The 144179-nt window shown below is 36.9% G+C and overlaps 3 protein-coding genes and 1 long non-coding RNA gene across 5 annotated transcripts; 3 read left to right on the top strand and 1 right to left on the bottom strand.

Annotated features, from left to right (window-relative positions):
- The first annotated feature begins 44595 nt into the window (after window positions 1-44595).
- Window positions 44596-48580, top strand: LOC149840900 (uncharacterized). The gene is made up of 2 exons (XM_090004578.1): window positions 44596-46068; window positions 47718-48580. The coding sequence occupies exons 1-2, from the start codon at window positions 44807-44809 to the stop codon at window positions 48007-48009; spliced, it is 1554 nt and encodes a 517-aa protein (XP_089860704.1). The 5' UTR covers window positions 44596-44806; the 3' UTR covers window positions 48010-48580.
- A 24770-nt stretch (window positions 48581-73350) lies between these two features.
- On the top strand, window positions 73351-74482 carry LOC149840899 (uncharacterized). The gene is made up of 2 exons (XR_016431611.1): window positions 73351-73475; window positions 73604-74482. It is a non-coding gene; the product is annotated as an uncharacterized LOC149840899 (long non-coding RNA).
- Window positions 74483-87097: 12615 nt separating this feature from the next.
- On the top strand, window positions 87098-118992 carry LOC149840898 (phosphoglycolate phosphatase 1A, chloroplastic-like). Its single transcript, XM_090003442.1, has 11 exons — window positions 87098-87532; window positions 87876-87943; window positions 88314-88406; window positions 88484-88555; window positions 93057-93128; window positions 102190-102249; window positions 102370-102422; window positions 115760-115857; window positions 116036-116135; window positions 118397-118500; window positions 118742-118992. The coding sequence occupies exons 1-11, from the start codon at window positions 87268-87270 to the stop codon at window positions 118846-118848; spliced, it is 1092 nt and encodes a 363-aa protein (XP_089859568.1). The 5' UTR covers window positions 87098-87267; the 3' UTR covers window positions 118849-118992.
- A 10320-nt stretch (window positions 118993-129312) lies between these two features.
- LOC149840897 (uncharacterized) lies at window positions 129313-134167 on the bottom strand. 2 transcript variants are annotated; one of them, XM_090003441.1, is made up of 3 exons: window positions 133842-134145; window positions 132222-132334; window positions 129313-131696 (listed from the first exon to the last, which is right to left on the bottom strand). In XM_090003441.1, exon 3 carries the CDS (start codon window positions 131613-131615, stop codon window positions 129657-129659), a length of 1959 nt encoding a protein of 652 aa, XP_089859567.1. In that variant the 5' UTR covers window positions 131616-131696; window positions 132222-132334; window positions 133842-134145; the 3' UTR covers window positions 129313-129656. The 2 variants fall into 2 exon arrangements, with proteins under 2 accessions (XP_089859567.1, XP_089859566.1); XM_090003440.1 differs by lacking the exon at window positions 132222-132334 and having other exon boundaries at window positions 133842-134167.
- Between the last annotated feature and the right edge of the window lie 10012 nt (window positions 134168-144179).

The raw sequence follows: 144179 nt of genomic DNA, 5'->3' as shown, positions 1-144179 counted from the left end.
CGCGATAGGCTGCTTCTTTAATTCGCTTCAGGATTTTGAACGGTGACATATCTAGAACTTAGCTTTCCCTTTTTCCCAAATTGAAATACGCTTCTTGTCGGGGATACCTTAACGAAAACTGTCTCACCAATTGCGAAGGTAAGCACTCATCGACGTCTATCTACACAGCTCTTCTGTCGACTCTGAGTAGTACGGTGTCATTCTCGAATCATTTGCACTTGTTGAGTATAGTATTGCAGAACTATAGGTGCCTCCAGCCTTCGTTCACCAACCTCATCTTAGTAGACAGGTGATCGGCAAGGCCTCCCGTACAAAGCTTCATAAGGAGTCATCCCGATACTAGCATGATAACTGTTGTTATACGCGAATTTCGCCAAACTGATGTGAGAATCCCACTCTCCCTTTCAGTTCATTGTTTGGGCTCGGAGCATGTCTTCTAGGGTCTGAATTGTACGCTCAAACTGCCTGTCAGTCTGAGGGTGAAATGCAGTACTGAACTTCACTTTGTGCCCAAATCCAACTGAAGCTGCCCCCAAAATCTCGAAGTGAATCTAGGATCACGATCAGAGATAATCGAGACTGGAACACCATGCAGTCTCACAATCTCTCTAACATAGAGATCAGCGAGACTATCCAACGACTGGTTGAGATGGATAGGTAGGAAGTGAGCAGACTTGGTGTGTCTATTGACGATTACCCAAATCAGGGCATGCTTTCTCCGCGTCCTCGATAGACCCACTATAAAGTCCATGGTGACATCTTCCTACTTTCATAGAGGGATCTCTATCTGTTGCATGACTCCACTGGGTCTCTGATGCTCGATCTTGATCTGCTGGCACGTCAAACACTTCAAGACATACTCAGCTACGTCTCGTTTTATACCATTCCACCAATAACTCCATTGTAGATCCTTGAACATCTTCGTGCCACCAGGATAAATAGTATATCTAGACTTGTGGGCTTCCACAATAATTTCGTCCCTCAAGACCGAGTCATCTGGAACCTAAAGACGCTCCTTCAGCTATATACTTTCATCCTCCTTCAAACGAAAAGGTGTATCAGACAGCATTGCTTGAGCCTTCAGCTTCTCGTAGCGTGCATTCGTCTTTTGTCCATTGAGGTGTATTTATATGAGAAAATAGTTATATGAATGCTCATATATGGAAATAAATGCACATGAAAGGGGCCATATGTAAATATAAGTATATATATGTATATATATACATATATATATATATATATACATATATACATATACATATAGGTAGATATACATAGATATACATATATATATACCTATAATGAGAAAATATACACATTGATGGAAATTCCATATAATGGGTAAAATCAGAAAATACAGGTATATACAGTTTCTGTAGGTGATTTCACACAGCCGTATTTCTCAAATTATAATGTATTTTTCAATAAAAATGGGTATGGAGCTTCCCCATATACCAATAACAAAGCATGTCAAAGATAGTATATAGATCATGAACGGATATGGATATATCCGTTCATGAACGTAGCCAATTATCAAGACTGCACACCTGCAGCAGAAAAATGGATACGTGCAGGAAATGATTTTCATAAGCCATTCACACAACCAAAATAGTTGGTTTTCACACAGCCATTCACAAAGCCAATTGCAGGAAATGATTTTCATAAACCATTTACACGACCAAAATAGTTGATTTTCACACAGTCATTCACAAAACCAATTGCAGGAAATGATTTTCATAAACTACTCACACAACCAACTGCAGGAAATGATTCTCATGATCCATTCACCCAGCCAACATAGTTGGTTTTCACCCAGCCATTCACAAAACCAATCGCAGGAAATGATTTTCATAAACCATTCACACAGTCAATTGCAGGAAATGATTTTCATAAACCATTCACACAGCCAAAATAGTTGGTTTTCACCCAGCCATTCACAAAACCAATCGCAGGAAATGATTTTCATAAACCATTCGCACAGCCAATCACAGAAAATGATTTTCATGAGCCATTCACACAGCCAACATAGTTGGTTTTCACCCAGCCATTCACAAAACCAATCGCAGGAAATGATTTTCATAAACCATTCACACAGCCAATTGCAGGAAATGATTTTCATGAGCCATTCACACAGCCAACATAGTTGGTTTTCACCCAGCCATTCACAAAACCAATCGCAGGAAATGATTTTCATAAACCATTCACACAGCCAATTGCAGGAAATGATTTTCATGAACCATTCACACAGCCAACATAGTTGGTTTTCACCCAGCCATTCACAAAACCAATCGCAGAAAATGATTTTCATAAACCATTCACACAGCCAATTGCAGGAAATGATTTTCATAAACCATTCACACAGCCAATTGCTAAGACATTCAAAAATAGTTGGCAAACAGGAATAGGTTTGAAAATCAGATGCTCATTTTCATTGAAAACGAACACCAAGATCACACAGTCAAAAAGACTGATTATCAATGATTTCTAACCTATTTCTCACGGTTTTTGAAGGAAAACCACTTATTTCAAATGATGTTATAATTCAAACAGCTTCATCAAACATAAATTTAGCAATTAAGCTAAACAAAGCATGATATTGTAACTCAGATGGTGATATCCAGCCATAGCCTTAGCAAACAAAATTTTTTTTTTTTAGCATTCAAAAATGCAAATCACAAAATAAATACTAAGCTATATATGAAAGGCCCCATTTATGGTGTTGTCAAACCACCACTATGGATAAACTAAGGATTGGATTGAAATGATAGCAAGCAAAAAAAAATTCAGATGATAAGAGGAAGGCACGCTTGTGAATCCACTCACCACAGGACTTGTAGATGGCAGAAAGGGGGCGGTCCTTTGTAGCTGGGTTGAAGGCAGGTGGAAAGAAAATGCTTCACGCTGGACCTCCTGCTGGTTAGGCTGAAGGAGATGCAGCCACTTGATGGATGGAGCTTTCTGCTGGTATCTAAAAGAGGATGGGAAGACAATCAGCTATGCTGAAGAGATGCAGTTTTGCTGCTAGATCCCCTGCGGCTGGTGGGTTGAAGGAAAGGCTTAGCAGTCGTTGTATCTTCTGCTGGTGAGATGCAGAAAAGGTGAAAACGTTGCTGGGTCTTCCTATTGAGGGGCTGAAAAAGGAACTAGATAGCAACTGGCTGGAATAAAGACAAGTGCAGGATCGTGATGTAGCTGGGCTGGAATGGATGAAAAAAAAAATGCTGGAGGGGATGTGGATGCAGTTGCTGGTAGGTTGAAGAAGGGAGCTCTACGCTGAGAAGGAAATCCCTGCAAAACAGCAAGAAAAACACAATGAATCGGCTCTCCTCTGCTGGCTGGATTGAGGGAAAGGTGGGTTGAAGACAAGGTGGGCGGCCTGCTGGATTTCTTCTGCTGAAAGCAGGGTGAAGGATGATGGAAGGCAGCTGCTGGAGGTGCCCTGCGGCTGGGCTTTTTTGCTGTGGCTGGACTGAAGAAGGGGAAGACGTTGGTGGAGGTCCTGCGGCTGGCTTGAAGGAGATGGACAACAATCCCTTGGGAGGTGGAAGAGAGCTCCACCTTGAGAAAGAAATCCCTGCAGAAATCCAAAAAGAAAACCCTCAATCCTTTTTTTCTTCATCGATCAATAGCCTCCCCTCTTAAAAAATTTTGAATGCCCTCTTGAAGAAAACCGCAGCCCTCCATTCATGAGGTTCCGTTACCTCTCTTTTGAATTTTTTTTGAAATAACCGTTTTAAGAGGGGCGCACCTTATGATTTTCAAAAAAAATTTGTTTTATTTACCTAGGTTTTAGGTAAAATTACATTTATTTCTTTAAGGCAATTCGGTTGTGCCATTTAAGGCTACTTCCTTCTTAAAAAAAAATTTATTTAAACAAATCAATAAAAAGGAAAAAAAATGAATGTTGAAATAAATGAGAGGCTTTTATGGAAATGCCACCTCAATCCACTTTTAAAATCCTTTTGAAAATAAAGCTTTTTTTTTGTTTTTGCAAATCTTTTTTTTTATTTTTCAGTGGGGTGCCACATGTGTGTGGGCCCACCAAAATAAATAAATAAATAACATTGAGAAATTAAAAAGAAAAATTTGCAAATTGGTGCGATCTCCGGGTGAATCCCGCTCCATTTATTTGAAAATAAAGACAGAAGAAATAAACTTCTTTTTTTTGGAATTTTTATAACACGAGAAAAAACTTTGTTTATTTTCAAGAATTTGGAAAAATTGGTTTTTCAGGGCAAAAATATGGATAAAGTAAATGTAAAAAATTTTGTAAAGAGATTTAAAATCTTTTTGCAAAAAGTTTTGAGATAAAATCTTTAAAATCAATATCCAAATATCCAGATTGTTTTTCTTGAGAAAATTTTTGTAATTCAAAGTCCTGGGGGTAAAATGGTAATTTTGAATACCCAGGGTTTTAAAAATCAATTTGAAAAAGTTTAAAAATCAAATCTGGATTGACAATTTTGAAAATCAGGAGTTCTGGATCTCAAAATGACATGCTGTGCAGTGAAATGATGCAAAAGTGTTCATGCAATGCTATGCAAAGACACGTTTCAAGAAATGTCATTCTGAATCTAGAATTGGAAATTCTAATTTCTTGTCAGGGATAGGATTTTGAAAATTTGCAGTTTAAAGATGTCTTTTAACCTAAATATAGAAATTTTGAGGCTCAAGAATGAAATTCTAGACTTTCTGCAAGGTTCAATCTCAGAAAATGACCATTTTGCCCTTCATTGCTTCCGAAGAACTGAAATGTGTCGATTGAGGGCGATGTCAAGAAGGTGAGTGAAAATTTGGGGTGTTTACAGTAGAAGAGGGTGAAGTCATAATCCTTGAGGAATTCGAGTCAACGTCGTTGTCTCATGTTCAATTCCTTCTGCAAAAATAGATACTTAAGGCTCTTATGGTCGGTGAATGCCTCGAACTGCTCCTCATACAAGTAGTGTTGTCATATCTTCAATGTGAACACAACCGCGACTAACTCTAAATTGTGAGTTGGGTAGTTCTTCTCATGAATTTTAAGTTGTCGAGAGGCGTAAGCGATCACCTTCCCATTCGGCATCAGCACGACCCCTAATCCTGACCCAGAGGCATCAGTATAAATCACGAATCCGTCTTTATCAGAAGGTAAGGCCAAAATAGAAGCACTGGTAAGTCGCTCCTTCAATAACTGAAAACTCGCCTTGCACTTCTTGTCCCGTACAAATCTAGCCTCTTTCTTCAGCAACTTCGTTAGAGGTAATGCAATCTTAGAAAAATCCTGAATAAATCTTCTGTAGTATCCAGCTAATCCAAGAAAACTTATGATATCACGTGCGTTCTTTGGTTGTTGCCAACTAAGTACAGCCTCAACCTTTGCAGGGACCATGGACACTCCTTTCTTAGAACTAACGTGTCCCAAAAACATATTTTCTTTGAGCCAGAATTCAAATTTAGAGAACTTGGCATACAAACATTTTTTTCACAGGGTCTCCAACACAATGATTAGGTGTTCCCTATGTTGTTCTCGACTTTCTGAGTACACCAGTATGTCATCGATGAACACGATCACGAAGGTATCCATAAATGGCTTGAACACCCTATTCATTAAGTCCATGAAAGCTGCGGGGGCATTGGTCAGTCTAAAAGTCATGATCGTGAACTCATAATGCTCGTATCTCGTCTGAAAGGTTGTCTTAGGAATATCATCATTCCTAATTCTGAGTTGATGGTATCCAGACCTAAGGTTGATTTTCGAGAAAACTTTAACCTTATGTAATTGATCGAACAAGTCCTTGATACGTGATAATGGGTACTTATTTTTTATCGTGGTCTGATTGAGCATTCAATAGTCAATACACAATCGCAAGGTCTCGTCTTTCTTCATGAATAGTACTGGATCCCCCCAGGGAGATATGCTGGGGCGAATGAATCCCTGATCCAATAGCTCCTGCAACTGCTTTTTGAGCTCATCAAGCTCAGCTGACGCCATCTTGTATGGTGCTTTAGAGATTGGCGTCATACCTTGTAGCAATTCAATATTGAATTCTACCTCACGAGGCAGCGGAAGTCCTGGTAGCTCCTTGGAAAACGCGTCAGGATAATCGCGAATAACTTTCAGCTCACTGATGGGAATAGGCATCGGATCCGATTGGATGACACTAACCAGAAAGGCAGTGCATCCCTTCTGCAAGTAGTTATGCGCCTTTAGTGGTGAGATCATCCGACTAGCTCGCACAGGTCTGGAAATTCTGAATTCTACTCTCGAAAAGCCTGGCGAAGATAAAGCGATCTTGCCATCACGGTAAAAGATCTTGGCATGATAATTGTGGAACCAATCCATGCCTAGGATGATGTAAAATTCTGTCATCTCAAGCAGAATGGCACAAGCAGGCAAGTGTCTCTCTGCCACAACTACATCCAACTCTGGAATATAAGTGGCGCAAACAGTGTTCTTCCCAATAGGGTTATACACGTCTAAAGCATTATCAAGTGGTTTTACAGTTATATGCTATTATTCTACAATTTTTTCTGAAACAAATGAGTGTGTGGCACTACAATCAAAGAGTGCAAAAGCTGCTTGACCAGCAACAAGAATGGTACCCTGTACGAGATCCCCTTTGGTCAATTGCTCAACCGTGGTTGCATAAACTCGGCCCGGCTCCTTGACACCGCTTGGTTGTGCCAACTGTTGCTGGTGAGGTGGTCGAGGAGGCTTAGATACTCTGTTGATTCGCTTGAGATCATCTGCTGCTTTCTTGCGGCAGTCACGTATGAAGTGTCCCATCTTGCCATAATACAGACATCCGCTAGTGTCCCGCGGACAGGATTGTCAGCCATGGGGCCTCTTACACTTGGAGCAGCTATCTCCAAAAGGTTGCTTGGGCGGTGGATGACCCTGTTGTCGTTGGTGTTTTGCCGGAGGAAACTGCTTCTTTCCTCCTTCGGTCTTCACAAGTAATGGTGGTCGTTGCCCTGGGCCGCCGGAGTGGGCCATCTTCTGATCACCACCTGTCGCATGTGGCTTCTTTTCCTGAGCACTCTTCGAATGCTCCCAATCCTTGTTCAGTAGAGTGGTTGCCGCTACAGCTGCAGAGAAAGTCGTGGGCATGCTAGTGAGGACCTGGTGCCTGAGTCCTTCCTTCAATCCATGAATGAACTTCCCAGCCCGCACATGATCATCCTTGAACAAGTTGGGACAGTAGTGCTCCAACCATTGAAAATTGACAATGTACTTGCCCAGACTCAAGTTGCTTTGACACAGCTCTAGAAATTCTACCTTCTTCTTTTTCCTCGCATGAGGAGAAAAGTAGTTTCTGAGAAAAGCCCTTCGGAAAGCCTCCCAAGGAATCACTTCAGCACCCAAGAACTGCACTTTCTGAGTAGTGTCCCACCATTCATGGGTGTCGTCCTTCAGTCAGAAGGACCTGAACATCATCTTCTTAACGTCGGGGACGGACAAAACTTGGAACACTCGTTCCACCTCCTTGACCCAACTCTCCACCATGTCAGGGTCAACCTTTTCAGAGAAGGTTGGGAGGTCGAGCTTCGGGAATTTTTTGTAAGTGGCAGTTGGTGTATTCTCAGTAAGAGAACCCGGATCCCGTTGGGGGCGAACCTGGCTTCGAATCACCTATGCCAAGGAGTTGAGGGTATCCATCATGAATCCCCTCTGCTCGCGCAACTCATCAGCCATGTTGTTGCTCATGCTTCCTGTCATCCTTGAAAAGTAATCAAGAGTAAGGCTCAATATGTTGTGGAAACACAAGAAAAATATAAGTTTTTATTAAGAAATCTGTTCATTTTCAGATCCAGCAATGTTGGTACATAAACAAAAATATTTTCTTCACCAATAATAAAGGAGTTTGTAGACTCCATCAAAATTTGGCAGGTGCTACCTCCACTCAAGGACGGCTAGAATATTGCCTAAGATATTCTCTTCATTTGCCTATGAGTCTGAATCTGCGCTTAAGTGTGAAGGGAGATGACTCCTTGTAGGGTCGATCCACTCGGGCATAAACTTCAACCCACATCGTTGTCGAGGGTATTAGGTAGGCGGTCGGTAGTGAAAAGCCCTGGTCGTCCGTAAAGGTGGGTAGAGGAGGGTGGTTAGCCCAATAACCAGCCCCGGACATCCAATGTCCACCCCTTTCTATGCAAGTGCCCCTCCCCCTTTCAGAACAGCCATGCAATCTATGCGTGCCCCTACTGTGACTACCACTAGGATCAGCGAACAAATCCGTCTTTCGGACCATGCTACTAATAGAAGCAAGAATACAATTTAATCTAAACATGTTATAAAATATCAAAGACTTACTTACAGCACGATGGGATGCTCAATGGTCAAGATTCACCTCTTTCTAACCTGACTCTTATACTAAGTTATAACGCACCAAAATTTCAACTTGTGATTTCAAAAACATTGACGAAAAACCTTTTAAAGATTAAAGTTTTTACTTTTAAAATCGACAATGAAAGCAATTTAGAAAGAAGCACAAGTTACCAAATTCTGGTTACGTTAGCCGTAAAATCATCATTTCACATGAAACAACTACTCAAAGAAAGTGAGAAAATAAAATAATAGATCATTAATAAAATATACAGTTTATTATAGAATGAGCATTTTTCTGCTATCCAATAATCTAAAGAAAAACTCAAAACTCAGAGCCAAGATGTCAGCAGAAACAAGGACAATTTTGAGCCATGTTGCATCACGCCATCGACCATCTGTGACGTCCTACTCATCACCTGCCCATGAAATGGGTCAGTTTCATAACAAATTAGTAGGTGCACGAATAGACAATGTAGAATAAAATAAAGCAGGACATTTATGAGATAAGCAGTTTATTATATTAGAAACAACAAGTACAATGTAATCTGTTCTAGCAGGGGCAACATATGCAAACTATGCAAAGATCTATTGTCTTGAAACAGATATAACAACAACATTTCAAATAGTATAAATCTCAATCATCTACAACTTATTATGAAAGTAATATTCTTTAAGTTTTGATATTAACTGGTCTGTGGGTACGCACATATGCAAAATGTAGAAACAACCGAGACCGATCTGGGGGTTTATTATATTAGGTGTTTTTCATTAACTCGGATGGATAACTAAGCTTGCTCCTAAGGGGACGGTCAGTGACCAAGAGAGTAAATCCCCAAAGGCATTTGTTGCTCATAGATGCATCCAACTTCTGCAGAAGTACCTGGGAGTTACCACCTAGGATAATTTATGGTAATCCCAATTCCCCTTACTTCGATGGCCGAGGAAGCCGAGTCTTATGCCCGTGGGGTAGTTGTTAACAACCTATCCATCAGAGTTTTTTGTACCATTCATCCTCTCTCTTGATGAACCGTGAAGGTCGAATGGGTACGATGGGGGTTTCTTAACCGCCGCGCCATTCTACATGCTCTGATCTGTGAGACCCACTCGAGCATCTTGTCTGTGAAGGCGAGTTATCACCATTTATGTGATCTCAATATTTGTGTTATATGCATGCTTCGAGGTTGTCACAACCTCATCATCCAAACATCGTAACACCAACGTGATGTACTTGTCTAAAAATACGATTGTATATGCCTGAAGGTATGACTACGATGAGATGGCAAACATTTAATATCTTGCAATTCATTTAGTTCATACATGACTTGCATTGTTCTTTGAGCATTTGGCTTGTGGAGGCTCACATCATTATTTTATTTATTTCAATAAAGTGCTTATTGCACACTTTGGGGTACTCAATGACCTCTCATACTTCTTATTGTAACATTTATGTCGTACATGTCTTAAGGTCCGATTACGATTGTAAACTTATGGGTTTCTTGATGGATAACCCATCACAGTATTTTATAGAATCAGTAATATACTTGGCATGCTCTAATACTATGAAATAAAAAATCTTAAAAATGTCTTGAGATCGTCGTGGATCCAATCATTTCTTCTGAGCAACCGACTCAAGGTACAATTAGTTGCATCTAGCAACGCATAACTAGATCACACACTTTATAAGCAGAAATTCATTCTCGAGGAGTCAACCTTGTACAAGGAAACACCTCCTCTCGAGCTTTTAGTGCTTGTACATAATTTTGCACCTTTCCAAAAGGTGCAAGATGTGGTATGTGCACCTGCATACCCTACGAGGCTTGCCTGAGAGTGGCAACAAGAATTATCATGCAATAACAAATAAGGCATTTACAGTAAAATTACAACAGTGAGCAAGTACAGAAACACAGTAATAAAAATTACTGTAGAAATGAGTCTACCCATACAGTATACATCAAGCATGTAATTTTTGAAGAGTAGGAACGAGAGAACACAAAACAGGTAATCATAAGTTATATTGTTTTACATGTAAGCATGTGCGCAAAATAAATTATTCTATCTCAAAATTCTTATACTTTATTTCATTCATCCAAAATACTCATGCAATTTTCTCCTATATCGAGATGTTGTGTAGTTGTGTGCGCCTATGAGTGTAGATGATACGGGGGTCAGGCCGCGGAGCACGAACGAAACTCGTTGCGTAAATTTACAAGAGTGTGAAAGCTATTATGCCATAGTTGTAAAAAGAACATAAGGGCAGTGGTAAGGCCTGCCATGTCAACGGAAAGCATGAGCGGCAAGGGTTGAGACTCTTGTCGTACAAAATCTGATAAGTGGTAGGGGTCAAGGCCCCTACTTACTAGGAAAGAATTGAATGGCAGGGGGCCAAGATCCTTGTCTGACAAACGGCGAACAGCAGAGGCCTCGACCCTTGCCTGACAAAACAACGAACAATAGGGGCATCGGCCCCTGCCTGACAAAACAGCGAATGACAGGGGCCTCGTCCCCTGCCTGACAGAGCAGCGAATGGCAGGGGCCTCGGCCCCTGCTTGACAGAACAGCAAATGGCAGGGGCCTCAGCCCCTACCTGCTAAAACAACAAACGGCAAGGGCCTCGACCCCTGCCTGACAAAAGTAACAAATGGAAGGGGCCTCGTCCCTGCCTGACAAAACAAGGAATGGCAGGAGCCTCGACCCCTGTCTGACGAAACGATGAATGGTAGGAGCCTCGACCCCTGTCTGACGAAACGATGAATGGTAGGAGCCTCGACCCCTGTCTGACGAAACGACGAATGGCAGGGGCCTCACCTCTGCCTGACAAAACAGTGGTGAATAGGGGGGAGGGGGGGAGGGCATGGAAGGGACCGCCGCCCCCTGCCAGCGTCCCGACAATGCAAAGAAAAGAAGGGGGGGGGGGGAGGTGCAGCATGGGGGGTTGTCGGTCCCCTGCTGCCCTTCTGGTAGGCACAAAGGGAGCAGAAGGGTGCGGCAGGGAGCCATCGGCCTCCTATAGAGCCAACAGAGAGAATGAAGAGAGGGAGGGGAACAAGAAGACGGAGGAGGAGGAGAAGAGCGTACCTGTGCAGGGATCGGCGAGGTCGGCGTCGTCGGTCAGCGTCGTTGGGGCTGTCGCGCATAGGAAATAAGGGAGCTGCAGGCATACCGATGAGGGTCGGCCACGGCAGCGCCGGGAGTTGCGAGAAGGGAGTGTTGACATGAGGAAAGCGAGGAAGAGGAGGAGAGGAGCGTTGCTGAGCCCACCCTCCCCTCTTGCGATGCTCTTAAAGAGCTCGGGCGGCGATATTCGGGAAAACCCTCAAGGGTTTCCCTTATCCAGTCGCGGGGGTGGAGCGGCACACAAGGGAGAGGGTTTTGTTTTAAAACCCTCACTCGTGCATCGGGTTTTAAAACCCTAACGAAAACGAGCCCGGGTCGGGTTCAGACCTAGCCCGGGTCCGATCTTTTTTTTTTATGCAGTGAAACCCATAACCTGTGCTATGATGAGGCATGCTAACAGTGAATTCAATAATAGTATAAATGGCTACAGTAAATTCATAATGCAACCCCATTTTGATTTATATTCAGTTCATGCACTGATGAGTAGGTTTTTCTTAATATCTTTCTTGCATGAGTGACACTAACTTTACTTTGTCCATCAATTTTAGTGGTTAAAGTGAACAGATTGTGGCATTTTGTATATTGTTTTGATGTATTATTCACTGCAGCAAAGGATTTTGAAAGTTGGGAAGGTTTCGGAATCAGAACCTTTGGCTGTGCCACTGGACACTTCTTTAGCTTGGCCTGTAACAAAACAATATAGAACTGTACTTAGACCATTAGGGTGGTTTTGTATTTAGGAATTCTTGAGCTTGAATCTTTTCATATGCTAATTTTTTCCTTTTTTCTACTTCTCATTTACTGTGTGCAGCAACCAAGTAAAACTTTGATGTGGAAACCATATGTATAATCCATATTACTGATAGATGATGGTGCAACTCAAACCGTCAAATTTTATTCTGAAATTCAAAAAAAAATCAAAGACAAGCGACCTGATTTACAATATGTGCTGGCAAATGATTGCTGGTGTATTCCTTTGTGACCTGCAGGTCTTGGCCACTCAATCATCCTCACCAACAATCTGCTGCTAGTGTTCTTTATAATCTAAAATAGATTTCACAGAAAGGGAGCAGACCACAGCAACTTGAATGCTCTCTCTCTCTATTTCACTTAGTGGGTTAGGCAACTAAGCTTAAACCAATCAATGGGGGCTCCACTTGTCTAGTAGGAGCGGTTAGTGCACGTCACATTGTGTTGGGACGTTGCAAGTTCGAATCTCAGTGGTATTGGTGTATAACTGGTAGAGGCCTGCTTAACCCCAGCTTGCCTTTCAAAAAAAAAAACTAAACTTAGCATCAAGTCTTTGATGCAATGGGTATTCGTGCAACTTCGCTATCGGGATACACCCGAGCTTTTTTCTCACGAAGATTGAACTATGTTCTGTATTAGGTGAGACGGAATAACTCAACACAAACCACCATGAAAAGCCTTTTGACTAGATTATATTAGCCCATGCTTGACTATAAGCTAGACTCTAGGCTCAGTTTGAATAGGGACCTTAAGCTCAACTTCTTGAGCACCTGAACCCACTAGAGTATAGAACAAAAAAAGCACTAAGGAGCTGGAATAAGCTGAACATAGGGGAGTAGGGAGCCCGTAGGGGATATGGGAGATAGTTTAGAGCTCTAATTAAGGAGCACATGAGAGAGAGAGAGCAGGCTCATAAGAGAGAAGATGAGAGATGAGTGCTGGAGAGAATGGGAGAGGGCAGAGGTATATATATAGGCCCTAGCCCAACATCTAAAAATCAACGGTCATAAAGGACATTAAGAGGGCCTGAAAGATCAGCCATAAAGGGCTTAGGCTCGCCAAACGGTTAAACAGAGGTGGCTAAACGATCCTATTGGGGTTAAGAACGTCCAAATCTTGGGTGCGGTCTACGATCAAAAAGCTTGGGCGGTTAATGCACCGTTTAACCATAAATGCCCGTGCAACTGGCATTGGATAGGTTCTTGTCAAGGTCCAAAACGGTTTCAACGTGTAATAAGTCTGGGTCAAGGTTCACAAGTGGGTCAATCAATGGTAAGTCTTAGACTTGGGAATTAAAATTGCCTTTATTAAAATTGTAGTCAAAGACCAAACTAAATCAGACAGGACCAAAATCCAAATCCAAATTCAAGAACCAAGGTTTAAGGTTCAAATTGACATAACCCGTATGGGTCTTGCCCACAAAGGCAACACCCCCACTAAATAAAGTCAAGTGATAGAAATAAATGAACAACAACTAACTTAGATAAATGTAAGATGATGGGTAGGAAAACTTAAATAGTTTTGAACTAAAACCCCAACATCTTTCTCTCTCTAGAGAGATGCCACAATAAATTGTACTGCAATCAACTTAGCAAAGCCTTTTTTCTGATAATATAATCCCATGCTTGGTTTTAGTAGTAACAGACTTTTGGATCACTGGAATCCGATGTGTTTACAGATTTTTCCAGCGATGCAAAAATTAATTACTGTAGGTACACCGAATCGTAACTCAAAAAGCATTATTTTCCATCAAACAAACACGATCCAAGGGTCGATTCCTGCCAAATCACCATTCTTAACATATCTAAAAGGTTAGATTGGTTACATTGTGAGATCATAGCTAGATTATGGGTACCATATATATATATATATATATATATATATATATATATATATATAGAGAGAGAGAGAGAGAGAGAGAGAGAGAGAGAGAGCAAAATTAGTATTCTCTAATTGGCCAACTGGTCGCCCATTGGGAGTGTCATGGAGTTTCTTGTAATCTTTTTTGTTGAATGAGAGCTATTCTTTCTTTTTTACCTGCTGTGTTAAAATTTGTTTGCATTCTTATCTGAGGAAGTAGTTTTATCTTGTTCCAGCAGCAACCACATTGTTACAGTTGATTCCTTTCATACTAGTAAGCATGCTTCTTTAAAAAATGTATCCACAGTGGGAAATGCCATAATTATCCAAAAGAAAAGGAGACATACTTCTGATTAGTTAGAGGCACAAATTCCATTCACTTCTCATTTACATCCACCTCGATTCTTATTATTTTAAATTATTATATGTTATTCGTTGTTAAAACAAAGACATGTCGACACTGCTGGTCGAGCACGGAGGTGTATTGGATAAGTCCAGTTTTTGTTCCAGGTGTTCCTCCCCTTTTTTATTCTTTTAACTATTTTGCTTTTCGTCCTAGGTGTCCTGGAAATCACTGCTCTAGAGGAAGGGGTGGAAGGGATACCTAAAAAATGTCCTGCTGGATGCATGGGATACTGTTTCAGGCAGGGGCGTAGCTAGAATTCGTGTGAGGGGGGGGGGGGGGGCAAACATGGGTGTAGCAAAAAAAAAATTATTTGTGTGATAGTCGGGGGTTCGGGGGCAGCGCCCCCGAAAAAAAAATTTTGTGATAAAATAAAAATGGCTACAATTATTAATAAAAATCTATTTCATATGGACAAATCAAACTATTTGCTGCAGTCAGGGCTGGGCTAAAAAATGGATAAAAATCTATTTCATATGGAATCAGGGCAGGGCTAGGACTGGGCTTTTAAAAAAAAAAAAACAATTAACTGTTTGGGGAGGCAGCCCAGTCCTGCCCCCCCCTAGCTACGCCCCTGGTTTCAGGCATCCCACGCATCCGCCGTTTGTATTAGGTGCATGGGGCTCAGCCAGCGATGATGTCCGTGCATTCGAACACCCCCTTAGTGACATGAACGGACACGGGTGTAACTGGGTTGGGTAGACTCAACCCGACCCAATGTCTTGAACCGATTAGACTCGAGCTGTCATGATTATAGTAGATTCATGGGTTCGGGTCGGTTCTAAAATATGAACCTTTTCATTAAATGGGTCAGTTCTTAGGTACGATTATTGTAGACCCGAACCCCATTTGGACCTGACATGTTTTGTACCAACCTGGATGGCATTATGCAATCTAAACCCAAACCAACCCGAACTCTAACCCCCATATATACCTAAACCATTTGGTACCTCACGGACTCATACCCAAACCTGAGCCATACCAAACTGATTCATACCCAAACCCCTTTAGTACCCGAATCAACAACAACTGGCTCCTGGTCTTTGTGACAAGGACATGCCATTTTGGTGGAGTGTCCATGGAGACATGAGCAGACACATGGACATTGACACTGACACGTATGGTCCATATTTTAATATTATTCTATTGTTTTAAAATGTTTTGAAGTTGTATTTTAATAAAAAATGTATTTTTAATAATAAAATGCCAAAAATTAGTTTTTTATTGATTGAAAAATAAAAAAACTGACCTCGTCCTCTTTCCAAAAAAAATGAACTTTCGACTTGAATCTACATCATGTGTCCTCGTGTCCACGTTTCTTTGTGACATAGTATAAACACCTCAAATTTTTTAGGTTTATTTCTGAACACCCCCCTTTCACAGATGTCAACCCCAATTGTACAGTGTAAGAGTCTAACCCCTAGGTCCTTTCCAATTTAGGTGTCATTTCACCCCCATTTTACCAAAAAAGCTATCATTTGGCCTCTAGATAACCCTAGATCTATGTCAGTTAGGCTCAACCAGACTCATTTTGAGCTTAGAATAGTTAGAATATCAATCATTTTTAGCTCCTCTAAGCTCATGATGAGTAGACCCTATTCATTTCAGCTAAATTTAGTTTATTTCATGTGAAATGAGCTTATTTTTAGCTTGATTTCAATCAAATTATCCCAGAGTTAGTCAATTTCAGTAGATCCTATTCCTCTCTATTTAACTTGAGCTCATCATGAGTTCAAGTGGTCCAGCTTCAGTTCAAACTTGTTTTCCCATATTGTTGGAGTTCATTTTTAGCTCAATTCAGCTAGAATTGAGCTAACCCTAGTTAGCCTAGCTAGGATTTAGTTTGTTTAAAGCTTCAAATTAGTTCATCTTAATTCAGTTGACTGTGATTTTAGTTCAAACCATGTGTTTTGTGCACTACACCTAGTGCATTCTTGTTGTTTACTCCACTCTATAGTAAATTTCTCACTATTTCACTCAGAATGTGTTTGTTTTCAATCATCTGGTCTGAGAGTTTAGTTGGGATAGTGTCTTTTTAGTTCATCTGAGTTCAGAAACCTTAGAACCCCATTCAAGTCAGTTCAAACCTTGTTTTTTAAGTGTCACTCTTCACTCTACTTTATGCCCCTGCCCAGGAGGGCAAAATCATTTATAATCTTGGTCATTTCTATTCAGAGGGGCAGTTCAGTCAATTTCTAAGCCAAGGTAATTCCAGTATGGACTCAGATCAATTCTTTTATCTGATGTTATATCCATATCTGAGATCCAACTCATGTTTCAATTTGGATATTTGATATCTGATCTGATCCAATGTCGAATCTGATGTCTGGTATCCATTTTCTATTTTGGACTTGGATTTTTTATCCAATCCACTCTGTTATCTATATCCAGGATCCATCTTGTTCTCAGACCTAGATCTCTACGTTAGATATCCAGGGTCCGCTTATCAATCATTTACTATTCAGGATCCGTTCTTCAATTCTTATTTAATATCTAGGATCTATTTTCACCATGTTATCTTGATTCGGGATCCGCTTTTGCAAGCTCATCATTGATCGAGGATTCAGCTTACCCTTTTACTATACATAATCCATTTTAAATGTTTTATCTTTAATCCAGGATCCGCCCACCATTTTTAAATATGGGACAAACTCATTGTCTGAGATCCAGATCCATTTATCATTTGAAACTTCGAATCTATATCTGAATTCAAAACTTTCTTTCAATTTCAAAACCTAGGCTCAGAATTGATCTTTACATTTTAATTTAAACCCAGTGTTTTATATTTGATATTTTGAAATGCCTTTTTCAGAAAAACAATGTGCGTCATATCTGGATCTAGATTGGATTTTGATTTGAATTTTTTTTATGTTTGAATTTCAAAATGGATCTTAGATCCAGTCTATATTAGATAAGACCCACTTAGGTAGTGTCACCTATAGATTATTCTTTCTATTTTGTTTTCTTATTTTTGTTATTTCAGATAACTAGTTGATTTAGGAGTTTGTCTTTACTTTTAATTTTATCCTTTTGTTTTTAACCTTTTATTATTTATTTTAAAATCAAATGTGGACCCCACTCACATGGCGCCACATCTAGAGAGTCCTAATTCTTTCTTTTATTAAGTGTTTTAATTAGATTGAAAAAGAAAAAGTCAAAAACAAATGTGGATCCCACTAAGGAGGTTGACTCCTCTAAACTCTTCTATTTTGCTAATTAATTGCTAATTAGTTTAGCAAATGTGGGACCCCCTAGAGTCCCTATCCTCTTCCATTTTTTTCTATAAATAGAACTCAAGGGAGGACGTCCAGCCCAAGCAAAGGCAAGCACAAAGAGCTTTCCTCTTGGCTTCTCTCCTTCTTATTGATTTTCTTCTTTTCTTCTCCTCTTTCTTCCCTAAATGTCGCCCCTCTCTCCTAGTTTGTCTTCTTTTTTTTTATTTTGTTGCAGCAATAGCGAAAGGGAGACCATTTAAACCCAGGTAATCCCTCATCCATTCTCTTTATTTTCCCATTTTATTATTATTTTTTATATACATCTTCTGCATTTTTTTTTAACAGCCACAATGGAGTAGAGGTTCAGCCTCTCATAGGTCGAATCACTCCTTCCATTCGGCTCTAACAAGATGAATACCATACTTTCATTATTCTTTTCTTTTCTTTTTTTATTTGTGTGCATTGCAAATCTAGATTTAGTAGTATTTAATCTCTTTTTTTTCTTTTCTTTTCTTATATGCATGTTTAGATTAGATTTTATCTTGTTTAATAGTATGTGCTCTAAATCTTGATTTTGGCCTTCACATTCGCATCCTTATTTTATGTGTTTGTTTTTCTTATTTTAAACTAAATTTTTTATAAGATACTCATTCATATGCTTACATAAATCTAACCAAGTTTCATTATTTTTAGGCATCTCTTGACCCATTTTTAAAAAATAAAAGTTGAAACCTATTACCTGCACTGTTTGGTTGTTATTCGCAGCCTGAGTCAACTTGTCGGAATCATATCTCCCTAACAGAAGATGATGTTTTAAATCCATAAAAGTGATTTTGTTGTCTGCATGTCTAGTTTATCTCTGATGAGTTTGGTAATTTTTTATATTCGTTTGCTATTTTATTTTAGCCCAAAACCAGAACCTATTTTTTTACACCATCAGGTCATTGTTCATAATTAGGGTCATCTTGTCAGAGTCATATCTCTCTAACTATAGATGATTTTTCATATCCATAAAAAGAGATTTCTTTGCTGTCATGTTTAATTTATTTTTAAAAAGTTTTATAAATTTTCATGCGTATTTGTTATTTTATTTTAGACCAAAATCGTGATAGGTACATAATATCCTGTTTTGCAGCCTGCTTCCACTTGTTAATTCAATATCTTTTTTTTAATATTTATTAAATTTATTTTTTTATTGCATGATGTTTTTAGGGTTATTAAGAGTGTTCATGTTAATTTTTTAAATTTTATAAGTTCATTTGATATTTTATCTTGTTGTTTTCCAAGAACCGGTTTCTGTAGAATCCTTTTCTGCAGAAATAAGGGCAAAATTGGCATTTTCTTATTTATATTATCATTTTCATAAATAGTTTTTATAGTTTTTAAATATGATCATGTTTTTTACTGTGTCAGTGTGCTTTCCACCCAATTTGGTGTAAATTTAAGTTTGCTTAGTTTTTGTATTAGACATATTTTAAAATTCGTTTCTAAAACCCTGATTTTTAATACCATTTTTGTAATTAGTCTAAATTTTTAAGAGTATTTTGGTCATTTTGCCTTCAATTCCAAAAGTTTATAATAAATTTAGTTTTATAGTCTATTAAATCATACATTATCATTTAGATTATTTAGAAAATTTTGTTTTATAAATGCATGAGAAAGGCTTATTTTGGATAATATCTTTCAATTTCTAGATATTATTAGATAAATTCTGAAAAGCCTATATATTTCTACTAACATGTATGCTGATTTTGCAGAAAAGTTAAAGATTTTCTTTTCTCCTTTTCTTTCTTTATTTTATTATTCAATCTTCCAATGTAAATTGTAATCAAAGACCAGAAATAATGAAAATTTTCTTTATTTATGCATAGCTTAGAATTGCATAAGCATATAGTTTATTTTCTTATTATTAATTGCTATTGATTGTCATGCGTATGCACTTTTTAAATTCTATAATGGTAAAACATGAATGACACATGCACCTTTTTTTAAGAAGTTAATAAAGTTAGTGGAATTCGTATTTGTGGTCATAGTCATGATACTAATGAAATTCAAGTTTTATTAATCGCTTTTAAGTTATAAAAGCCTAAACACTTAGGTTATTTTTTAAAGTCATTGCACACTTTTAAATCTTTTAAAGTATTTTTCTAAAATCATCTCTAAGGATTTAAATGAAATATATTTAAAATATACTCGTGGCCATAGTCATGAATATGTGGTGAATTTATCTCACTTGAATTCTATAAGGCACAAAAACCCCTTCTATCAAAAGAATTTTATAAAATAAGGGAATTTGTCAATGATTTTTCTCAAATTTTTCAAAAGAGAATTTTTATAAATTGCATCCATCCATCATTTAGACTTTGGTTGCATCATGCATGGGCCCACAAGACCACATGCCTAATCATTTGGCCCCTTTTAGATATTCAATTTCAGAATATCTCAAAATATTCTTCTTTCAAAGTATTGTCAAGAATTTAGGCATGCATCATGTTTTCATTAACTCTTTTTCAAAATCATGTCATATGTGTGTTTGGTTCTTTCTGCATTTTAGGATTTAAAATAATCTCTTAGGCATTTGAATAAAGCAAGGCATATCGTTCAATCATTGGTTTGATTACCTCTGGTTAAGACGTCAGGAACGATTGAACCTCGTACTGATAGGCGGGTCCCATCTCTCAAGTTTTTCCACACTTTTCAAAATGGAGGCGAGTTTTCTAAAAACTTTTTCAAAAGGTGTGTTGAATTGCAAAAGTAAAATTTTACATGATAACACATAACTCTTGGTATATGCTCAAACCGACCAAACCCATGACACCTTAAGACTCGACTTACCTTTAGAACTTGTTGAGAGACACCATTAACATGGGTTTCCTTTTTCCATTGGATTCTTATCTCCAATAATTTCTTTATCATGAATAAACTCTTGTCTAAAAGTGAAAAAAAAAGAGTAAAAGGCTATTTATTAAAGCAAAAAATTCGTTAATGATTTGAGAGTGGATTCATTTTGCAATACCGTAATCATTATAGGAACCTGAAGAATTGATATATTCACTTTATAAAGTTCTTAAGTGTTAAGTTGTGGAAGATTTCTCATCTACTTGTAGATGCCATTGCACATGTGTGAAATTCGCACACCAACACATTCTAATTCCTCAAATTTGAGCTCACCATTACTTTAGAGAATGTCACATGTATCAAAAGATTAAAGTGTCATAGGCAGCCTATCAATGGATCTAGGTTAGGTGATTTTTAACATCTTGCCAAATTGTTGTTGAGAGCAGGCAAAGATGCTTTTGAAGGTGATAGGATTAGGCTATCATGGTCAAAAAAGTGTGACTTTTAAAGGAAACAAAAAAAGTGTTCACAAGTATATAGTAAACTAGCAATTGAAGGAGCACTAAATGAAAATATGGAGTTAAGGGCAATCCTACTCGATTTTTTGAAAAAATTGTTTGGCCATCACAACATTGGTGGGAAAGCGATTAATGCATCATACCTTAGATTTTTGTTTAATCTAGACAAGGTCAATGACTTTGCTTAGGGGTTGTTGTACATGCACATGTGTATGCAAGTCTTTCACAATTAAAGACCAAAGGCATAAAATATTTGATTGGGTTGCTGATGTTGTTGCATGTATGTAAAGTAATTTGTTTATGTGGTCCTTAAACCGAATTGTGCTTCTATGAATAGGTGGTAACTTATGTTGTCAACTCATTGAATTTACAAGTTTGGATATGGGAGCAACTTGGCATCATGAGACTAAACATAATGATGTGTATAAATTTTCATGCATAACAAGGTGGGCAATGTCACCTAAAGAGGGGGGAGAAGAGATGCAAGGAGGTTCAACAACAAGCATTCTACAAACATGGGATGGCATAAGGAAGAGTCATAGGATATTGCTTTGGTGTCTTCTACGGTGCAAGTGAGGTTCAAATGGATATATATATATATAGTGCAAGCAACTCTTTAATGTATGTTTACTACCATGTATTATGAAATAGATGCATGTCTTAATTATTAAAATTGCATTTTGTGAGTCATTTAGAGGCCTTACAAAGATGAGGAAGATAAGGAATATGGCGTGGTTGGTCTTGCAAGAGAGTTCATCGAGGACATATGGATGCACAATATAAACGAGGTTGAACGACAAATGGCGAGTCATTGTGAGGAAGCTAAGGAATGATCATAGCAGCCAAATCTCCTCCTTACGTAAGCCAAACATGTCGCTATAATGTGAAAGATCAATCAAAAGATTTTTATATGTATTTTGAGAATGAATTGCAGAACTAGTGTGATGATGGAGATGACATTGAGTACTCACCATAATACCTAGAAACAACCAAGCAACTGGTGGCTACCAATTCTAATGTGTTCACATAGAGTGAAGGGTAATGCACGCTATTCACTTTAATTTGCCATTAAAAATACTGTTTTCATATTAAATTTTGAATCAGCAATTTACATTGCAAGAAGCAGACAAATCAAGGGCTAAAATGGGAGTGGTGTATGATGACTTGCATATGCAGTTGGTATATGATAAAGCAGAGATCTGAGAGCTATGAACAACTCTGGAGGCCCATGTACTATAATTGAAGGAACATGATCTTTGTTGACCTAGCAACACCTCATAGATGCACAAGACCAAATGATCCAACAACAAGAGCAAAAGACCTAACAGCTCCGTTCACGCCTTTCTGCACTGCAACATCCTCAAGGATCACAACCCATAGATGATGATATGGCATAAATTGATTCATAAATCATTTTTAACATTGGATTTGCATTTATAATTATACTTAAGTATAAATTTGTATGGAAACTGATGTGTTGTGGTGGGCTTGGGTTAGGTTTATGGAATTAGGTAGGATAGGTTAGGTTAAGGGCTAAATCAAAAAATCAATTCGGGTAGAAGGGTAGGCTTGGTTTGACAGAGTTAAGTAAAAAAATTGGTACACCCAATTGGTGTGACAAAGAAATCTCAAAAATTAGGAGATGATTATAAACACCTTAAAGAATGAACGTGACAAATTTTAGGGTTAGGGGATTTATATTTTGGGAATTAAATATCAGAAAAGTTATTGGTTAAAAATGGATTTTCTACAGGTTGGACTGGTTTTAGGTAAAACAAACCCAAATTATAAAATCAATATCTTTGTATAAAAATATCATAAAATCCTAATTTTGGAGGGTATGATATAGATATCCTAAGGGAGTTTGAGTCTAAATTTTTGGTCTAAATGATTAGCATTTTGGGATGGCCAACTTCTGCAAGTTTAATAAAAATTCTACTTTGACAACAAACATATTATAGAGAAGTTTGAGTTTAAGAGAGGTTAAGGCTTAAGAGGGGGTTAGGGAAAGGTTCTAATAACTTACACATTTCAAGAGGAGTGTCATAAGGCTGAAGAAAGATCTGGTCCTTTTGAGATTGGCCAAGGTTTTGGGTACATGACTAGGTTGTGTCAAGTTCTTCACATAGTTGATGCAGTCCATGCGAACACTAAGTAGACTTAGTTTACTTAGTACATTAAAATTTCTTGACCTAGGCAAGGTCAGTACCACCTTAGTTGAACAAATATGAACCCTTATAGAAGGGTGAACGAGTCATGGAATAGGGACCCGCAAGGGTAAAGAGAGAGAGAGAGAGAGAGAGAGAGAAAGAAAGAGAGAGAGAGAGACGTCCACAAGAGCGAGGAGGATGATAACTAGAGAGAGAAGAGAAGAGTAAGATATTTTTGAGATAAGTCTATTTTCAATTTTTTTTTCAACCTCATAAAATAAATTCCTTTTATAGGCCAAGAAAAGTCTCATAAAGGCATTACACAATTCAAATCACATTTAAAACAATAAACTCTACCTAGATAATACTTATTTCCATACTTAGGTAATACCTCCCCAAACTACTTAAGAGGGCCCAACTCACACGGAGCTCTTGGGCTTCCATGGCACTTTAAGGAGGGAGTTCAAAGGTCTATATGTTCTTCTCAAGAGGACTTAATGACCCCTTGGGTGGCACCAACCAGGTGGCGCCCACACATCCCCATGAAGGCTTCTAGAGGAGATTCCCCATGTGGGTCCCACTTATGCATTAATAAGAGGGCACCTCATGAGAGGTCCCATATGGGTGAGGTGGTTGCATCGCTGATGTGACATCTCCTTGGCATGGGTCCCATGTTTATTAGGTAGTTTGCATCATGTGGAGCTTGTGTAACGAATCCGAATCATCCTTGCTTAGATATGTTTGTATGTTTTGGACCCTTGGAGGTCGCCTAGGACTCGGTCTGCATTTTCCCCTCCCCTTGAGGTTTGCTTAGCTAGTCTCTTAGACAAAAATCTTGGGTACCTCCTTCAAAGATCATAATCAAATTCTCAAGTGAGAGCTTCTTTTTTGTCCCATTCGATGAGGTATTTTTTCACTTGTTGATCATGCATCCTCCGAGTCTTTAAAATTTGAATCAACCTTCAAGGCTTAATTGCATTGGGAGAGACTGCAACTCTTTTATGAGGATCCCTATTATGTGCCTTAAGCCTAGATGCATAGAATACCAGGTGGATTTGGACCGATGGGACAACTTAAGTTTATAAGTGGCAGGTTCAATCTGCTCTAAGACTTAATAGGGGCCATAATAGTGAGGAGTGACTTTTTGGACTTCTTGCTCTTGCTCGAGTACTTGATTTCTAAATCTCCTTTTGAGCCATACCCAATCCCCAATCTAAAACTCTCTATCCTTTTGGTTTTTGTCATGAAATTGTTGCATTCTATTTTGGGCTCTCACCAAATTTTCTTTTAAGAGACGAAAGAGTTTATCTCTTGTTCTCAATTGCTAGTTTGTTTCTTGAAATTTGACGTTTCCTTCCTCATGGGACAAGGTTTAGGTGGAGGCTGACCATAGAGTGCTTCATATTTCATCTGGGTTCTTACAAGGCAGAAATATTTCTTCTAAAAATGACTGGTGAATAGGGAGTCATGGTCACATACAATGGATTTGAGCATTTTTTTAGAGTTTTTCTACATAGTCGTGGAAGGTTTTGACAAGGTTTGGGTGGTGTACTTGAGGGTAAGGTCATGAAGTGGGCAAACTAGGTAAATCTTTCAACTATAACATAGTTGACCTCTTTCTTGTTAGAGGGGGGAAGGCCTTCTATGAAATCCATGGAGATATAAAACAGACCGAGTCAGGTCTTAGCTATGTCTATAGGACCAACTCGGTCTAAACAAACAAAGTCGGGTCTGACATGTTTTGACAGACCGATTCAGTTTGAATAAACTGAGTCGGGTTTGTTTCCTTAGCAGTCTGACTCGATCTGGACAGACTGAGTAGAGTCTGTTTTCTTTGACAGACTGAGCCAGATCCATATTTATTACAAACGGAGCTGGGTCCATATTTGTGGCAGACCGACTCAGTCTGGACATACTAAGTCAGGTCCATATTTGTGACAGACTGACTCAGTCTCTCCAAACCAAGTTGGGTCAACTTTCGGTGGACCGACGTAGTTCAGACCAAGTTAGGTCTGCTGTTGGCAGACCGTCTTAGTTCAAATTGAGTCAGGCTAGCTATTTGTGGCAGACCAACTCAATCTAGATCGAGTCAGGCTAGCAATTGGGTTAGATTGAGTCGACCAGGTTTTAGAAAAAGAAAATACACAATAAATAATTAAATATGTGTGTGTGTGTGCAAAAGTAGATATGAATATGTACGCAGAGAGGGATGGAAATCGGGAAGCTGAAAATCTTGATTTTCTCAATACGACTCAAATTTGGGTGTGAATCTAAATTGGATCCAAACTCAGATCAGATCGTGTGTACTTATGTGAATCCAAAACTAATTGGATCCAGTTGGGTTTAGTTTAAATTTAAGTCTTTTCCATTATTGATGTCATACTTGTGCCTAACAATCATGAAAAGGTTTGGATCGGGCGTACCAAATCCAAGATCCAGTCAGGGTTATAGTTGAAAACTTAAATGATCTGTTGTAGATTAAGAGTGGATCTGGATCCAGAATTCAATCAAAAGATCCAGTTAAACTAAATCTAAACTATAATGAATGTGAATTAGGTATGGTGTAAAGACAAAATGAATCGAAAAAAATTATATGAACTCAGGGATGGTCAAAGAGTAAAAAGACTATCTTGCCTTTAATATACTCAATTGGTAAACGAGGCATAACTTTTCGCCCTGATATCGGATTCAAGTGATTTTTTGGTACTTGGATTCTTCTCTTTGAGTAGGATTCATTAGTAGGGGATATAATGACAAACTCTAAAAGAATGGAGTCAGAGTTTGACAATAAAGGCTAGAGATATTTTCATAATTTTTACAAAAATGAGACTTTAAATAATGATACAAGATATTCATCTATTTCATATTAGAACTTACGAGAAGACTAAGGTTATTTTTTAGAATTCAAATTTGTGCATTCTAGGTAATTGAATATTTACAAATTTCTCTTTAATTAAATAAAACACATGTTGGTTAGTTTAGACATCCTTTATTGTGATTCCATGTGTTTTAAATGTGCTAGTTTTATCTTATTTGAATAGAATAATTGTTTAGCATGCTTAGAAATTTATAACCTTGATGTTCAGTATGATGTTTAAATATGATGATACATAATACATATTTTTTTATTTATGACATGATTTAATTTATGAATGTATCATTTGCGGAGATAATCATGATATTATTGCATGTAAAATATTGATGTATGATTTTGAGAAATGAGTGCAGAGTTCTAGAGTTTGAAGATGAGATCTATCTTGAGAATGTCAAGCTTATGCCTTGGAAGAGATATTATAAGTGTTGTGATTCAATGAATTAACTCTTTGGTGGGTCATTATCTTTAAATAAATGACATGTGAATACGTGTTAAAAATAGTTAGTGGAGATACATTGAGGATTGTATAAGGCACTAACTTTAAGAAGTAAAAGTTGAAAGAATAATATGCATAGGATAACAATACAGAATATGATAAGGAACTCTACTAGGTGAGGTATGGTCTAGGGCATTGTTTGGGTGTATGCCTCGAGATTTGCTCAGAAATTTCTAGGTGACACTTAGGGGTTAAAAACATTGTCCGCTAGACACATGTAGGATGTAGCATGAACTACAAAACTTTGAGGGCAAGTATAGCTCTTCAACACCTTGGAGCAGATATAGCTCCTTGAGTACCTTGGGGGTCAGTATAACCACCAAAGCTCTTTGGCTAGCTATCGATGAGCACTTTGTGGCTCCCGGTTTGCAACTGACGAGTAGATGCAACACTTATGTTCATAGTCTGAAACAGTTTAGATTATGTTGTTGTGAGTGATTCATATGTATGACCAACATCATAAACTCTGAGTTGTCTACATGGGTTGCTACGCCCAATGAGGTTATTTTTGAAATAGCCGATTATAGTATAATATGAATATCTACTTTGAGAATGAGGATAGAGACACGATAAATAGGGTAAAATTCATAAACGATGTGTGCTTAGTTAACAAATTAAACTAAGATTATGATCTTAGAGCTCACTATAGTTGTAACGGTCATATCTAATTTGTAAATAGAAAATTACTGAGTTGTAGACTCGCCAACTCACTTAATTGCAATTGTAAGTTCAGGGACTGCTACCAATAGAAGGAACTAATCATGAACTTGTGACTCAGCTGCCATCAAACTTTACTACACTTAAGTATTATTCAGTTTACATTTCTTAATTATTTTGCTCATGTACTTGTGACATTTTTGAATGGTAACAGTTATTGTCAATGGATGTATGGACCTTCAGTTATTATAAAAAAAATAGCATGATTTTTTAAGTTATTTTGGTAATTTTTCTCTGAGAACTAACGCCCATGAACCGAAGCTCGAGAGGCCCCAGTTTGGGTCGTTACACTTAGCTTTTGGTAATTGCTATACACATTTAATGGCAACTTTGATGGAAGGAAATCCTAGGGTTTTTTAATTAACCTTAACAAAGTTTAGGTGTGTTTAAAACAATATTGAAAACTAAGTGTGTGTTTTATTATCGCCCAAAGTTTAAGGTAATTTATTAAAATTTCCTGATAAAATAAAACTCTTAATCATATATGCTGGCTTTGGTTGGAGTCTTTTTTTAATAGAATTTTGGGCTACATGATCCTACTGTATTTCATTAACTGAAGCAGAAGCAAATTTGTATGCATCTAAGTTAACATGCATTATTGTTTTCTCATATGTGACGACAAAAGGTTAACATGAGAGAGACACCTACACCAATGAAAAGCAAAAAGATAAGATTCATGGGACATGAGTACCAAGAATTTGGATGTTTTCACTGAAAGTAGTAAGGCCGCCAAAAATGAGAAGACAAGACCCCGCAACATGTGAATGCAAGGGAAGCTCTATTGCTGCAAACAAAAGCAACATTTTAAATGAGTCTGACCAAAGTAGGCTGGACTGGGAAGTATTCACGACTAATCAGATGGATCTAGAACTGATAAAACAAGTTTGTCTATGGCTATTGGGCTATAGATCTCTGATATTATGGTTAAATATGGGATATATCTTTGCAGTTGTTTCATGCTTTTTCCTATGAAAGAGGCTCTCTTTCATAGAAAATAGGGTCACTTTCCTGCAAATGATGAAACAAGCATGTCTATGGGAAATATATGGTGGAGCTCACATAATAAATGAAAAAAACAACTTTCTTACCAAATGGGTTCATACCTCTCCATCGGGAAGTGCTTTCCCTCCAAAATAGCCCTTTCAATGGAAAAGAGGCTTCCCTTAAATGGGAATGAAACAAACGCCTCCTTAGGATCCGAAATACATGTAGCTGACATGGATCCAAGATGGATCTTACTATGTCCAATGTCTTATCTAATTCCAAGCAGTTCTTGTTCTTTTCTTTGATCTCGTATTATCTGCAAAGTGGATTTGGTCCATTCCTACATTGCCAAATCCGACCCATTGGCAGCCTAAAAATTGGGGTTGTGCTGGTCCTCAATTATCCTCTTCTTCTTCTTTTGGTGAAATGTGCATTTTCAATCCTGAATAGAACAAGTGATACCAATAGGTTAGAAAAGAACGTGTGAGGAAATTTTCAATATTTGAAGCCTAGTTCTGAAAAGAGACATCAGACTGGTTCTTAGGCAGGCTCCTTATCATCCAAAAAGAAAAAGAGCTCAGTTTTTATTCCTCAAAAATTTTATATTATGATTATTATAACGGCATAGTTATTATAAGCATAAAAAAAGAAAAAAATCATTCCTCATTTATTACAATTGGATTGACTAAGGTATTGCTGTATAAGTAGGGCTGGGAAACAAGGTGAGTCACTCATGTTCAGCTAGTAAAGATCTTGTTGGAACTTGTAAAATAAGCTTGACAAGCTCAATATGAATAATAGATAGTGGGCTCGGCTCGACTTGTATAAGCTCGCATCATTTCTATAAACAAGCTAGCTCAAACTCAGCTCGTTTAACTTGGTCTAATTATGAGCTCAAACTCAGCTTACTTCGTCACCTGAAGCCAAGCTTGAACACTTCAAGCTCATCTCGCTCAGCTCGTTTACCTTCCTTACATACTAGTGTTGTTTTGCACAAACTCATCTATAGTAAACAATGATAAATTGGACTGCCCCAGCGAGAAACTATGAGTGATTACATTATTTAGGCAACCAATATTTTAGATTTGATCATTGATTATAATTATGTATAGAGGTGCCAGCGGGTTGGACCTTCAACAGATTCGAACCCAATTTTGAGATACTGCACCCGGTCAGGGTGTAGGTCTAGACTTACTAACGGCAAAATCGTGCCTGGTGCTATAATGTCAGCATAAATCAGACCTAGTAAAATAGTAGTTTTTAAGGTATTTTACCTTCAAAAAATAGGGATCTTAGTTGGGGATAGGATTCAACCTTAATTTTGTATGAAATTTTATAAACCGTACTTGGTTCTCTATGCTAATCAGAAATAATGGATCTGACCCGAATAATTAATTGGACCTCCTCCTTTATTATCAAACATAAATCCTATCGAATCTGGTACAGCCGTACAAGACAAGATTGGGTCATACCTGAGCTCTTTTCTCTCTCTCTCTCTCTCTCTCTCTCTCTCTCTCTCTCTCTCTCTCTCTCTGTATATACATGTATAGTGAGAGAGAGAAAGAAGGGTGCAGTTGCCTACCAGCCAGGATCAGGTGCATCACATGGCACACTTTGAGTGTGCCCCTCACCTGGTGCCCTCCATCAGTCTGTCAGTTGTGGGGCCCAAAAGCCGATGGAGGGCCAAGGTGCAGAGGCACCTGATCCTTGCTCAGTTGCCTACACTAAAATTAGGCAAACAAAAAGGGTGTGCATGCAATTACCATCCCACTAACATAGGCTTAGCAGTGGGTCCGACTGCCGCTAAAGACTGTTTTAGCGGACCCATGGGCACGTGATGTACGTCTGTTGTGTTTGCTCATAGGGAGGCATAGGCAGCTACACCCCATTTTATATATAAAACAATGAATCAAATTTTAATTTAGAATAATTTACCAAAAGACATAGAACATTTTGTGTATTTACAAAGACAGCCTAACATTTGCAATATTAAGTTTAACCTGCTAGGTTAACAAAATATCTCCCAGACAACCTCTGGACTGACTGAACCCATCAATGTTTCAGTAAATTACTATTTTACTCCTATACTGAAAATCTGGCCCATGGCTTAGGGATCATCATCATGAGCATCACTATGTCACCCCCCTTCCATCATTAATCTCTCAAAGTTCTAGAATTCAACGGATCTCGCCTGAGCGACGCCCATCTCTGCTAGCCTGGCCCGATTGAGTCTGAGGCCTCGTGGCTTGTCGTTGCCTTCTCATCCACAATTGGACCTTCACCTCCTCCTCCTCTTTTGGAGCTCTCAATGTTGATCGAAAAGGAGGAAGAGGGGTCATTGTTGCCGCCAATGGTGGAGTTTCAGCTGATTTGAGGAAGGTGACATAGTGATGCTTTTGATGATGATCCCTAACCATGGCCTTACAGAGAAAGAATAGGGGTAAATTGGACTTTTTTATTCACAAACTCACCTTAAAACCATGGCCTTATAGCAGTGGCGGAGCCAGGAGTTTTTCGTTGGGTGGGCAGACTTCGGGTCTCGGGGACAATGCTATGGTCTTGAAGGACGATCCATTTATTCGGATCAATGGCGGAGCCAAAAAAAAATCGTTGGAGGCACAGTCGTCCGTGAAGAGATAAAACTTAAATAAGCCTTTGAATTATATTGAAATCGATTGGTTATCAATGCAAAAAAAATCAGCAATATTTATCACAATATACTCAAATCATTTGAGATCAGTCTTGTATACATTCAGCTCAAATAAACAGCAAGGAACCAGAACATTAGGTTGCTTTCCGAAAGCAGTTTCTAAAGCTTAAAACGCACAATCAGAACTCGGTTGAATGCATATTCGAACTCGGGGAGTGACAGACGCTGGTCCAGATTAGGTGGAAGCTTAGGGTGTATGTGATACCGCTGCCACAGGAAGACATAAACGTGTCAGCATCACTTGTTGATCGTTGTCCTGGGAGAGTGCTCGCCACCTAAAACAAACTGCATCTAAATGACAACACACCACGGACAATAATATCCAAATCAGATTGCTGGATTAAAAGTAAACATACACTTATTTTTTGTTTGTCACACACCATACAAATTAAAACACACATAGCGGTAGGCATTAGCATACAAGAGTTAAAATCAGATTCTTTGTTTCTTTACGAAATATCGCTGGAGCCAACAGTAATTTTTTTTTTCGGTTTCAAATTCTGGGGTGGGCGACTGCCCACCCCTGGCTCCGCCACTGCCTTATAGAGAGAGATTAGGGGTAAAATTGGACCTTCTTTACTCACAAACTCACCTTAAACTAAGGTTAAACTGATGGTGGTAACTTGGAGTGGCTATTTGAGATATACTTTGTAATACTTGAGATTTTTTTTATAATTTTTTGAGAAATAAATATGAAATTTTTATTTCAAAGTTTATTTGAATTTCATTTTTAATTTAAATAATTGCATTTTTAGCATTTGGATCTTAAAATGAATTTTTAATTTGGATACTTATAATGATAGTATCTAGATCCTGAAATGGATCTTAGCTATGTTAATTGAAAACTTAGGGTGGGACACCCTTTTATGTGGGCCCTCTTGAATCTTGGCGCCCAAGATGGGAATGACTTAATCAAGTCAATCCAAGGAGGGGTGTGTCCACCTACTTTTATATTTTTACATTATTAACTTAGTTAAGTTTTTTAATTGTTTTCTTATTGTGTTGAAATCCTAATTAGTTAGGATTCATAAATTGACACAATTTAATTGGAATTCAAATGAGATAGGATTAAATGGAGTTTTCTTATTCAATATGAAAACCCCATGAGGAAACTATAAAAAAGGTCCTCTCCTCCTTTCTTTGAAGGTGCCCCCCACCCTATCTCTCTTTCCCTATTTCTTTTTTCTTTCTCTTTCATTCTTCCTTCTTCTCTCCCTCTCACATGCCTTTTTCTCTCTCTGAAGGAGACACCTCGTGTAGGGAGGTTACATCTCTATAGTGTGCAGTTGAGACAAAGAAATGATTGGAGAATACAATTTTGAAAGTCTTTCATAATGTTCGATATTTTTTTAAGTATATCATAATTTTGCATATATGTATAATAATAAGATACATGAGCATATCGTGAGATGATCCCTAAATGTGTATCAACACATATATCAACTTAAATTCACATATGTACGGATATGGCTTTGTGCATGCAGTTTTGAAACTTAAAATTTTGTTCGAAAACCAATTTTATAGAAAAAATGTGCTTTCTTTTGAGAAACACATGATTTTGAATGTTAGATTCATGTATGTATTGTACTTCTATATTTACAGCATGGTTTCATGGTTGTATGTATGAATCTGATGTATTTTAGATTGATTTAAAAATTGTTGGATAGTATTTCTTAGTGTGCTTGTTGAAAGCATGAAGCTTTTTTGTTGATTATTGTATTTTGTTTTGTGTATTTTAATCTGACCAGTCAAAATAATAAATTTGTTCCTCTCAAACTGTAAACTTATAAATCCTGAAAAATTATAAAGTTGTTTCATATGTATGAAAGTAATCTCATTTCAAATCCTAAACTCAGATGAGTCGCGGATTGAGAGATATGCTCTCTACAAGTCAGCACAGAAATCATATCCTAACACGAAGTCTGCAGAGACAACATATTTTTATAAAAATCATATCTTCCATAATACTCAGGATTTGAGGCTAAATTTTAAGGTGTGTTAGTCTAAATATGAAAAAACACACAATTAAAATCTTAGAGGTTGAAAATAAAAAATCGGAGAAGTTGCTACATAATCTGTGATTTTTTAGAATGCATTCTATTAAATAATAGAAACAATATATATTATGAGATTTTTAGCTCTCTGCTGAAATTGAATTTAACTATGGGTTTTTGTGGGCTTGAACCAAACATATCAAGTCACCCATAGTAGAAATCTCAGCATTTAATTCATTCAATATAATTTATGACTGATTTTTCATTGGTGATACTAAATTAGACAAGACTGCTTTGTGAACAGAAAATAGTTCGTGTTATAGAAGTTTTAATTCATGTTCTGTAATGAGTTAAGGTATGGGCTTTTTCATATATGCAAGTAACATATGTAGAAATCTTTTATTAAAATCCCATGGCCTAAATAGTTCTAGATGAATTATTATGTTATTAGTCCTGAATTAAGAGATTATGTTTAAATGCATGAGATGGTTCTAGAAGTGAACTAGATGGACATGTAATGGTTCCAAAAGTGAACTAAATGAACATGTAACATATTGATGTACAATATGTGGGCTTATAGATGCATGATGTTATCTTTTATAAAAAAAAATTATTGTAAAGATATAAATTCAATTATAATATTATAATACACAACATGATGTTATTATCTTTAGCATGATGTTATTATGTGCAACACAATATTATGATATGTAACATGATGTTATGATATGTGGCATGTGATGATATTATGCTATAAGACATGAAAAGCATGTATGCACGTGGGAATGCTCGTGAGTGAGCAAGTGGTTTAAAATAACCAACATGATACCATAAGTACATATGTGACATGTTGTTGTGCAACATATGAGCCTATTGAGGTTGTGTGTTAGTGCATTATTTTGTAAAAATTAGATTGAATACAAGTTTAAATTTTGCTATAATACATATGATGAATGACATATGCTTGCATATATTGACACATGATGTGTATACTATTGTGTCCGAGCGAGAAGATTGCTCAATCCGCTGTTGTATGAGATTATATACATGTTTGAGCTGAATTTTGATCTCATGTGGCATAATTGTATGTTATGAATATAAAAATTAAAGATGTAAAAAAATACACAAACAATGAGCTAATAATTTTTCTCTTTAGTTATCCTCGGATGATGGTGGGATCTTTGGATAGTTATCGTGGGGGACAATGTAGTACTGAGCTTCATTTTTCCCAAGAGCCCGATAGGTGGCTCGTGTCCTCAGCCATAGTAGTAGAGAACATTTTCCACCATTGAGATCCGGGAATGGTATAGATGGCTTTAGCTATTAGCATTATTGGTATATCAAGATTTGGCTAGGGTAAGGATATCCGATGATGCTTAGTAGTGGCTAGGGTGAAGATACTTGATGATGCTACATAGTGGTTAGCTAGTGTAAGGATGCCCGATGTCACTTTCGAGGAACAGGAGCAAGACCCCACTAATAAAATATAATTGTATATGAGAAAAATACCATGAGAATTGTTTTGTATTTCGGGTTTTATTGTGAATAGTACCCACATTAGGGTCAAGAGGAAACTTAAATTGATTGCAAATAACATATTGATGCATTCAAAAGTGTCAATAAGGAGATAAAAGCTACCTCGTGCATTATGTATTGATTTATATGTCTTGTGTGATTGCAAGTATATCTTAATTGGTTTACATACCTTAACATTTTCTAAGGTTGATGTTTGTTTGATTTATGTCATTAATAATTCAAAAGCTTAATCATGAATATGTGCTTGTTTTGTAACATGTTGCATGAATTTAATTGTTATGATTGTCCCTCTAATTGCATGATAATTATGTTTTGCGTTGTATGTATTCTAAGATGATATATGATTACATGTACACTTTGTTTTGTATATACATGCATTGTTATTATGTTTCTAGTGAGACTCGATGAGTCTGACCCTTATATTATAAATATTTAGGTAATAAGTGAACAAGCTGGTATGATGGCAAGATGCTATAGGAGTTACCGGGAACTAACAATTTTAGATATAGAATTTTGTTTGAACAATATTCTATGATTTACTGAGGCTTGTTAATTTGTTTTGAAAATATTCGGGTTTTAAAGTCTAATATTTGCAAATAATTTATTTAATTGATAAATGGTTTAAATTAGTTTATGAGTTGTAAATGTTTGTTTCTATCTTGAATTTTAGATTCTTTGGTTGAACTTGATCCACGATATGGACTTTGACCCAAGTCCAGTACAAGAATTAGAACCAGTCCTATGCTGAGTTAGAATACTTGTAACCCGCAAGAAACTCTAACGAGAGTCAAAATAAATGTTTTCGTTGTATTTTTGTTTATTAAAAAGATTTTTGTTCTTGGTTGTTTCATTCACGAACTTGGTTATAATAGGCTAATATATACTTGCACTTGCGTTCAGGTGAACTCTCTAGTACTTAGTTCGGTTGGAGCATTGTCATCGATAAGACCTTTTATCATTCACTACATTTTAAAAACAAAAAAATGTAAGGTATATTTTCTGGTTAAAATTTTGCGACGTTACATACTCACAAAAGTTGAGCGTTTAAATGTAATATTGCGAACGTTAGGCGTGTTTTTATAAATATGCTAAACATTAGGCACATTTTTGTAAATTATTTTTTAATTTATGAAGCACATTCGAATGCAAACAGGTTTGGTTTCAAACCAGGCACAAACTGGATCCAGCCCACATCCTTAGATCAGAGTAGTATATTTTGAAACTCGGTTAGATCCCAAATAGAAAAAATTCCTGTTTATTCAGATCTGGGTTAGAATGAAACGAGCATAGGTCAGAATAAGGTCAAACCTGACTCATTTATTTCCACCTGAAAAATCAAGGGATTTTTTTTCCGTTTTCACCTGATCCACGATATGGACTATACAGCCTTATTTTCTAACCAGATCAAGAACTTCAATTATACGATCCAAGTCAGTTTTGCGTTTCGAACCAAACCTAATCTTTAAAAGTCCAGTCCAGTTTTGGGTTATGTCTGACTCGGCCCCCATCAGAACCGGTTTGCAACCCTAAATTTTGGGCAGGAGACTCTCATTGTACATTGATGATACAAAGTTAGTACTAGGGACAAGGTGGGTGCTTCACTCATTGATGCAAAGTGGAAAGTGGGTAGGGACAAGGTGGATGCTTCATAAAGTTGTATGCATGTTTGCTATGATTGCACGGTGCTGAGTGTCGGTGTGAATGTTTTTCAAGCCCATGTTTCGGTACGGTGTGGACTGTTGGGTACGCAGTGTCCTTGATTGCTGTTGGAGGCATTTTTGTAATTGTATGGTCTACAGGACACGTGAATGTATGCATGATCAAACCCTGCTAGCGCGGTGTGGGTGTGTCCACAGCTTTATTATTATGGATGCTGCCTTTGTAGATCGAGCTCCGAGTCCTCTCCACATATTCTGGTTTTGCTCCTTCTTCCTGTGCATTTTCTCAGCTTCCTGGCAGCATCTCTGTTTGGCAGGTTTCTTTTGCTAGGGACCTGTTTTGCCCGAGTTTACCGCTAAAGGTAGCAGGTGGTTCTTCATTTGGCGGTGTTGGCTCGTGACCGCTTGGTGGGGGGCGGTTTGGAAAGAGCGTAACTCAAGGACCTTTGAGGACAGGCCAAACGGGCGACTTCTTTGACCGTGCACAATGTTATCTATGTTTTTCATACGTGATCTACATGCTTGGTTTTATAAGAACCCCTCATCTGACTTTGATGCATAACCTTGATTCTTTTAAGGTTTTAAAATCAATGGCTTATAATATTCATAAATATTTAAGTATTTAAAAATTATAATTTTTCATGCAAAGCACATAATCCAATGGTCGATTCCTAGCAAATTCACCGTGCCAAGCACATCCTCATCCTCATGGTTGGATTTGAAAAAAAAAGTGCTGAAAATGCTCATATTTTTAGTTCTCATATATATATATATATATATATATATATATGTGTGTGCTAATTTTCATACACATGGTAAATTTACACTTACGGGCTTTATCTTTGAAATACTTCAGGTTAACAAATATTCTGACTGCTTGAGTTACTTCTAACTCTCTCTCTTACTTATTTACAGTTTAGCAGTCTCTCTCTCTCCAACGCAACACGTACCTACTTCACAAAAAATCAACAAAACTAGCGTCTTTATCATCTCAAAAACCATCTTATTTGCTCGAGAAAATGTTAAAAACTATTATGTTTAAGAAGTAGTTAGAGTTGGTGAATAAAAAGTAACTGAGGCACCAATTAAAAAATGAACATTTATCTTAAATATTTGAAATGAGAGTTGTCTAACTTACCATACGTTTAGGAATGTCAATGGGTCCCATGCAACCTAACATCCAACCTGAATCTAATTAATAATTAAATCTAATTAATAATTAAATTCGGGATCGGTAGGATACAATTAATAATCAAATTGGGGTTTGGTATTGAGTTTTGCATTCAAAACCAAACCTAACTAAAACCGGACCCCATTAAGTGTAGGTATTGAATTTTAAGTTGAATTTGGTTTTATCTAATTTCATTCGGAATCTAAAGCTGAAGCTGACCAGGCCATACTTGGTTGAGTCGGACTTGGTAATTCCTAAATCCGGTCCGAGTCCAACCCATTTACATCACTACATACGTTAGGCGCCTACACACATGTTTTGATGTAAATTACCCTGTCCTTAACTTATTAGCATAGATTTAAAGATTTACTAAATAAATACAACTTACCATAGTAAGGAGGTAAGGGTAGCTCATCACTTTTTCCTTTGCTTCCATGAAAAATTGGCTTTCAACACGACGGTGGTGGTAATTATGTGGTCAATGGGGGTCTTGTGTAAGTGTGATGAAATCGTGCAAAGGGGGTGCCGTTGCTTTATCAGGTAAGGTTACCCATGTTTTTCACATAAGTCAGTGACGTGAACCCATTAAGTAACCCGATTGTTGGTTAGGGTTTTCATTTGTTATAATAAAAAGGAAAAAATTGGCTTTTAATTGTGCACACATTAAAACTAGACACTTCAGTTGTTCCCTTGTGACTTACATTGTACAATTGCGCTTAGAGTTTGTTTTGCTTTTGTTGAGTCTGGTGTAGGCTGCCTGGTTCAGGTGAATCAATACCCCGAAGGAGCAGCCCATATACTTGAACTGTAATCATTTGCGGGCAAAATTGTGAATGAAGTAAATGCGTTGAGCTTTCTTTTGTTCACTCTCGTTGTGATTGCTTCTTGTTATTGCAATTTCTCTCCCTATGTTCTCTCTTGCTCTCATGCATTCTGATTACAAGCTTCTGCGATCGGCAAGCGAGCTCACAAGTAGGTTTGCGGCGGTGAGGAAGGATCATCACGCCGCGCTGGTCCATTGAAGAAAATAAGTCTGTGACAAGTGGTACCAAAGCCCGTTCTCGTGCTGAGGAAGGTACTCAAGAGTCGATGTCGACAGACACGCCGACAGACTGCGATTTGTGAGCAAGACATCGTGATGCCTTATCAAAACTTGTGCAACACCAAAGGCAAGGCAGTTGCTGAATCTGAGAATATGGGTTCACCTTGGGGCCAAGAAGAGTTGGCTGCAACTGTTAACAAGCTGGTGGAAGATGTAACTTCGCATGAGAAAGCGATTTCACGCGCATGTGAATCATTTAGTGGACCGAATGATGTGGTGGCGAGCCTGCAAGAACAGATAAACTTACTAATGGGGCAAGTCACTTTGTTGACGACTACAATGGTCGACTTGCAGACTGATGTAGGAGAGCTTCAGTTGAAGAACCGTACGCTGCAGCGGACGGTGACCCTAAATAGCGGAAATGATAAGAGGCCATCAATGATTGATGTGCCAAGACCCCCAAGATTCAATGGTTCTTGTGATAGCAAGGCCATTGAGAACTTCTTGTTCCAAGTAGAAGACTACTTGGATATCCAGAATGTAATCATTGAGGATCTGAGGATTAAGGGCGCAACAACCTTACTTGATGAAGATGTTATCGCTTGGTGGAGGCAGAAACACAACAACATAGAGAGGGGTCAATGTGTGATAGACACCTTTGACGGCTTCAAAATTGAGTTGCACAACTATTTCATGCCAAGAAACGTGCAGAGACAGACGTACCAGATGGTTCGTGAGCTCAAATACTCTAGTTTGTTGCAAGACTATGTCAGAACGTTTCAAAAACTTATGCTGGAGATACATAACATGCTAAAAGACGACAAGCTCAACTGGTTCATTGTGAGACTTTAGCCATGGGCACAGTCTGGAGTGAAAAGGAGTAACCCCCGTATTTTGAAAGATACATATGTGTCGACCGAGCACTTAGTTGACACTCAGCGCAAGCCTTTCACTCCATCAACCAAAGTCGGAAAGAAGCCTGACCACGGAGGCAAGAAGGATGAGTGACGCAATGATAAAAGTGAGGTGTCGACACACCATCAATCTGAAAAAAAATCAAACTTCACAAAGCATAACAACAACAACAAGGGTGCGGTTGTGACATATTGAGTCTGTGGCGATAGACAAATCATCAGGCAGTGCCCAAAGCACCTCGTGAAGGACGACGAGCAAGCCAATGTTGCATAGAAAGAATGCAATGATACTGAATGCAGTGACACTGGGACAATGCAACAAATGATGGGGGCCATGTGATCGATTAATGCAGCTAGAAGTTGCGCGGCTAAGAACATGCATGTCACTAAGAAACTTATGCACTTGGAAGTCATTATGAATGAAGAGTCTACTTCAACAATGATAGACTCCGGGGCCACACACAACTTTGTCTCGCGGGAAGAAGCAGAGCAGTTGAGTTTGAAGTCTAGGCCAAAGCAGATGACCATTAAAATGGTAAACTCTGAGGCCAAGCCCATCCTTGGTGAAGCAAGAGATGTTGCTATTCAACTGGGGAGTTGGGTCGATAAAGTCAACTTCTCTGTGGTGCCCCTAGATGATTTCAATGTGATTTTGGGTATGGAGTTTCTACGAAGCCAGAATGTTCTGATGCTGCCAAAGTTTAACACGTTGACGATCATGGGGTCAGACCTGTCTCACACAGTGTAGTGCCTTACGCAAAAAAACAAGTTTTCAGTGCTATCGGCAATGCAGCTGAAGAAGGGTGTCAAGCATGGAGATCAGACATTCTTAGTTATAGTGCACGCAGAAGAAAGGAAGGTAGAAGCGCAGTGCCGCCGACCATAGCCCCACTATTAGAAGAGTTTCGAGGGGTGATGCCTCCGGAATTGCTGAAACGTCTTCCGCCAAGATGTGAGGTCGACCACAAGATTGAGTTGACCCCGGGAACGAAGCCTCCCACAATGGTTTCATACCGTATGAGACCAACTGAGCTGAAGGAGCTGTGCAGGCAGCTAGACGAGATGTTGGACGCAAGCATTATTCGTCCATCGAAAGCTCCATTTGGCGCCCCAATCATTTTTTAGATGAAACACGATGGCTCCAAACGGTTATGTGTGGATTACCGTGCTTTGAACAAGGTCACGGTAAAAAATAAGTACCCATTGCCCCTAATAACAGACTTGTTCGATCAGTTGGGCAGTGTTGGAGTCTTTTCAAAGCTATACTTGAGATCAGGTTATTGGCAGGTGAGGATTGCAGATGGTGATGAGCCGAAGACAACTTGTGTCACCCGCTATAGTACTTACGAGTTCTTAGTAATGTCATTCGGGTTGACGAATGCACTAGCTACGTTTACGACCCTAATGAATCAGATTTTCTACCCGTACTTGGATAAGTTCATGGTAGTCTAGTTGGATGACATTGTGATCTACAGCAGCAACATGAAGGAACATGTCGGGCACTTGCGAACAGTGTTTCAGGTGCTGAAGGTGAATGACCTCTATGTTAAGCGAGAGAAGTGTCTCTTCGGGCAGGAGAAGATCAGCTTTCTTGGCCACGTTGTGGGGCATGGTGTGTTGCGCATAAATGAGCAAAAGATAAGAGTCATCCAGAAATGGGTTCCACCTTGCAAAGTGTTAGAGTTACGGTCATTTCTTGGTTTGGCAAACTACTATTGGCGTTTCATCGAAAGCTATTCCCACATTATTGCGTCTCTCACTGATTTGCTAAAGAAGAATCAGGTATGGCTCTAGATAAGAGTGTGCCTCGACGGCTTGAAGAAAACCTTAGTGAGAGAGCCAGTGTTGCGACTGCTTGATCATTTAAGATCCTTCGAAGTCAACACGGATGCCTCAGACTTTGCCATTGACGGAGTTATTATGCAAGATCGCCATCTGATTGCATATGAGAGTCGTAAGTTAAAGGATGCAGAAAGGCGTTACACAGTGCATGAACGTGAGATTACAACCATCGTGGATTGCATCAGGACTTGGCGGCACTATCTTCTGGGTGTCGAGTTCGTCGTCAAGACAGACAATATGGCTACAAGCTATTTTCAGACACAAAAGAAGCTGACGCCTAAACAAGCTCAATGACAAATATTTTTGGCCGAGTTCAACTCTGTCCTAAAGTACAAGGTTGAAAAGACCAATGTCGTGGCAGATGCCTTGAGACGCAAGGCTGAATTGGCAGTTGCACGTGCAGAGCCTTCTGAAGTATATTTGGAGGATGCATTGCTGAGCCGCATCCGCGAAGGTATGCAGCAGGATCCGACAACACAACACCTTGTTTCTCTGGCGCAAGCAGGGAAGACTCAGCAATTTTGACTACAGGATGACCTCGTGACAAAAGAGGGACGCATATTCGTGCCGTGGTGGGGAAGCCTCCGTCGAGAATTGCTTAAGGAGTATCATGATACACTATGGGCCAACCATCCTGGTCAGGAGCAGACCTTAGCACTCCTTGAGCGCGGTTACTATTGATCGTAGATGAGGGGCGACGTGGAGGGGTATGTGTGAACATGCCTCATCTGTCAACAAGATAAGAGGACAAACCAGAAGGTTGCGGGTCTCCTTAAGCCTCTATCGATTTTAGAACGTCATTGAGATAGCATTTTCATGGACTTTATTGTTAGTCTGCCAAAGATAGAGGGCTTCAGTTCCATCCTAGTTGTGGTGGATCATTTTTTAAAGTATGCTACTTTCATTCCAGCTTCGAATGAGTGCCCTGCAGAGTTGTTCGTAAAGCATGTGGTGAGGCACTGACACATACCAAAGAGCATTGTGAGCGTTCGTGATGCTCGCTTCACGGACAAGTTTTGGCGTGAAGTATTTTGGCTGCTTGGCTCTGATTTGCTATTTTCAATAAGCTTTCATTCGCAGACAGATGGCCAGACAGAGCGCATCAACAGGCTACTTGAGTAGTACCTTAGGCACTTTGTTAGTGCCAATCAGAAAAATTGGGTGAAGCTCCTTGACGTGACACGATTTTGTTATAATATGCAGAAGAGTGAGTCTTCATGACATAACCCGTTTGAGATATCCACGGGGCAACAACCACTAACCCCGTACACTCTTGCCACACAAGAAAAGGGAAGGTCATCTTTCACCTATTAGTTTGTTTGCGACTGATACAAGCATAATGAGTTGACGAAGACATTCTGACACAAGGCGGCAAAGAGAATGAAGAAGTGGGCGGACAAGCATCATCGGCTCGCAGGGTTACAAGTGTTGGTGAAGCTATATCCTGGTCGCACAGGTATCTTCCACGGGCGGCACCACTAATTGCTCATAAAGTATGAAGGACCCTTCACCATCACAAAGAAGGTGGGCAAGCTGGAGTTGCCCCCAGACTTCAAGGTGCACTCGGTGTTTCATGTGTGCAACCTCAAGCAGTTCCATCCAAATGATAGAGACCTAGAACGCAGTGTGCCACAACGCGCTTCTATCATGCAGAGGGCCTCGACAGCACAACAGACCGAAAATCACCTCAGTCAGATCCTTCGTCACAAGGTCAACTACTTGGGTGAAGCGAATAAATACTTGGTGTTGTGGGATGAACCAACGGAACCAACGTAGGAGCCTGCATTCTGAATGAACAACCGCTACCCGACTGAAGTCAGGGCTTACCACGAAAGAGATGGCGCCGAGGACAGTGCATGATTTGAAGGGGGAAGCATGTTCTCTTATGACTTACATTGTACAGTTGCGCTTAGAGTCTGTTTTGCTTTTGTTGAGTCTGATGTAGGCTGTCTGGTTTAGGTGAATCAATACCCCGAAGGGGCAACCCATATACTTGAACTATAATCGCTTGCGGGCAAAATTGTGAATGAAGTAAATGCGTTGAGCTTTCTTTTGTTCACCCTCATTGTAATTGCTTCTTGTGATTGCAATTTCTCTTTCTCTATTCTTTCTTGCTCTTTTGCACTCTGATTACACGCTTTCGCGATCGACAAGCGAGCTGACAAGTAGGCTTGTGACAGTGAGGAGGGACCGTCGCGCCGCGCTGGCCCATTGAAGAAAATAGGCCCGTGATATCAGTTGTCACGAGCCTATTTCTTAAATAGGCCAATATGACAATGTATTTTCTTTACATTCGCAAGTTGACAATACCTATGTAACAAAGGACCATCATGCGACAATGTCTATTGAAAAAGTAAGCCTGTGACATCGGTATTCTTTCAAGAAATCCATTCACATTTAAAGGCTATTTCTTCTTTCAATTTTAGCCTTACTAAGACATGGCACAATGATGCGTTGACACAGGACACTCGTTTGGGTTTGACTTGCAAATTCAAAAAACTTTTGAAATTAGTGGTTATGGAATTTTTAATTTTTAATTAATAAAAATTATTTGTTTTTATATCTTTACTAATAAAAACTAGGATTGTACTAATACAAAAGTTAGACTAAGAGGTGCAAAGATTCCATCAAGAATGTTTCTATCAAGGGTCGCTATCAAACTTTTTATTGAAAGTTCAAATGCAAATCTTTTCTCCCAAAACTCGGCACGAAGACCTGATCGCACTGGCTCAGCAGCCAGCCATACCTATGATAGTCATGCCCGCAGCGCAAAACTGAGGTTAGGACCCCTGCCCCGAGTTCGATGCTAAGCGTTAGCTGACTTACAAAATTTTTAACTGATGAAATAATAGAAAGAAACAAGGCACCGCCTGAGATTAAAGATGCGATCATTAATTTGCTACTCATAAGCTCTCAGCAAATCACAGCCAAGATCTTCCTAATTAGTCTATCAAAAAAAAAAAAAACTAAAAATTGTAAAGCGGTCTATTAAGTAACAAAATTAATGTGAGACGGTCACCTTATGGTGTGGGGGCATTGTTGTCAATATCGGAATAGGACCTGTATCTTTGGCCAACGATTCAGATGTACGACCAATATCAATACTCAAGTGTCTCGTTTGGTTAAAAAATAATAAAAAATATTATGTATCAATCAGAACGTGACATGTGTTAAAATCATTAAAATAACATTTAAGAATTTAATTTTAAGCTATTTTTATATTTATTTGAAAATAACCGATTCAATTGTTTGGTGATACGATACGTATCGGGCAATACATGCCGATACGCGCGGATACTGAGGGGCTTGTGTTGTCAAGTTATAAGAAACAAGGGAGAAATTTGTCATTACAGATGGGCGTTGAAATGTTCAAACCAAATTTCGAGAGTCTGTTTTCCCACTTATTTTCTTGATTCTCTTAACATTTATTTTATTTTATTTGGAAAATATAATGCTCACTGTTTCAAAAAGTGAGGTGACACAGATTCGGAAACTCAGGCAGGCTTCCTCCTGTTGTTTTCTCAGGAGAGAGAGAGAGAGAGAGAGAGCTCTTTCTTCTTCCTCTATCTTTACTAATGACTTTCTTCTTCTTCCTCTATCTTTACTAATGACTTGAACTCTCTAATATTCCTTCTTCTTCTTCTTCTTCTCCTCTTCTTCTAAATGACTTAGAACTCTCTCTCTCTCTCTCTAAAGGCTTGCTACAGGATGATGGGGTTGGGAAGCAAGCAAAAACCCACCAAGAGAGAATCCATAAACCCTAGCTCAGAACCATCAAACCCCACCATCCCAATCGATACAGAACGTCATCTGGAGGACTCTTCTCCCCAATCTGAGGCCCACCCACTTTCTGTAATGGGGGAAGAAAGGGAGGAGGCGCATCTCGGAGACTCTTGCGCCCTCTCGTTGGACGAAGTCATCAGGAGAAGGGCTGATAGAGTGAAGCGCCTCAGTAGGATTTATAGGAAGCATTATTGGGCATTAATGGAGGAGGTGAGGTTCAAATACAGAGAGTATTATTGGAAGTTTGGGAGGAGTGGATTGAAGGAAGAAGAAGCAGAAGCGCTGGTGATAGAAGACGGAGGAGGCGAGCTTGTCGCCGGACACGAGAATGGTGAATATGGTTTTCCAGGGAGAATGGAAGAAGATGGTTGTGTGTTTTTGGAGGGGGGAGAGGAGGGTGGATTGGGGTTTTTTGATAGGTTGGGGCAAGATGGTTGTGGGTTTCAAGATAGGAGTGGTGAGAATGGTTTTGAGTTCTCCGGCAGTGGTTTTCCAGCGAGTAGGGACAGTGGGTTACTCTTTGAGACGGGAGAGAACGATTTTGGGTTCCCTGAGAGTTCGTTTCCAGCGAAACTGAGTGGGGATGGATCTTCGTTTGCAGTGAAGCGCGAGGAGAACGAGTTTGGACATCCAAAGAGTGGTTTTCCGACGAAGATGTGGCAGGATGGATGCAGGTTTCTTGGAGGGAATGGGGAGACTGGATACGGTTTCCCTGAGAGCAGTTTTTCGGTGAAGGGAAATCAGGTTGGATATGGGCTTGCGGTTAAAACCGAAGATAATGGGTTTGGTTTCGCGAGGAGCTATTTTCCGATGAAAACGGGGAATGATGGATGTGGGTTTGTGGATAAATTCTCGGGAAATGGACTTGGATTTGTGGATAGTGGTTTTCTTGGGAAAGTTGGTCACGATGGATATGGATTTTCAGTGCAAACTGACGCAAATGGTTTCAGAGTTCTAGAGGGGAGTTTTCCGGTGAAAACAGGCCAGGAAGATTCTGTTGTTCTGGCCAAAACTGGTGAAAATGTTATAGCTTGCCCGGCCAAGGCAGGTGATAAGACGGGCGAAAACCGGTGTGGATTTGCAGGTTGCAAGCTGAAGCCAATGGCACTTTGCAGTTTCTGTCATTCGCATATTCTTTCTGATAGCAAGCAACAACTGTACAAAGCTTGCTCCTATGTCATCAAGAGGTTTGCCCCATCATTTTGTTCTTTTTCTTTCTTGCTTTTGTGTGTGGATTTAACATTGTATCTTCATTAGTCATCTTACTGTTTGGACATATAAGGGATGCCCTTGGTTTCTTACTGAGGTATTGGTTAAGTTGGTTTCTTGTATTGTATATCTTACATCATAGCTAGTCAGCTGTTTTGTCTGTTTTAAATTCAGTATTGATTTGTTCATTATAGTCCTTGTTTTGAACTGCAATTCCAAATGGTAAATATGCTGTTAGTCTGTTTTGATAGGAGGCTTACTTAAAAAATGTCTGTGACTATAAGGAATGCACTAAGGTGCTTTAATTTTATGTAAAAGTTGATCAACGTGTAATCGGTAATTGGATGATCCAACCAAGAGTCTGCATGGAGCACTAAAATGAGCACCAAATCAGTGTTCTTCAAGATATGGATCAGAGGTTGTACCTAATAGATGTCCAATAGAGCACTGAAATGCTTACCTGAAAGTAGGGATGCACACGAGCCAAGTTTCAGCTGAGTCTGGGCTGTTCGAACTCGGCTCGGTTCAAAATACCTCTGTCCAAGCTCTGCTCGAGCTCAGAGCCAAGCTTGAATGGCATTGTCCAGTCTCGGCTTGGTTCCGAGCTCGAGCCAAGCTGAGCTTCAATGGCATTCCAAAAAAAATTAATCTTTTAAAAAATTTGGAGAAGGTGGGATTCAAACAGCAATCTCTCTCAACGTTTCACAAGTGACCCACCACTAAGCCAAAGCTTGTATTTTGTTCATTGAGACCGAAAAAATATATACATATTAAAAATCCTCTAGATTAATGGAAAGCGGAAAACGTAAAAAACTAGATTAGAACTAGGCACCTTTTGAGGAAAAACTAATGCCCAACCCATCACGGTAACAATGACTTTTTGATTTTTTTTGCAAACACACACACACACACACATATATATATATATATACTTGTATCCGAGCCTTATCGAGCTCGGTAGGCTGATCAAGCTTGGCTCATTTGCTCGTCCGAGCCTCAAAGCCACGTACAAGTTTGGCTCATTTAAAGCACTGACGAGCTTCGGGCTGAACTTAACCGAGCCAAGCCGAGCCGAGCCTAAGCTGAGCAGCCTGAGCTTGAGCCAGCTTGGTTTGTTGTGCATCCCTACCTGAAAGACCACCCTGAGAAAGAAACATTGAGTCTTATTTTACTTGCTGCCAGCCAACATTGTGCACATTGGTGGTGTCTGGAATGGCCATAGGTTTGCATACGTTCTTCAATTTATGTTAATGTTACCTCCATCCTTGAAACCAGCTGGGACATCCTTCGATGACATGGGTTTTAGACCTGTTGACTTGGAAGCTATAGGACCCTTATACAGCTTACCCCTTTCCCCAAGTCTGCTAGGATGTTACTGGTACTTGTAGATGGAATTCTTGCTGCATTGAATAGGAAACTTGAGATTGATTGATGGGGCATCTATTTTTGAAATGGCCAGAGAAAATTTGGAAAATGTCTCTTTCTCTTGCTTGTTTATATAGTTGAACATGGGCTTGTGTGTTTATAATATCATTTAAATAAATAGTGTGTTCTTTTTCTGTGGAGAGCTGGAAGCAGAATTTAGTATTTGGTGGATTTTAAATTCTTTTATCCTTGGTTGTTACAGTGGGCAAACTGGTCCTATAACTTGTGGGAAACCAGTTCTTAGAGCAGCTGTCCCTTCTCTCTGTGCTATCCACTTCCAGAAAGCTCAGAAGCATGTTACTCGGTCGCTGAAGAAGGAAGGATTTATTGCGTCCTCTTTGAACAAGCCTGCTCCAAAGTTTCATGTTATAATTTCTGAATATGTGCGCTACATTCAGACCAAAAGAAGAGATACAGATCATGGAAGTCACATTCATAATAAAGACTTGGGTCTTAAAGTGCTGAACACTGTCAAGGATGAGATCATAGAGTGAGACTTTTGCTCAATGCTGTTGAACTTTAAGTCTTTGGCAATCTTACTATTCATATTGGAGAAGTTGGTAAAAGTTGTGAATAAAATCGGACATGGTATCTCTAAGTAACTGACCAGTCCATGTTCTTTATGGGAATTAGATGCAGAATATGGGAAGTTGCATTCAGAATATTTTTATTGACCTTAAAATGCTGAGCACCATTAGATTGAAATAATGGATTGAGACTTTTGTGAAAAACTGATGAATTTTCAATCTTCCACTTCCATGACTAGATCTGAGCTGTACGTTGAATGAATGTTCACAGATCTTGGATGTGGCGTTCCATTATTCTTTGAGCTGGCTGCTGGCCGTGTTGGGATGTTATGCATATCATGGAAGTTGCTCTTCAGAATAAAAATGTAGGTCTTATAATGCTGACCATGGTTATGCATGACATTATGGTCAGAGACTTTGCCTCTGAACTTTTTAAGTCTTTGGCTATCATATGATTCACATCTGAGCATTTGGTGGACATGGTGCCCTCCATTCAATGAGATTTCATTAATCAGATAAGCTGCCAAGTTTGAATAAGGTACTCTTCCTTATTCTTATTTCCTTAAAAGGTTACCTTTTCATTTTTTTATTGGGGTCCTAAATTGGAGAAATTTATCTCACTTTTTTTTTTTACTTCCATAAATTATCATTCTCCTGAGTTTGCATGTCAATCTGTTGCAAACTCATTTTTTCATCTATCTGCTTTTTGTTATTCTTTATCATCTGTTGATTTGGTCATTAAGGTATTTAATCTGGTTATTTTGTTATTTGAGTTCTATAACATGTAAAAATTGTTTTTTCCATATGTTTGAGGACACTTTTGTGCTTTCATAGGTGTCTAATTTGATTTTGAAGTTATATTGTGCAGTAATGAGTAATAGTATAAAAAAACCAATCATTTCTTTCTTCCATGGGCAATATGTTCTTGTTAAAGCTTTTGGTTGGTATATCTTTGATGTCTCTTTATTATGTTTTTGTCTTTTTGGGCTTATAGTTTGATTAATTGATTTTTCAATCTAGTTTTGATCTAAGTCACACGGACTCGGCTATAAGGTCGACGCACCCGCATTGACATGCCTCGACACGGGTGCGGCTTCGGACACGGTCAACCAAGTGTCGGACTTGGTCAACGCACCGGGGCTGAGTCCGTCCACATTTTGGACTCGATCAACTTTGACCGAGTCTATTTTTGTCTATTTTTAGGACAAAAGACTTATAAAAACTAAAAAACATCGATCTTTATATATATATATATATATATATATATATATATATATATAGCCATGTCCCCTAATGGGCACAACTTTGACCTAGTCTTATTATTGTTATATACATATATATATTTAAATATATATATACATATATATAGCCCTGTCCCCGTGTCCAAAATTTTTTAAATTGCTCCGCACCCGTGTCGCACCCGTACCTGTACCAGCTCCCGTACCCGCACCCATGTGACATAGGTTTTGATCTATGTCAAAGTGATATGCCATATATAAGGGGGCGCAAGTAGGCACGTTATGACACATTGATACAACCTTGACACATATGGATATTATTTTAATAATATTTTAATTCTTTTTATGAAATATAGAAGTAATTTTTATTGATTAAAAATTATTAAAATCCTTATTGCTGTATCTTATTTTTCAAAAAAAAACCAGACTCATGTGTCAATCTTCAGTCACATTTGGGGTCATATCCATAGATTTTGATTTTTGAGAAATACATCGGCTATAGTAGTATCAAAATGCATGTGCATGCTACCTGTAGCATGTTGGACTAGAAAGGGTTTTGGACTGGGATTTTTTGTTAACATGTCCTGAAAATTATGTTTTGAGAAAATTATCAAGAGCGTTTTTGTCACCATGATTTTGGCATATTGAGTGTTATTGTAGCTGCCAACTGTCTTAGGGAAACTTTTTCTTCTCTAATTATACGTGGTTAAAAGTCTGCTCATTCCCTTACTAGGTTAGTTGGGGAATGATCTCTTTTAGAAATTGAACTTGTAAACCTGCTGGTCCGTTCTAGACATGGAATAACCTATGTAACATAGGTGCATGGGAGGAGTCATGTTACTCATGGTCTCATGTCGACATTGCTCAACACAAGTAGAACCCAAGCACAGGCCATTTCAAATCGAACCCAATAAAAACCTGCCTGATGACTTCTTTTTTTTTTTATATTTGACCAAGGTCCAAGGGTCTGGCCATTTTGCTCTTGCTCCTAACCTGATCCCATGATAACCCTGATGCTCCCTTCCAGTGGAGGGAGAGAGAGGAGGAGGAATCAGAGTTACCGAAAGCCCCCATGCTATAGGGGAAGCGTGCTTCCCCGATACACGCTTCCGAAGCACGGAATGCGGCGCTTCCGAAATGCACGGGGAAGCACACACTTATGACAGGAAGCGCGTTCCCCTTTAATGGGGTGTGTGTACCCCTTTAAAGGTGGATGCGTACCCTTTTAATGGGGTACACATAAGTATTTTACCATTTTATCCTTTTTTTTAAGAAATATTTTTTTATTAAGGGTAAAATGAGAAATTTTAAATATGGCGCCATGTATTGAAACAAAAGAAGAGTGGGTCAGGAAAGTAAAGGGTCTTTCTGATTGTCCATATCAGTTTGAGGACAAAAATAAAATTGTTTTGATGAGGAAGATAAACAAGAATATGACTTGGATGACTACTATTATGAAGATGACCAAGATGATGAACCACCTAGCATGCATAAAACAAAGTGCTATGGCGTCATGTATTGAAACAAAAGAAGAGTGGGCAAGGAAAGCAAGGTGAAACTCAGGTTTTTATGTGCAGGCACTGCAAAAATATTTATCATGGGTCATATACTTGAGTTTTTGCACATCTCATGGGAGCTCCAAAAGGATAAAGTGTTGGGATTGCCTTTTGTCCTATAGTTGCAAAAAATACAGAATTGATAAAAAAAAATTAAGAGGCAAGTTCGATGAGTGAAGGTTTCATCAAGTGCATTTGAGTTGAGGAGATCAAAAATTGATAAACCGAAGCCTATTAGTATGACTACATCTTCTAGTGGAAGCCGAAATACAATTGATATTCGCGATACCTTTAAAAAGGTAGAAAGAGATGATCTAGATCATAAAATTATCAAATTTTGTGTGCAAATGACATACCTTTCAATGTGCTTCGATTACCGTATTGGGAATAGATGATATCTGTAGTTAGTAAAATGTCTGGATATAAACCCCCATCATATGAAAAATCCCGAACAACGTTGCTTGTCTTGGACAAATATCAAGAACAAACACTTGATAAATATACTTGCATCAAATTGTTTTGACTCAATGTTTTTATATGCAAGCGATTTTTCTAATTTGCAACAGTCAGCTGCAAATATTGCCGACTTTTTGAAGACGAGATTTAAACTTGTGGGGCCTTCTAATTTACTGCAAGTGATTACAGACAATGCAGCAAATTGCAATTTAGCAGGTGAAGAATTAAAACAAACGTATAAGTATATTTTTTGGTCACCTTGTGTTGTGCACACACTTAATTTGATCTTCAAGGATTTGACACATGAGTTTCATTGGTTGGGAGAAACATATTTGCAGATTAAAGAAATTGTGAAGTATATCACAAATCATTAAAAAGCACTAGCAATCTTTGGAAGCAATGATAAATTAGAGCTAATAAATGTTTGCTTCACATTATACTACTTTGAAGCTCTTTCTTGATGTGAGGGAGAACTTTAGGCTCACAATAATTTTAGATAGATGGAGCGAGTGAAAGCAATCATGTATTGATAAAACTATGAAAAAAAGGGTTGTTACAACAGAAACAACTGTTCTTGAAGAATATTGGGATTCTGTTCGTTTAGCATTATTGATTACAAAACCCATATATAAGATGATTAAATTTTGTGATCAGGAAAGACCCTATAATTCGTGAAGTGTATGAAAGGCATGGACAACATGTTGGGAAAATCAAAGACAATCTAAAAGAACAACTAAATTTGTATGAAAAGATTCATAAGATTGTTGATAAAATAAATGTGCCTCTCCTTAGTCTAGCCCACATGCTTACTGTAAAATATTACAAGTCAGAGTATCTCAAGATCCCAACAGCAGGAGGGGTCAAACGAGTTTCTCCTGGTAAAATTTTTATTTTATCTATTTAATAAAGTTTAAAGTTTAATGATTTAATTATTTTATTATTTTATTTGCATTTTTTTTGTGATAATTAAACATTTTTTTGCAGAAAAGGATAGTGATATCTTAGATGGTGCAATGCTCGCGCTTGAAGTCATATCTACTTCAAAATGAAGAGCTCTCTACACTTTATAAGTCATAACTTGTGGCTTTTGCATCAAGAAGTGGAAGATTTAGCCGAAATGCTGCAAAAATAGATGCATTTAATCCTACAATGTCGTTCTTTAATTGGTGGCGTTTTTATGGTGGTGATACACCTGAGTTGAGAGCATTAGCCATTAAGGTTTTATCTCAATCTGTTAGCACATCTTTTGCAAAAAGAGTGTGGAGCACCTGTAGTTATATTCACAATGTTAAACAAAATAGGCTCAATGAAGATCGTGATGATACCTTGGTGTATATTCATTCTGATATTCGATTGATTGACATGTATAATTAAAGTATTGTACTTTTATTTTGGTATTTTTTTTCTCTTTTTATATCATTGATTATTTATTAGCATTCATATTTTATATTCTTGTTATAAAAAGGTGCAACAATCGCTATAAATAAGGACCTAGTTGAAAATGAGATATTAATTCGGAACTTCTTATTGTAGAAGAAAATACGTTGAGATTAAAAGATATGTGTTAGAGAGATTTGGATGATAGTGCACAACAATCAAACACTATTTTCAAATTCAAACCTAAAGATGCACAACCAAGAGCTCCATTGCCTCCAATAATCATTCGTCCAAATAAGGTTGAAGATGATACAAATCAATCAAATAGAGCTAGTAGAACTAGTGCAGATATACAAGAGCGACCATCAGTTTCTTAAGGCCGGATTGATCGTTTCTTTAGCAGGAGACCTAGGCAAGTTATGCTGATCTTGTGTTTTTTATTTTTACTTTTTTCTACATGTGTATTTTTTATATTTTAAATTAAGATTTTTGAACATTTTAAATTTGTAACATATTCATTATAGGAAATGAAGGAATGAGCAGAAGGCATGGTCATGGAGGACATGATGATGCAGAAGGTTCTCGATTTATTGCTGACTAAGGGGAAGAGAAAGATGATAAATTATTGATTGTTGACAATGAAATGAACTCTTGAATTCTTAATTATTCTTTTGATGATGTAGTTGGAGTAATCCAACGTAGAAATTTTTATGTTACTTTTTTTGTCATGGTCTTGTAATATTTTGTTAGTTTGATATATATTTTTTATTTTGAAGCTTGCATGATGAAGTAAAGTAATGTATTATGTTAATTTTAAGTTTACACTTTATAGTTTATAGTTTACAGTGTAGGACTTTATAGCTTAAAAATTTAACCATATCTCTATGTAATCTTTGAGTTTATTGATTTCTTATTTTCTATGTTACAGAGATCACACCATTTACAAGAATCAAGTCATTTGATTCTTTCGTTAAAAAATATACGCTTTTTAATCAAATTTATTAGTTTTCTTAATACATTATTTAGTGCTTGCATGCATTTACTAAATGGTTGCAATAGGAATGTGAATTATGATCTTCTCTTGATGTATTATTTTTTAAATGCTTGAAAGTTATAATATGATACATTTGTTAGATAATTGCAGCCTATATTATTTATTGTCTTAGATACATATTTTATTTTGTCAATGATGACATAAATCTTATTTTTTGATAAAATAAAAATATATAATTATATTTTTGCTTTCCTTTTGACATCCTAGGTCGTTTCCAAGACACTTCCTGGTTCGCTCCTACGTCGTCCCGCGCTTCCCGCTTCTTAAAATTTTAGAAGGGCCTCGCTTCCCGCTTCCGCTTCCCGGAGTAACCCTCCCCACTCATTTAAAAGTTCCCATGTCTTACTCTTTATATTGATATTCCTACCTATGTGACATGGGGATATCATTCTCTGTAATAGGTGATGCAGGTTTCCTGACATAGTGAACTAGCTCTACTAGATATCCACATCTGTTCTATACATGCATATGTATGTGTTTGTACACACACTTGCACAGAGACACATATATACACTAAAAGTTTTGTGGTTTTGAATTACACACTCTTGCTTGCATAGATCTACCCAACAAAGGTTGGATCTAACCATATAAGTATCTATGTTAGGCTTAATAATCTCCAACAAATAATAAGATTCAGTTTTCAAGATAGTGAAAATCAATGTCTTGTGATTCATGAAGACAAGAGTGGTTTTAAAATACCCAATCACATTAGGGTGTGGATAAATAATGGAAGGTTTTAGTTGTCAATGTTGTGTTGCACATTTGACCCTATAAATGTGATTTGTCTTTATTTAGTCCAAACCAAGTATTGTATTAGAGAATTCTTATGCTTACATATTTAAAAAGGAATCTAAGAATTAACGGATTCTAGTGCATCTAAAATTTATAATAAAAAGTTCAGGTTTTCTCATTGAAATAATTTGATCAAATGCATGCTTTCTAGTCGAAGCAATGATAAACACATCTGTATATTCAGATTAAGTAAAAACCACCTGTAAGATTGAAGCTAAGACTGTCCATTCTTTGTCGCCATAAGGTGTTAGGAGCAACCAATTATTGTAACATTGGCAGTGTTTTTTTTCGTCAAATCTCTGAGTGCTATTTAATTCAGATGTGATCATCAATACATGATATGGCTACTTTTTATGGAGCGTCCAACAAGGAGTAGCATATATAGCTAATGCATGGGAATAAAATGTAGTATTTGTTTGACATGGCATGTCAGCAATTAATTTTTGCAAGCTTTGATTTGGCTCTCTTTCAGGATCAGGCAACTAAATAAAAGTTGGTCTAGACTTTAGATTTACATCTAGTGTCCCTCGGGCCCCAAGGTTTTTTTTATTTCAATCCTTACTGTTTCCCATTTTTTCACCTTGGTCTGACTTGTGAATGCCAATTTCTTGAACCTGGCTCAGGTATGTCACCTCTATGCTTTTGCTATGTTAAGTGTTCAATCGTGGTTAACAAAAGCATCTACACATCCTTGAAAGCTTGTTTCCCAAGGATCCAGAGCTTTAGGAGCTGGAAACTAAGCACATTTGGAATTCATCTCCAATATTACCAAAGCACACTTTCAAATACATGGGATTCTTAGACAAAGGAACCATATTTTCATTAAAAATAAAAATGTTGACACACTTAAGCAATTATGATTCCTATACTAGGGGCATTGTTGCCCTAGTTTAATTGATTTGCGGGATAAATTGTAAAGTGTGGTTCATTTATAACTTTTACAGAATAGATTTTTTTTAATTAAAATCAAAGGCATATTAGGTAATTCATTGAGAATATTAAGTCATAGTAAATGTATTCAAGATTTGATTCTTATTATAAGACAAACATGCTCTGTTTTGTGTATAACTTAAATATTTGTTAGGTTGATTTTTTTTTTTTTGTGATTATAACATTAGTAAGTTGTTTGAATTGAAGATGTTCATACCAGTTTGTCTTTGTCTTTGAATATACTATACATATAGTGTAATAACCTCGATTTTTGACATTAATTGTTTAAATTTATCTGAAAATAATCAGTATTTTTCTAAAGTTGGGCATGGGATCCGCATTTCGGATCTAGGATCCATATATATATATACGTATAATAACTTATATATATATTTAAGAAAAATAACTAAGGATAATACAAATAATATTAAACATAATATATACATATATATAACATGTTAATACACAGACCCGCAGGTGGATCCATTTGGATCCAACCTGCGGATCCACACTGCGAGACCTACAGATCCAAACCACGGGCAAACCGCAGATCCACGCTACAGCTGGGACCCAGACCCAAGTCGCACCCTGTGTAATGAGGCGAGTTACAAAAAAAAAGTATAAAATTATCGAACTCAGGTTGGGTCTGAACCCGACCCGTACCCGAAACCCATTAGGGTTATGAAATGCGAATGCGAAGGTTAAAACCCTCGCACGTTTCAAACCCCTGTTGCCTCCCCTTATGCTTAGAAAGGAAACCCCTTCGGGGTTTCTTGAATCGGGCTCCCCCGAGCTTTCAAGTAGTAGCAAGAGGGGAGGAGGGGACCCTCATGCCTGCGACTCACTCATCTCTCTCTTGATCTCTCTCTCTCTCCTCCTTCTTTGCGTGCGATAAGGCCTCGACACCGGCTCTCTCTGGTACACCCTCCATCTCCTCTTCTTTTGCCTCTCCTCCACGTGCGGCGGCGCTGACGATGCCGGCCTCCTCTCGCAGTGACGAAGGGAGCGCGACCGCATCCAAATCGCGACAACCACCTTCAAAACGCCTAACGAGGTAGGTGGTACTGTCTTTTTCGTTAGGGTGTAGCGTGAGTCGAGTGTGCAATGTGCATTCACAAAAAAAAAGGGGGGAAAAGGGTTTCTGTTAACCCTAAACCGAAAACCCCAAATCTACGATTTGGGAGTTTCAGATTTTTATTATGAAAGGGGTTTGCACATGGATACAAAGGGGGTATTTTTATCAGGTGAAGATAGTTGGTAATATTTTTTGATAAACTTAATGGAATGTGATTTCCCTGCTACTGTTTAGTCCCTGTTAAGAAGCATGATCCATAGGTTCATACAGTGGTTCTATGGCGTATCTCGTTTCGAGTACGCTAGTCAGGACTGCTCAACCCAATTACGTAGGTTTAATCGGTGTAAAAGTGGTTTGTGTAATGAAATATGCGGAAAAGCAAAGAGTGCACTAAGCACTTACAACATCTACTAATGAACAAACAAAAGGGCTAATACCCAAACTCACAAGAGACAACACAACATAAAAATATAAATGTCTCTTATTGAAAGAGAGAGAGCTTTCAAGAGTGAAAAATACAAGAGGGGTTCACCCCTATTTATACACAAAAGAAGGAGAGGAGGAATGGCCATATGGCCTTAAAAGAAGAGCCACCTAGGGGCTCCCATGGAGTCGTTGGGAGCCCCCAACGGTCACAAATGTGATCGTTGGGGGCCCCATCGACTCCATGGTGGGGCCCCTTTTAGGTGGATAAAAAAACAAAACAAAAAGTAAAAAAAAAGGAAATTTACAAAAAGAAAGAAAAGAAACAAGTACCCCTATCGGGTACTTGTGAAATGACTAAAATACCCCTATCGGGTATTTTAGATTATACAAATATATATGTATATAAATATATACATATATATGAATTACATATATTTTAACACCCTCCCTCAAGCTTTACAGGGATATAACCGAAAGCTTGTTAAGGAGAAACAAAAACCGAGGAGCCGCAAGAGCCTTAGTGAAGAAGTCCGCCAACTGGTACTCTGATGTGACGTAAGGTAGTGCTATGGTTCCTCTTAGGTATTCATCACGAACGTAATGGCAGTCCATCTCAATATGCTTAGTACGCGCATGGAAGGTGTGATTGCTTGCAATATAGATTGCGCTTTTGTTGTCGCAACACAGCTTCGAAGGAGTAGAGATGACAATGCCCATATCACTGAGGAGGCTTCTTAGCCACACAAGTTCCATGGTTGTAGTGGCCATAACACGATATTCTGCTTCTGTCGAGGACAAGGATACTTTGTGTTGCTTCTTGCATCTCCAAGAAATCATAGAGTCACCTAAGAAAACACAAAATCCGGTAGTTGAGACTCGGTCATTGGGATTTCCTCCCCAATCTGCATCAGTATAAGCAATTAAATCAAGGGACGAGGAAGAGGAAAGAAAAACTCCCTTAGTTATGGTATTTTTGATATATCTGACGATCCTTAAGACTGCACTCATGTGTACAGTTGTAGGTGCATGTTGAAATTGACTGACAGAGTGGACGGCATGAGCAATGTCTGGCCGTGTGATGGATAAGTAGGTTAGAGACCCAACAAGTTGCCGGTAGGGAGTAGGATCCTCGAGAGGTGTTCCATCTTCCAACCTTAATTTTGCATTGATGACTTCTGGGGTTTCTGTCTTCTTATCATCGGAGATACCAGATTTGGAACAGATGTCAGCAGCAAGTTTCATCTGAGAGAGAATGTACCCTCGAGGAGAGTACGCCACTTCAATTCCTAAAAAATATCTTAAGAATCCAAGGTCAGACATATCAAAATTTTCTTTCAAAACCTTTTTAATATCATTAATGCCTTGCTCATCACTTCTGTTGATGATCATATCATCAACATAAAGTAGTAAAATAACTACTGAAGACCCTGCACTTTTCACAAACAAAGCAGTGTGAACGAAAATTCAAACTTGTCATTACATTGCTAAATCTATCATGCCAAGCCTTTGGGGCTTGTTTTAAACCATATAATGCCCTTTTAAGTTTAATAATTTTATTTTTACCAATACATACTCCTGGTGGGGGATCCATGTAAACTTCTTCATTTAATTCGCCATTTAGAAATGCATTCTTAACATCGAGTTGATAGATAGGCCATTTTTTCACTGACGCAATAGCAATAAGAGTCCTAACACTAGTCATTCTAGCAACATGTGCGAAGGTTTCTTCATAATCTATACCATATTCCTGAGCATATCCTTTAGCTACTAATCGTGCTTTATAACGTTCTAATGAACCATCACTCTTGGTTTTAATTTTGAAGACCCATCTACATCCTATTGATTTCTTTCCAGTGGGTAACGAAGTTATTTCCCAATTTTTTGCTTTTTCAAGAGCACTAAGCTCTAAGTTCATGGCTTCAACCCATTGGGGAATATTTTTTGCCTCATTATAGTGTGAAGGTTCATGAAATGAATGCAACGCAATTAGACATGCTCTATATCTAGGAGTTAGGGACTCATAGGAGACAGACCTATTAGGAGGATTGGAGATCCGACTGGATCTCCTTAAAGATGTTTCTTCTATGTTGTATCCTTGAGAGTATTTTTCTAATGCGCTTATCTGAGTTTGTTGACCACGCCTAACATATGTTTGGATTGGTCTATTATTCTCATCTATAGCATTATCAAGAGGAATTTCCTCTAGGTCATTCAAAGACTCATTAGAGATTTCCTCTTCTTGAGGAGTCTCATCTTCTTGAGATAGAAGATCAAATAAAAAAGTATATTCACTTTCGTCAATATCTTTTGTTTTCACAAAACCATTTTCATTTTCCAAAAATGTTACATCTTTGGATACATAGAGTTTGTTATTTTTCAAGTCAAAACATCTAAAACCCTTTTGATTTTCTCCATAACCCAAGAAAACGCATTCAATAGCTTTAGGAGATAATTTGTCCCTATTATGAGTAAGGACAAAACATTTACATCCAAAGACTCTTAATCTATTGAAGTCGGGTGTTCTTTCAAATAGTTTTTCGTATGGAGATGTATTTTGTAGGGATGAGGATATCATTCTATTTATTAAGTATGTTGAGGTTAAGGTCGCTTCGGCCCAAAAATTCTTTGGAATTTCTTTGGAGATAAGGAGTGTCCTAGTGGTTTCCATGATATGTCTATGCTTTCTTTCGGCTAAGCCGTTTTGTTGGGGAGTCCTAGGACACGATCTTTGATGACAAATTTCATTTACTTCTAAATAGTTTTGAAATTCATTTTATAAATATTCTCCACCCGAATCGGATCTAAGAGTAGAGATATTACTTGAAAATTGATTTTTAACTATCATATGAAATTTTTTGAAAAAATCAAAGACTTCGGATTTTAAATTGAGAAAGTAGATCCATACATACCTAGTGTAGTCATCGATGAAAGTGACATAATAGGAGTACCCTCCTTTAGACATGACGGGGGAAGGACCCCAAACATCCGAATGGACTAACTCAAAAGGTCTTTTGGACACAAAAGTTCGGTTTGGAAAATGAGTAAATTTCATTTTGCCAAAAATACAATTCTTGCAAACAAAATGTTTCTCATTACAAAATTTCTTTCCAAATGGAAAGGAGTACATTTTTGAGAAACTTGGATGTCCAAGTCTTTGATGCCAAATATCAATATTTTTATCTTGGATATGGTTACAAAAAGAGTTAGTGGGGAGTTTCAAGTTGCTCATGTAATAGAGATCTCCCCTTCTATGGCCTTGCCCAATCAGCTTCCCGGACCGGAGATCCTGTATAGAGCAATCCTTAGTTGAGAAGGAGATTTTACATCCATGATCACATATTTGAGCAACAGAGAGGAGATTTAAATTAAGTTTAGGTACAACTCTCACGTTTGGCACAAAGAAGTCTTTTGAAAAGTTTAAGGTTCCAAAACTTTTTACTTGTAAAGATGTACCATCGGCAGTTGAAACATAGGAGTTTTTATAATTATTACATAAATCGGAAAGTTCATTTTCAAGGGGGGTCATATGAAAGGAAGCTCCAGAGTCAAGGATCCAAGACGACATACTTGGAGGAGAGGAGGAAGCTACGGCGGCACCCGAAGTTGATGGAATCTTGAGTAGAGTTTGTAGTGCCTCCGATAGTTGAGCAAGAGAAAAAGAGTCCGTTCCTTTGATTGCTTCCTCTTTCTTTTGAGTAGCTTTTTCAACGGAAGCAACTTTATTTTTTGGCCCTTCATTCAACTTAGGGCAATTAGGTCTTATATGACCCGGTTCTTGACAATGATGGCAAATGGCTTTTCTATAGTTGCCATTATAGTTATTTTGCCTTCCAAAATGTGGAGGTTTGTAGGTTTTCATATGGTTGCCGGGTTTTGATACAACCAAGACATCATTTCCTCCTTTAATCATGCCAAGACGGGTTTCTTCTTGGCATATTTCGGCTATGGCATCTTTCAAGGGAAGAGGCTTTGATCTATGTAGGAGGGAGGATCTAACTTGTTCATATTCGGGCCTAAGAACATGTAAAAATTGGAAAAAGTGTTCTTTTTCCATTTGTTCTCTTCTTAATTCCACATCTATACTAGAAACCCATTTTGGTTCTAGTAAGGATAACTCATCCCATAGCGGGCCAAGAGTGCTAAAGTAGTCCCTAACACTCATTTCTCCTTGCTTGATAGTCCGGATTTTTTCTTGAAGAAAGAATTGACGAGCAAGGTCTTTTTGGGTAAACATACCTTTCATGAAGAACCATGCTTCATTTTGCCATCCGAAATTTGGCAATGTTGGCGCAAATCTTGAGCTCCACATTGTTCATGAACCAAGCAAGAATCTTGACATGCTTACTTTCCCAATCTTCTATTTTAGATTGGTGATCTTCAATGGCCTTCATGCGGGCATCTCCTTCAAGAGCTTTTTCTTGGTCGCCTTCCATCTTAGTTAGTTGGAGTTGTGGTTCCGGAATGGTGCCCATGACGTATCCCCAAAGCTTTTTCCCTTTGAGGTTGTTTTCCATGGCGGCGGCCCACATCATGTAGTTGGAGCCATTGAGTTTGAAGGAGAGATCAATATTTTGTTCTCCTTCTATAATAACCACTCACAAGAGGATAAAAGAAGAGAGAAACAACAAGAAACAAATATAGCTACACAACTAGCTATATTAAGAAGAAGAGCATACACAAGGCTCTGATACCATGTAATGAAATATGCGGAAAAGCAAAGAGTGCACTAAGCACTTACAACATCTACTAATGAACAAACAAAAGGGCTAATACCCAAACTCACAAGAGACAACACAACATAAAAATATAAATGTCTCTTATTGAAAGAGAGAGAGCTCTCAAGAGTGAAAAATACAAGAGGGGTTCACCCCTATTTATACACAAAAGAAGGAGAGGAGGAGTGGCCATATGGCCTTAAAAGAAGAGCCACCTAGGGGCTCCCATGGAGTCGTTGGGAGCCCCCAACGGTCACAAATGTGATCGTTAGGGGCCCCATCGACTCCATGGTGGGGCCCCTTTTAGGTGGATAAAAAAAACAAAAAAAAAGTAAAAAAAAAAGGAAATTTACAAAAAGAAAGAAAAGAAACAAGTACCCCTATCGGGTACTTGTGAAATGACTAAAATACCCCTATCGGGTATTTTAGATTATACAAATATATATGTATATAAATATATACATATATTTTAACAGTTTGCACGCATCCACAAATTTCTGGTTCAACCAGTATTTGAAATTTGAAACCTCTGAGGTGTTAATTTGTTAGTTGTATAATCGCAAGTTAGTATTGGGAAGATATGGAGTTGCGTTGCTGCATGAATCGTTATCATCAGGGCCTACATAATGCATTTAAGCTTGAGTTTCTTACTCGTACATTACTATCATTCTTCTGCTGAACTTTATTTCATTTTAAACAGATGAATCTTGCGATTCTTAATTATCGCTCAGCAAATTAAGAATATGTTTCTAAGTGTGGTAACAGACGAGAGACTAGTTGGAGACATAACTAATCCCTTGTGTTGGATATAACTTTCATTACGAATATTGCTCATATGAATCCTTGTTGCCGTTTTTTTTATCTCTAAAAATTTCATAATCGGGGTTATGCACTGTACGAGTTTCCGAAATATTCCACGACCAATGTGTCTTGAAAATAATGAGATTCAAACACATATTGTGTAACACCCCAAAATTTCAACTTGCGAACCTTTTAGAAAACAAACAAAAGACTAGAAAAAAATCTCTTTCCTTCAAAGTTTATTTATGAAATCAGCGAAAGACTATCCTTCCGTTAATTTAGAAGGCAAACTGACAACTTTGGGCACGTTAGCTAAAAGAACCAAAACTCACAAAATTCGGGTATCCTAAGGAAAATCCGTTACAAACTCAAAGCGTCCAGGATGCAAGCTAAGAGCAGGAAGAAGAAGTCTTGAAGCCATCTTGCAATCGCGCCATCGCCCGTAGTGTACCTAATCATCACCTGTACCCATAGAATGGGTTAGTTTCGTAAAAAACTAGTAGGTGCACAAGAGAGACTACAAAAAACTGAATTAAGTACATTTAATTCAGTATGCTGAGCAGTTTAAAGCAGATATGCAGTTAAACAGGTAAGCAGTGCAAACGGGTAAGTGTTGCAAGCGAGTAAGCAATGCAAACGCGTAAGTAGTGCAAACGAGTAAGCATAGCAAACGCGTAAGCGGTTCAAAGTAAGTAAGCAACGCAACTGTCAAAACACATCATACGATTCAATTGATCGTAGGCTGTGAACCACCACGCAACTAGCTTGTTCTTGTTTCTAGAACGGGGTTTCCGCATCTAATCATCATCAAGTCATCGTTTGTCGCTCTTACTACTTCTAACAAACGCTTTCTCCCGAACAACCCTTATCTATTCCCATCTCTCAAGGCTTTACACGACAAACTGTCACCTATTATGACTCACCTAAGGCGTCATACTTCTCAGAAAAACCCACCCTTCCATAGATGGTTCAAGACACAATCACTATCTAAAATCGCTAACGATCTGATTCTCACATCTGAGTCCTGCATGTAATCATGGTAAAACAGAAAGTCAAACTATAGCTTTATAATTGACTATCTCAAACAATATCAGAAGATCATCACAGCTCACCATAACTTTTTATGGTAAGCAAAAACACAAGATCCACGTCAGATCGCTCAGTCCGGGAGATATACGACCTGACAGAGAATTACCGCCCTAGAGGGTATACCTGGTCTTAGACCATACACTTCCTCACAGGAGTTCACCGTCTTTGCGGCTATCCGTTCGTGGACAGTGTACATCCTCACATAGAATGGGTTAGTTTCGTAAAAAACTAGTAGGTGCACAAGAGAGACTACAAAAAACTGAATTAAGTACATTTAATTCAGTATGTTGAGCAGTTTAAAGCAGATATGCAGTTAAACAGGTAAGCAGTGCAAACGGGTAAGTGTTGCAAGCGAGTGAGCAGTGCAAACGCGTAAGTAGTGCAAACGAGTAAGCATAGCAAACGCGTAAGCGGTTCAAAGTAAGTAAGCAACGCAACTGTCAAAACACATCATACGATTCAATTGATCGTAGGCTGTGAACCACCACGCAACTAGCTTGTTCTTGTTTCTAGAACGGGGTTTCCGCATCTAATCATCATCAAGTCATCGTTTGTCGCTCTTACTACTTCTAACAAACGCTTTCTCCTGAACAACCCTTATCTATTCCCATCTCTCAAGGCTTTACACGACAAATTGTCACCTATTATGACTCACCTAAGGCGTCATACTTCTCAGAAAAACCCACCCTTCCATAGATGGTTCAAGACACAATCACTATCTAAAATCGCTAACGATCTGATTCTCACATCTGAGTCCTGCATGTAATCATGGTAAAACAGAAAGTCAAACTATAGCTTTATAATTGACTATCTCAAACAATATCAGAAGATCATCACAGCTCACCATAACTTTTTATGGTAAGCAAAAACACAAGATCCACGTCAGATCGCTCAGTCCGGGAGATATACGACCTGACAGAGAATTACCGCCCTAGAGGGTATACCTGGTCTTAGACCATACACTTCCTCACAGGAGTTCACCGTCTTTGCGGCTATCCGTTCGTGGACAGTGTACATCCTCACAGATATTCTACTGCTTTAGCCGGATTACCCGATCTGAGAAATGTACAACCTCACAAGAAATTACCGCCCTAGATGGTATACCTGGTCTTGGACCATACACTTCCTCACAGGAGTTTACCGTCTTTGCGGCTACCCGTTCGTGGACAGTGTACATCCTCACATAGAATGGGTTAGTTTCGTAAAAAACTAGTAGGTGCACAAGAGAGACTACAAAAAACTGAATTAAGTACATTTAATTCAGTATGTTGAGCAGTTTAAAGCAGATATGCAGTTAAACAGGTAAGCAGTGCAAACGGGTAAGTGTTGCAAGCGAGTGAGCAGTGCAAACGCGTAAGTAGTGCAAACGAGTAAGCATAGCAAACGCGTAAGCGGTTCAAAGTAAGTAAGCAACGCAACTGTCAAAACACATCATACGATTCAATTGATCGTAGGCTGTGAACCACCACGCAACTAGCTTGTTCTTGTTTCTAGAACGAGGTTTCCGCATCTAATCATCATCAAGTCATCGTTTGTCGCTCTTACTACTTCTAACAAACGCTTTCTCCTGAACAACCCTTATCTATTCCCATCTCTCAAGGCTTTACACGACAAATTGTCACCTATTATGACTCACCTAAGGCGTCATACTTCTCAGAAAAACCCACCCTTCCATAGATGGTTCAAGACACAATCACTATCTAAAATCGCTAACGATCTGATTCTCACATCTGAGTCATGCATGTAATCATGGTAAAACAGAAAGTCAAACTATAGCTTTATAATTGACTATCTCAAACAATATCAGAAGATCATCACAGCTCACCATAACTTTTTATGGTAAGCAAAAACACAAGATCCACGTCAGATCGCTCAGTCCGGGAGATATACGACCTGACAGAGAATTACCGCCCTAGAGGGTATACCTGGTCTTGGACCATACACTTCCTCACAGAAATTCACCGTCTTTGCGGCTACCCGTTCGTGGACAGTGTACATCCTAACAGAGAATCTACCACTCTAGCCGGTTACTTGGTCTTGATCATACACGCCCTCACAGATAATCCTTTGGAGATCAGGTCCTCAACAGATACCATACTCAGTGATACATGCATCTATACAATCGACTGCTCCGAACAATTGACCGCTCTTGGGGTTAGTAGCCACAATATGGGCACAAGCATGTATATCAGCAATATGCATCGTATCACTTCACATAGTAAAACAAAACACACGAGAACATGCAGATATGGCAATCCAGCTGATTCTATAGGCGAATAATAACTAACTCTATCCGACAGCCAAACAAAACAACAGAATAAGACAAACACTCATAACAATGCTCGTAATACATACAATTACCATCAAATGGCTCAGTCCATCTGCAAGTAATTAAATTAATCGTAAGGCATAAACCATTGCATCACAAGCCATTCATAAGTAATCATACGACAACAATTATATCACAATATGTAAGCAGCTTATAAGACAAGCAGCCACATCAATCCTAGTTACCACCAGTTCGTAGATTACGAGCTGTATGCAATCACATCAATCATAAGAGATGCAAGCCAACAAGTGCTACGTTACAATAAGCACCAAACAGTTCGACCAAGGGGTAAATCAAGTCACATGCTAATATGTAGCCACTGACATAATGCTATTATTATAAGCATTTAACTAATATGAGAAGCTAGATGTTACTTAGCAAAGAACTGCGTAAGCAGTTTAACAAACTAAAGTAACGTCTCGGAAGGCGGGTACAGCTCAACGAGTAGCGTATTGAACTACCGAGCAAGCAAGCAATCGACCAGTGTGAACAGACTTTATGTTTCGATATTACTGGCCTGCAGGTACGCGCAGGCAAAACGTAGAAGCAACTGAGACTAGTTCGGGCGTCTGTTATTCTATGTATTTTCAATAACCCCTAGTTGAGTCCGCTTCAAAGGGGACGACTTTAGTCGACAAAGGATTCCCCAGAGGCTGATACATCCAACTTCTGCAGAAGTGTTGGGCTAACTATTTTAGCCCCTTTTCTCTAACTCCAATGACGGGGGAGGCCGGATCATTGCCCCTAGGGTGGTTGTTAGCAACCTGTCCATTGGAGTTTTGTATCGCTCTGTCCTCTTCCTTGACAGACAACAAGAAGCGAATGGGTGCGTTAGGGGTTGCTTAACTAACGATCCATTCTATATTGTGGTCTTTAAACCACTCGAGCATCTTGCATGTAAAGGCGAATGTGAGGCAATTTATGTGATTACAACATTGTGCATTTAGCAATACTCGAGGTTGCACGACCGTCTCATCCGATCATCGCAGTACTAGACGTGTAGTGCACGACCACAAATACTCTAGGATGAAAGGGGTATAGCTCCTCAATAAGAGCCTCATCAGAAGTGTTTCACAAAGATGTCATGCTTCTCAAACTATACTTTGACATTCTTTATCTTTTGAAACAACCAGCAGCTTGTGCCAACATTTGGCATGTGATTATCTCGAATCTCATCCGCTATCGGGGTATCTACATGCCTCGCATGACTCGATTCCGACCTCGATAGACGGGATACTGGTTTCTCAATAGAACCAGCCAATCACATCCTTCAATATGCTTCAATTTGGGCAGTTTTTGATGCTTTTGCACAGCTCCCTAGAATCTCAAGTCGACTCTGCAGGACTGCGTACACAACGAGCCAGGATCCTTGCGAGGTATCCCTCTCCTTAGACGAAGGTGTATTGCCAGCTCCCGACTGAACTCTTGTCGCAGAAGGGAGAGTGATAGATGTCTCTTGCATCCTCCACGAGGATGCCTCAAACGCATATGCAATAAGCAAAAACCTGAACGTCATCTGCAATAGCAAGGCAGTAACAACACATATGCAAAAGCAAGAGCCTGGGCGCAAAGCACGATGGCAAGGTAAAGGCTGTAAGCAGGAGTGCAACGCAGAACCTTTGTGCGATGCGCGACGGCAAAGTAAAGGACTGTAAGCAGGAGTGCAACGCAGAACCTTTGCGCGATGCGCGACGACAAAGTAAAGGCTGTAAGCAGGAGTGCAATGCAAAACCTTTGCGCGATGCGCGACGACAAAGTAAAGGACAAGGATCGCAAAACCGCGACCTTGAGTTAAATGCGTACTTGTATAAATATATGTGGTGTATATATGCATATATATATTTATTTAATTGTCCTTTTTAGTTAATTGAATTCAATTCAATTGTCCAAGTCTTCTGTGCAATCTTCTTCTACCTTTGGGAGTTGCAAGCTTGCTGGCGTCTGCGAGTGTAAGCGATAGACGACTCTGATCGCAGAGCGCGAGCAAGATCCGTCGCACGAGCTGCAAAAGTAACGATCTTAGCAAGCTAATACCAAAAATAGAAGGTCAAGGGCACTGTCGTCGTTCTGACGTAAGGAAAGCAAAGGCATCGTGCCCTTGCGCACCTGCTATAAGCGCAAGAAGCAGGGGCAGGGGTTGTGAGCCCCTGTCGACCTGCTGTCAGCTAACAACGAGGAGGCAGGGGCCTCACTCCTGCCGACAAAGAGCCACAGAGGCAGAGAGCTCATGCTCCCTACCAGCCAGGATAGAAAAGGCGGGGGAGGGAGCAGAGGCTCCCTGCTGAACCTGCCTCAACAGGAAGCCGGACAGGGGGCGCAACCCCCTGCTGGAAACGAGACAGGCAGCAAGATCAAGGCTGAGGGGCGAAACCCCCTACCAGAAAACAAACAAGGTGCAGGGGGCAGCAGTCCCCGCCAACCTTAAAGAAATGTGAGGCAGGGTCTGATGACCCTTGCTGCCGAAGAACAGATGCAGGCGAATGGGGGTGTCGCCCCTGTCGACAAAGGACAGGCAAGGCTCCAACCCCTGCTGATCTAAAAGTTTCAGGCGACAGGGGCAATGCCCCAATCGTCCTGCCAAAAGACGATAGGTAGGGGCCACATCCCCTACCGGCCAAAGGTAACAGAGAGAGTGTGAGGGGCAGGGGATGGAAACCCCTGCCAGTCAATCAACAACAGGCGGCAGGGGGCATCACCCCCTGCCAACCAGTCGGACACAGGCGACAGGGGGCGTCGCCCCTGCCGGTCTGCCGACTGAAAAGGAGTAGAGAAGAAGAAGACGATGGTGCAGGGAGGGGGCTCGACCCCTACCCTGACCAAAAGAGGCAGCAGGGAAGGCTCGACCCTCCCCTGCCGTAATGAGACGCAGGGAGGGGAGCTCGACCCCCTCCCCTGTCGTAATAGCACATAGGGAGGGGCTCCACCCCTCCCCTGCTAACAGAGGCATCAGGAGGGGGTTGGGCCTCTCCCTCACAAAACTCATCGCAGGGAGGGGGCTCTGCCCCACCCCTGCGATTTTAAGGCAGCAAGGAGGGGGCTTTGCCCCTCCCTTGCGATTGAGGGAGTCAGGGAGGTGGCTCACCCCCTCCCTGCGCAACAGAGAAGTGAGGGAGAGAGAGACGGACGAAGGAGGAGGAGCGTACCTAGGGGGTCGCTGGAGCGGAAGGCGATGGCGGTGCCGCCGATGCCTTCGCAGAAGAGGGAAGAAGGTGGTGGTCGGCGGCTTCGGTCGTCTGTGACTGTGGCCGTCGACGGCTGTAGAGGACGAGAGGAGAGCGAGAGGGTGACAGAGGCTGAGAGACGAGAGGGGGAAGGAAATTTCGAGAACCTCCCCCCTTTGTCGCTGCGTGCTTTTAAAAGCACGCAACCGACTTATCACGAATCCTGAATCCAAATGATTTTTTTTTGTTTTCGGGTTATTACATATTGTATGTGATGCTCAAAGGACTATTTAGATGCATATTCTCTTATATTCATGGGCGATAATATAATGACTGAATTAGTTTTATATTTTGAGAGAAACAAATCGGACATTGCATGTGCTATGAGCTGAGAGGAAGGAGAAGAAGAAGAAGACCATCTTTTTCTATCATCCAACGATTTTCCACCATTAATTTTGTCCTTTTGTCTTGATCCATGTAAAGGTACGGGTTCTTTCTTTTGAATCATGTGAGAAATCGAATACCGATTCAATTTTCATGCAATATTTAGTGCAAATCCATGGTTAAAGAGTGATTCTATGTGTTCACTCTAGATTACATGGATGAGGATTCATAGATCCTCTTTTATATCGGTGTTTTCGGTTCTTTACACATAAAAATTTTTGTGTATGGGATTTTTATACAAAAACGGACTCATATTGGGTTATGATCGCGATTTATTTCTGTTTGTTATGTTCAAGATTTATGCTTGTATATATATACCTTAATCTATGTTTTCTGTTCTTGAATTGGGTTCATGCTGAATATAGTTTGAATGACTTGATCGATGTTTATAAAACTGATTTTTTTTAGGCACAGTTAAGATCAATGCTTAGGTGATGATTAGGTTTGCAAAATTGTTTTCAAGTTCATTGTCTGAGCAAATTGCATATGGCTATATACAGATTCTCATATGAAAAGTGTTCATGTTATCCCCTGGTTTACATGTGTTAAAGATTTAGTTTTTCTTTCTACACATGTGAATGTATGGACATGTGCATGTATTGAAAACATGAATCATGGAAGTTTATTGTTATTGCACTCGCATTCTTATATATTTGTATGCATGTTTTGCTAGAGGTGAGTTAAGGAAAGAATGATATTTCTCTTGTGCTTAGAATCGACATGTTATGCTTGATTAAGACATTAGTGTAAGGTTGCTTGCATATGCATGTGCATACATGGAATTGATGTATTTTGGCACGTACCTCATGGCGTGTGTGTTCATATATTTTAATTGAAACTAGTTTATGAATAAAAGTATGCATTTGACTTAAGTATGCATCCGAATTGAACACAAACATGCTTATAAATATTTTTGTGGCATACACATGATATATGTTTGCATTTCTGAATGTGCATATTGTCAGAAATCGATGTGACACCACAGATTTATTCAGCAGGAGAATATGAGAAAGGAGAGAAAGAGGAACAGAAACTTAACAGCAGCCACACCTCTTGTTTGGCGTGTCTAATGATTTTATATTACTTTATGTTACAAAAGACATAAAGGCCCTTTGGTAAAAGAACTAAATTACAAAGTATATCCTACACCTACGCAGTACATAAGTTTACACGATAACATGGATTTGGATCTATTTCAGACCCGATTCAATACAAGAATAAATCACGTGTTTTCACATATAACTTTCCAGAATGTGTGGTCTGCATGTATTTTGGTTCTCGAGACATGTCAAAATTTGAAATTATTTATATGCTTTGACCTGATGTGATGTGCTTAAGCATCATACTATATGAAGTTTGTTTCAAATGCATGTGCATACATGCATTGATGTGTGTTTCGCATGTACATAAATGCATGAGTTGTTCACTTGTCCCAATTGAGACGATTCATGAGTGAATGCATGTATGTGAAATGATTTTGTAAATGCACATGCACATGAATGGTACATATCATGCACATGGTTAAATTGAGATATATAAATATGCATTTGGAAGCATGATTGCAAGTTGTTATGGTTTTTGCATATGATGCATCGATGGTCTAAATGAATCATCACAGGCCTGGAGAGCCTTGAGTTTTGGTTGCTCTTTCTTTAATTGTATAAATGCATCGCAAAAATCACATTTATATTATGGTTTTAATTGTGTTGTTCTATTGTTGCCATGGGTGGTAGACTGTGAAGAGCTGTACATGTTGATTTGCGAGCTTATGATTGCATGTTGATTTGCAAACTTATGTTATTAATTTTGCATGTTGATTTACAAATGTAAAAGAGATGAATTAATAACAAGATAAAAAAAAAGTAAAGAATACTGTAATTTATGTTTTCTTGATGTCCCTTCTTTAATGTGGGAATTTTGGATATTACGGTTTTGGGAAAATCGTGAGGATACAAAAACTTTGTGTGCGTTGTTGTTGCCCCTGAACCCGATATTAAAGTTTTTCTCTTGGCCACGGTTTTAAAGAGAGACTGTCACTTTGCCTGGGGGTGGTGTGTAGACACAGTTGTTGTTTTAATATACCAAGAAAGTGACACTTGTGGGTGTGAGGTGTCTCTTGTGTCCCCGACATTAGATGTGAAGGTTTAATATTTCGATGGATTGTACTGTTTCCTGATATCGGTCGAGCGCTAAGTTTGGAACTCAGTAATAAAATACAATTTGTTGTTAAGCTACCCTGTGAACCTAACTTGACCTCGGGGATTATACACGTTTGGTGTATCCGTGAGCAACGGTAATTAAAAATAAGAACTTAAGTTGAATGCATTTAATAGGGACATACAATTGTAATGATAACTTTAATGAAAGATAATAAGGTGGTCATGCATTGTACATAAATCATGCATAATCCTGCTATGCATTAGAACATGCATATGTTATATGTTCCCTTAATTGTTACATATTGGTGGATGCATGATGTTTAATCTCTAATGTCTGTTAAATGTCGTGCTTACTTAAATTGTGATCTCTGCTATTGTTTAAATGTTCTCTCATGCTTAGAAATTATTCTCTGTTTCATGAAGCTTAATTGAAATTATGAAGTTGTCATAATTGCTTTCCTCTAAATGATTGCATGACATCTTATTTGTATTCGTTATGCTCACTTATTTCATTAGACGTACCTGTGCTCAAGATTTCGGTTCTGACACCCTACTTCTATGGTTTTTCGCAGTTGCAGGTGATCAGTGAAGCGACTGGTTCCTGAGAGAGTTACGAGTGTCACATTCTTGCTAGACGGTTTACAGGGGAACAACGTGGCTCAGTTTTTCGTTATTTACTTTTATGTCATTTAAATAACTCTGATATGTCTCTTACAATTATTGCTTAAACATTCTTTCTTTCAAATAAATGAATAATAGTTTGGTTTGGTATGAATGATAAGTGTAAGCTCTATAGTGGTGGGTGGTTATCTAATTGTAAGTGGAACTGTAAAGGCCCCATCTCTGGGAATATTTCTGCAATTGATAAAAAAAATCCGTATTTTCAAGGGGTATGAGTTGGGGTCGTTACATATAGTAAACTAATTAGACTAACATGTGAATAAATCTTTAATTTTTTATGTATAAGACTATTTTTAAAGACAAAAAAGTTCATGGTTGTGACTTGTAACAATATTATGATGATAAGTTGGACTCTTCGCTTACATATTCTAAAAGACTTGACATCATATGCATTTTCTACATGTTTCTTGCTTTCAGCTTTATGTGGACCTAAAAAGCCCTTGTTTCTCACTTTTGGATTCTGCCTTCCTCTTTGCCGACATGCTACAGGTTCATCCTGCTCAGCCCAAGTTGATTTGGATCTAATTCCAAAGGTGAGTTGGATGCCTTGTCAAGGCTGTTCTACTTGATATTGGACAACCTTATATTAAACCTGATTGAATTTCATGTCAATGCCAGCATCTCAAATATAATTTTCTGTTAGTTTGTCTAAACTAGTGCTTCAATTTTTTTTCTTTACGTTGGCTTTTCAACCATATTTAGTGAGGCTGTAGATCTGTAGATCTACTACGTGAAAGTGATATTGTGATGCAGAACCTTCTTTCCGAACTTTTAAATTCTTGTCATTTTGTACTGTTATGATATGCTAAAGTTATAGGCACCTTATAGTGATTAGGAGGGACTTGACACTCTTCTTCTAAAATGTCCACCTAGATGATTCTTCCATTTCATATAGCAATACTTTTAATTTCTTTATAACATTGGATTTTTGCCATTCATAAATGTTGATGTTTGCATTGTTGCACAAAATGCATAACCAAATTGATTCCTTGTTTAACTGTAGTCATGGGGCATCAAATGCAAATGAAGGGCTGCGAAGAGGGAGGCTTGTAGAATTTACAACTACTGAATCGATGTTCTGAAATCTGAAGATCATGAAAGATTCTTTCAAGGTGGAAGATCATTGTGTTCTTGTTTGCAGGATTTCCAGGTGAGCCATCCACTAAAGCATAGATATTTTTTTTTGGCAAGCCATGTCGTTAAGTTATTGCTATGATGAACACCTCAGGTCATGTTGATTCCTAATTTGAATATTGTGTCTCATTTTCATATTGACAGTGAAACAAGTTGCTTCATCTTGAGTTGGGTTCGGTTGGTTCTAAATTGAGTAGGTGCAACTGACAACCAACTACCTGTAAGAATTATTCACTGGATTCTCTTGGTTTGAGTTGATTTTGTTCCAGCATGGCCATTCGCTATAAACAAGCCACTGTTGTGCTTATGGTGAGAGTTGATCCAGAGTAGGCTCTTCTATAATATGCTTAGATTGTATCAGAGAAAGCCTGCAATAAATTTGATCTGGGGTGTGATTTTTTTATTTTATAGTCCATTTTATTTCTGGGTATATATGGATTTTCAGCTCAAAGAGGGGGTGTTGTATTGTTATTGACCTATGTCACAGGAATACTCCAATTTACTCTCGTAACATGTCCTCTTATACACTATTCTTACTTAACAGTTACACAAAAATGGTGCATCCCATGTTCTTTTATCCGTGCCCATTTGACATCGTCCTTTACTTGAGCTGAATGGCTTTGATAAATTATCCTGGTCCCATTTTCGAGTCCGGTTTGGCATCATGGTCAACTCACAAGGACATACTTTTGTTGATGTGGAGCTTCTGAGAGATTTTTTAGGCCCCATTATGCCCAATCTCTTGCCTTTCTGTGGCAGATGATATTCGAGCAGTGGTGAACTTGGTGGTGTGGTTTGTCAGCCATGAGCCAGGTGATCTAGTCAACACTTGGAACTTTGGTAATTTCCGTTTCATCATCAGCAAGACGGCCTGAGTTGACACAAGGTCTTTCTAGGGACTTTATCTAGTCACTAGCTGTATGTTAGTGTCATTTGAGCTGAATAAGAACCTGATTAAGATCAACATTACAATAATCTTTTGAAATAACTTATCTTTTATTATTTTCAAGAGTACCACTTTAACATGTAATCATTGTAATACTTTCAAGGGTACTACTACTACTACACACACACACAGAGATCATGTGTGATTTTTCTTTTCTTTTTTTTAAGGTGGGTTGGACCCTTGGGGTTGTCTTGGGATAGAGTGTGTTCATGGTTTTCTAGGCATGTTTAAAAATGTGAAATTTATGCTATATGATGTTCCTTGTCATTAGAAAAAAATGGTGTTTGTGGTTATAGCCTAGTGATGTTTGAGGTGATTTGTTTTTTTTTTCTCCTAAGGCTTGCCCAAGTTCCAAGGCGATTCTCTTTTCTAGAAATTTGTTGTTTTTATGACTTACCCCACTGCAAGCTGCTGTTCATAATGCTTGAACTATGTCTATGCTGCAATGGCCGCAAATGGTGTGTGGTTATAGCCTAGTGATGTTTGAGGTGATTTGTTTTTTTTTTTCTCCGAAGGCTTGCCCAAGTTCCAAGGCGATTCTCTTTTCTAGAAATTTGTTGTTTTTATGACTTACCCACTGCAGGCTGCTGTTCATAATGCTTGAACTATGTCTATGCTGCAATGGCCGCAAAGATTGAGCTATCTTGCAGCCTTGTGGTCTAGCTATTGCCCTTGCTATGATGGTCTTGATCTACCAATTACCATGAGTTGGTCAGGCCTTAGAAAGTCTTTTCTGAGTCCAAAACTTGTATTTCTGTTTGTCTAGCGACTTGATTGTGGACTCCTCTAATCAACCAAACTCAAGAGTAGGATGGTCATCAAGTTGGCCAACAACAGTGATTATGTCAAACATCTAGAAGGGTTTTCTGGTGTGGTCAGTCCAGTGAAAGCAGGCTGACTTTTTCAGGTTCATATGGGCTATCGTCTTAACTGCGGAGTCGGTCTCTGATTGAAAGGCTGGAGTTGGTTGGAACATGATCGATCCGGAGCTTAAAGGCCAAACCATCTGAAAGAATAAAATGAGGTTGACTTTGATTGTTAACTGCAAGTCAAAAACTGCTAAAGCCAAATCCAGCAGGTCGATCGGACCAAACTAAGTAGCATTATTTGACTAGCAGATTCAGTTGGGCGGACAAGTGTTGCGAGCAAAATTTGCAAGCTAACTGTTAAAAAAAGAAGGAAAAATTATGAATACCTGCTCAATTTTTGAGGTATTTACAAATATACGCTGAATGTTTGAAATTTTACGAATGCTTGTCAAGTTTTAAAATTAATTCTCAAACTGCCTGATCTAATCTTAGGGTCTAAACTTTGGTCAAACACTCGTTAACCGATGTCAAATTTTGCTTGTACCCTTAGTTTTTTGAAAAATACACGCTCCTCTCTTCTTAGGATTTGTCTTAAGGAAAAAAAAAACAGCCTTTTACTGAATTCAAACTCTCCCGACCCAAACTTTGATTTTCTGGAATTATCTTGTGCTCATTGAAACACCCACATCTCTATTTAAACATGTTGATGAGATTTTTAAAGCAATAGGTGGTTAGTATTCATCTCATCCCTCCACGATTTCATTTACTGTTTTAGTCAAGATTTTAGGGTTCGCAGAGAAAGATGGAGGGGAAATGATGCATTTTATTTTAAGGCTCAAAACTAATTTAAATGAAGGGGAAAAAAATGTGAAAAAATAAACTGAAATACTAGAGCTAGTGTTTTGCTTGCGTGAGTCTTTTTCGTGGATGTTGAGAGAAAGAGCAATCATGATGAGGAGGTGTCATACACTTGGCAGTTTTGAGTTAGTATTTCTAAATACCTCAAAGGTTGTGGAGGGTATTTGTAATTTTTTCAAAACCAAAAAGGTTTATGATACTCATGATGACACTAATTACTTTTGTATACTCATATATATATATATATATATATATATATATATATATATATATATATATATATATATATATATATATATATATATATATATATATATAACCGAAAAAGACATCGATATTGGCTGCAAATTAAAAAATATTAACAAATCTGTTCAATTGTTTTTTTTAACAGTTTTGCCTTTTTATCGCTTGAAAAAATTGGTGCTCACTTTTTTTTAACTCGTCGCTTGAAAAATCAAGCCTTATCTAAGTTACCTGAAAAAATCAGGCGTTGCAAAAATTGTCGCATGAAAAAAATCAGGTGCCATTTTAGTTGTCGCCTAAAATAGACGTGCCATGACAAAGGGTAAAACTGCAAAAAAATAATGTAAAATTGGCCATGTTTGTCATAATTTTGAGGTAAATTGACCATGTGATCATATTTTCTAGTTTGCAGCATTTATGGTATTGTGTGAAAAATTAGTTTCATCTACGTCATTGTCCAAATATGTAATATATAAAATGAGTTTATAAGAGCCGAGTTAAGTTGAGCTTTCCATGTTAATACTTGGCTTGTAGATTAACTCCTTAAACCCAATTTACAAGTCAATCCGAGCCAAACAATGAGTTGGTCATCTCGTTTATCAGGCCTAATTGCGACTGGCCTGCTCAACCATGTGGTATAGGTGGTTCAGGGCCTTAAGAAAAGTCTGTCAGTTGATAGCCTTAATGCATGTGCAAAATATATTACCGAAACACGAACCTACAAAGTTTTATTGCTGTAAATTGCCACATGCGAGTTACATAAAAGCTCCTCGCAACTGGCTAGTAGGATCGACTCAAGGCACTCAAGTTGAATGATGTCAAGTCGATACCCAAGATGTCATATTCCTTGCTGCAAGGCCAAAACCAATGAGAAACTATCTATGGTGGGTAGGGAGGAGTATTCTTTGAGTTTTACACCACAGATATCAAAACAGAAGCATAGTCAGCGTGGCACCTCTGGCTTTTAACATGATGTCCACACCAAAGTAGTGGTTTTTTCCTTGAGAAAAAAATGACATTTTATCCAATTTCATGAACATAAGTAACTTACATTAAAGAGAATCATGGGTTGCATTTCATGTCACTCTTGAAATTGAAGTTGATGAATTTGGTCTTGTCTCACACATGGTAACAGTATCGCCTATAAATAGCAAGAAAAAAAACTTGTTAAAATGTCAACAATATTCTAAAACCTATTCAGTACCAAAAATATAGGCTAGAAAAACCCTTGTTGCAAGATGTCACTATTTGAAGGAAAACCTTTATATTTTTTTACCATACTGGCCGGCATTTTATAAATTGCACTTAAATTCTCCTTTTATATGCACTGCATTATAGAAGTTTACCATTTCTATGAATTTGTCATTAGAATTGTTAGAAAAGGCTGGGACTCATGGAAAATCATTACCTTCTGAGATAGGTAAAAAATCCCCTCTTTTTGTTTTCTTTTGTATCAATTATTCATTTTTTGGGTTTTATTTTCTTATACTAAGTCATATTCTTTTTTTTGTGAGAAAGAATTCTTTCTACCTTTTTGGTTTTGTTGGTTGTTTAGATGGACCCAGTTTTTATAATTGGATCCTATTGGGCCTGAATTGTATCAAGTGCATGTTAGGCATAGTTAAGCTGCTAATTGTTCATGAACTAATGATTAAATTGATTTTTGTCTTTGCCTTCTAACATCATCTTTAGTATAATCTTGTTTTAGATCTTGGCTTAGGTTTAGATATTTGAGTTCAAATTAGTTTAATGGATCTTCCTATAACTATGAATTTATATATGAATATCTTCTAAGAATGATAGGTTTTCTTATGCGGACTTTATGAACTCGCATTAATTTATTGCATTTTTTTTGTGAAACTGAAACCACCAAAATCACAAATATCATACTCTTTCGTATATATGTCAATATTTCACATAAATATTTTTGTGAAACACCTCTCACAAATATCCTACTTTTTCACATATACTTTCCGAAATCGCATACATTTATATGTGAAACTCCATTTAAAGGGAACCAACAAAATCGCAAATATCCTACTTAAATAATTGTAATTTTTTATTATATATGTTTTTTCTTAATATTTACGATTTTGTCGAATCATATATATACTCATTTTTGTTCGATGGTTTCTTCTTCTCTTTTATGTCTGAAAAAAAAATATGTAGAACACTTGAGGCAATTTCTGCATTCTGAGGAGGTTGTCGTATCATCCTTGCGATCGACTTCCCCATCTATAGGTTCGAAAAGTGAGTTCCATACAATAGATGTCCCCATGCATATTTCTATTTAAAATGAAAGCCTACAATCAGAGGTATGAGCAGATGCAACTCACGATCATTGAATATCACATGCGTATTTGTGTTTGGTTGTTGCTATTGATGTATTTTTTATGTTTTCTTTGTGTTGTCATCAACTTTTTCATCCTTCAAATTTACTGTTTAGGGTTTACTATGTTTATTATTCTTTTATAAAAATATATATTGTTGTATATGATTTATGATTATTTGCTTATCCTTTAGTTAATATTTATTGTTCTTGCATTGGTGTAATAGGGTTAGGGTTTACTGTGCATAAGCATTGAAAGAGCTAAAGTACATTATCGTGGTTGTTGTAGTTCGTCAATGATGTCGTTTGAAAAGCTAAATTACATAACCATAAGCCTGATTACACTAATTGAAAATCTATACTGGTCTCCAAAAATATTATATTTAAGGAACTTGCAACTTTGATGTCTTATAAAACCGGATATGCGATAAAATTATTGAGCCTCTGGTATAGTTATTCTCCAAACTTAAACGACGAAGAAATATAGATAAATGTTGTTGTTGTTGTTGATGATGATGATGTAGAATCGATGTTATTTAGTGGTGATATTTACTTGAAAGTATGCAAAATTAATGAGTGAGTAGTTGATCAATGAAATGATATGGGTCTTATAAAGAATGTGCATGTATCCCAGACACCATCTATTGAGTTGAGTCCTTTGTCGATTATTCAACTGTCTCAAACAGTGGGCGATGTTGGTGTTGTACATGATCAACAGATCATCGTAAAGTATATAAAACCACGTGGGAAAATAAGTGCCAATAATTTTTATTACAATAATTTGAATGACATGCAACCTTTCTGGTCATACGACAATATTAAGTACAAGTTATAATTTTGATGTAATTTATGGTTGGAATATAAGTGTGACGATGAATGTGATATTTTGATAGTTAATCTTAAATGTTGAAAATATTGAAATAATACATGCATGAAAGCAAATGAAATGATATATACAATGAATTTTGATTTACTTGCTACAACCAAATAGTCAATTAGTGGTAGCTGCGATAATGTTGATAGTTAACAATCAGATGATATCGATGATAATTAGTATACCATGTCAATAAAATAGGATGAAGACAATGATCACATGAGACAAATAAAGACAGGTGAAAGCGACACACCAATGACATTTGAGAATGAGAACCAAGTTCTCATTTAATGAGTTCTCATAAAATGAAGAACAATTAAAAATTATCGAAGCAGAGACATTTAATTTATATGAGCAATTGTGTAATAAAAGACTTAATAATTGTGAACAATTTCAATGGCTATCAACACACTCAAACAATTGAGAAATTATTTTGGGCAAAAGGTTTAATGATCTCCAATATTGCCACGAGTTTTTGAAAGATCATGTGATTAAAAATAACTATAAAGCAAAATTCTTAAAGAGCTACAATAATAAAGTTATTGTCATATGTACGAGAAAGAATACTCATATGACAGTTGATTTCCTTGAAATATCCATTGCACAAAGGTACGTGAAGCAAGTTTCTTTTAAGTGAAGAGGTATGATAGCGAGCATTCATGTACTAAAACACTGGGCAACCTTGTAGTGGAGAAAGTACCTTATAAGTGAATTTCAGGTGTTATTCACAAATGCATGCACGATAATCCGATGATAACTTCAAGAGAAATCATGAATAACATCAATCGCGAGGAAAATATAGATGTTACTTACAAACAGGGATAGTGTGGACGTAAATACACAAAGGCTGCATTATATGTTTCATTCGAAGAGTCCTTCAAGATGCTTTCTGTCTATTTGGATTATCTGATGAAGGCTAATCGAGGATTGCTAAGGTACATTAAGACTGATCAAAAAGATCGATTTAATTATTTATTTTTATTTTTTCAGCCAAGCATCAATGGTTTTTTAAATAATGCCCTTCAGTTCTTATGGTGGATGACACATTCCTAAAAAGAAAATACACAAGTATATTGTTGTCGGCCCATATTATTGATTCTTATGGTGAGATATTTCTGGTGCCATTTATAATTGTTGATAAGGAGTTCAATGATTCATGTGCATGATTTTTAGAGGTATTCATACACTTCGACGAGTTTATAGAAAGAAGATTATTCATAGTTATTTCAGATAGGCATCCAGGTTTAAAGTATATTGTCCCCCACACATAGCCTACATGTCATGTTGAATTTTGCATGAAGCATTTGATAGCGAACTTTTCGAAGAAATTTGATTCACTACTCAGTGCACTTTTGTAGAGTGCATCTCGAGCAACCACAAAAGAACAATGCAATTATTTTCTTGACAAAATTAATAAATAAAACACAAATGCATACAATTATGTTGTCACTGATGTACATATGAAACATTGGGCTAACAGTCACTTTTCAGTGAAAAGATATGACTATTTAACATCTAATATAGTGGAGCGCTTCAATTCATGGATTCACGTTATACAGCAAGCCTTTAATTCCTCTTATTGAAAAGCTTTGTTGAAACTTATTGAGAAAAAAAAGATTATGGGGCAGCATATGCTAGGCGTTATGATGTCGAAGGTAAAAGAAAAACTAGAAAAATTGAAAAAAATGCACAACAAATACATGTACAAGTAGTGCATTGCCTCCGACAATGGTACCAAGCCCGTGACCGATCTCATGGTTATAGTGTTGATCTTCAGAGGTGCTTATGCACTTGTAAAAAGTGATAGATTAACGAGATTCCTTACGAATATGTGATCACATGCATTTTGTATGAGGGCAACCTACCCAAAAATTACTACGACAAGTTCTTTAAAGTTGAATTGTATTGAGCTACATATAATCAATATTCATTTTTTATGATAGTGGAAAATGTTTCACATATCGCTTCACCTACTTTTATAGTTGTCTATGTACCAAAAGTGGTACACAAAGCAAGACAACCTAATGTTAATAGACGAAGAACAGAACACAAAGATGTTGTGTCATACAAGTGCACTGTATGCGGTAAGGTTGAGCACAATAGGTGAAAGCACGAATAACATTATATATATATGTATATATATAGTGTTGTTTAATAAATTGTTTATTTGTGTGTATGCAATGTATGTGGTAAGGGTAACTATAACAGGCAAAAACATGAATAACAATATATATTTATATGTAGTGTTGTTTAATGAATTACTTTTTTATGTGTATATTCTGCCCCAAAGTTTGAACAACATGAATAAACTTGTTATACATTAGGTATAAGCAATATCTCAAATCATGTGTGTATATGTGATATTAGTCGTATACAGTTTATTTTATTGTTAAGAACATGTTAACGAAAAAGAAAAAGCTATAGAAGAGAATACCCTTGAGCTAAAAGAGTATGAGTTTGTCAAAGAAACTCTCTTGTAAAGTGAAGTGTTAGTTTTGCAAGTTAATTTGCTTATTTTTTTTGTTATGTTTACACATAATTTTGTTTATTTTTTGTTATGTTTACACGTAATTTTGTTTATTTTTTTGTTTTGTTTGCACACAATTTTGTTTATTTTTTTAGTACCATATTGGATTTTATTATGCAACATTTAGCAATATTCATAGAAATACTCTAAGTGGCTCACAACAAGGATAAAGAAAATGACAACTTGTAGAAAACCCTTTACCTCATCATGTATTTCTCTATGACTCCAAAAAGTGATGTTTATATTGTTTTACTACTGATTAAAAAACTAACTGGTAAACCCTATATGTTCACAGCAAATGATCGTAACTAAAGGGCAACAAGGTGGGGTAGCTAACAGTTGGAGAGCAATAACTTGTTGTATCATTTTCTTGACACTGACAAGGTATGTTTTTACACAACTTTATATACTTACAAATAAACTTTCATGCGCAAAACGATGTTACACTAGATTTACGTTGCAACTCTTAATTCTTTTCAACTAGTTCTTTGAGAAATATACATGAAGAAAAAAGACTCCAAGTTGTACAATTCCACATCAAACACATATTTAGCAGATAAAAATGTCAAATAAACAGTACAATAATATAACTTACTCAATAATGTACTCATTTTTTTGTTTATGTTTATTATCTTCTTTTTTGTGTATGTTATCTCATTTTCGTGTATATGTGTTGCAAGTTCATTTTTTAGCATAAATTGTCTTTGACTATTATAAAGATTGGACGACGCAGGCTATGCACAATATTCCTCAATAAGAGAATGAGTAATTACTTTTGTTTGTTAACTCATTTCGTACATGTACATGTTTTTCACTTGGTATTTTCTCATTTTACATGTATGATTGTGGTATATTTGTCATACAATATATGTAGTACTTAGGCAGAAACTGAAAATTAAATTTCATGAATGTATGTGTTTATATGTCAGTTGTTTACTGGTTTGAGATGTTTGTTGTAATTAGTTGTTTGCTAAAAAAGAGTTGTTTTCAACAAGATATCATAGATATAAGGCATCGTATGATCAAGTTCTACAAGCATATGAAGGAAAGAACTTCCAAAAGTATGAAAGACAATGAAAAGACAAAGACATTGGTTAGAGATGCACCAAAAGAATCAAACCAGATAGCCGAGTTGTGAACAATTATGCACCTTTGTAATAGATCAAGTTAAACTTATATTTGTAATTGGATAGATCAAGTTAAACTTATATTTGTAATTGAATTGATCAAATTAAACATTGTAATTGAATGGATCAAGTTAAACTTCAAGTTAAACTTTAATTATAACTTTGTAATGCAGCTCATGTATTGAATGTAACTTTGTAATTGTGAAACTTCAAGTTATTTGATTTCTTGCAAACCAACTGTATTTAGTTATATATTAATCATATTGACTTGTCTGTATATGTAGAAACAATTTTGCAAAATAGTTAATTTTTTGCTGATTAATAAGATTTTGCAAATATACTTCATGCGATTTCGGAACATATATGCGAAAAAGTCTGATATATGTAAATGAGTTAGAATTACTTGTTGGAAGGAAAGCAAGTTGGGGACAAAATACAAAAAAAAAACCTTGATTATATAAAAATAAGTATATTGGAGACTAAAATGGGTTTATATATGATTAAAAAAATCATAAAAAATAAAAAATAACACATATTTGTCATAATTTTATAAATATTAAAGTATGATATTTGTGATATAAGGAGATTCACAAATAACTTTATGTAAGATCGTGCAATATATGTGAATAAGTAGGCTATTTGTGAATTTAGTTTATGTGTGAAACTTATGCGATTTTGGAAAATATATGTGAAAAGTAGGATATTTACAAGATGTGTTTCACAAATATATTTATGCAAAATATTGACATATATGCGAAAAAACAAGATATTTGCAATTTTGGTGGTTTTAGTTTCACCAAAAAATCACAAATAAATTTATGTGAGTTCATGATGCTCGCATAAAAAACCCTGCAATTCTAGAATTAATTGGGAGTTGAACCTAGCCGACGAATGGTACAATTTTATCGCAATAAGGCTTTAATTCGTAGTCGCAAAGGGTAAAAGGATCCTAACGATCAATATCGAATATTTGCCATTTTGAACTTTGAGAGTATAAAAAATTGTAAGGTTTTTAAGAAATAGGATCGAAATTATGTATACAGTACAATCATTTTTCCTTACATAAATTTAATATTTATTACAGATTATACAAAACAAAAAAAATATAAGGTTATACAAATTTGTAAGTACCTAAGTTTTGTTGCATTGTGTTTATGATATTTACTTAAAATGGGTTACTATAATAATTTAAATTAGATATGACATGCAGAAATGACACCAATGGCAAATTATAAGTTTGGCTTGTGACTGAAAATGAATATTGGTTAACGGATTCATAGTAGATACTGTCAGTTTTTTGCTCACTAGAGCTTACTTATTGGTAAGGTCGACTTGCAAATTTCACCAAGTTGAAAACCCACAGGTGCACATCCTTTCCTGCAAAAGCCAAAGTTGGATGTACTCTTTGATAGACAAAGGGGTTTGGAGTTTTTACGATGATGAGCTTGTAAATGAGTAAGGCTTTTTTGCTTGGTTATCCACCAAAAAAACAAAAAGATCAGTAATGGTTTCAGTGTCCTTGCGAATCAGCCTGAAACAGCCAATTTGTATCGTATCGGCCAGAAATCGATATGAAACCAAGTTGATTCGTCATATTTTTAATTATCTTTCAAAAATGGTTTAAAATAATTTTTTAACATGTGTCGTCTTCTGGTTAAAAATTGATCGATTCAGTTCATTTTATTTTTGAATTGGAATCAGCCCATTCCCTGAATCGTTTAGAAAATCGACTGAGGTCCCATACCGATTCTGACAACATTGCTTTAGACCTTCAACATCTAGCTTAAAACACTTGTATTCCATTGAGAATGTGAGAGGGGCAATGGTACTCTTGAATCCTAAAGGGAAATTCTCTCTCTCTCTCTCTCTCTCTCTCTCTCTTTTACTTTTTGATAGTCAAGCTAGGAATTGCCATCATTGAGATACCGCTTGGTTTCTTCTAACCAGTTCAGTTATTTTATTATTATTACCAAATAATGCTGTTGTTTGCTCTGCTTGAATAGAAAATTTATGCTTATGTTGCCCAAATTAAAGGATGCTCTTATGATGACGCGTTACCGTGTTGGAACACTTGCACACAATGTTATAAAGCAGCCACCATGAATAATTGGCAACGACGAGTTGCTTGTGTTTCGCATTTAAAGAGATATATGTTTCAGCAAGCGATTTGGTTTCTCAATTAATTTCATCTCTCTCTCTCATAGGAGCACAAGGTAATAATTTGACCTAAAAAAATAAGGTTATAATTTACTATTATAGTTTTTTACTAAAATGTGAGTATGTTTGGTTCATTTATTAGTAGCCATAGCTTGGTTCGAATATTTTTTTATTTTAAAACATAATTTTTTTTTCACTTGTAAATCTCGGAGCATTTTAGACCGACAATTTTACAGCTCCTAAACAAACAGCTTATACAAGGCAACAATCAGTTTAAAAACATTTTTAAACTATACAAACCATATAAATCATGTGCGTAAGTCTTGATTTAAGAAAAAAATCAAGAAAAATGGAAAGAACAACTAGTTACTACCAGATAGTATTGTAAAGTCGAGTATGGCCGGCCCTTTAGCACGAGAATATGATATAGAATAGTGAAAAGATAAGGTGCAATATGATTGCACAAATATTTGTGCATTAAGCACCTGATCACTAGGGGTGGCAAAACCTGACACGACCCGCCAACCCGCCTCTTAGGCGGGTTAGGGTTGGGCTTAAACTAACCCATTTAATAAACGGGTTGACCCACCTAACCTGCTTATTAAACAGGTCGGGTTCATGTTAGGGGTATGCCAACCCGCCAACCCGGTTGACCCATTTAATAAATGGGTTAGGCGGGTGGGTCAACCCGCCAATCCGTTTACCCGACCCAACCCGTTTATTAAACAGGTTGGCAGGTCGTGTCGGGTTACCCGTTTAATAAACAGGTCGGGTTCGGGTTGAGGTATGCTGACCCGCCAATCCGACCCGATTGCCACCCCTACTGATCACTCCATCTTAGGGACAATGCCTATCAGGTGTGGGGCCCAAGACCTATCGGGTGCTTAATGCACAATTTTTGTGCAAGTATATTGCACCCGATTCGGACTCTATGGAATATTAGAAAAATATTGGCTACAAGCTGGGGTTAGGTAGACCCTCTACCAGTTATACAAATATACCATAGGGATTCGAACTTGCAGCGTCCCAACACAAGGTAACATGAACTAACTGCTCCTGCCTCACACATTGGATCAAGTGGTAATGATATAAAGACGTGACTTTTTCAATCATGAAATTTTAGTGTATTGTTGACCATTGATTTTTGCAGCTCTTAAAAAACCAGCTTATAGAATGCAATTGCCTAAAACATGTTCTTTGGTGCCTAATGACTATGTGTAGAGCTTTATTTGACCCTTGGGCCGATGACTGTAGGCATGTCAGGCTGAGTCAGTGAGACTAGGTCTTTGAGCCCAAATGCAGTTCTTAAGGTGATAAAAAAAAATGAACAACAATGCCCGATATTAACCTTGTTAAATTAGATTAGATTTTATCGACATTTCCTTTAAATTCTCTTACATTTACTTGTCACATCCCAAAAATGTAGATAATTTGTTCTTCAACAAATAAAAATAAATAAATGATGGCACAAACAAAAGAGCTTTTTTTTCATTTTAATTTTTTTTCTTATGAAGCAAGCCTTTTTTTGCACCAAACTTCCCCTCCATCAACTTTAATGTGTTATCTTTTTTTTTCAGAGAATCATCAACTTTAATGTGTTAAAATGGATTTTATACTAAGCATACATTGTCCACCCCCATTGAAAAATTGGCAAAAGACACGAATATTTTAAAGATCAGACCCAATCTATCCGCAAACTAGTGTGCGTCTCAGCGTGGGGTTGGTGTGTGTTTGTGAGATAAATCACCACGTCCACACATGCAAGGGAGGAAGAGAGCTTGCAGCCTTGCATTGCCATATCTCTCTCTCTTCCCTAAGCACAACGATATGTGAGCACTCTTACCAAGAAAAAATACATTAAGTTTTTGCAAGTGGCGGTGCCCACCGCCCAAGACAAGGGTCGATCACCATAATATAAGGAGACAGAGAGGGGAGAAGATGTTGAGCGCAACGTCCTCCTCCTCCTTCACACCCTACCTCACTCACAGCCCCACTCGTCTCCTGTCGAGATTCCACCGTTTTGGCTCGTTGGGCACTCGAGTTTCTGTTTTGCAGTTCTTTCTTCCCTCTTTTAGCGCCAAATTCCATCCCAGAATGTCGGTTTCTGGCGCAGCAACTCTCTCTGTGAGAGCTTCAGCAGAGCCTCTTAAGAATGCAGAGGCGTTGATAAACTCGGTTCAGACTTTTATCTTCGATTGCGATGGTTGGTGTTTCTCAGAACCCGAAAATTTTCTGAATGAACTCTTAGAATCCAAAATTGAGCACTACCCATTAACGTGCGCTGCATGAAATTAGTGTTTCTTCTCATAAATTATGTTGTTTGTTTCATTCTCATGTCTCCGAATTGAATTCTGTTGTTGCGTTTAACTTTTTGTCAGTTGGTGTTGTAAGGAAGAGTTTACAATTGAATTCATGGCGTGTTTTGATTGTGTGTGGAGTTCTTTTTTTTTTTCTTTTGTTTTCTCTGTTATTTTTTTTATGGTTTTATTGGAGGGAAAAATTTTCTAAGTTTGTTTGCTTTTCCTCATTTTGTGGGTCTCTCTTAGGAGTGATATGGAAAGGAGACAAACTAATTGATGGTGTGCCAGAAACTTTGGATATGCTCAGATCAAAGGTCAGTAGAAGAAGGGACTCTTTGCTTATGGATATGCTGGAATGTGTGAAGGCGTCAACTTTAACTCTTTAGCTGAGACTTTAGGATTCTTTTACTGGAACAAGTGACCAGTTTTCCCTTGCAATGCCACATTATACACCAACGGTTGCTCTTATAGGTGCTGCTTACAATGTTGGCTACTGTCAATTACTCTTCCAAGCAAAGATTCTAAAAAGCAGTTATAACCTAGCAGAATTTTAGCTAAACATACAAAAGCTCTTAAAAATATCTGAGAAAGCATAAAAAGGATTGGTTTCAATTAAATTTAATTTCCAGATAGGGTTATATTGGTTTTATGAAGGAACTGACCAAGTAGTTTCTCGATCTCTAGGGGAAGAGGTTAGTCTTTGTTACAAATAACTCTACCAAGTCCAGGAAACAGTATGGAAAGAAATTTGAGACACTCAGCCTCAACGTTACAGAGGTAAGCTAAAGCATGCCTTCAGAACAGTTCCTGTTTCTCTCACTGTTTGTCCAACTAATTTAGTTGAACTTCTGCAGGAAGAGATTTTCGCTTCATCTTTTGCTGCAGCTGCTTATCTAAAGTCTATTGACTTCCCCAAAGATAAGAAGGTATTGCCGTTTTCATTTGTTTTTTGGGAAATGATACTATTTGTCTTCAATTTTGATACAGCCAAGTCTTTTTCCATCCTTCATAAATCATAATAGGCATCGATTCTTTTTCCTTTTCAGATGGCCTTCGCAAAACTTTAATTATTTAATATTGTAGGCAGTGTTGCTAATGGTATATCATGCATACGTTGAAACATGTTTCTCTGTATCTTGTGATATTTTTCCTTGAAAATACACATGCTCAAAGTTCAATGGGTAACTATAGAAAAATTGAAATGCTAGCGGCTAGACTTTGTGTTCATGCTACGTATGCCTACAAGGAGTAAAAACCAACTTCTGGATTGGTCACTTGATCCAAGACGCCCATTCTTGTCATAATCTTTTGAATTGGGTGAGTGATATGGCACCTGGGGACTATTATTAGCAAGTATTGCTTCTTCTTCTCAACCTTGATTTCAGAACCAGTCTCATGGCCTTCCTCTCTTTGGCCACGGCTTCTCCTTTTCTCATTTGTATGTCCTCTGCATGTTTGTGTCTAACACGACACTATGAATTCTTTAAAGCTCAAATGACACCCTTGGATGGTTTGGTTGTTCTATTATAACTTAGGGTCCCAGCTTCGAATCCCATGGGGGTTATCTCTCAGCCGTCGTTTAGTCCTTTGGGTGTTTTAAGCATTCTTTACTATACATTTAGCTTTAGGCCTTCATTTTTGGCTTTGAACATTCTTTCATGGATAATTTTGTTAATTGTGTCTAACATGAGAGAGAGAGAGAGCACTTCACCTGTTTTCAACACAAATACCTGTATCTGTGCTCAGGTAACACAGTACAAAAGGCTCATATAACATATACGTGGGAAGGTTCTAGAGTTCAAACACATGCATTTTTTCTGGCATTTTTGCTACATAATAAAATCTCATAAGCTTGATACTTCATCAGGGAGACAGGCCTTCTATGGACTAACTTTGCCGCATTAGTAGACTGATGATGGGATCCATGTTTGTGATAAATCCTTATGCAATTGTCAAGCTAATCTTATCTTTCCCAGTGGCCATTAAGGCTTCTATGATATTAGAGTTTTGTGCAACCAGATGTCAGAAACTGCATTCTCGGAGTCTTTGTGCTCATTCTTATTCATGGAAAAATTACATTATAAACAAAGATTGAATCTCAGGTGGGATTAATGTAGTTAAGCAAATTTTTATTTTGAAAGAAAAGCTAAGAATGATTTATTCAAATAATAATTCAGAATAGGTGATCTTGCCATCCATAGTTTTACAATTCCAAGTATAGTTTTTTTTCAATCATCTTAATAAAGTCACATGATGAAATGTTGCTAAACTTCTTTACTGATGAACATCAAGGAGTTTGGTTGCATGTTCTGGTGGAGAGATGATTTTTTAACTATTTGATTGAATAAATGTGGAAAAATAGTGCGAGGCATGCTGATATTATGCTCTTAAATGCCTCAAAGGAGTTTGTTCTGTCACTGTGGTCTCTGGTGTTTTAGTGTTCCATGGTTTAAAATTAACGAACATCATTTGTCTCCTTTGCATATGAGAGTCAACTAAAACATGCATAGGTGGTTTGTCAAAGGTTGAAATGTCTTTCTTGGACAGGTTCTTATTTGAGAAGAAATGTTTGTTTCTAGTGACATCACTCGGTTTGTATCACACTTTTAGTTGCACCAATTATATTTGTCCACAAGATACTGTGTTTGCGGATGCCCTCTTCATTCAGCAGGATGTCAAGCGGGGGCCATGTAACCCTTTATGTATCCACGTATGAAACAATAAATGAATTAGAACCATATCTAGGTCTTAATTGTCTGACAACTTGGTGTGATGCCCTTCCAACATGAATTCACGTAGAACATCATGCCATAACATTGTATATAGGATAAATAGAAGAATGTCCAGTAGGATCCACTTTTTCCTATTTTCTTTCTGCCTTTTCAGCAGACATTTGTCTCTACGTGAGGGTTAGTCACTGCTCCATGCTTTCCTAGTGGTAATATTTGCATCATCATGGTATGTATCTTGCTCAGGATCGCCTTGTGATGCACAGGTCATTCTGGTATTATACTTTCTTTGTACATGACCGTATTCACAGTCACATGAACTGTTTCAGTCTCTAGTTCTGTGGGCTCTGCCCACTTTTTTTCTCTTTATGGCGTGTTGACTATTGGCTTTTCCTACAGTTTTGACAGAGTTCATGCCCCAGTATGCATGTTCATAAGTCTATAGTCAATAAAATGATGCTGCTGAACATAAATGCTCTTGGTTCATCTCTATGGGTTAGGTTTTGAGATTGTCTAAAACCTGAATTTGAAGAACCTTTACATCTATCATGTTTGTTATCCTTCCTTATAGGTAATACAATATTCGTATTGTTTTTCTCCCTCTTAGGAAATTTTAAAATCTATAGTTTGCTGTTTACAATCTGAGTCAGATGTTATCGATTTAAGGCTGTGGACATTCCAGAGTTCCTCAAAAGTTCAAGTTCTTAATAAAGACATGCCAAAAGGTTTTTCTTACATAATAGGAAAATTGTCTGTATTCAAGCATAGTTGTCAGAGTGGAAATCAGAATTGGGAAGCAGCACAGGGAATTGAAATCGAAAAACAGTTGTTTCAATTTTTTGAGGATGTGAAAAACATAAAATGAGTAGGAAGAAGTATGAGAAATCATTTGAGAAGTGATATGTGAAATCATTTGAACAAAAGAATCAGGATTACTGAGGGAATTAAAATTCTTGAACATAGGGATTCCAAAGAGAATCAAGATTCCTAGTCATGAGAGTCAGGATTCCCATGTAAGGGAATTGAGATTCCTGGTCAAGGGATTCGAGATTCCTGAGGTAGTCACATGAATTGGGAATCCACATGTAAGGGAATGGGGATTCCCATGTCATGCAAGTCAAGGGTTCCTATGACGTGGGAATCGTGATTCCTATATTCACATCACGTCTCCGAGGAAGTGGTTTCCTACTGTTTCTAAGTGTTTCTAGTAACTATCTTAAGTCATTTAAAAATTGTGCTTCTAATGTTGTACACTAGTTAAACAGGTCATCCAATTTGTTGCTTGGTTTGTTCATGGTGGGTTCACTGGGTTGTATGCACGTGTGAAGTAAAAAAAAGGGAAGTGACTGTTTATTTGAGTTGCAAATTACTTCTAGTGCTACCATTATTCTTGTTATTGTTTTATGGTAGTATGTTAAATGTTCTGTACTATGAAATTAAAATCTTATAGCATTCATAGGTAGCTTGCCATTTATAAACATTATTTAGCATGTCTGTTTGTAAAGGTTCATTCACAAATATAAGAAACTGAAAAGAATGACAGAAACTACCATGTGTTCATGATTTAGTCTTCCCAGTCATCATTTTTCTTGTCTAGTGATCAATTCTTTATGCAGTCACTGAAACCAATGTTATAATTATCGTATCAGAACCCATGTCAGAAGGGCTGGCAATGCGGGTGTATCGTACCGTATCATAAGATATGGGGAAAAAACCCATTTTAAAAATTACAAAAATAAAAATACACAAAATAAATTTTTTCCCAAAAAACAGAAAAAATTAGAAAACATCATAGAATGAAATAAAAAAAAATTAAATTTAAGCATTACAAAAAATTAAACATACATATGTACTGTTCTAACATGCAAAATGATATTGTAACAAACAACTAGCAAAACAAAAGGTTTACCATTAAAGAGTCGCATTTGATAACAAACAAAAGAAAAACTATAACAACCACATAATTCAAAAATAAATAAAATTTAAAATAACACTAAAAAGTTAAAAATATGACCACGAAAACATTTAAGTGGTCAAACTACAATATTAATAAACTTAATTATGAAATAAATTGATCATGAATAAATATGTAAAAATTATCAAATATAAAAGCTATAATTATGATTTCATAACAATGTATCCATTGCATATATCAAAAGAGTCTGAAATTAAACATTAAAAAGAAACTGATATGTCATTTCATAAGTAGCATGCATTTAAAAAAAGTTTCATAATGACTTTCATTAGTTAGTCACACTAATTACAATAAGCACAAAGGTTGAATAATGTGTGTTTTTCCATAATAATACTTCTCTTCTTTCTTGTCTTCATTAATCACAATAAATTTTTGTTCTCATAGATCATGAAATAATGAGTAGGACTCTACTAAAGCTTTATTTATGTAAAAAAGTTGTCACTAAAAGGGGAAAAAAAGATCCAAAATAAATTATCTGAACTAAAAAAAGTGAAAAATACACTGTATTTTCCGATTTAAGGGGTATATCATATTGCATAGGCTAGTGATACTACGATATGATACAATACAATATTTATAACACTGACTGAAACTGATTTATTGATGCTCTTAGTGACTTGCTCTTGGAAATTTCGCAGCAATGATCATCGTATAGCTGATTGTCATATTTCATAAAATGATATATACTTGATTAGCTTATTTATTTTTATGTTGAAATTTCAGGTTTATGTTATTGGAGAGGATGGCATATTGAAGGAGTTAGAACTTGCAGGCTTTCAATATCTTGGTGGTCCGGTATTGTTTTTTAATATAACATTAGGTCTTTCTAATTCATAAAATTTGAGAGGGACAATGTAGTTTCAGATGTTGATGAAGATACATGTTGAAGCGTGTTTGTTCCACTTCTCTTTTCAGTTGCCTTTTATTTACACATTCCTTGTTGAATATGTCTAGCTGATTCACAAACTTCTAAACCAAGATTAGCAATAGAAGAAGCTTTCATCTCTAGGATTTTTATGATAGAGAGATGCCAAAGAAAAACACAAGAATGAGAGTAGTTGCAAAAAAAAGTGAATAAGTTTATTAATATGAACAATGTACAACAAGGTCAATTGGGAAACCTTATGAAGAAGGCACAGAGATTGCATGGTTAAGTTGTGGGCTTTGCTCTTCCTAGGAAATGACTGAAAGATGGCCTAAATCTTTTGTATAATAAACAGGAAAAATTATTATGATATAAAACCATCATTCTCGGTCTGAACCCACTTAGATGATAATAGAAAATATAAATGTCTCATTGATATCAACTTTAATTTACGCCTTTAATGATGAATGCATAGCAACAAAAGTGACCAAAAACAGCAGGGCTTTGAACATAAGAAATTAATTTTTTTATGAAATCTCTGTCAAACTAAAGAATAGAGAAACTGAAAGGAGAGAAGGAAAAAGAAAATGTTAGCAAAATGTGTGCAAAAAGAGGCATGTGCTCTAGAATATGGATGGGCTAAAGATGAAAAACTTAAATTTCTAGTGAACTAAATAAAGGTTCTAAAGTTTTCCTCTAGGCATACGAGATTCAAACCTCAGACAAAATAAACCATTTAAATAGCAACCAAGTTTCTACAATCAGTAAACTTAAAGTACTAGTGAACTAAATTAAGGTTCTTAAGTTTTCCTCTAGGCATACAAGATGAAAACCTCAGAGACAAAATAAACCATTTAAATATCAACCAAGTTTCTACAATCAGTATAATCAAATTCCCCATCACCCGGCCCTTTTCTCTTATGTTCTAGCCTTTTATCTGTATATGAATGAAGATTAAAATAAATCAAGAAAATTATAGCCTAATCATAAATTTAGTTTTTTCTAACTCTGATCTGGTTTGATTCTCAATATGAAACAAAATATTCATCAAACTGTAGTTTCTAATTCCCACTGTAACTACAAAATCCTTTAAAAATCTTCATGGGCCCCATATGTTTGGAAGTAAATCCACTTCATTTTGGATTGCATTTATTCTTCATCAATAATCAATAAGATTTTTCTTTTTTTTTTGAGTTTTTATGATATTTTGACATTTCTAACGAATTCTATGAATTTCTAGGAACAAAATTTACATTCTGGTTCTGATATGGAAAACTCATAGCTTTATAAATTCACAAGGGTATACTTTCAAAATGTTAAGGAGCAGCACTAAACTATTGTAATTTTAGGGACTCTTAATATGTGTTAGGTTTTCAAGCTTTGACTGAAAGGATGCGACCAGTGTTGGTACATATTTGTTTCACAAGGATACATTGCAGAGATGCAAATGACGAGATGTGATTGATTTCAAAAGAATGGATTTGAAGAAATAAAACACTGATACTTAAGGAGCCATTGTATGCAAGAAAATAAACCATATGCTGATGATAAGACAAAAAAAAAGCCTCAATAATGAAGACACATTCTTTAAAGTATAACCTGTCTTAAATTGTACATATATAAATATATATATTTATGTATATACATATGTATACATACGTGTATATATATGTATATATATAATAGGAAAACTGGAATATGTTTACCAACCAAATATGTGTACTGGTATGAATCAAGATTTTTATAGGTTTTTTTGCAAATCTAACCCTGCAGATGCATTCTACGTCGTCCATTTGCTAGGAATCGACTATTGGATCATCGTAATCGGATCAAGAATATGCTTGAATATTTATGAAAATTCTAAGCCAATGATTTTCAACCCATAAAAGATTCTTCTTATACATCATAATTGGATGATCCAAGAATCTGTTTGTATAAAACCAAGCATCTAGATCACATCCGTACGGTGAAATTTTCAAAAAAATGTAAAAAAACCTACGAAAATTTTGGTTCATGCACTAAGCCCCCAACGGCTAGATTTCTAGCCATTGGGAGTGGCCTCTCTCTCTCTCTCTTTTGGCTTTCCCTCCCCTCTCTCTTCTTTTCTCCTATCTTGTGTATATATACGAGTCTTCCCTATAAGGAAATGAGGATCTTCCACTAAAGCACAAATGCTTGTAATAGGTGTCTATTGACGGCACTACAATTATAACCCACAAAAGAGCATAAATGAAAGAACACAAAAGATAAAATAATAAACTTTGTTTCATTCCTATGAAATGCATAAAAGCATTGTTAGAATGGAGAGGGGGATCACCCCTTATTTATACACAAAGTGTGAGTGAGAGTAGCTCCAAAGAGCTCCATGGAGTCGTTGAAGCTAGTCCAATGGCTCTAATTGTAGCCGTTGGACTAGCTCGACGCTACCTTGACTAGTTAAGATCTAGTTAGATCTTGACTAGTTTAAGGTTTCAATTTGAACTAGACAAAAAAAAAGGAAGAAAGAAAAAGCAAAGAAAAGAAATAAAAATAAAAATAGAATATTATATATCATATTATATATAGTTACATGGATGAGTACACTTTTTAATACTCCTTACGGTACAATGAGCGAAAGTTTGTTTAAGAAGAAATGATATCCAGGAGCAGCGAGAGATTTAGTGAAGAAATCTACTAATTGGTATTTTGATGTAACATATGGTAGATCAATGGTTTTATGTAGATACTCCTCTCTGACATAGTGACAATCCATTTCAATATGTTTGTTGCATTCATGGAATGTTTGATTGATGGCAATATAGATTGCACTCTTGTTGTCACAGGACATGCGTAAAGCTTGTGCCAATTCAACTCCCATGTCAGCCAGTAGTTTTCTGACCCAAACTACTTTCATTGTTGTGGTGGTCATGGCTTGGTATTCAGTTTCGATGGATGAAAGAAAGACCTTCTGCTACCTTTTGCACCGCCACAAAATCAAGGATTCACTTAAGAAAACACAAAAACCAGTGGTTGAGTGCCTGTTACTGGGATCACCTCTCCAATCAACATCAATGTAAGCAATTAAATTTAACGAGGATGAAGCAGACAAGAAGAGCCCTTGTGAAAGTAAAGACTTGATGTATCTAACAATACGCAAAATTACTTCCATATGAACATAAGTGGGAGCGTGCTGAAACTGACTAGCTGTGTATATAGCGTGTGCTATATTAGGTCTAGTAATGGAGAGATAGAAAAATGCTCCAATAAGATGTTTGTAAGGGGTGGGATCATCAAAAGGTTCTTCATCATCAATTCTCATTTTGATGTTTACAACTTCTGGAATATCCACTCTCTTATCATCTGCAATTCCAAACCTAAAAACAATATCAAAAGCAAACTTAGATCGAGATAATAAATAACTTCGAGGGCAATAAGAAACTTCAATTTTTAAAAAATATCTAAATAAACCTAAATCAATCATTTCAAAATGATTTTAAAAAAAATTAATGCTTTCAACTCCTTGTTTGTCGCCTCCAATGATGATCATATCATCCACATAAAGGAGAAGAGTAATAATCTTTGCATCAGAAATCTTAATAAACAAAGCAATGTAAGTCAGACAAGTTCTGAATCCAATATCATGCATAACATGACTAAACCTGTCATACTAGACTTTTGGTGGTTGTTTAAGACCATAAAGAGCTTTTTCTAAACGAAGAGCTTTACCTTTAGAAATACTAATATCGGGAGGTGCTTCCATATAAACTTTTTTAACTAAGTTTTCATTGAGGAAAGCATTTTTGAAATCCATTTGAAATATGGATCATTTTCTAATAGAGGCTAAGGCTATCAGTGTCCTGACTATGGTCATCCTGGCAATTGGAGCAAAAGTTTCTTCGTAATCGATGTCGTACTCTTGGGAATACCCCTTGGCCACTAATCTGACTTTATATCTTTCGAGAGTTTTGTCACTATTGGTTTCAACTTTATAAACCTACCTTCAACCTATAGGTTTCTTTCCTTATGAAATATTTTGAATGGTCTAAGTGTTAGTCATTTCTAATGCTTCTAATTCTGCCTTCATGGCTTCTGCCCACTTTGTATGGTTTTTTGCTTGAGTATAGGATGAAGATTCTACATACGAGCTATGTCACACGGACTCGACTAGGGAGGTGCCGCACCTGAGTCGACACGCCCCGACACGGGTGCGAACACGGGTGCTGCTTCGGACTCGGCCCAGACTCGGTCAACGCCGAGTCGGACTTGGTCAACGAGTCGAGGCCGAGTCCGTCCACATTTTGGACTCGGTCAACTTTGATTGAGTCCAAAAATGTCCATTTTTAGGACAAAAAACAAAAAAAAAACAATTTTTATATATCTTTTTTTTTAAATATATAACCAAATTGTGCACAGTCACAGACTGTATTGCACAGTCTGTGCAACTGTTAACGTATAAAGTTTAAACATTTGAATGTCAAAACTGAACAGATCACAAAGATGTGAATGCTATAGTAAAGGTGTCATTTCAAAAATTGTACCAACACAGATTATGGACCATTTCACAAGGTCATAGTTTAAAGTTTTTTTTCCTTTAACCATGACCCATAGATGTGTTTACCTTAATTTTAATTGTTTACTAGAATTATTGTTATATATATATATATAGCCGAGTTCCCGTGTCCAAAATTTTTGAAATTGCGCCGCACACGTGTCGCACCCGCACCCATGTGACATAGCATACGAGTTTATTAATGCAATAAATGCCTTATATATGGGTGAAAAAGATTCATAGGACATAAATTTTCTGAGAGGTTTAGAGACTCTGGATAACCTTCTAGTTTGTGCTTCAGAATATTTTTTCAATGCACATGGAAAATTGAATTCTCTACATCTTGAGTATTGTAAACTGGTATCCCTATGGGTTTGCTCTTCATTAGTAACATTATGTTCAGAATCAACAATACCTTGATCATCGTTTAGGTCGTATTCATAGTCACGTCCATCAAATTTCAAAGTTAAATCTATCAAAAAGGAATATTCGGTTACTTCCTTGGTCTTTTCAAAATAAAAACACCTTTCTTTTTCCAAGAATGATACATTTCTTGATACATACAATTTTTCAATTTTGAAATCATAACCTCTATAGCCTTTTTTATCATCTGCATAACCTAAGAAGGCACAAGGAATGGCACGGGAGGAGAGTTTATCGTTTTTTGTTGGTGAAGAGATAATTTGCATCCAAAAACTCTCAATCTGGAATAATCAAGAGATAATTTGGCAAGTTTTTCAATTGGAATTATATTTTTCAAAGAAGAAGATGACATTTGGTTAATAAGATAGGTAGCAGTTAAGGTTGCTTTTGCCCAAAACTCTTTTGGAATTTGGTTTGCTATCAATAAAGTCCTAGTGGTTTTTATAATGTGTCAGTATTTTCGTTCGGCCAAACCATTTTATTGAGGTGTGTGTGGACAAGATCTTTAATGTGTAATGCCATGAAAATTGAGCTAGTCTTTAAATTCTTTTGACAAAAAATTTTCTCCTGCGAAAAATGAAAATATCATTTTGAAATTTATTTTCAGCTATTTTGTAAAATATTTGAAAATGAGAGAAGACCTCTGATTTATATTTAAGTAGATTCGAGTATATTACATAATATGCATACCCGCCTTTTGATATGACCGGTGTGAAACCCCAAATGTTCGAATGTATTAACTCAACTGGTCTAAATGGAACAAAAGTTTTATCATGAAATGGTAATCTTTTTATTTTACCAAGAATATAATCTTTACAAGCAAAACTTTCAAAATTACAAAATTTTCCTAAACTTGAAAAATGTTGGATTTTGGATAAATGAGGATGGCCAGGTCTTTTATGCCATACATCCAAACCGAATTTTTGAACATTATAACAAAAGGCATTCTTGGGTAATTCTAAAAAAATCATATAGTAGAGTCCTCTTTCTCTATGGCTTTCCCCAATCAGTTTTCCTGACTGGCGATCCTTTACCCAACAATCGTGAGAAGAGAAGATGTTACACCCATAATCAGATATTTGAAAAACAGATAAAAGATTTATATTTAGTTTGGAAATATATCTAACTTCTAGAATAAAGAATTTTTTGGATTTTTGAAGGTTTTCAAAATTTTCTATTCCTTTTATTTCAAGAGATGTACCATCAGTTGGGAAAACTTTTGACACACTTAAGTTATTGTTAAGACATTCAGACAAACTCTTGATATTTGGGGTCATATGAAAAGAAGCACCAGATTCAAGGAGCCAAGGAAAGTTATCGATATCGGAGAAGGATGAGACAATTACTCCGATTGAGGCTTCAGTTAAGGAGGATGCTCTTTTGAGAAGTGGTTGAAGGATTTTCATTAATTATGGCACAGATACAGGTGCATCTTGATTGGTTTGATTTTTTTATTCTGAACCAATAGATGCAACTTTTTTTTCTTCTCTTCAACTTGGGACATTGAGGCCTATAGTGCCTCGGTTCATGACAATGGTGGCAAATGACTTTTCTTTTGTCATAATCATTATTTTGTCTACCAAAATGAGGTGGCATATAAGTGCACATATAATTTTTCAGTCTAGATACGGCTGTAACATAATCTTCTTCATTCAAACTAAAAAACTAAAACGATAATTTACAAATCTGCCCCGAATGGGCAGACCCTATTACAAAATATAAAAAGAGGAAAATGCCCCTAATGGGCATTACTTATTACATTCATAACCAATTAATAATATATATATATATACACATACATATATGTATATGTATACATATACATACAAAATACATAGTATGTACTACATGTACATTACATACTACATGTATGTTAACAGATAAGGAGATTCAGCCTGTATTTGTCTCTAGTGAGATGCAAGTTGCAGATTTATTCGTCAAGCCACTCTCGGTTCATAGACATTGGTTCTTGAAAGCCAAACTGTCCATGGTCTAAAACCATGTACAGTGTTTGAGGGGGAGTGTTAAGAATAGTCACACAATTGTATGTAATGAAACACTAGTGCAAAGAACGTCACAAAGTGACTATAACGAATGCATAAACAAGAAGCCACTAATGGGTAAAATACAATAAGCCACAAAGGACTAGGCACCAAACACAAAATGTGAGAGAAAGAGCTTGAAATATAAAAATTAATATATTGAAATGCTATGAAAAGCATTATAGAGAGGTGGGGGCAAAAGCCCCTTTTATACACTTTATGGGACCAAGGGAGGCTCCCATAGAGTAGTTGGGAGCTCTCCAACGGTCACATTTCTGACCGTTGGGGAGGGTCCCAACGACTCTATGGGTTGGACCCTCTTGCCCCTTCACAAATGAAAAATAACAAAAAAAAAATGAAAAAATGCAAAAATGTCCCTAGTGGACATGTCTATTTACATAATAAGAAAAAGACTAAATTGCCCTTAGTGGGCATTACAAAAGATAACGATATGGTATACATATATTTTAACAGTGTATGGGTTATTATAAGGGCATTTTAGTCATTCAAGTTATATTGGGTTATGTTTGTATAAGTCATGTATCATGAGGGCATTTTTGTACAAAGAGAAATCTTCTAATACATAAGGATGATAACCCTAAGTAGAATGGGATGTCCTCTTTTCTTGTTGTCGATCTATCTTCTTCTTCTCTTTTGCATCCATCACATAGGTATAACACGGACTCCAAGGCATCATGTTAAATTGAACACTCGTCATCTTTGAGGCCATCTTGAATCTTCCATCAAACTATCCACTCTATGAATCAACGACTTTGATACCACTTTTTGTGCATTGGGGGCTTGTGCCCAGGATCACACAAGGTTAGATCCGAGACCGATGCGAATATGGAACTTACACAAATAAAATAATCCAATAAAGAAGTAAACCATGCACAAGAAACACAAAGATTTATGTGGTTCGGTAAAACTGCCTACATCCCCGGAGAGAGTACCAAGAGATTTTACTATTAATAACTAAGCCACATGCCAATACGAGAGAGAAAATAAGCAAAACCACAAACGAGAACAATCGCACCAATCCTTCAATCCTCCAAGAAGTTCGGCATGTGCAGCCAATGCCTTCTTTCTCAATCACTAAGAAAAAAACACACCTTTCTCAACTTCTCTCAAATCCCAAGGAAAACCCAAACACTACAGAGCCACCCAAGAGATCACAACCACCCTTTCTTTGTCTCTCAATCACTCAAGGCCAAGAGATACTTCACAATCCCCAAGAGAGACACCCTCTCTCTCTCTCAACACCCAAGAGAGAGCCTACGTACTATTCCTCCCAACAGAGACTCTCACCTCCTCCAAGAGAGAACCTTCCTCTCTCTTCATTTAATGTCTCCTTTCGAAAAGCGAATCTCTCTCTTTCCTTCTACTTTTCCTTAACACCCAAGGAATTCCCATATTTTCTCTTTCCAAACTCATTAACATGAGTTATAAAAAAACCATCTTAAGGAGTCTTCATGTGTGGCAACCAGGTCCCACTAAAAAAACTCGTCCAAGCCACACATATCAACAGTAGTTTCCTTTATGAAGTAGCTGGTACAGCCACTACAACATATAGGATATCAACATTAAATTTAAAGTGTGCATGTGCACATGCACAAATGCATGCATAGGTGGTCTTACCCCAGTGTTCTGTGGCCTTCAATTACCTGGCAACTTGCAACCAAAGACCAGTGACCTTAGATAAGGTTACCCAGCATTTTAGTTGCTTAACCTCTAAGTTTCACCTGTAAGATGAAATCTTACTAAAATTTGCTGAGTGACACATTGTAAATGTGCTTTAACAGCAAAGAAATTATAAGATATCAAGCAGGAAGTCATCAAGCACTTATTATATTTGCATATTTTGTTTAGAGATCCATGATGCATGCCATTTATCTCACTGCTATTCTAGTATCTGCATGTACTCTTTTACTTCATTTTTAGACTTGTAATAGGTGCAACATTGGTTGTTGAAATAAGATCATGTATCTCCTTTTCCAGGAAGATGGTGAGAAAAAGATAGAGCTTAAGCCCGGTTTTTATATGGAGCATGATGAGAGTGTATGTTTTGTCTCTACCTAACTCCTAATTGAAAACCCTATTGGTGCTTAAGCAAAAGGTTTAGATCATCATCAAATATCACCAACTATTCAATCTAATAAGATTTTTCTATTTTAATAGGTGGGAGCTGTTGTAGTTGGGTTTGATCGCTATTTCAACTATTACAAGATTCAGTAAGTGCACATCCAATTTCACATACCTTGTTGATTTGATTTTGTTTATATTTCAACTGTTGTCATACTTCTAGGTTGTACTTGGAACTTCATGTGGGACCTTGTGGGGCTCACTGAAACATTAAAATAACAATATAATGTGATGTTTAGAGAGGACGTTTGGTTTTGTTATTATCATGTAAAGGAAGAACTTTAGCACTCAAGGTTTTCTAACATTGCATTAGTTTAGTGATCACATGGAGTTCCATATATATAGAATTCCATAAGACCCTTACTATAGATGGCAATCTATTTACTTCTTCCATTGTGCCTCTTTGGTGAAAAGCCTCTCTTGAAAAGTTGTTTCTTTAAAGGGACTCTTCATTACTACCCAACACAAATGACTTTGTGTATTGCCATTGTGCCCAAAGCACACGTGGGCATGTATCTAACATCTACCACTAGGACATGTTGAAGGTTCCTTACGAATTAAATTTTCTTCACGAGGTTTACTCTCATTATTGGCCTTATCAAAATAACTATTACATAGTCATGATTTTTACCACATAATATTTTGTACTGTATGCATAACGAATGGTATGAAGAGAATGTTATAATTATGTATTTCAAAGTGCCCTTATATTTGCATGTTTCTTTTTATGACATAAGGAATCATTACATTGACATTTTAGATAGCTTAAAAAGCCCAACGAGTCATGATTCAGTTCATCCACTTTATTTAAAACTCAGGTGCAACTCAATGATCCATTGTTTTATTATCTTTCATAATATGCATAAGATAGTGAAATTAGATTTTGTTGAAATGGCAGTATTTTCTATGATACAAAAAATGTTAGTATTTACAACTATCTAAGCAGCATTAAGTAATTTAACTAGAATAGGGGGCTTGATAATCTGGAAAAATAAACCTCTGGATTGGAGGATGGATTGTAACAAAAATATTGTATGATGTGGAACCACTAATATACTAATAAATAAGGGCAATGCCCCCATCATTTTTCATCGAACAAAATGTAACTAGTCTCTAATTATCATAAGTACACATTTTAGAATGTAGACTCACTGTATTAATGAGTGAATACACTAGTATTAGTATATCAAGCATCAAATCAACTATAACTACTATGCATAAACTATCGAATTTGACAGGGTCAAATGAGATAACTGGATCGTTAGGTTGCACCATTGCAGTATCATAACCGAGGGGTCTCCGGTTCGAATTCCACAGGGGTTATCCCCCATCTTTCCTATCAAAAAAGAAAAAGAGAGAACGAACTATCAAATTTCACAATCAACTGTCATGAAATCAGAAATTAGTTATGAAATTAATAAAGCAATCAGTATTTTGATGTAAAAATGGTCACAACTTTAAAATAGTGAAAAACAGTAATCAGAAAAGCGAGAATACTGTGCCTTAATGAAATTTAACATGAGAATTGTTCCTGCAAATAAAACTAATAAAACCCTATCTCCATCATCATAGTCCCTACATACAATATCTTATAAAATAAAAGTACAAGGATAGATATATGTAGATTGAGTAAGGGGCCGGCCTGAGTTGACTTGAATGGCTTACCAGGTCAACATGCCATGTTTTTAAACTATGATTTGGATCAAGATGTTTTTATTTCAAGTCTCAGGCTTCTAAATTTTCAAAGAAGTTAAGAGTCTAGAAATAGGTCTTGTGCAAATATAAGAAGGTATCTGGTGTCATTTTTAAAATAAATAAATTAATCATGAAATTGCTTTTGGTTTATGTCCATCCCAAGACTCTTTGGATTATTATGAGATGTGGTACATCATTATACATGTATCACAGTTTGAGAGTATCGACACTTCCTATATGAACTTTGCTTGTTTGGCATATTTTATTTTCTTCAGATCTTAAGGAAAAAGTTTGGATATATTATTATCAGCATTTATTTATAGTAATGACATTTAATGTCTTGCTTCTGGTTTATGCTTGTAAGTGATGTCCTTATAGTCCAGTCTTAGCAACAAGCTGTGGGTCCTTTATGATTTATGTTTCTTTGTCTTATCCTAATGATGACTTTCTTGACACTGGTGCACGTAAGTATTGGCTTTGTTATGCACATTTGGGTGTGGTAATTTGATCGATAACTGTATGTCCAACCTGAGTGTCTGCTACCCTGTATTTGAGTCTCATGTATTTACACGTGTAATCATGATATGGGATTTACTTGGAGAATGATTTTTAAATTAATCGAATTGTCAGAATAATAGTTTGGATGTAGGTGGAGAATGGTTTCCAGAGAATTGAATTGTCAAAAAAGTAGTTTGGATTTAGGTGGATAATGGTTTTCAATGAACTGGATTGGTAGGATAATAGTTTACAATATAACTCCACTTTCTGGAGGTCGGTGGATTGTCAGGATAGTAGTTTACAAGATAACTCTTCAACTTCTGCAGGACAGTTCTTTGAGGTCGGTTGCAGATGAATTTCTTGATGGGAAAACCGAAAACCCCTATATGAGATTTGTTTTTCTGGATTATTTAATGTTGGTTGTTCACAAACTCCTTTAAATAGTGTGGTTTTGACTTTTGAGTTATAGTGTAAGTAAATCAACTGTGACCAGATATCTAGCAGAATAAGATTGTTATAAGATTTAATTTGTAGCCTAGGAGAAAGAACACTATGTCATAGTCATCATAGTACACATGGACAGCTTGTAAACCACTTCTCTAATTAACTCAACATACAAGTGTATTTCCCTAGAGGTACCTTTTGATTGGATCTGCATCACCTTATTGTACAAGGCTGAGTGCAATTGGAATGATAAGCATTTATATATATATATATATATATATATGTGTGTGTGTGTGTGTGTGTGTTGAAAACATGCTAAATGGGTTTTTCGGGCTTCTTTTGTTTTATTTTTTAATTTTGACCTATACATGTGATCTATGTGCTTGGTTTTATGAGAACTAGCTCTTGGAGCATTCAATTCCGACACATGGATAGGTTTTCATAAGGTTTGAAAAATCAATGGCCCAAAATCTTCATAAATTTTTTAGGCTCCAAATATCATTTTTTTCATCGAGAAAGCATGATCCGGATGTTGATTCCTAGTAAATCGGCCATGCTGAACACATCTATGGAGTTAGAAATGTAAAAAAAACACCGAAAAAACCAAAAGACTTTTAGCATCTCTCTCTCTCTCTCTCTCTCTATATATATATATATATATATATATAGAGAGAGAGAGAGAGAGAGAGAGTACATATATATAGAGAGAGTAGAGAGTAACTGCCTACACCAATATCAGTATGTGCCTACCGCTGCCTACGGAACTTTTGAAGGGTTCTTTTCCATGTTTTCTCGAATCTGACCGTACAGATGTGTTCTACATGTTTGATTTTATAGGAATGGACTCTTGCATGATTGCATCATTTGATTCTGACGTGCAGATAGGTTTCCTAAATATTCAAGGTTTGAAAATCAAGTGTAAAATTGTTATAAATATCATAAATATTCAAGGCTTAAAAAAACTATTTTTATAAAAAAAACATGACCCATTTGTTGTTTCCTAGCAAATTGACTATGCCAAACGCATCTGCATGGTTAGATTGGGAAAAAACAACTCAGAAACACCCCTTCGTTCATGGTAGGCTTCCGTAGGCTACTCTCATATATATACAGGGGCGTAGCTAGGATTCATGTGAGGGGGGGGGGGGGTTCATATGGACAAATCAAACTATTTGCTGCAGTCAGGGCTGGGCTAGGACTGGGCTACAAAAATGGATAAAAATCTATTTCATATGGAATCAGGGCTGGGCTAGGACTGGGCTTTTAAATTTTTATTTTTTTTAACTGGGCCGGGAGGCAGGACTGGGCTACAGCCCAGTTCTGCCCGTCCCCGCCCCCCCCCCCCCCTCAGCTCCGCCTATATATATATATATATATATATATATATATATATATATATATATATATATATATATATATATATATATATATAGAGAGAGAGAGAGAGAGAGAGAGAGAATCAGATCTGGATCCTGATTATGGATCTAAGTCCAGGTCTCATTTAATCGATTCAAATCTGGTCTGAATCAGACTTGGGTCAAACCCAGGTCCGGCTCATTTAGTTGCATCAGACCTGGGTCAACAACCTAGGTCTGATTCATGTCAAGCCAACACCTGTCCCTGTAGGGCCAGGTGTTTAGGCTAACACCTGGCCCTGCAGACCAGGAGTTAAAGCCATAAAATGAGATATATATATATAGAGAGAGAGAGAGGAGCTGAACCAGGTCTGGTTTCCTCGAACCCAGTAAATGAAGCAGCCTAGGCCCAACCCAGCCCAATTCCCTCAATGAGGTAAGGAGAGAGAGAGAGAGAGAGAGAGAGAGAGAGAGAGAGAGAGATTGGTGGCAACGAGCAGTGAGAGAAGAGGGCAATGAAGAGGGGGGTGGGGGGCAAATCATGCCCTAAACCCCCCCCCCCCTCTTTTTTTCTTTACTTTAAAACCTAGGATGAAAATGGACTCGGTCAAAGTTAATCTTTGAGATAAAAATGAGCCCGGATGCAATTGACTGCACCTAGACTCATGTTGACTACATCTGGTGAGGCGAGACCCATGCCGTGTCATGTCAACGTGGGTGCAATGGCCTATTAGATGAGTTTGTGTTACATAGGTCCAAAATTTTTGTAAATTTTTTAGGCTCCAAATATTTTTTTCATCAAAAAACACGTGATTTAGGAGTCAATCACAAGGTTGCTAGACTAGGAAGCGGAAGCGAGAAGCGATGCATTTTAAAATGTATAGGAAGCAGAAAGAGAGGAATAAAAAATTATATATATATATATATATATATTAAGAATTGAATGGGAATAGAAATGGAATGCAAATAAAAACTAAAATAAAAGTGATTATTCTTAAATTTTAGTGTAAGAATTTAATTTTTAACAAAATTTAAAAATGATGAATTTAGAGAAAGCACATGGAAGTGAGTGAAAAGTGTGAGAGGAAACACATAAAAAACATGAAAAGTAGAGTGAGAAAACATATAAGAAGAATAAATGAAGTGTGTGGAAAGTATAGGAGAAGCATGGGAGAATCGAGATTTCCATCAAGTTTCGGAAGCGAGGAGTATCGCATTTCTGAAGCGAGTTTCTGAGAAGTGGGCTTCCCACCTATCTAAGAAGCTTCTGATAACGATCCCTAATAAATTGACCATGTCAAACACATATATGGGGTTGAAATCACAAAAAAAGTACCATAAAAGCCAAAAAAACCCATTTAGTATGTTTGCATCACTATATATATATATATATATATATATATATATATATATATATATATATATATATATATATATATATATATATATATATATATATATATATATATATATATATATACCGTTGCACGGTCCTATCACTTTAAAAAACCACTTTAAGTGTTTTTTGGCAAATCTTGTAATGAAGTATGCGGAAAAATAAAGAATGCTAAAAGCATTCACAATGACCAACAATGGTCCAATACACAAGAGATAATAGCCAAGTCCACTATGGGACAACATAAACAAGCCTTGAGAAAGACACAAATTAAAAAGGAATACTCTTTATTGATTTTCTTTTTCGGTTCATATCGCCGACCCCAATTATTTTGGGATGAAGGCGTAGTTGTTGTTGTTGTACTCTTTATTGAAAGAGAGCTCACAAGCATAAAGAATACAAAGGGGTTCACCCCTATTTATACACCCCAAAAGGGGTCTCAAAAGGAGAGCCAAAAGGGGGCTCCCATAGAGTCGTTGGGAGCCCCCAACGACTCTATGTGGGGCCCCTTTTGGGTTGGATTTTGAGAAGAAGTAAAAAAGAAAAAAATGAAAATGAAAAGAAAAGAAAATAGTTGTTTGCTAAAACAATTATGTAAAAATCCGATAATACCCCTAGCAGGTATTTTATATTTATATATATATATATAGTTACATATATGTTAACACCCCCCTCAAACTTTACGGGGAGATGACCGAAAGTTTGCCAAGAAGAAACATGAAGCGGGGAGCAGGAAGAGCTTTAGTGAAAAAATCCGCTAAGCGATACTCTGATGTGACATAGCACATAGTAATTGTTCCTCGTAGGTACTCATCACGAACATAGTGACGGTCCATCTCTATATGTTTGGTGCATTCATGGAAGATGTGATTACTGTCAATGTAAATGGCACTTTTGTTGTCACAACATAGCTTTGAAGCCCCTGTAATGTCAACACCCATATCTTTAAGAAGGCTTTGAAGCTGAACAAGTTCCATTGTATTAGTTGTCATAGCGCGGTATTTAGCTTCAGTAGAGGATAGCGAGACTTTTTGTTGCTTCTTGCATCTCCAAGCAATTAAGGAATCTCCTAAAAAGACACAGAAGCCAGTAGTTGAGATTCTATCATTAGGATTACTTCCCCAATCTGCATCAGTATAAGCAAGTAAATCAAAAGAAGATGAGGATAGAAATAACCCTTTAGTTATGGTGTTTTTGATGTATCGAACAACCCGGATCACGACACTATGTGCATAGTTGTAGGAGCATGCTGAAATTGGCTAGCAGAGTGAACAACATGAGCGATGTCAGGTCTGGTGATAGTTAGATATGTGAGAGATCCAATGAGTTGTCTGTAAGGTGTAGGATCTTGTAGAAGAACCCCATCCTCCAACCTTAATTGTGCGTTAATTACTTTTTGGAGTCTCCACCTTTTTATCATCTGAAATTCCAGATTTAGTACATATATCAGCAACAAGCTTCATCTGTGACAGTATATATTCTCGGGGAGAATATGCAACTTCAATGCCAAGAAAATATCTAAAGAAACCTAAATCAGACATGTCAAAACTATCTTTTAACATTAAGAATATTAATTTGATCATTTCATGTGATAATCATGTCATCAACATAAAACAATAAGATAACAATACTATTACCTGCACTTTTGACAAACAGAGCAGTGTCAGTATAACATGAACGAAATCCTAATTTAACAATGATATCACTAAAATGATCATACCAAGCCTTGGTGGCTTGCTTAAGACCATACAAGGTTTTTAAAAGTTTAAAAGTTTGACCTTGTCCGATATTAACTCCGAGCGGCGGATCCATGTATACTTCTTCATTTAGATTTTCATTTAGGAATGCATTTTTCACATCGAGTTGATATATAGGTCATTTTTTGGTTGATGCGACAACTATTAAGGTTCTAACACTTGTCATTTCTAGCTAAAGGGGCAAATGTTTCTTCGTAGTCAATTTCATATTCTTGCGAATAACCCTTAGCTACTAATCTGGCTTTATATCTTTCTAAGGATCCATCGCTTTTTGTTTTAACCTTAAAGACCCAGCGGCATCCAATAGTTTTTTTATGTGGGGGAAGCTTGACTATTTCCCAAGTATTAGCCTTTTTTAGAGCATCTAATTTTATCTTCATTGCTTCAATCCAGTGAGAGAGTTTTGGCTTGATTATAACGAGTGAGTTCATAGTATGAGTGTAAGGCTATTAGGCATGCCCGATAATTGGGTGCAAGAGGCTCATATGACACAAACCTATTGGGTGGAATGGATTCTCTAGAAGATCGCCTAACGAGGGTTTCTTCCACGGATTCGGTAAATTGAGAAAATTTCTCCAAGGCACTAATAGGCCTTTCTTGTTCTCTTCGAGTATAAACATGAATATTTTCATTATTAGTATCACCATTATGTGGTGATATTTCAATATTGGATACTTCACAAGTATCATTTATACAGTCAAGATGATTCATAGAATCATCACATATATCATCTATAAGATCATGTAAGAACATGTAGTCAATTTCATTTGGTTTATCTAGCTTTTCAAATCCATTTTCATCTTCCAAAAAAGTCACGTCTTTTGAAACATATAGTTTGTTATTCTTAAAATCAAAACACCTATAACCTTTTTTTATTTTCCTCGTAACCTAGAAAAACACATTCAATTGCCTTTGGGGACAACTTATCTCTCTTATGTGAGAGAACAAAGCATTTACAACCAAAGATGCGAAGGCGATTGAAGTCGGGGGAAAATTTAAAAAGTTTTTCATAAGGAGAAACATTCTTTAATTTAGAAGAAGGCATTCAATTGATAAAGTATATTGAAGTTAAGACGGTTTCGGCCCAAAAAAATTTTGGAATATTTTTAGAAATAAGCAATGTTTTAGTGTTTTCTATAATATGTCTATATTTTCTTTCTGCTAGTCCATTTTGTTGTGGAGTTCTAGTGCATGATCTTTGATGGCAAATTTCATTTTGTTTTAAATAATTTTGAAATTCGTTAGACAAATATTCTCCACCGGAATCGGATCTAAGAATGAATATATTACTTTGAAATTGATTTTGTATTTTCATATAAAAGTCTTTAAAAAAAGAAAATACTTTCGATTTATGATTGAGGAAATAAATCCGAACATAACGAGTAAAGTCATCAATAAAAGTGATATAGTATGAGTAACCACCTTTAGATATGACCGGAGATGGACCCCAAACATCCGAGTGCACCAATTCAAAAGGTCTTGTGGAAAGAAATGTTCTAGTTGGAAATGGAATAAACTTCATTTTTCAAAAAATGCAATCTTTGCAATTAATATTCTTTTCTTTACAAAATTTGTTTTTAAATAGAAAAAGCTGCATTTTTAAATAACTTGGATGTCCAAGTCTTTTATGTCGAGTTCTCAGGCTTTTGTCTTGGACATAAGTACAAAAAGAGTTTATAGGAAGGTTTAGATGGTCCAAATAATAGAGGTCTCTCTTCCTATGGCCTTGCTCAATCCGCTTCCCGGATTAGAGATCCTGCACAAAGCAACCATTAGATGAGAAAGATATTTCATAACCATGGTCGGCAATTTGGGAAATCGAAAAAAGATTCAAATTTAACTTTGGAACAACTCTTACTTTTGGAATAAAAAGGTTTTGAGAATTTTTAGAATTAAGTGTTCCAATACTTGTGATTTTTAAAAAAGATTCATCGGCCGTAGAAACACATGAACTTTTTGAATTGGTGCACACATAGGTTAATGCATTTTCATGTGGAGTCATATGAAAGGAAGCTCCGGAGTCTAAAATTCAAGAATACGTACCGGGTGATGATGTAGACGCAATGACCGCACCCGATGTGGAGGAAGTAGCTTTGAGAATTTGTTGTAGAGCCATAGATATTTGACCAAGTGTTTCTTTGAGGTCGCCACTCTTGCCCTCATCTTCTTTGGTAGTAGAGGATTCTTCAAGGGATACCACCTTAGGCTTGAATGTTCCATTTAGCTTTGGGCAAACGGGTTTAATGTGACCTGGCTCATAGCAATGATGACATATAATCATCTTCCTTCCTCCACTATTGTTTCCATGTTTTCCAAAATGAGGTTGTTTATAGGTTTTAACATTATTACCGGGTTTGGATACGGTAAGCACTTCATCAATGTTCTTACTCATGCCAAGCCTAGTTTCCTCTTGTGTGATTTTGGCAACGGTGTCTTCAATTGGTGAAAAAATAGATCTATGGAGGAGTGATGACCTTACTTGCTCAAATTCGGAACGTAGCCCAAACAAAAATTGGAACAATCGATCTTGTTCCATTTGTTTTTGCTTTAGTTCAATATCCTCCATAGCTACCCGTTTTAGCTCTAAAAGAGCCAACTCATCCCATAGTGGATTTAAAGCACTATAGTAATCTTGTATACTTGAATCACCTTGTTTGGTGGTTCTAATTTTCTCTTGCAAAAAATATGGTCTTGCAAAGTCTTTTTGGGTATACTAAGGTTTTAAAACCCAGTGACTCGGGACTTGACTCGTTCTTTATTGACTCGTGACTCGACGGGTAAACTCGGTGACTCGGACCGGGTTTTGTTAACTTTTGATTTTAAAAGAAAAACAATATATAATTTGTTTCAAACCATATATATATATATATATATATATATATATTTTAACAAGTATTTATTAGTTATGATGTCTTTATAGAAGGATCGCTACAAATATTCAAAGTTGCTTATCATGGCTTCAATGAGATGTTCAAAGAAGATAAAATTGCAACTTGTGAAAATACTTTGATACGAGATTCATTTGAAGTTTTACTGGTAATAATGAGCCATTACGTGTGCGTGTGCGTGTGTGTGCATGAAGTGTTATTGGTCATAGTAAGCAGTTTTGTGTGTGTACGTGCATGCAGTTTGTTGTTTTATTTACCATTAAGGAAATTTGTAAATACCCAAAAAATCAAATTTCAAACATCCCAAAACTCGCACGAGTCAGCAGTCGAGTCTTCGCAGCCCGAGTTAAGCTTGCCGGGTTGACTCGCTGGAGGGCCGAGCCGAGTCACCGAGTTGACTCGGCGAGTTTTAAAACATTGGGGTATACATACCCTTCATAAAGAACCAAGCCTCATTGGCTCGGTGAAATTTAGTTATATTAGTACATACATTGAGTTCGACATTGTTCATGAACCAAGCAAGGATTTTGGCGTGGTTGCTCTCCCAATCTTCAACTTTCTTTTGGTGGTCTTCAATGGCTTTGAGGCAAGCATCTCCCTCAAGAGCTTTTTAATGACCTCCTTCTATCTTAGTGAGCTCTAATTGGGGTTCCGGAATAGAACCCATAACATAACCCCAAAGTTTTTTACCTTTGAGGTTGTTCTTCATTGCCGACGCCCACATCATATAGTTCTTTCCATTGAGCTTGAAGGATAGGTCGATTTTGGATTCCATGATGTCACAAAAAAAAAAGGTGAAGGATAGAGACAAAGAATGTGAAAATGAGTATCACGCTTCTTCCTCTAAGAACCGAATGACTCTAATACCATGTAATGAAGTATGCGACAAAATAAAGAATGCTAAAAGCATTCACAATGACCAACAATGGTCCAATACACGAGAGAGATAATAGCCAAGTCCACTATGGGACAATATAAACAAGCCTTGAGAAAGGCACAAACTAAAAAGGAATACTCTTTATTGAAAGAGAGAGCTCACAAGCATAAAGAATACAAAGGGGTTCACCCCTATTTATACACCCCAAAAGGGGTCTCAAAAGGAGAGCCAAAAGGGGGCTCCCATAGAGTTGTTGGGATCCCCCAATGACTCTATGTGGGGCCCCTTTGGGTTGGATTTTGAGAAGAAATAAAAAAGAAAAAAAAGAAAATAGTTGTTTGTTAAAACAATTATGTGAAAAGATGATAATACCCCTATCGGGTATTATACACACATATATATATATAGTTACATATATTTTAACAAATCTAACCATACAGATGTGATCTCCATGATAAAAAACCTAAGAACCGGGTCTTGTAACAAATTTTTTTTGATATGTATATAGGATTTTTTTTAATATGCTAAAAATCAGCGGTTTAAATTTTGTTTTAGTTCTAGATATTATAAAATCATATATATACATCGAAAAAATTGTTATGAGCCATTTCTTAGATTTTTTATCATGGAGATCACACCCATGCACTTAGATTTGCCAAACAACACTTTTAAAAATGATTTATAAGTGTTAGGACCATGCAACGGTTTCACCTGCCCCCCCCCCCCCCACACACACACACACACACACACATATATATATATATATATATGTGGTTAATATTTGGTGCGATTGAAGGCACAAAATTTGATGGAACTGTTGAGCTGGAAGTCACAGGTTTTATATTTCTTTTCTAGATTAAATCCTATCGATGTGATCTACACATTTTGTTTAGTGGGAAATGAGATTTGAATCATATGATTGTGACACATAGACTGGTTTTTAAAGGGTTTTAAAAATTAATGGTTTACAGTGCACTAAATTTCATGACTCAAAATCATATTTTTGGATTGAAATAACATGATTCATGGTTTGATCCTTAGCAAACAAACCATCTTTCACACATCCATGTGGTCAAATTTAGTCCATAAAGCTTAAACCTATGATTTCCAGCTCAATAGTTCCATATAATTTTGTGGCTTCAATACCATATATATATATATATATATATATATATATATATATATATATATATATATATATATATATATATATATATATATATATATATATATATATAGAGAGAGAGAGAGAGAGAGAGAGAGAGAGAGAGAGAGAGAGGGACCATTTTTGGTACAAATATCCTTTTCTTTAATTTTTTCATTTTTTGGGTTGTTTTTCTTAGTGGGAGACGGCTCTTAGATCATCTGATTATGATAAGTAGGCAGGTTTTGCAAGGCTTCAAAAATCAATGGCCTATAATGTGTGATACTTTCTTGGGTCATAAAATCATGTTTTTTGATAAAAAAAACACAATTAAAAAGCTGATCCCCACTATTTTGGACATGTTGAATTCATCTATGAGGTCCAAATGGATCAAAACAACCTGCGCCATGGAGATCTAGAGATGTTTGCACCTACAAATGTTTGTAATAAACATTACCCATATATATATATATATATATATATATATAGAGAGAGAGAGAGAGAGAGAGAGAGAATGGGGTATCATCGAAACCCCTTCCCATTGAATAAACATCGGATGCTCCCTGAGTGTTCAATTTTGTGTACGTTGAGAGGTTCCTCCACCACCACCCCAAACCCCTTCCCCTCCTCCCTCCTCTGCCCCCTCCTTCGTTCGTCCCACCCTCCCCGGCCCCTGTCGTTGTTCAACGAAAAATGATGTTTTTATGAGTCAACCAATTTTGAAGTGTTTATGGCCATTGATTTTTTTATCACAAGAAAACCCACTCACCCATTGGAAGGCGTCGATCCAAATGTTGTTCCTCAAAAAACTGACAATGTAGATCATATTTACAGTGTCAGATTTACCAAAAAATAAATTTAATAAATTAGATTTGTTAAGTCGTTTTGTACATACAGTTGTTAAATATATTAGTTAAAAGAGGTCGGGGTAGGCCTAAAAAGACATGGATGGAGGTGATAGGAAAGGATATGAATGCTTTGAACCTCACCGAGGACATGGCATTGGATAGAAATGATTGGAGGAGAAGGATTCATGTGGAAGACCCATAATGATTTTCTTTTTTGGTTCATATCGCCGACCCCAATTATTTTGGGATGAAGGCGTAGTTGTTGTTGTTGTAGATTTGTTAAGTCGTTTTGTACATACAAATGATTGTAGGAAATTTTTTCCAACATGTGTGTATGTGTGTGCGTGTCCTTACGTACACTTTGTTGGCATTTCTTTGTGTTTCCAAGTGATATTGTATTGCATTTTATTAGATGCAATGGTGCAAACACATGGTAGTGATTTATAGGGCTGTGATTATCTTCTTTTGTTGATGGCCAACAGTACCCTTGTGTTGTTTCATGACCTTTTTCTTGTAAATGAAAGGTATGGAACACTCTGTATACGTGAAAATCCTGGTTGTCTTTTTATCGCTACAAATTGTGATGCTGTAACTCACCTCACTGATGCTCAAGAATGGGCAGGTTTGTTCTCTTTTGCTTATACATATGTCACCTTTGTTTTATTATTTTTATGCCCATATTGCAGTTGGAAGTTGTTTTTCTTTTTTCCATAACTATTGATTCTGCTTTTCTTATTTGATTTAGTTGTTTACACGATTCATCAGAAGATGAGTTTAACTAAAATATTTGTTGGTTCCAGGTGGTGGATCAATGGTTGGTGCAATACGTGGATCTACTAAAAAGGAACCACTTGTTGTGGGCAAGCCATCAACTTTTATGATGGATTACTTGGCTAACAAGTACAACTCAATAATTTCTTATATGGTCTTCCTTGGTTCTGAGTATTGACCTATTTGCTGATTGTTTTTGGTATAGTCGGCCAAGAGCTACTATCCACCAACTTTTTGATGGACTATTTGGCGGACAACTCATAATTTCTTATATGGTCTTGGTTCTGATTATTGGCCTGTTTGTTGATGGTTTATTAATTATTATGTATTTGACCAAAGCCTACTATCCACAAGACAGCAAAAACAGATCTTTCTTCAGTAATTCAAGAAAACAAGAATACAGGGGTATTTGATGTAAGCTCCTACTAGTTTATGGCCTCCAAGAACTGATGTCCAGAAACCCTAACTCAAGAGAAAGCTCTAGAAAATTCCCACCAAGAAAGCCCTAGATGTTCCTTTTCTTCTTTTAGTTTCTCTCTTTTTCACAAAAGCTAACCTCACATCCCATGAGAAAAATCCTGGTCTTTTATCTCTCTGTTTTTTCTCAATTTTGTTCCTGCTAATGAAGGGCCATGGGTCTTAATTTTCCTTATCCCACGAGTTTTCAAAAGCCTTAAAGGGACAAGGACTCTTTAACATCTTTTACTACAAACCCTTACATCTGCTAGATGGATAGGGAGGTTCACATGATGGAGATTGGCACTCTGTCTAACTTGCACTGTTCATGATCCCACAGAGAATTGAACGATTCAGCTATGATAAACATCTTGATCTTAGATTAGCTAGGCCTTTGGAGAATTATTGTCTCAGGGAAGGGTTTGACCTCCTCGTCAGCATGCTTTTAGCTGCTCATTCATTCTGGCAAAACTGGTAGACTATCTCTCAATGACAGTCATTGCAGGGGAATATTTTGCAGTAATTGCATCAGCTTCTCCTAAGTCATTTTTGAAGCTCTCTTTCCAGCTTAGGTAGATTGGTTCAACATCTTGGTAGTGTTAGGAACTATGTCACATGGACACTTCACTTAGCATGCGCATCTGGTGTGACACAACATGATAGTCGAAGACACCAGGACACTTCATAGACAGTCAGTATTGTGCCATTAACGTTATCTATTTCCTTGTATGGTCTTGATTACTTGTTTTGTATTTGTACTCGCATTCTTTTTCTTTAAAAAATGGTCATCAATTACATAGTATTTGAATTTCAATTTAGTTTTATTATTTGATGCTGTTAATATAGTGATTTAGAAATGCTGTTCAAGAGATTTCACTTTGAGGTGATATTCATGCTTTATTGCTTTAGGTTATTATTCATATATACATCTGTGTGTGCACATGCACAGCCATGTTCCTGTATCCTATTTTTGAGAATTGCTTTGTCGTACCAAGCATATCTGCATCTCTTCCCATTTCTGCCTCTATATCTATGTAACATAGGTTAGGAATCAACAATTAGAAGAAAATGAAGGAAATATAGGAGGTGGAAAGGCAAAATGTGTATCATTTGATTCACATAGAAAGCCATATAATATACACAATTGGAGATTTTATGAAAGATATACTATTCAAGTTTCCATATGGTCATAGATTCTGGCATTTAGGATGACTCTCTCCATTCTCATGGAGAACTCTTGCGAAGTTTTTGAGGAAGACAGAATCTGTGCATATTTGATCTTCTAAACAGAAATTTCATTTAGAAGTTATAAGAGAACTGATTGAGTTTAAACAAACAGTAGAACAAGGTGGACGCACAGGTGCAGTAGCAAAGAAAACTAGTTAGATGATATCCAAACAGACCAACCAACCGACCATGCTGCAAGACGCTAAGAGCATACTCATGCTGAAACCATGCTTTTGGGAGTATTCAGGATAACCAACTTGCCATACCCTTAAAATTGTGTAACATTTCCTAATTTTTTGCCGACGTTTTCCCTCTTCCTATTGTTGGAATATAATAGAAAATAAAGAAAGTCATTCTTGTTTGACTGTCAGATTAAGGTTGTGCATAAATGTCTTGGTACAGAGTTTCAAGTACCTGATAGTGTTGCCTGGAATTCATATGCTCACATGTAGTTTGGACGATTTTTTTGCTGGAAAGCAAAAGAATTTTATGATACTATACACAAATTATTTCAAAATCATGCAGATTCTGATGTGTTACTAGTGTTGTCTGATTTGGATTCTTGAATATTGGCGTCACATTGATCTCTGTTACTTGGGCTTTGTGGTTCCAGAAAAGAAATGGTTCAACTGTTATGTGCTTACCAGCTTTTTTTACCAACGTTTTGTCCTCTATGAACCAATTCTTATCTATGTCATCTGTTACAGGTTCGGCATACAGAAGTCACAGATATGCATGGTGGGTGATAGGTTGGATACTGACATTTTATTTGGCCAAAATGGTGGCTGCAAAACGCTTCTTGTCCTTTCAGGTAAGAATAATTCATTTCTACTGGCATGCATTTTTTGCTTTACACACCATGCAACGCTGAGAGCGCGAAGTGTAACCATGAAACTCTCTCTCCGTATACGTGTGTTCACGTGCGCATGTGTATACGCATATAGAAACACATACAAACAACAACAACAATGCCTTCATCCCAAACAATTGGTGTCGGCGAGAAACACATATACAAAGCGTCTCTAAATTTCTAATGCTGATGAATGATACAGGTGTGACAACTCTGTCAATGCTTCAAGATCCAAGCAACTCGATACAACCAGATTTCTACACCAACAAAATTTCCGACCTTCTTTCCCTCAGCGCTGCGGTCGTTTGAAGGGTTAAACATTTGTGGGATTATCCTGTTCACCTTAAATTATTTGTGGTGTCTATTTATCTTTTTTTTTTTGACATGAAATTAGAAGAGAAAAAAAAATGCCAGAAAATGCATTTTCCTGCATGGAAACATTTCAACTGTGTATATTTGTCTGCTGCAAAATCCTTTTGCCCGGTACCAATTCTTAGATGCCATAGCGTCTTCACAAATTTTTACACCATTTAACATTTTAAACAAATGTACATAGTATGGGGTAGACTGTACCACACCTTTTATCAAAACCACATGTTTTTCAACATTCTTGATTTTTATAGATGAAGGCCTATAAATATAATCTACGAGGTCTATTTAGTCATGACAGGTTTTAGATGGTCCGTTTGTGTTAAGCAATGCACTAAAATTTTATGATTGAAAAAACAATGTATCATTTTTTTTTTTCATAAAAGGCAGGCTGCGGTTAGTCATACACGTGCCACAATTTTATTAAAGAACACAATTTACACCAAAATATTACCCCTAGCATGGGGGACCAGTCCAGGGGACGTTCCTTCTAGGACCTATCTAACCCGGAACTCGCCGTCCTGGCTATAATTAGCCAAGCTAGTCCTGAAACCTTTGAACCCGTACAAAAATTCTGTTTAGCTGTCCACACTCGCTGTTCTGGACTCCTCTCCCTTCCAACAAGTTTCGGGTGGGACTGATCACATCAGACCTGCTGCTTTCCACAATGATCACTGATCAGCAAGTCCCAACTAAGGTTCCTCATGCCTTCCAGCATACCCGCTCTCTATCCTCCAGAACTACATCCCGCCACTGACCATAAAACCATTGCTGCACAAAAACTCCATGAATATTAACTTTTATCCAGCCTGACAGCGGAGGAGACCAAGAGTGTAACCTCCTCCAATTGTTGGCAACATGATTCAAGGGTCTCTTGCAGACGATCTCTAATCATTAGTAGGACCTCCTTTTTCACGGAAGTGGCACTTTGGATCCTTCCTTCAAAAATGGCTCCTCCACATGCACCAAACAACTGTATGGAATGTTAAGAGCCAACTTCTGTGAACTAACTTGTCTTTAAAACCTGCTGAGTTCCACTTCTCCAAAGCCGCCTTTAGCGAGAGCATTCAATGGTCATTCCTGATAAATGAACCATGTTGACCGTATCCGCAGGGACCATGACTTTATACTATAGTAAATTGAGTGCACCAAACATAATCCTAGTGTAGGGGGTTCACCGAAGTTTAACTTGCTTGAAGCCCTTGCTTCGCCTTTCTGGATAGGGGTGATCCTGATTTGTCACCTTACATGGGATGACAATGGGTCGAAACCTACATATGAGATGTCTCTTGCATCCAATGTACTCTGTGGCGTAGCTAGGATTCATGTGAGGGCGGGGGGGGGGGGGGGGGGGGAGGAGCAAAACAGGGGTGTAGCAAAAAAAATATGTTTGGTGTGATAGTCGAGGGTTTGGGGGCAGCCCCCCCCCCCCCCCTGAAAAAAATTTTTGAGATAAAATAAAAAATGGCTGCAATTATTAATAATAAACTATTTCATATGGACAAATCAAACTATTTGCTGCAGTCAGGGCTGGGCTGGGCTACAAAAATGGATAAAAATCTATTTCATATGGAATCAGGGCTGGGCTAGGACTGGGCTTTTAAAAAAAAAATTAACTGTTTCAGGAGCGCCCCCCCCCCGACACACACACACACACAACTACGCCTCTGGATGTACTCGGTGAGCAAGGGGGATCCCAAGGAATTTAGCAACCGTAGGCCAGCCCTAAGATTACACTCGAAAATCTTTGATACTTTTTTAGGTTAAAAGAATCGCTTCTATGTTTACCAAACTAAAGTACTAAGCTATTCTTTGCTACTTTTTGAGAATAATATCTTTTACTTTATCCTTCTGAAAGGCAGGACTTAATTTACACCTAAAGCCAACAACGTAAATTTCAGAAGTGACACCTGGGGGTAGTTTGGTAAAATTATATATAATAATTTCACATCAGGATTATTCATGAGAACTACTAAAGGTTTTGATGTGAGAGATTGTGGACAAGTTATTTACCACAAAGAGCTTCCCTTGCGTACCAATACGCTGAGGCAGGTGAGCCACCAATACGCTGGCTGGCCTATTTACAGATAATAGCTAACATTAAACACTTTATCCTTCTCATTGATTAGTGTGCTCCAGCATATTCTTAAGAAGAACCAAAACACCAGAAAGCTCGTTATGATATTTTATGCACATCATCAAAAGATATTTAACATCAGTTATTGGCCAAAATTAATAATTCTCATAACAATGAATGAAATGAGTGTTTTCTTCAAAAACAAAACAAAAAAAAAGGAAAAAAGAAAACAAGTAATATTTAACACTATCACTGCTTATGTCTAGCCCTAGAGTGATTAAGGTGCATAAAGCTTTGCCCTTAAACCGTTAGGATTGTAACAGACCACCATGCACTGTGCAGTTATTATCGTGCATGCCAATTCTATGATGTCTCCACCACAAGTGGCCCTTTCAATTTTGGCGACTCATTTTAGTCTCCTTTTTGTATACTCCATCAGCCTTTGAGCTCTCAATCTGGTCCATGCAACCCTTTCCCTAGGTCAATCCTTCATCGAAATCAAATTCATGAGACGGGTGGACTTTTTTTTTTTTTGGATAAACGAAAACTGTCCAATTACAAATCTTTCTGATACAGGTACCATTAAGGAGGCTTGTCTTTCCAGATCCTATCCACTCTAAAGATTCCTAGCCTACCTAGATTCCATGCCATATAATTATTTGAAACACGAGTCTAGACACAAAGTACTCTGTCAACTTTCCAAATTTTATCCATCGCCCTCCATTTATGTCCGAAGTCCATCTTGCTCATCGTCCTTCTAGTGCTGCATTGATAATCTGAATTGCTTCCTTCTTGGACGATTCAATTATGACCTTGTGATTATCTGGTACTAATTAGATGATCTCTCCCCACCAACTAAATTCAATTGAACCCTCTCTTTTGGGTCTGACTAAAGTACCTGCATAGATATACTCTCCTCCATGGTTTCAATCCGATTTGCCATCTAGCCCCATTCATTCCATCTATTGAAACTTTATGCCACTCTTTTGGAGGGGTTTCCATCTGTTTGCATACATCCATTTCATGAGAATCTCACTTTGGGACCTTTGCATTACCGTTATTTTACTTTCCCTGACCATGTTCAAAGTAAAACTTATGAATTCATCTTCTTTGAAGCTATCTTCTCTGAACATCATACTATTTCTGCACTCCCACAACCCTCAGACAATCACTTGCAAAGAAATCCTCCAAACCTTCCTGACTTTTTTGCAGTCAACCCTCATCTTCGACCACCACTCTGCTAGCACCTCTAAATTGATGTTAGGGATTCTGAAGAGATTAAACAAACTGATTACCTTCTTTAGGGTGCTTCTAGCCAGTTGACAATTGACAAATAGATGGTCCACTGATTTTTCCACCTTCAAACAGAAAATACATACATTTATCATTTGAAAGCCCCACAGCTTCAGCCTATTTTGGGTAAGCATCACCTTATCTATAGCTAATTTAAAGGTGATCGCTGCTCTCGGCCTATTCTCATTACACCAGGTTACGTTACTGAATTTCCATTTGTCCCACTCATGTTTGACCGTCTCCCAAGCTGATGCTGTAGAAAACTCGTTAGCTTTCATCCACATCAGTTTATCCTCTTGGCCTCGATTCCGAGCAATTCCCTTTACCGCCTGGATGATTTCATCATTAGCCTGAAGAAAATTGCTAGATAAAAACACAGGACTGAGATAATAACACCTCTAAGACTTCTACTTTGACTCTTTTCATGGGCTTGAATTCACCTTTGGTCCAACTCCTATCTAACATACTAGCTAATATAAACTGCCCAACCCAATGATCAAATCAAGGTTGCCGGACTAGGAAGGAGAAGTGGAAAAAATACGGGATGCAGAAGTGAGAAGTGAGGCATTTTGAAATTTATAGGAAGAGAGACAAGAAATCAATTTGAAAGCAAAATGTGAATACAATAGAAAACAATATGAGAAGCGCAATTGGAATTGATTGAGAAGTGAATAAAAACTAAAATAAAAATTACTATTCTTAAATTTCATGATTTTTTGTTGTAAGAATTAATTTTTTGTCAAAATCTAAAAATGATGGTTACCTCTTTAGAGAAAGCCCACAGTAAGTGAGTGAGAAGTATATGAAGCACATATAGAACATGAAAAGAAGCGCGAGATGACATATAAGAAGCATGGACGAAGTGCGTGGGAAGCATAGGAGAATCGAGATTCCCGTCAAGTTTCGGAAGCGAGTATCACGCTTCCGAAGTAAATTTTCAGGAAGTGTGCTGCCCACCTACCTATGTCACACGGACTCGGCTAGGGGTCGACGCACCCGCGTCGACACGCCCTGACACGGGTGCGGCTTCGGACACGGTCAACCAAGTGTCGGACTCGGTCAACACACCGGGGCCAAATCTGTCCACATTTTGGACTCGGTCAACTTTGATTGAGTCTATTTTTGTCCATTTTTAAGGCAAAAAACTAAAAAAAACATTATATATATATATATACACACAAAAAAAAAGGATACATTAATCTTAACAAGAAGTATCGAGGAGAGTATTCTAATAGCCAATGAATTGGTAGATACGTTGAAATATAGTAAAAAGACCAACTTCATTTTCAAAACAGATCTCATAGAAGCCTATGACAGAGTTGATTGGGATTTTTCGGCTTCTTTGATGAGATTTCTTGGTTTCCATGAGTGAATTAAAAACGCTATGTTATGTGCTTCTACACCTAGTTTTGCAGTTATTATCAATGGTCAACCAGGTGAAAGATTCTAGAGTAGTCAAGGAGATCCATTATCTCCATATTTTATTTTGATCACGATGGAAAGGTTAAGTGGGAGGATGGAATTAGAGGAAAGAAAGAAGAAAATAATTCCTTGTTGGATAGAGAGTTCAACTGGAGCCATACTTTCTATGCAGATGGCTTACTTTTATTCGAGATAGGAAGAGCTTAGTTGAATGATTTTTGAATGTCATCCAAGAATTTGCTTCGAAGTCAGGACCCAAAATTCTGAAGGAATTTTTATTCTTCATTTCAATATTTTTGATAGTAGAGTAATAGAGGTAGCGGATTTATCTCAATGGAAATAAGGTAACCTCCCTATCAAATATTTGGGAATCCCTATTTTTCAAGGTAAGTTGTACTTGACTTTGTGCTCTACTTTGATTTAGAAAATGCAATCAAAATTGGACACTTGGAGTCGTCATCTTCTCTCAATGGCTGGTATAATCGTTCTGATTAATTTAGTTTTGGCATCTGTGGCGATTTATTGGATGATGTGTTTTAAGCTTCCCCAATTAATTAGTTCCCATATAGAAAAAAACATGAGAGATTTCCTTTGGAATGATTCACAGTCTCATCATAGGCATCATTTGTTGAGATGGGATAAGGTTTGCAGGCCATCAAATGGGGTGGGTTTATTCATTAGATTGGTTAAAGATGTTATTCTTAGTCTTTTGGCCAAATTAGGTTGGGTTGTAGCATCTAAAGAGAAATCCTTGGTCGGTTTGGTTCCAGTCTAAGTATCTTATAAAAGAGTCCACTGGGACAAGAAGCAGGTCAGGTTAGCATCTTGGGGATGAAGAAATGTTAGAGAAAGTATGCCAATTATTTTTTTCTGAGAGAGTATGCCAATTATTAAGGCAGGGGCCATTTGGAAAGTCAGTTCAGGGAAAATTATCGAGTTTTGGTTTGATCCAGGAAGCTTCTTAGGTAGGTAGCTATGTCACATGGGTGTGGATGCGGGTGCGGGTGCGGCGCAATTTCAAAAATTTTGGACACGGGGACTCGGCTATATATATATGTATATATATTTTTAAATATATATATATATAACAATAATAAGACTCAGTCAAAGTTGTGCCCATTAGGGGGACACGGCTATATATATAATTGAGACTAAGTTAAACAAGTTGACTTAGTCCCAACAGCTAGAATTCTAGCCGTTGGGAGGTATCTCTCTCTTTACTTGAGAGGACCTTCTCTCCTCTCTTCCTCTATTCTCCCTCTCTTTTTTCTCTATGAATAGGGGTGGGTGTGTGCTTTGTAACTTGCAAGAGTGATGAGTAGTTTTAGGTTTTTTGTATGTTTATGAATGTATTGTAGTGATGCCGTTATGTATTTATTTATTTTGTTATTCATTATGAATGAAACCATTTATTCATACAACTTGTATCAAGTTTTTATATTGTTAGTATTCAAATACATTTTGTTTAGCAATTGGATTACGATTTGGAATGTCTTGGGTTTCATGCTATTTCCTTACATGGCATCAGAGTGTGGCATCTTGTTCGTGTTTATGCCTCAAAAGAAAGATTTGAATTGATGTACGGCTTGGATTCAAGACTCGTATTCCGGTATGTTTCTTTGGATTTTCTACTTTAAATTTTTATGGTATATATTTAAAATATTATGGTTATTTATTAAAAATAAATATGTTTTCAAATTAATTGAAATTAGAATTTGTGAAAATTATTATCTTTTGACATATGTTTTTGCATAAGCATGTTTATTTGAAATATATATTTCGATTATATATATATATATATATATATTTGAAAAATATCGTAATGAAAGTTATATTTTGCAACAAATATATATAGTTTCTTAAAATCTTAAATACTATGTTTATATGTTTTTCATGTTGTTCACAAAAAAATGCATTTTATTGCATTTCTTTAATCAATAAAATAATATTTTTTGTGAGAATACCCCTTTGAGGGTTTTGTGTGTGAACTCCATTGTGAGTGTTTCTCTTATTGATTGTCCACTTGTGTATTTCGTGGACTTTAGTGGTGATATTTAAATATCACTATTTTGTGGTTTTTTGTGTATTCACTTTGGTGATTTGGTGGATCTTGTTATGGCTCTCTTGTATCTTCACCTTGCTAATTTTGTTATATGTATTGTGCTTTATCATAATGATCATTGGTGACTTTATGCACATGTCAAAGCATGTTCTTTAAATTTTATGTGGTGCTTTTGTTGAGATGTGCTACTTAAGAATTTTTGTATGCTCTCATTAGTCAGTCCATGGATGGTTTGTATGCGCTCATGAGATTGCTCTATCGGCATATCATCTACATATTCATGTGTCATACATGTTAAGATTAAATGTATCGTTTTGTAGATATATGTATACACATACGTATATTGTTATTTGTACATATACATACTTGTGTATATAGTATAGTATATATGTATACATCATGGTTGCTAGTTGAGGAAGCGGGAGTGGGAAGCGAGGTACTTTCAAAATTTTAGGAAGCGGGAAGCGTGGGACCACTTAGGAGCGAATCAAGAATCGTCTCGGAAGCGAACCGGAAGCGATCTAGGAAGCGAAGGGGAAGTGAAAATAAAAAATAAAAATACAAAAAAATACAAAAAAATGAAAAAATGGGGGAAGCGTGATGGGAAGTGTGCTTCCCATTTAAAAAGGGTGTTTCCCCACGCGTTTTGGAAGCGCGACGTTCCGCGTTTCGGAAGCGTGACGTTCCGCGCTTCACCACTTACCTAGGTGCTTTCGGTAACTCTGGTACACACACACACACACACACACACACATATATATATATATATATATATATATATATATATATATATATATATATATATATATATATTATAATATATATTATAATATATATTTACAATATATATAGGGGACTAAGTCAAACAGCAACAGCTAGAAATTCTAGCCGTCGGGAAGCTTCTCCTTATTGGCTATTGAGAGGACTTCCTCTCCTTTACTCTTTCCTTCCTTTCTCCTCTATGTGTAAGCTAAGAGAGTGATGGGTAGTATTAGGATTGTTTATTATTTTTTCTTTGAGTGCATTGTAGTGAGAATTGAATGTAATTTTATTTTGTATTTCTTTTAATGCTTATTATGAATAAAATTATTTATTTACATTTTGATATATGTCTTTTAATTCTTAAGTTTGTTGTTTAAATGTATAAATGTTTTGAGTCTTGGAGATCATCATGGAGTGCATTGGAGTCTTCACCGTTTCATGATATAGTAACAGAGCAAGGCATCGGTCTTGGAAAGGATTCGTATTAATACATGAAATGGATTCAAAGTTTTCATATTTCGGTAGTAACAGAGCAAGGCATTGTTTTTTTTATATGTATGGGATTTGGATCCAGTCCCACGTTGTATTTAATTACTTGTAACCTGCTCAAGATTTCTAACAAAAAATAATTTAAATGTTTTTATTAAATTATGTTTCTTTGATGAAAGAAATTCTATTCATGGTCATCTCTTTTTCAACCTTAGTTCTAGTGGGCTAATATATGCTTGTGCTTATGCTCATGTGGGTCCCCTAGTACATAGTCCCATTAGAGTAATGTTATAAATAGGATTATTGTCCTTGGTTATATTTTTTTTGAGACTTGGTTTTAGTGGGCTAATATACGCTTGCACTTACGCTTAGACGGGACCCCTAATGCTTAATCTGGTTGGAGCAATGCCATCCATAAGGTTTTGCATTCATTTACTACATTATAAAAAAAAAAATATTGGCACGTTTTTTCGAGTTAAGATTTTGGGGTGTAACATTTTTCTCCTTCTCCACACTTCATCATAACGCTTTCTCTATGTTTTTGGCATTTTCACGAGAGAGAGAGAGAGAGAGAGAGAGAGAGAGAGAGTAGCCATGATATAGGCTACAATGGCTTGTTCATTCTTGAACCACATAGAAAAATCAGGATTGGGCACAAGCTTATTTGTTTGTTTGCCATCCTTTGATTTTGACTGCAATATGAACTTTGTGGAACAAGTAGAGCCTCGTTGGGATGCCCCATCAAACTATGGTTACAGATAAAAGGAACCATATGTTTCAAGCTGACTAAGAAATGAGGAATTAATGGGAGAACTAGAACTTGGAGAATCCATAACACAAACTTTATCAGATTTTATCAAAACAGGATTTAGAAGATAATAAGACGTTTTTGAGAGAAATTGAAACAACTAGAATCTACAAGCCTTTTTCTTCCTTTCTTTCTTTCTTTTGGCCGATCCTTTTTTTATATTTTTTTCTGATACCGTTTTTTTAAAGGCAGATCCTTTTTTTTGCTAGTCGATAACAATAACAACAAATCATATGTGAATGTGCAGGCTTTATGCTGACATCACAATGATGTCAGCCAAGAATGATATAAATATTTTTTTAAGGAAGAATATGCTGAAAGTATGGTTGACAATACGCAAAGAATATGAAGCATAGTCATGGATATCTGTGATATTTTCAAAATATTGTGATATTATCGTTGTAGTTTCAGGTAAAATATTGTGATTTTTTTACAATATCGCCAATTTGATAATAATGTGATATTGTTGATTATTGTTACTGTTTATATTTATTTTCTACATCTTAAATGTGTTTTTCTTTGTTATTTTGTATTTTTTGCTTATTTTTTATTATATATGTATTTTATTATCTAAACATGATATTTTTGTTGTTTTTATATATTTTTTATTTGTTTAAGCCCCGAGATTTTTTCGAGATTTAGCACCAAACCTATAATATCGCAATAGCCTCGTCAAGATATAGCCGATACCGATATTTGTGACTATGATATGCAGGAAAATCTAGAATAAAAGAACAAGGTAAAAACAAGATAAACTAGGTGAGAAACAAAGCAAGGAGAAACAATAAAGAAAAATAACAGCAACCAAAGAAAAGAGGATAAACAATAAGAAAAGGATGAAGAGACGATTCAAGACCAAGGACTCAAAGGAATCATTTGAAATAAAGGACTTTTTTTTGGGGGGGGGGGGGGGGGGAATATATATGTATATTCTTGAAGAAACAATGAAATGTTTAGCAAGATAAGAGGGGAATAGAGATCAGCCTTACCAGCAAGCTTAGATTTAATGGGGGTGCTTACTCTCGCCCCTGGTCTGATACCATGTAAGATTTTGTGGAGTTGCAGACTTGGGAAGTGTGCCATGAATCATGATGTATCTTGAGGAAGAAAGAAAAGCGAAAAGAGAGAGAGGGAGAAAGCAATGGACCATTCTTCTTTTTCAAATTGAGAGGATGCCCTATGTGTGTGTGTGTGTGTGTATCTATCTATCTATCTATCTATCTATATATATATATATAACATTCTCATGACAAAAATACCCATACAGCATAACAGAATTACAACAGGACTAATACAGAGCAAATGACCAGACTGCCCCTAGACGTCAAGACCTCTATGCTTGACAAGTTCTACCCTCATTAGTTAATTTCATCATCTATAGTAATAAAACCATTTAACATGGCCTGGAAAGGAAAGTTGTCATAGCATGCAGAGGCCCCCTGCAAGAAAAACACATATCTTACAAAAAGATGTTAGGTAGCTAAAAAGATATGCTGAAGTGATTCCATTTCTTTTCTTCTCTAACTAAATATGGAAAAAAATATTACATGTAATCCTCAAGGAATTATCGCCAGTAAGATCAAAATTACAAACATCTAAGCAACCCTAATATTACAAAATGAAAAAGAAAAAAGATGATCATTACCTCTCTTCATAATTTACATCAATGTGTCATATTGTTGCTCCCCATTTCATGGTTGGATCCATGTGTAACCAGGTTAAGATGCTTGATTTGGAGATCAAGATATGCACTAAAAAGGACAGCACACTGGTCTAACTGGCACATAATCAGCATCCGATCAAGAAAAATATCCTACCAAAAAGAATCGTTTTTATTAGATTTTTTTTATCTTCATATTGTACAATGTGTTCTGAATCATTTCTTGCAATTTAGATGAATCTGAGTGTTTCACAACTTCAGATGTCTCATGTAAACTTCTCAGTCCACGGCCCAAGCAGGCAATTGTTGCTGCGGCAGGAACAACCTCTGCAGCACATTCAATTCCATCTCCAAAAATCAGTAATCCTGAGCAAGCTGCAATACTGAAACCAAAGGCAGCCCAAGGTGTAGCTCCAACCGGTTGACCACGGAATGACTTCATGATTCCATAAAATGCTGTTCGCATTGCAGACAAGCTAGTCCTTTCAGCAGATGCTATGATGCCATGGGCAACAGCACGGATTTTCTCCGCAGAAGCTGCAACTTTCACAGTAGACATATTGGTTCCTGAACTAGTGACACCTGATACAGTTGCCTTCAGTGGAGCAAACACCTTTGGGGTGCCAAGAATTTTGCCGAGCGCAGCAATTGCTCTTGGTGTGTGTGCAAACCCCATCTTTAGAGTAACTGGAACTTTGTAAGATATTAATTTAACAAAGCTTGACACAGGGAAAGCTTTGGGAAATGCGGTGACTCCTAAAATTGCAGTTGCACCGGCACCAACTGCCACAACAGGTTTGTCAGCTAACAACCTCTTCCTGTCTGCATGGTGCTCCAGAGCTGCTTCTCCATCATCTTCATATAATGTGAAACATTCAGCTGCTAAATCTGAAATCTCTGGAGGGACAGGGGTGTTCCAATGCCTTCGAATGCCAGCTAAACAACTGACATCAACTATTGCTACCAGGGATCCAAACTTTCTCGCATGATTCTTAAGGGATTGAGCAAATAGAACATGACACTTCTCTTCATGGGGAAGATCTGCAAAACTCACATTTCCTGAATCCTTTTCCCTTTTGTTAAGAGGAGTCCGAGCAGCATCATTCAAAGCAACTCTCAAGCCTTCAACTGCAATCCTGAACTTGCGAGCTTCACATAAAATGTCTGGATCAACATTTTCACCTCTGTCAACATTGACAAGCATCTTCTGAACATGAACTAGAGCTTTGCCAATGATTGGAAGGCCAATGAATATGTTATGTAAATCAGTCAACAGAAGATAAAAGGATTGTGCATATGATGGAACTTCAAATTCTGCATCTGAATTGCAGTTTGTCTGACTTCCATTAGGACCCACAGAGGAATTTGAAGGATCCAACTTCAAGAGTGGAAAATCTAGGGAAGAAACCAAGGATCTTACAGCTGACAGCTGAAACTTATCAGTTAGACAAATCCTCTTACATAGAATGGTTGATGCATCTCCTGACTGAACGACAAGTTTCCCAGGATTCAAACCATTGGATTGTATCAGCGCAAATGATACCCTTGTAGCCATTTCCTGAATATTGCTCCCTCCTGAAACACCTTCATTTTTGTGATCCAGACCAGAACTTATTAAAGGAGGATCAAGTAAAAGCAGTGGAGACTTCACCTCCTTTGCTGCCTTCTTAGCAGCTAAAAAGTGCCCATAAAATCCAACCCCGAAGATTTGTTGTAAAACTTGGCACCCAGCCACATTCTCATATTGAACCTTGCTAAATTTCTCTGTGAAGCATTCTTTTAGAACCCCAAAATAAGAAGTTGGCACCATGCGAGAATGATCTTCAGTCAGATTAATCTCTTCTGATTGGATATCATCCATTGTTGAATTTGACACCTGAGCCACGACAGCATCTGGTTTAACTTCCCTAATCAGACGCTCTGCATCTAGTGCAGACTGTTCTGACAAATTTTGGGTAGCTAATATATAAACAACTGAATTGGACTGAGGTTCACGAAGTGCAAAAACAAACTTCTTGGTATGTTCAGGAACAGCGAGTCCACGAACCAAATTGTTCGACGCTTTCAGGTCATCCACCTTTGAAAGAGTAAATGGCCATATTTTCTGAAGACGCAAAAGTATCGAGATTGCCATGACATCAACAAGCAGCCTAACAACAGCACACAGTTGATGCTCTTATTTCCAAAAATCAAGGATAAATACTATCCCTGCAGCCTAAAAAACAAAAACAGAAGAAATATTTAACCTATAAATTAATGTGAAATTTATTGCATCAGATACCGACAAGAGAATAATTTTATTTTGTTGAAATTACCATTATCGACACAAAGTTCTATCAAAATTCTCAATGATATTTACCTTAAATCCCTTAAACCAGAAAAATAAAATGTTGAAAAATAAAATCAAAATTTTAATTTGTTTCCTTTCCTTTCTTTTAAGAATCCCATAAAAACCTTAAAATCCAACAAAATCATGATCCAAAAATCAGCAGCACAACAACTCTTTCAATCAAAATCGTGGAAAAGCCAACAGCCTAGAGTTCCCCATTGAAGAAGAACCGCACAAAATTTCACTGATTCCAACAAAACCCCAAAGCACCATACATGCCTATAATCTGAATATCAAACTGCAGTTCCACAAGGTTCACACTTCACAGACCCACAATTTCCCATAATCTATAACCAAGAGAAAACTTAACTCCCATCAAAGAAAAGAAGGGAAGGACGGAAGAAAACTCACTTTTGCAGTTTTGCTTCAATATACCATCGATATACAAGAAGCCAAAACCTCCATTTCGATCAAACAACCGACGATATCCCCATAATTGATTACCCATACAGATTCACGCAACCCTAGTTCTCGTCGAGCAACACAACCAAATAAAGATAGCTAAGAAAAACACAATACATCAAAACGATACAAAGCATAAACCATTAAACTACAAGCTTGGTTTCACAAAAGCACTGCTATATACAACAAAAAGACGACGCATGTAAGATCAAAATGCAGTAAGAGGATGGAACTTGCACACACCACAGTTCGGCTCGCACAATAAAACCACATTTTTCCGCTATTTCATTGCAAAGGAAGCAACTGATTGACCATCCAAACCTCATACTCTAATAAGGGAAGCTAACACCATCTAGGCAAAGTGGATAAAAATTAACTGAGAACCGCCTACAGACCAATTCCACCAACAGTGATATGGATTCCATCTAAAACAAGTGTCTCCCCTGAATTAAGGAAAGGCAACATTGGTACCCTATATTTTAATGATCAACATGGTTAGAATCAATTGAAATCTAAATTTTGATGACTCTGACATGTCTAAGATAAAAATGGGAAACACCATTAGCTAAATCGGATTAATGCAGAAACATAACCAGTGACTGATCAAACTTATTAATCAACCTAAACCTACCGCAACCCTATCCTAACAGAAGGATAATTGGCAGAAAACCAAATCAAACCTGCCTGACAACCCCGATGGAAAGAGGACTTTATAATTGTACCTTAACCTTGTTTCCAGTTAAGCTAAGTAGCGTGAACACTCATGCCGACACTACCTTACTGTAGAAATTAATATTTGCACAAGGTTTTGCTATTTAACTAACACAGAACTCTCATGACATAAAAAGAATTAATCTAACTAACAGACTTAACAATTTGGATCACAGAAATATTTTAACACACTTGTTTAATAGCATATGATCTAAATATCGTATCAGGAGAACTAAAACCCTCTTTCATCTCATAAAACATGCAGAGTGTGATTCATTTCTGCCAACATATAAAGAGAATTCAACCATTATGTTTTTGCCCATGAAACCATAAAACACCCTGTTACACTACAGTCAAATCAAAATAATACTCGAACCTAATGAATAGCCAAAACCCCTTAGCATAACCCGACATACTATGTTTTTTTTCTGATCCAGACCATCAGAAATTCCCAAATTGCTCAATTTGGGGTTTCCCGACAACCCCCCACAATCACTCCTTCATAATAAAAATACGAAATCCCTCCCCAAATCGTAGATTTGGGGGTTTTCGGATTAGGGTTAACAGTACCCCTCTTAAACTTAGAAATCTGAAACCCTTAATGTCCATATGCAAACCCCCTTTTTTTCTATTCTATTTGGGATTTCTTGGACTCCCACTCACTCACTGGCACACTTAATACCCAAAAGAAATCGACAAAAAACCTACATCGGAAATCTGAAATCTCCGAATCAGTCGATTTGGGATTTCCATTGTGATAAGCTCCAAATCCCCTTTTCACTTAGGGATTTCCGGTCGTCCCCACAAAGCATGCCCGACTTACAGTACCTCTGAGGAAAAATAGACAGTAAAACCTACCTGTTGTGGGGATCTGGAAGTCGCTGCAGTGAGAGGATGGTTGCCGGCGTCGGCTTCTCCTGCAGCCGCGCGCGAAAAAGCGAGAGACAGAGGGCAGGAGAGAATGAGAGAGAGAGAGAGATCAGGGATGAGAGACAGAGGAGAGTGAGTGAAACGAGGGGGAGAAGGATAGCGAGAGGCAAAGAGGGCAGGTGAGGGCTCTAAATAGGGAGGGCGATCCCCGAAAAGGGAGGGGATTTCCACCCTCCACCCGGCGGCCTCGCACCCCACCCGATTCACACAGCGTTAGCTTTCCCCTTTTCTTTTCACTATCGGGTTCAACCCTGTAGCGGCTGACCCCTTTGTTTCTTTTGTTTCTGTTTTTTTTTTTTATAAGCACGCGGGCTGCGGACGGGTCCGAGACCCGGGTCCAGCCGCGGTTTTGGATCCGCACTACCCACGCGATATGGATCCACGAGTTGGATCCGAATGGATCCAATCATGGATCCCTTGATGTACGTATATATATATTTTTTCCATTTATTTATTTATTTATTTATTTATTTATTTTATAAGTATATATATAAGATATTGTACCTATATATAGAGAGAGAGACCATATATGGATCCTGGATCCATAACTTAGATCCATGCCCGAATCACATGAATTACGCTTTATTTATATAAAAATATTCAAATAGTTAACGGAAAAATATAGTTATTACAGAGACAGCTACTCCGATTGAGGCTTAAGTTGAGGAGGATGCTCCTTTGAGAAGAGGTTGAAGGATTTTCATTAATTATGTCATAGATACATGTGCATCTTAATTGGTTTGGTTTTTTTATTCTGAACCAACAGATGCAGCTTTCTTTTCTTGTCTTCAACTTGGGACATTGAGGCTTATAGTGCCTCGGTTCATGACAATGGTGGCAAATGACTTTTCTTTTGTCATAATCATTATTTTGTCTATCAAAATAGAAATCAATGTTTCTTATCAAATCGATTGGATCCAAGGTATAATTTAAAGTAAATAACAAAAAAAATCATTTAGGGACCACACATTTTCAAAATTTCAAATATGGGTCTCTATTTTATTTAAAACTGTCAAACAAGGGCATGCATTTATTATTGTCATTTAACTCAGGTTAAATCATATGTTAATTTACAACAGACCTTCATCATTAAGAGTTCAAACAATTTACTGTTTTTTTTCTAAAGATGGATGGGTATTTTTAAATTTTCAAAAGATAATACAATAAATCAGGTGGATTTTACATTTTCAAATTGATGAATGTTAACATGAGGTCCCTATTTGATTGCTTTCATTTTGATTTTTTTTATTGCCTTTGTTCAGGGTTTTACAGGCAAGTAAATCTTTTTTTTTAAGTGAAATATTCCCCCGTATGACCCCCTTATATGAGGCAATACACTGTCGCTTTTTGCTGAAGTCTTTGTCGGATATTAGTAACACCCCAAAATCTAACCTTTTAAAACTTTCACATTTTGAAAATTTTGAGATAAATTTTTTTATTACATTGATTGGTTAAAACTTTTCAAAAGTAATTCATCAACTGATTTAATAATGGTTACGTTTCAATCCTATCAAATGCTAGAGGCACTGCATGTGCGAGCGTTTTATGCTACTAGCATCAGGTTCAGTATGAAATCATCTGTAATTCAACCTTATTGGATTTTATTATACAAAGAAAGTCATAACTAGAACAAAGACTTAAAGATAATGCAAAAATGAATTAATCTCAAAACAATTTTGATCTTGGGTGGGGGTCACAAGGAAAATAATTAAGAAAAAATAAATCATGTGATAAAAAATTTAAACCACATACGAAAATAAAAATTAACATATATAGAGTTCTATCATTCCAAAACTTAAGTTTATCGGTCTTTACAAGTTATTTTTCAAGAGAAAACAAATAAACAAAGTTTGATCTCCCACGGATCGTAATAGCTAGCATTGAAACCCTCAAGGATGCAGATCGACACTCCCTTCGTGTCTATCGTTCATAATGATATTTGTAAACTTTGTTGGGCATTAATTCAACTTGCCCAGAAAAAAATATCAATACCCAACTTAAAGAAAATATATCAAGCATTTACAAGTAATAACATGATGCATCATTCAACATGTGATATATCACAAACACAATCGGCATTCCATCACAAATGTATCATTATATAAAAATCACATTTCAACCTAAGCATATTCAAATGCATCATAAAGCATAAACAATATGCATTCAAAACATACAAGTTCATAACATTGCATCTCATATGATATCATATCATGCAAGTTATTGCATTTCATAATCATGTTCCTTCAAGATATTAAGTCCAATATATTTCATCTCTTATGAAATCAATGTGTACATGTTAGGCATTTCATATTGATATGCATTCAATATATACAAATCCCTAGCATGATTTCATATGCATTTATTCATTCAATGCATTAACCAGCCACATCAAGCGTATAAATGTCAAGTCACTCACTTGACCAATCCAGCGTGCTTAACACGCATTTGCATAGCAATGCAAAACAACCATAATCATTGACATCATAAAAAGGCCAAGCATATGTGACTAAACAATATGTCTTTTTCATTCATATGCATGCTTATTTGTAATAATATTTATAAGCATAAATAGAGCACAGATTCATGGCACAACAATCATGCACATAAAAAAGTGTTTCTAAAAATAAAATGCATTGTTTCTCTTGATTAAACAAAGACCCATCAGGTATAAATATAGGTATTCACAACCAATACAACCATTAAGAGTATTAATTATTCTATATATTTTATTTTGCCCCAAAAACCTATTAGAGCGCAGCCCTTTGCTATCAGCACAACATGAATACTCACTCTTGGCTGAAAGAAGAGCCTATAGTTATAGTGTCTGAAACCATACATATCACAAGGCAACAAATAACACAATATGCATACCAAACCTCTGCAAAGATATAGGCATTGCCAACTAGTATACAATGATAGTCCAGTCTCCTAACCTACATAGAACGGAGACAGATGCGCCTCTAGCCCTATAAAACAACATTGTTTCACGAGGCTTGTATCACCCATCTCTTTAAGTGAACTAAGTCGATCATCAAAATAACTCTCAAAGGGATACCGACATAACCCCAAACAGGTTGTGAAAATAGCTCCCCAAAGATATACCAACCATACCAAGCTGACCATCAAAACATTCCCCTGCATGAATACCAATCGAACCTTAGTGGCTTTTAGCTACAACTTTCACTTTTAGGAAAGTACCATCACATAAATTAAGCTATCTTATTATTAAGGTCATAGGTTATTATTTGTGATTTTCATGAAGGCCCCGACCCTCATGATCGCCTCAAAGAAACTAAACTGCCTCAAAAACCTTATGTCATTCATTCATGCATAAATAACTACATACATCGAACATCAACACCTTAATCCAAGACATACGCCATATCACTCATGATTTCAAGTATGTCACAAATTATTCAACATAATTCTCATATCACAAATAACATGTATATCCAGTGCATCTCAAGCAATCATGTTTCTAACCGAGCATGTGTCATTTTCGCAAACATAGCATTCATAACATGCATTGACATAAAAAAGAATTCATGAATCATACGTGACATTAATAGCATGCTTCGAAACATATCATAATTCATACACGACATGCTTCAATCATTTATGCACATCATGATTTTAAACATAACATGCATCAAACATATTACAACTTCATACATAACATAGGTTCAAACATAGCATGCTTCAAACAATTCATTAATTCATACATACCATGATTTGAACATTTTATGATTTCATACATAGCATACTTTAACAAGTTGTAGTCTCATACATGACTTGATTTGATCATACATGCACACATAAATTTATACACAATACGTATGATTTATACATGTCATACACAATACTAAGAACAACCCATGAATACACAAGGATCATTACAATAAAGGTACCTCTATTATACAATAAGGAAATTACACTTCTTATTTTCATCCATTTAATTCATGTATTTGCATTACTCTAAACTCCAATCAATTGAGCATGATTCCTTTATCATGCTTACTTACCAATGCATAACATTTAATTATGACATCTTTGTCAATGTCATTGCACCTTTCATATGCATAGGCTTAAAGCCTTATCCACATAAGTCATTCATGTTTTTTCTAAATTGAAAATTAGAGGTATAGACAAGCACATACAAAACTAAATTTCAGATATGCACGTTCACATATTCAAAACTGAAATTTAGATGTATATATAATCACTTTCAAAACTAAATTTTAGAAATGCATAATTACATATTCAAAACTGAATTTTAGATGTGCACATAACCACATTAAAAACTAAATTATAATGATGTACATAAACTTAATCAAAATTGAAATTTAAAAGTGCATATTAACACGTTCAAATATGAATTTTAACTATGCACAAACATATTCAATTATGCATTTTAGATATGTAAAATGACATCTTGAGAAACAAATTTCAAATGAGTAATAAACATATTTAAAACTGATTTTTAAAGCATGTTAATATATGCAAAAACCTTATCTAAAACAACTTTCTAAATATGAAAATTTTCATATATGGGCATTTCATCAAACACTTCAGGTGTAAGCACAAATCCCAAAGTAGAATAAATTTCAGCACAAGGAATGTCCAAAACAGAATTTTAATTACAACATAAATAATCCATAATGAACATTAAAACACTAAATTAGGCATATCATAACTTAATCTAGCTAATAAACTTACATATCTCCTAATTACACAAAAATATTAACTAAACAAATAAGCACATACCTAATTAGAAAATATTCTTGCACAAAATGAAACCTAATATGCTTTCTACAAATAAGGTAGAGGGTTCCTACCTTAAAAAATATAAAGAATAAGAAATAAAAAACCCAAAAGCCAAAGGGGTTTGCTCCACAAATATGAACAAAAAAATAACATTCCACCAAATAGATGGTGTGGATGATAACACCAAAATGCCCAAAACCGTGGGGCACCAAAGGGGCTAGGTGTTCCTCCAATGAGAGGTTCTCCTCTAAAACTTTCACAAAATGATGGGGATGATGATGGTGGTTCAGTTTCCACTAAAATCAGCACACAAGAGTGAGATAAGGGGTCAGTTATAGGTTATCTCCATAAAAAATGCAAGCAAGGAGGGTCAGCCTCCTTAAATGGAGGAGAGAGGAGAGTGAAACAAGTGAGAATGAATGAAGAGAGAGGGTCTCACTGTTTGAGGATTTGAGGGAAAGAAAATGAGAGAGATTAGGGTTTTTTCTCAAAACACAAAAGAAAAGAAGGAAAACAAGGGGTGTTGGTTGTGGGAGAGAGAAATGAGAGAAAAGAGAAGGGGAGTCGGGTGCCCTAGTGGGCCCCACTCATTCCTCTTTCCCTTCGTGCTTCCAAGCATCTGGGTTGGATTGGGTCCTTACTCAAATGAGTTGGTTCCCATCCAAACTACACCACAAGCAAATAAAGAAATAGAAAAAGGAGAAGAAGTTAGGCAAGAATCAAATTAAAATTATAAAAAATACAAATCCAATAAGAGTTAAACAACACAATTACACTGGGTCAACCCATTGGGTCCAAACCAAGTTGGACTCTAAGTACACAAAAAGATTCGTTTATACTTAAAATCCTCCAAAAATTTTACTAATTTTTTTTTAAAAATATCTATTTTAACTCAACAATTCATTAAATTAAATATTTAACTCAAGCTACTGTGTTCACATAAATAAAATGTACATTTATATCAAATTTAAACTTCTTAAAATTTCCTGGGTCTTGTAGATACTACCTATTTATTTTTCTTCCCTCTTATAGACTAAGGGTATATTTGATTGTGTTTTTAAAGAGCGAAAATAGTATTCAAAAGAGATCCACTTTCAAAATCTTATGAGATTTCAAATCTCATACCTTATTAAAAAGTGAATCTCACACAAATGAAATTCACTTTCTAAATCTCACTTTTGAGTTTTGTACCAACTCACTTTTTACGAGACTTGCTTTGAAGTTATGTAAAAAAAAAAGTTTTATATTTGGTTGTTTTTTAGATACTGTTCAAATGCGATCCACTTTTTATAGTACATTAAAAAGTGAATCTCATGTGATTGAACCACACGTGTCCTAATGTTGACCCTCTCTTTTTTTTATTTACGAGGGGTCAGTTCAGTTAAAGCGAGGGGAGTCAATATCAAGAAGGATATGCCAATACTCGACATAGAGATAAGACCTTTCTCCTGCCACTTAGGGAGATCAGCCCTACGTGTGTCATTATCCTAGTACAAGAGACCAAAATAATAAAGAAAAATTTCTAAAATAAGAAGTTTGTTCTCATATATCAAGGGGGTGATGAGCTAACAGAAGAAGCCATCATTCTACGGGACTGAGATTGTGTTTAGCAACTTGTCAGATAGATAGATATTAGGGACAAAGCTTTTTAATGAGAGTTTTCATTCCTTGGTGGGTCACTTCACTTTAAGGATTTGTGGCTTTAATGATGAACTATTTTTTTTCTTTAAAGGCAAACTCGGGTTAGGCAAACCCCCACCAATTATTATTCAAACTTATCACGGGAGTTTAAACTTGCAATATCCCACTACAAGGAGATGTGCATTGACAGCTCCTACCAACCACCCGGAGCCCCGTTGGTTTTAAGGATAAACTATTGGGAAACCTTACAATTAGGGGTGTCAACGGGTCAGGTTTATCCCAACCCGATTGGACCAAACCGTGTAGGGTCCGGGTATGGTGACAAATAAGAAGACCCAATTGAGACCTGAGTCCGTACCCATTAATACATGGGTCTGACCCGAGTTTTGAAAAAAAAAATTCTATCGGGTATGGTCCAGGTTTGGTTCATGTAGTTTTTATTAGGTCTGGGTATGGTTTCTCATATAGCAAACCCGATTAGACTGAAAGTGCACTAGGATCGAGGCAACGAGCACTAGAGGGGGGTGAATAGTGCTTTTAAAACTTTCTGCGTAATATTGAAGCATTTTGCAAATCTCAAAGCAAACACACAAAGAACAAAAGATTTTATCCTGGTTCGGTCAAACCCGACCTACATCCAGTCCCCAAGCAAAACCAGTTTGAGATTTTCCACTATTAACCTTGTAAACTACAAGATCACACAGACCATAACCGGTCCCACTTTCAGTAACAATCCCACTGAAAGCAAACAACTCCTTTACACCAAGGAGTCCTTCTTTTTACAGAAAAGAAATAACAACTTACAATACAACCTATGAGCCTTCCTTTTGAATGCAAATGAGATGCAATTGGCTTTTGAGGTTGTTGAAATACTCTACTCACGAATTCATTATCTCTCAAAGTAATTTGAGTGAAAAACTGAAGTGAAAATATCACGTGAGTGAGAAAATCAATACTTGACTGAATAAGAGTGAAAAGCAAGATTCAAATCGATTGAATTGTTGTTCTTGAGTGTAAAATGCACTCATATTTATAGTTAAAAGATTCCATACGTTGAGAGTATAAAAGGGTGTCAAAACGGTCCATTTCGAACGATCAAAACGTTTGAAAAATGAAAAGACACGCCTTTTTGAAGTTTCAGGAAAACGGCAAAATTAGTCGACTGAAACATCAGTTAGTCGACTAATAGTTAGTTATTAGTAGACTGACAGTTATCGTCGGTCGACTGATCTGTTAATCGAGCCGTTTGAAAATCTAAACTTTTGAAACTTAGTCGACTGGAGAAAAGTTAGTCGACTGATAATATCATCAGTAGACTGAAAAACCTTTTAGTCGAGTGCTGCTAAAAACTTCTGAAAAACAAACATTCTGTTCGGTCGACTGATAAAAAGCATTAGTCGACTGCTGCTAAAATTTACAGAAAACACATGTTCTGTTCAGTCGACTGAAAAATCATTAGTCGACTGCTGCTAATTTTCCAGAAAACATACATTCTGTGCAGTCGACTGATAAAACCTTCGGTCGACTAATTTGACAAAAATGACTTTTTAGAAAATATGGCGTGAAAGGATTAGTCGACTGATAAGTCTATTGCTCGACTAATAAACATAAAAATTTAAGAAAAGAGTTTTCTAAAAAGAGTTTCAAAAGAGTTTCTTTTAGAAAAGTTTTTCTAAAGACTTTTAAGGTGAAATGCCACCTAAGTATGCACTCTAAGTAAGGCTCTTACAAGAATCTAAGACTTTTAATGAATTAAACATTTGCACACTAGTCTTCAAGGATTCTTCACTGAATTCTTCAATTTCTTCATAGCCTTAGCTGAAATGCAGTTGATTCCACTTGCTCATCATCAAAACCTTGTACTTGAAGTATCATGTATGGCTTCATTGTCGTAACAATCTCTCCCTTTTTGATGATGACAAACTTAATCAAAGATGAGCATTTAGATGCATAGATGGAGATTTTACTCCCCCTATCAATATGCTGCAAAACATTAAAAGTTAGCACATTTAAAGCACATATAATACATATTGATTGGTTTGCATTTCCATTCATCATTTCTTCATGTATTTAGAAATACATTCATTCAAAGCTTTCTTTTTTCTCTTAATTTTGCATTTCTCATGCAAGATCTCCTGTAATGTAATTGATATCATCTTTTTCTCAAGATCTCCTTGCAATTTCAAAGTAATGCTATCTTTATCTTTTTCTCCCCCTTTGTCAGAATAAAAAAGATGTAAGGGCAAAAATAGCATAAGCAGAAATAGAGATAAGTTTAAAATATTACAACCCATAAAGTATGTTTTTCAAAGATCAAAGATCAAAAAAGAGAGTTTAGCAAATCCTTAATGGCAGTTACATCCTTCTGAATTGAAGCAAGTTGTTGAGTCACATCTTCACGAAAGGTGTGTTGATGCAGCTCCAAAGCTTTCAGTCTCTGCATAACTTCATCATGGTCTTGATTTGTCGAAAATTTCTTTCTTTTTGCATGAGATGAAGGTGTCGCAGAAGGTGAAGGTTCAGAAATAGATGGTTCATTAGGATCAGATGGTTCAGTTTGATCAACATTTAAGGGAGGCAGATATTTAATTTTCATTCTTTTAAAAATTGTTTGATCAAAGAACTCTTTTTGCTCAATGTACTTTTCATTTGTTAAAGGAACTTTAAAATGTCTAAAAATACGGGTTAAAAGACAACCATACGGAAGAAATGGTTTTTGTTTCCACAAGTTTGTAAAATACACATTGGCCCAGTTGACAGAAATATTTCTAAATAAAACATAAAGAGCCGTAGATAGATCTGTGGAATAATAATCAAAAGAACCAGTTTTGGGTAGAACATTGTGGGCAAGGATTCGTCCAGCAATGCGTGCACGAGTTTGAAGATTAGTATTTTTGAAAGAAGGGCAGTGAGGTGCTTCTGGAAGAAGAATTTGTTCAAAAACTCTTTCATCATTCAATTCAATAGTGTTGAAAAGAGTGTCTGAAGGTGGAATTTCAAGAATTTCTCCAAGTAATTTTGAATCAAACTCGATTTCAACATCACGAACAAGAGAAGACAAAACTCCAGTTTCATGATTCATTTGTAAATTCGTGTAAAACAAGTGAATAAGAAAAGGATAGTGAAGGGTGTCTGCACAAGCATCAAAAAGATGTGAAATACCAGGAAATAATTCTCTTATTTTGTAACGAGAAAACAAGTAAAATAGAACATTTCGGCCTGGTAAAATAGGTAGTGCAAAAATTGATCCAAAAGTGTCATAGAGAAGAGGATTGCGAAGTAATCTTAGTGAAAAACCATGTCTTGAAGTAGGTGTAGGAGGAGGAGAACCTAAACCTTTTGCAGATGCAGACTTCGTGCGAGGCATGGTTACCAAAATGTCGGCTTTCAAATGACATCCGACAAGGGGAAAAAGCTTTCCGGCGATAAAAAATGAAGGACAATGTGGTGGCTAACGACGAGGAGAAGTCGGCCAAAAGGGGATTTCGGCAAAGCACTGTCACGGCAAGAGAGTTCCGGCGTTTCAAGATCACGGCCAGAAGATTCCGGCGTCTCCCTGTTACGGTAAGAAAATCCCGGCGATGATGGAGTCGAACGGCACTCCGAGGGTTTTTCGGAAGAGAGAGAGGCAAGAGAGAAAGAGGGGTTTAAGGGTTTCGTTTTTAAAAAAAAAAAAAACGAAAAGGTACGAAGTGAAACAATGCCTCTTTTGTTTTTTTTTTTTTTAAAACGGGTTTTAAAAAACAAATCCAAGGGGTGTCGGGTCCCTTCACTTAATTTTTTTTAAAAAAAAAAAAATTAGTCGACTAAAACTTTATCGATCGACTAAAAAATGTGACTTATTCTAAAAATATCATCAGT

Source organism: Nuphar pumila, chromosome 4, assembly GCF_984573655.1.
Source record: "Nuphar pumila chromosome 4, dmNupPumi1.hap1.1, whole genome shotgun sequence".
NCBI lineage: Eukaryota > Viridiplantae > Streptophyta > Magnoliopsida > Nymphaeales > Nymphaeaceae > Nuphar > Nuphar pumila.
Note: the sequence above shows the minus strand (reverse complement) of the source record. Positions and strands in the feature narration are given on the sequence as shown.

Coding starts and splice junctions, on each gene's coding strand:
- LOC149840898 (XM_090003442.1), top strand. CDS start 87,268: ATGTTGAGCGCAACGTCCTCCTCCTCCTTCACACCCTACCTCACTCAC. Junction 88,407..88,483: donor TCAGCCTCAACGTTACAGAG/GTAAGCTAAAGC, acceptor GAACTTCTGCAG/GAAGAGATTTTCGCTTCATC. Junction 116,136..118,396: donor ATGGATTACTTGGCTAACAA/GTACAACTCAAT, acceptor CATCTGTTACAG/GTTCGGCATACAGAAGTCAC.
- LOC149840900 (XM_090004578.1), top strand. CDS start 44,807: ATGATGGGGTTGGGAAGCAAGCAAAAACCCACCAAGAGAGAATCCATA. Junction 46,069..47,717: donor TGCTCCTATGTCATCAAGAG/GTTTGCCCCATC, acceptor TGGTTGTTACAG/TGGGCAAACTGGTCCTATAA.
- LOC149840897 (XM_090003440.1), bottom strand. CDS start 131,615: ATGGCAATCTCGATACTTTTGCGTCTTCAGAAAATATGGCCATTTACT.